A 144179-nucleotide genomic window follows, 5' to 3' on the forward strand; every position below is an offset into this window, starting at 1 on the left:
ATAAGATTCTATTGATTGTTTTTGCAATCGGACTATTACTTTGCCTGTTATGTATAAAAATGTGAAATCCAGCTATGAAAAGTAAAATATTTACAAGACTACTTAAACTCACTCACTTTTCTCAGAGATGGCTGAACCGAATTTCACTAAACTAGTGTCAAATGAGAGGTCCAGCTGCCTCATAATACCCTATTGAATTTAACTGTAATCGGACTGTAACTTCGTCTGTGATAAATCGAAATGTGAAAATCACGAAACTTCATTATCTCAGAAAATACACAACCGATTTGAACAATATTGATATCAGATGAACGGGCTAGTTAAGGGTTAACTGATGAATTATGATTGAACAAGTGGTTTCATAATTCGGCTGCTCTATACGTTCCCTTTTCATTCGATTATAATCGAACTTAAGCAACCGTTATATATAAAATTGTTAATGTTAAAACAACGAGTCTATTATCTCAAAGATTACACGACTTATTCAACATAACTAGCGTCATACGAATGAGTTATCTCTTAAACTTACAAACAACTAACTTCACAACAACTTGATATGTGGTTCATAAGTTATGGAACGAAAAGAAATTTGAAGACTATAAAAATTTAATTCAAAGACTATTTGAACCTGCTTTGATTAATATACGTGGACTCAACATAATTTAAATGCGGTTTCGTACTATTCGAACGTTCCCGGTATCGCTCGTGATGAAATTGTTCGAAATTAAGTCATTTTCCACATTTCGCTTTTCCTAAGCACTAACATTACGTCAAATTTCATATTTTATACTTCAATTACAACATCAATATTTTAGAATCCAAAGAGTGAATAAACTTTTATTGGATTGAAGCGTCCATGTAAATCTATTTCTACAAATAATAAGTTTGAATGAGAAAGGCTGGGTCTGACCGCTAGGTGGATTAATTTAGGTTATCAATTATATTCTTATACCGCGTTGCATTGAAAAGTGCATATTTTCATGCGCTAAGGAAAAAAAACAGCTTTGTCAAACATACATGTCAGAAAGGGGCAGTCCTATCCACTGATCTCGGAGCTGTAGGCAATGACGCAGCGGTAACGTCTGAATAAGATGATCGAGTCGATTTTCAGCAAATCGCGACGCGGCGGTGGTAATGGACGACGAGACCTGTCTCACCCTGGATGGCAATGATTGGCAGGGCACTCCGTATTTAACTTCCCCTACGAAGATGTGATCACCATGGTGAAGTTAATTTTACACACCAAGTTCCCCAAGAAGGTGCTGCTGTGATTGACAATCAGCGAGAACGGGATGTCAGAGCCGCTCTTCTTTGGCTCCGAACTGGCCGTGAACGGGGTAATTTATAATACGAAGTGCCTGTCGGAAGTTGCGTCAAGGAAAACCATAAGGCCGAAGACGTGGTGTTTTGGTCGGATCTTACATCGGCCTATTACTCAAAGCGATTGTTGAAGGAGATGGAGCGGCTGAATATCGAGGTGGTACCAAAATTGACGAACCCGCCCAACGTCCTATAGAGGATTTCTCGGCAAATCTGAAGCGTAAGATCTACTGCTACAATTTTGTCGAGAAAACTGAGGAGGGATTGATAAATAAAGCGAAAAATAACTTAGAAACATGTCTGATAATCTGTCTTAGTTTATCTCCATCCTGAAAAGTTCATTTTTTACCGCAAACGATATCTTAGTGACAACCAACAGAACGATATTAGTGTCGGACCGTGTTTTAAATCTATCAACGGAACGCAAAAATAAATTTACCTTTAACGTAACAGTATTTGAACTTGCCTAGTTTAGTAAGGGCAATGCCGAATTCTCTTGCTCCTCTTCCCGGATTATTTTGATTTGTTTAAAATATAACGAATCATATTTATTGAGTTAATGAGTGGACGAAAATATTAGTATTATTAGGTAGTTTGGCAAATGTTTTTCATCAAATCTGCTGCTGTGCTGGCCCGAATAGGTTAAACGTCACGGTTTAGGATGGTTTTCGGAGATAACAATCGTTTTATTAGTTCCGGTTCGGACATGCACCCAAAGGACCAATTTAGACGGCCAACTAATTAGCTTCACTATTAAATTCAAAGATAGCTTGACGGCTGCGAGATCGCTGGTCATCCAATTACCATGCAGGGAGACCGTCTATTTGAATTCACACTGCGTGCGGCTTTGGCAGTCGCTTCGCGTCTATGCCAAACTGGTTAACGCGTTGTACGTATGCAACGGAGAAAGCCTAGCTTCGGGCGAAAGCACATATCCTGCTGCTTTTCTAGCAAATTGCACAATGCAAATTGGGATCTTCGACAAAACCCTCCCGAACGTGCCCAAAAGTTGAACATATGCGCGCATGCATCAGGATTCTTTTCGTTTAGGAACATGTTTGCTCCGATTTTGCCTATACGCCTAGGTAAGGACTGAATAGGCTGCATTTTTTGTATGGATTCAGTTTGCGCTGGTAATGTGGATGGAATGGGGAAAAGTACACCTCCGTACAAATGGCTGCGGTGTTCCCCAGCTGAACAATAAATGAAAACTGCTAATTGCTTGCAATCTTGCTAGGTTTTCTACTCTATACATAGCTGAATTCATTCATAGCTATCTTGTTACCCGTGCCACCTGCAGCCATTTGTTTGAGGCTTTCATCCTGTGCAGCAAGCAGCAGCCGGTAGTACGACGCTATACCCAGAGCACTAGAATAGATGCACAAAGGCGTATCTATTGTACGTTAGAGGTATGCCGCTGTGCAGAATTGCAGAGTCGCCGAAAAACAGCTGACTCAACCGGGAACCCATTTTCGGATAGGATAGCCTCATGAATGAGAAGTTGTATGCAGCCGGGTTGATAGTTCCTTCAGTTCGGAATTGCCTTCGCGTTGTTAGAATGCATACTATGCACATTGCACACGTGCTTTTTATGGGTGTTTATCGAACGACAACGGCTAACCTCAAAAGGAACTTTCAATTTGGAAAGTACTTTCGGTTATATCCGTTTACCGGTCGAGAAGTTTCCAAAGTGTTTGGCCATTAATATGTTAATGACTGTACCAGAGCTGTGCGCAGGGTTGTTGTATGGGGGTAGTTAACCAATATAATTGTTTAGATTTAGCATACAATTGTTTTTCTTCTTTCATTACGACTGTCTTCAAAATCCTGAATTCAATGTTCCGAACTACAACCAAAGTGCACCATCAAACCCTTGCAAGCTAATAGCGTTGATTTCAGCTATACCTTTGAAAAATGACTTTGACAACGTTGTTGGATTTTCTTTGTATTTTTTTAAACTCACGCATAAACACGCTGCTGTGAAATCCTTTCTGCTATCTATTGTACGTTTATCAACAACTTCTTAATCTAGCATCTGTTCTACATTTTTACTGCTGATAAGCAAACCTTAAAACCCGTTAAATTTTATAAGCCTATCAAGCTGTTATCAGATTGAGGCATTGAAATTAATATCGTACGGATCGTATAGCTTGAGTTGGTAAATATCCATATAAATTTGACTGACCGAATAGCCATAAACGGTCGCTGCTTTTTCCTATAATTACAGTGTTTATATAAATTTATGAGTCATTCGAGCAAATGCAACAAAAGGCGTAACGCAAACAATAGTTCGTTTCTTGAAAGCTGCACCCAGGCAGCTTGCAGAAGGCACAGGATCGAGAGTAATGGTAGCCTAGTGTTGGTGTTTTCATGTCAGGGGAAAAACATCAACACCTTGTATGTGGCATTTTTATAACCTCTCTATCTCTATCGATCTCCCTTCGGTGACTGTACGGCTCTGCGTGCGTACACAGCACGGGAAGGTATAACGAACGGGCCGAGATAGCCAAAAACACAACCACTTTTATTGTATACTCAGTCCATTTAAATCATCGTACCTACTACACGAACAAGCTTTATCGATGGCACCTGGTACAGGTGGTGTAAGCCACGGCTCGCCACGGCACAGTCCGGACCAGTGAGCTAAGATCGAAAAAAGTAATCGATACTATCAGACCCGACGTTCTGCGTGTTCTGTTACTAGATGATCACTCTCATAATTATTGTTGTTGTCATTATTAAAATCATTAACATTTCTCGCTTCAGACGGCGAGCGCACGATCTAAAGAATGGTTGAGAGATGGAACAGTTTCTTGTCGTTCTTTGGTTGTCAGAATCGAACTGTTATTCGAGATGTTATTTGAAAACGTTAGCAGTGTTTTATATTGTACTAGCTGACCCTGCAAACTTCATAACGCCCTTTTTTCTATTTTTTTAGTTAATTTCAAACAATAAAGACATGGAAATTCTAAATTGATTCTACATACTTCCAATACACCCAAAAATTGATCTTACGATTTGTTCATAGTCACTGCAAATACATGGCAAATCGGATAATGCATACGCTTAAACTCAAAGGATTCGTCAGAAATGATTTGTCGAAATGCGATTTACCTTGCCCTTGGAATTGCCCTGAACTATCGGTTGAGGTTTCTAAGCATGATCCGTTATATAGTTAATTACTCCTTAATTTTTCATACAATCTGTTAATATTTTTTTTTTTTTGAATGATAAGATTCTAATGGATACTACTATGCTCGTACATTCTGTGCCGAACACGCATCAGTATCGGACGTGTGATCGGTGATCGCTCCGATAGAATATAAAACAAAAGACGTGTGAACAAGTGTTGGCATTGTTTGCCTGGTCGAGTGAAATAAATCCGGGTTCAAGGTCGCGCCTTTGTGCAACTGTTTCGCATCGTGACTACCAGCTGGTGCGTAAGCCGATTTGGCTGCTGGCTGAATTTTGCTACAGCAGTGGACGAGACACAAAGGAGGAAAAAGAAGAAGCCATCAGTTGACAGTGAGTTGTATCGCTGTGTGGAGTGATCTCACACCTGGCTCGCTGCTGGTGGCTGTTTGGTGCTGCTGTATTGGTGCTGCTGGCTGTAACGGCTGCAACTTCGAACGATCGGACAACCAACCTTACTGGAAGGGAGAAGTAAAAAGGTACGTGCTCTTGTCGGCGCTAGTGCGCTAGACTTAGCGGGATGGATGTAGATCCCTCGCCTCCCGCGCCACCATCCCCGAACCCCTCTGACCCTGACCCTTCTGTTACCTCCTCCCCTGTTCATTCTTCAGTCGCCCCTCGCCCCAGGCTTTACCCAGACGGAGCCCAGGGCAGCTATACTGTCTATTTTCGGCCAAAGGCGGGACCGAAATCGAAACAGTTGAACCTCTTGCAGATTTCTAAAGACCTGACGAAGGAGTACAAGGGCGTGACCGAAATTTCCAAGGTCCGGCCTAACAAGCTCCGTGTCGTGGTCAGTAACCTGAAAGAGGCCAACGGTATAGCTTGCTCTGAGCTCTTTACAGGCGAGTATCGCGTTTACATACCCGCACGAGACGTGGAGATCGACGGTGTCATAACCGATTCGAGTCTGTCCGTCGAGTGTATACTGGCAAGTGCCAAAGGGTGCTTTAAAAACAAAACCTGTCCCGATGTAAAGGGGCTCGACTGCAAGCAATTGCGGTCAGCATCGATCATCGGTGGAAAAACAGTATACACCCCGTCAGACTCGTTTCGAGTTACGTTCGCCGGGTTAGCGCTACCAAGCCACGTCTCGATCCACCGGGTTCGTCTCCCTGTGCGATTATATGTGCCTCGCGTCATGAACTGCCTGAATTGTAAGCAGTTAGGCCACACCGCCGCCTACTGCTGCAATAAGGCACGTTGTGGCAAGTGTGGGGAGAATCATGCGGATGATTCCTGCAGTAAAAATGCTGAAAAATGCATTCACTGTGAGGAGAGTCAGCATGAGCTCTCGACATGTGCGGTGTACATGCAGCGCAGGAATAAAATAAAGAGGTCTCTCAAAGAGCGTTCGAAGCGTTCTTACGCTGAGATGCTGAAGAAGACCGTTACCACTTCTCCCATTACATCAAACCCTTATGATCTGTTGTCCTCTGATAAAACCGATTCTGACGATTCACCAGCGGGAACATCTTACGCCAATCCTGGGGAGTCTAGAAAGAGGAAAAATATTTCCTCTCCTAAACTTCCCAGAAAAGGTCCTAAGATTTCTCAAAGTGAAATGAAAGTTACAAGCAAACCAAACAGTGCTGCGGAAAAACCGAAGCAAACTCCTCCTGGGCTTGCAAATTTAAAGTCCCAGAAGGAGTTCCCAGCACTGCCAGGAACATCTAAAACCCCAGTTGTTCCTTTTGTACATCCAGTTGATGAAACAAACTCTGGATTAGTGAAATTTTCTGACATTGTGGACTGGATTTTTGAAACTTTCAATGTACCCGATCCAATTAAAATTTTTCTTACAGCATTTCTCTCAACAGTTAGATCATTTTTGAAGCAGTTGACTGCCCAATGGCCCCTCCCTGCAGCGATTGTATCTTTCGATGCCTAATTCAACTGCGTATATGAAGGATTCTATCTCTGTCTTACAGTGGAATTGTAGAAGTATAAATAAATATAAAAATAAATAAAATAAATAAAAACAAATGCGATGCATTTTCCCTTTGTGAAACTTGGCTTACTTCAAATATTGATCTCAACTTCCATGATTTTAATATTATTCGCCTTGATCGAGACACCCCATATGGAGGAGTACTTTTAGGGATTGAAAAGTGCTATTCTTTCTATCGTATTAACCTCCCCTCGATTCCAGGCATCGAAGTTGTCGCATGTCAAATGACAATACAAGGTAAAGAGCTTTGTATTGCCTCAATATATATTCCTCCCAGAGCACAGGTTGGGCAACGGCTGCTCTTTGATTTAATAGAACTTCTTCCCTCGCCACGTTTGATTTTGGGAGGCTTCAACTCTCATGGCGTGGCTTGGGGTTCCCCTTACAATGATAACCGCTCCTCTTTAATCTATAACCTTTGCGATGACTTCGACATGACTATTTTAAACAACGGCGAAATGACACGTATCCCGAAACCTCCAGCGCGCCCAAGCGCTTTGGATCTATCCTTATGTTCGACGTCGCTACGGTTGGATTGCGCATGGAAGGTAATCCTCGATCCTCACGGTAGCGACCATTTGCCTATTCTTATTTTAATTAATAACGGGTCAACTCGCATGCGACCAGTTGACATTCCGTATGACCTCACACGGAATGTCGATTGGAAGTTATACGAGGAAATGATTTCAAAAACGGTCGATTCGATTCAACATCATCCACCACTTGAAGAATACAACCTCTTCGCGGGCTTGATTCTCGACGCCGCGTTGCAAGCCCAAACGAAGAAATATCCCGGCGTAACGATTAAAGAACGGCCTCCCACTCCGTGGTGGGACCAAGAGTGCTCCGATGTCTACACGCAAAGATCCGACGCGTTTTTGGCCTACCAGAAGGGAGGTATACCTGGCGACTATTTACGGTATTCGGAGCTTGATACCAAGCTTACAAGCTTGGCTAAAGCAAAGAAACGCGGATATTGGCGTCGGTTCGTGAACGAGACGTCGAGGGAGACATCGATGAGCACTCTTTGGAACACAGCCCGAGGAATGCGGAATCGCGTAACGGTAAACGAAAGCGAGGAGTCTTCAAGTAGGTGGATATTTGATTTTGCCAGGAAAGTATGTCCGGACTCTGTTCCTGAGCAAAATATTGTTCGTGATGCGTCTCCGGGCCACGACGCGATAGAATCACCTTTTACGATGGCAGAATTTTCAGTTGCCCTCCTGTCCTGTAACAATAACGCGCCTGGGTTAGATAGAATCAAATTCAACTTGTTGAAGAATCTACCCGGCAATGCCAAGAGGCGCTTGTTGAACTTGTTCAATAAGTTCCTGGAGCAAAACATTGTACCGCAGGATTGGAGGCAAGTGAAGGTGATCGCCATCCAAAAACCAGGGAAACCAGCTTCTGATCACAACTCTTATAGGCCGATTGCAATGCTATCCTGTATCCGGAAATTGATGGAAAAAATGATACTCCGTCGTTTAGACCATTGGGTCGAATCAAATGGCCTACTATCGGATACTCAATTTGGCTTCCGCCGTGCCAAAGGGACGAATGATTGTCTTGCGCTGCTTTCAACAGATATTCAGCTGGCGTATGCTCGCAAAGAACAAATGGCGTCTGCGTTCTTGGACATTAAGGGGGCTTTTGATTCCGTTTCTATTGACATTCTTTCGGGAAAACTTCACCGACAAGGATTTTCTCCAATTCTAAACAATTTTTTGCACAATTTGTTGTCCGAAAAGCACATGCATTTTACGCACGGCGATTTGGCAACTTTTCGCATTAGCTACATGGGTCTTCCCCAGGGCTCATGTTTAAGCCCCCTTCTTTACAACTTTTATGTAAATGACATCGACGAATGTCTGGCAAATTCATGCACGATAAGACAACTTGCAGACGACAGTGTAATCTCTGTTACAGGAGCCAAAGCTGCCGATTTGCAAGGACCATTGCAAGATACCTTGGACAATTTGTCTGCTTGGGCTTTACAGCTAGGTATCGAATTCTCTCCGGAGAAGACTGAGATAGTAGTTTTTTCTAGGAAGCATGAACCTGCTCAGCTTCAAACACAATTAATGGGTAAAACGATTTCTCAGGTTTTGGTACACAAATATCTTGGTATCTGGTTCGACTCTAAAGGCACCTGGGGTTGTCACGTGAGGTATCTGATGAAAGAGTGAATTTTCTTCGTACAATAACCGGACAATGGTGGGGAGCCCATCCAGGAGACCTTATAAGGCTTTACCAAACAACGATATTGTCTGTTATTGAATACGGGTGTTTCTGCTTCCGCTCCGCAGCAAACACACATCCGATCAAACTGGAGCGAATACAATATCGTTGTTTGCGTATCACCTTAGGTTGCATGCAATCGACCCATACGATGAGTTTGGAGGTCTCAGCTGGAGTACTACCATTGAAAAACCGCTTTTGGAGCCTGTCTTCTCGTATTCTTATCAAATGTGAGGTCTTGAACCGTCCCGTGATTGAAAATTTTGAAAGGTTAATCAAACTTAATTCTCAAACCCGTTTTATGACATTGTATTTCCATCACATGTCCCAAAATATTAACCCTTCTTCGAATATTCCAAATCGTGTCGACTTATCAAATACTTCTGATTCTACTGTGTTTTTCGATACATCCATGATAGAAGAAACTCGTGGAATCCCGGATCATTTACGCGTGCAGCAGATCCCCAAAATTTTTTCCAATAAATATCGAAACATCAACTGCGACAATATGTTCTACACTGACGGATCACTTCTTGATGGGTCCACTGGCTTCGGTATTTTCAATAACAATTTAACCGTCTCCCATAAGCTCGATAATCCTGCTTCTGTTTACGTCGCAGAATTGGCTGCAATTAAGTACACCCTAGGGATTATCGAAAAAATGCCCACGGACCATTATTTCATCTTTACGGACAGTCTCAGTTCCTTTGAGGCTCTACGATCGATGAAAGATGTTAAGCACTCTCCGTATTTCCTGGGGAAAATACGGGAACATCTGAGTGCTTTATCCGAAAAATCGTTTCAGATTACCTTAGCGTAGGTCCCTTCTCACTGCTCGATACCGGGCAATGAGAAAGCGGACTCTTTGGCTAAGGTGGGCACAACAAACGGTGATATTTATGAAAGACCAATTGCTTTTAATGAATTTTTCTCACTTGTACGTCAGAATACGATCATCAGTTGACAAAATGCTTGGACCAGAGGGGAATTGGAAAGGTGGTTACATTCCATAATCCCCAAAGTATCGACGAACCCGTGGTTCAAGGGGTTGGATGTAGGTCGGGATTTCATTTGCGTGATGTCCCGGCTTATGTCCAATCACTATAGATTTGACGCGCATCTCCGTCGTGTTGGGCTCGGGAAAAGTAGTATCTGTGCCTGTGGTGAGGGTTATCACGACATAGAGCATGTGGTTTGGTCATGCCCTGTACACCGTAACGCCAGGTCTAAATTAATAGCTTCCCTGCAGGCCGAAAGTAGGCAGCCGGCTGTTCCTGTTCGTGATGTCTTGGCGAGCCGTGACCTATCCTACATGTCCCTTATATATGTTTTCCTGAAATCCATCCACGCCCCAGTTTAATCCTATTCCCTTCCGCCTACATCCAACCAAACGACAAGAACACGTTAAGACCCCGGATCCGGAAACAGCAACTAGACCCGCATGATACTCTCAGGTCCCGAGGGAGACAACCCAATATGCCAGTCCGTAATATCTTGGCCCAGCAGCGGAACATATTCAATATGCTGCTTACCTATGGCGATGGAAAACCATCAAACAACAAATCAGTGCTTTTAATGCAAAACATTCTAGCTTTAAGTTAGATTTAGTTTCAGCTCGTAGTCGGCAGCGAGGATAAAAAATTTGCTTTTAGTTATTAAGATACTTTAGAAAGTAAGCTACCAGATATAATTGGCGCCGTTAAACATTAAATTGTATTTGTGCCGTGTCAAATAAATTATAGATGAAGAAAAAAAAAATACCATGCTCGTTATTCTCATTAATATGTGGAAAAAGCAGAGTGATTCACCGCTCATTGCTTGCCTAGAATGAGCACTGCGTGTAGCAAATTTTTGCACCACACTTTTTGTTTCTGGTTTGTGCTGTGTTTCTGCTGCTCGCAGAGAAATTAACACACTTGCTGCTTACACCACAGCTGAGTGAAACAAGAGTGGTGAATCACTCTTGTAAGAAAACACAGAAGTACACCGCGGTGTGCACTTCTGAGGAGAATTCGAAAGCATTCAAAGAGCAAACATGCGTGACGAGCGGCTGGATATATTTTTTTTTATTTTCGAGTGATGCAAAGCAAAAAAAGCAATCTACTTTCCTCGAGCATCAATAATTTTTATCTGGTCCTCTACTAGATTGATATCGAACGCGGAGCATCGATACCAGCTGTATCGACATTCTACCTGCTACTTGAAACAGGTCTATGGAAAGCTGCCATTTTTTCTTGATCTTCAGTACGGTCAATGTAATATGGCAGATGTTTTTGAAAAATGTTTGCAACTACTCAAAAAACTTTCAAAATCTTCTTGAATTTTGAAAAAAAAAATTGCCCGTGATTTAAAAAAAAGAATGCGTTCGCGCAGGCAAAAGTCTGCAAAAATTTTGAGAGAGTCTGCGAAAGTATAAAGAAACTCTGACAAAAATCAACAGAAACTATGGAAAAACTGCAATTATCTGCGAATCAATAAAAATCTGCGTTTTACAGATAAATCTGCACGTTTGGTATTACTGCGGTCAATAGACCTAATGGGACCACGGTGAGAATTATATGTCACATACAAATCAGTGCAATAGCACAAGCGGGTCTGCGGTCTGATTTGAAATCTAGGGCAGCACAAAATATCTGGCGACTATTCTTTATTGTCTGCCTTTCTGCAAAAAAAAACATAACAAGTTCCTGTAGTGTTGACGAGATGACTCATTAAAGAAAGAAGATGCAGTTCAACAATGTTAAGAATATTTTAAATAGTAAACAATTAACATTCTCCAGTGCTCAAAAACGGTACAATACATCAACCTAATTTCAGTCAAGTTTACCGTTTTATGATAAAAGTTATCCGTTTTCCAAACAGAACACATTTTCTGATGAAAATGTTGCATTTTGGTCTCTAGACTGACCACTCTCATATTCAAACATAGCTCACACATTTTAAATTGGTTTTCTACGTTATCTTTTCAACTCAATTTAGCCTTTTTTACGCGTTTTCATATAAATTTGAGCAAAACCCTCACGTAAAAAAACTATTGCCATAACCAAAAAAAGTTGTGTTTTGGAGCTACGATGCTGATTTTGCTCTGCATAGACAGTATTGTCAATTGCGAGAGAATTTTTCTCGCGATAGGCACGAGAATCGCCTTAGAAGTGCGCGGATATATCCAATCCTATTGGGGTCTTTTACAAAAAACGCGCACAAATTTCCGCGCTGTTTGTAGAAGACAAATACACGCGATTGCACAGTGTTTTATTTTGCTGGTTTCGTGCGCAAAATTAATAGCTTCTTCAAATTAGATTTTATTGATATACTTTATTCTGAAAAGTTTCTATGTTTTTTTGTTGTGCTTTATTAGAATGTAAGATTTAGTGATTAATTCACCCAGAAGTGATATGGAAAATTTATTTTTTCAGGACAGTAAGATAGACAGCTAGTGTCTTCGAAAAAGTTGTGGCAAAAGGTTTCAATAGCAACTTTGTCGAAGGTGTCGGATTTCTATCTCTTATGTTAAAAAACGATATAAAAAGTGTTATTTGCAAAGTTCACTCAAATCATAATTTTAAATATAACTTTTTTCCTGGATTTTCTACATATTTTATACGTTCTTCGAAATTATTAGCCAAACAGAAATACACATTTTTGCTGAACATTTGATCCAGCTATGATTCAAAATAAAAAGTTATTCAACCGTTATCGGTTTTTAAAGAGTTATTTTAATTCCAAATTACTCAGCCGTACGCGAAATACACAGATTTTTTGTCTTTTTCTCCCGCGACTCAACCGAGAATTTTTAAAAAATTAGCAACAGTTTATTTATACCTTCATTACAACAGCCGCTCATAAGAATTCCCGAAGCTTCATAAACTCTACAAGGAAATTTGAAACAACTTATGAAGAAGACAGTAAAGATGACAATTAACTTTGACTAAAAATTCAAATTTTTCATTATAACTCTTTCCCATGATTTTCTATATTTTTATGACCTTCTAAAAAACTACGCGATTTTATTGGATTTATATTTTTGCTGGAGATTGTGAAACGTTTGTAATTTTAATTGTTAGGATTTGTTTGCTTTCGCAATTAGGACTTATCATTCGTAGGGTTTTTAACCTACTTGTCATAAAAGGGGAAGTAAACTTAAAACTAACTTAATTGCTAACTTATTGGCTATAAAGAGTGCTTATCGTAGCAATTGAGGATTGCAACGATTTTTGTCGAAAATTGTTAATAATTTTATTTGACATAGCTTCTAATGGTTCAACACCAGAAGTTCTATGTAATTCGAGTGTACCAAACCAAGGAGGACGCTTCAAAAGCATTTCAGAATTTTATTCTGAATCCTTTGGAGCGTTTTCTTCCTTGTTGAACAGCAACTTGACCAGATCGGTACAGCATAAAGCATTGCTGGTCTAAAAATTTGTTTGTAAATCAAAAGTTTGTTCTTTAAACAAAGTTTAGAATTGAAGTTTAGAACAAAGTTTTGTTAATGAGAGGATATAAACATCTCGTATATTTGATGCATCTGGCTTGTATACTCTCAATGTGCTTTTTGGAAATAAGTTTTTTATCATAAATTAGTCCCAAGTACTTAACCTTGTCGGACCAACTTAAAATAACCCCATTCATCTTGACAACGTGATTGTTGTTTGGCTTGAGGAAAGAAGCCCAAGGCTTATGCGGAAAAATAATCATTTGAGTTTTAGAAGCATTGGGAGAGATTTTCCACTTTTGCAAGTAGGAAGAAAAAATATCTAAACTTTTCTGCAATCGACTGCATATGACACGAAGACTTTTTCCTTTTCCGGAAATGCTTGTGTCATCGCAGAACAATGACTTTGTGCATCCTGGAGGCAAATCAGGAAGATCTGAAGTGAATATGTTGTACAGGACTGGACCCAAACTGAACCTTGAGGTACACCTGCTCTGACAGGAAATCTATCAGATGTTGCATTCTGATAGACAACCTGCAGAGGTCGATCAGTAAGATAATTTTTGCTTTTTCTATGTCTAAAAGAGCAGCTCCAGTGGAATAACCTTCAGATTTGTTAGCTCGTATCATATTAGTAACTCTGAGCAATTGATGAGTTGTGGAATGCCCATGGCGAAATCCAAACTGTTCATTTGCAAAAATTGAATTTTCGTTGATGTGTGACATCATTCTGTTAAGAATAATTCTCTCAAACAGTTTACTTATTGAAGAAAGCAAACTGATTGGTCGATAACTTGAAACTTCAGCTGGGTTCTTATCCGGTTTTAAAATTGGAGTAATTTTAGCATTTTTCCATAATTTGGGAAAGTATGCAATTTTGAAGCAGCAATTGAAAATTTTCACTAAAAATTCCATTGTGCTCTCAGGGAGATGTTTGATTAGTATATTAAAGATTCCATCGTCACCAGGTGCTTTCATATTTTTGAAATTTTTAATAATTGATTTAATCTCATTCAAGTTAGTTTCAAATATTTCTGCAGGTAAAAAATTCTGGGAAGAAATTAAATCAAATTGACGTGTGACTTCATTTTCAATTGGACTCACAAAATTCGAATTTGAGTTATGAACACTCTCAAACTGCTGAGCAAGTCTTTGAGCCTTTTGTTCATTGGATACAAGAAAACGTTCACCATCTTTTAAAACTGGAATAGGCTTTGAAGGTTTCTTAAGAATCTTCGACAGCTTCCAAAAAGGTTTTGAATATGGTTTCAATTTTTCAACTTTAGTCTCAAAATTTTGATTTCTCAGAAGAGTAAATCTATGTTTAATCTCTTTCTGTAAATCTTTATAAATAGTTTTAAAAACAGGGTCACGAGAACGTTGATATTGACGTCTGCGGACATTTTTCAAACGAATTAGAAGTTGAAGATTTTCGTCAATTTTTGGTGAATCAAATTTCACTTGAGCCTTTGGAACAGAATAATTCCTGGCATCAACAATTGCACATTTTAATGCTTCCAAAGCGGAATCAATATTCACTTCGTTTTACAATTCAAGCTCATTATTGAAATTTCTCTCAATATGAGTTTTGTACCTTTCCAATTAGCCTTGTTATAATTAAAAACAGAGCTCATAGGGTTTAAAACTGATTCATGTGATAAAGAAAAAGTTCTTGGAAGATGGTCAGAATCAAAGTCAGCATGTGTGATCAAATCACTACATACATGACTTTGATCTGTTAGCACCAAATCAATTGTTGAAGGGTTTCTTACAGAAGAAAAGCATGTAGACAAAATAGAATAGTATCCTGAAGAACAATCATTGAATAAAATTTTGCCATTGGAATTACTTTGAGAATTATTCCATGAACGATGTTTAGCGTTAAAATCGCTGATTATAAAAAAAATTCGAACGATTTCTGGTGAGTTTTTGTAAATCACCTTTAAAATAATTTTTGTGCTCGTGTGTGCATTGAAATGGTAAATATGCTGCGGCAATAAATAAAATCCCAAGTTCAGTTTGAACTTCAATTCCCATAGTTTCAATAACTTTCGTCTCAAGATGGGGAAGAGCACGATGTTTGATTCGGCGATGAATAACAATTGCAACTCCACCGCCGGAACCCTGAATCCTATCATATCTATGAACCACGCAATTGGGATCATATTTTAATTTTATGTTAGGTTTCAAAAATGTTTCAGTAATAGTTGCAATATGCACATTATTTACTGTTAAAAAATTAAAAAGCTCATTCTCATTGGCCTTCAATGAGCGAGCATTCCAATTTAATATTTTAATTGTTTTATTTAAAATCATTGCTAAATTTTGAGTTAGAAACAATTTTAATAGTAAAATTTGTGCCTATTTGAATGGCTTCAAACATTGATTTTGCCTGCAACATGGCGTTCATAAGATCGAACATTGCCTGTTGCAAAAAAGAAAGTTTACCTGCCGTAATAGGCCCCAGGCAGTTGACATTGGAAAAAATATTTTCGGCAGCAATATTAGCTGGAGTAATAGGTGTACAATTATTTTCTAGCGTGTTTTGCTTACCCATATTAACGGTCATTTTCGAACTACCAACACTAGGCGGTATAATGTTCGAACTACCTGTAACCTGTGCATATGTAAAACGGGTATGCAAAGGAGTAGGTAAACTATGCATCACTGGTACGCTTGGAGAATTTTGTTTATCTTGCCTTGCCTTAACAATTGCTCAACGGGCTGGGCATTGATAAAAATTCGACATATGGTTGCCGTTACAGTTCGCACAGCGAAAATTTTTACTCTCTTCCACAGGACTCTTTGTGAGAAGAGTCTCCACAAATGAGGCATTTTTGGTCCATGTTACAAAACTTTGAACCATGGCCATAACGTTGGCAAACACGGCATTGGGTGATATGCTTTTCACCTCCGCCAAACTTTCGATATAATTCCCATTTTACACGCACGTTAAAGCATGTGCTTTTTCAAAAAAATTTAAGTTATTAACCTCACTGCGGTTAAAATGAATTAAATAATTTACAAAGGAAATTCCAGTTCGCTGACTGTTTTCGCCTCGTGATTTTTGTTCCATCAGAATTACTTGGATAGGGGCTATACCAAGTAATTCTGTCAAAGTAATTTTGATCTCATCAACGGTTTGATCGTTGGTGAGACCTTTCAATACGACCTTGAACGGCTTGGCGCTCTTCGTATCATATGTAAAAAATTTATACATCTTTTCAGTTAAATACTGAATAAGACGATTCCAATCTTTTAATGTTTGGGCCAGTAAACGGCATTCGCCTCTTCGGCCAATTTGATAAGTAACTTTGACGTCGGAGAGAAACGTAGAAAGTTCTCTTTTAAAATTATTAAATTCAGAAGCAATAGTTACCACAATAGGTGGAACTTTCTCCTTTTTTACAGAAATTTCACTTGAATAGTTTTACTTTCGAACATTTCAATTTCGCCGGCTTTTTGCTCAGGCAGAATATCATATAAATTTTCACTGCATAAGCTAGTTTCAGAAAGAGATGCCTCTCTTTTCCTCCCCGTAGCGAAGCGTGGTTTCTTTTTTCGTCCTGCCATTTCAGGTGATACGGAAAAAAGTTCAAAAATAATATCAAATTGCAAGTATTGAGAAAGAAAGAAATAGGTAGTCTTGAGGAAGACTGATGTAAGTGACCTTCCAGGTAATCTTTAAAAGACACACTGACAAAACACAAACTTTGAAGCTATAGGCAGTCAAAGACCAGTCCACAAGCAACCGAAAATACGTCTGATCTGTCGGGCAGCTCAAGACGCACTGAGGTACATTTCGATTTTTAAGTTGTACCTTTTATCGAATTGTACCTTATATCGAATCATGAAACATTTTTAACAATAGGACTTCAAATACTTTGTTTTGTTGTCATTTGTCTACATATAGTTTATTTTGAGAATAGAATCCAACTATAAGTGTTAATCAACTTGTTTTAAGTACAATTTGAAACACATAGTTTTTTTTGGCTTTTTAGCCGCGTGTAAAAGTTTATTTCCAAAAAGTATGTCTAGAAAAAAAGAAAAAATCAAGCCGTTACGTTATTATCACTATTTTTTTTTTTTTCAACATTAATTTACATTCGTACAGACTTTTTATTGAAACTGCTTCTTTTTTTCTTCTTCTCATTGTTATTTATTTTTTGGTCCGATGTATAAGAACCATGAATATCTGCTTACGGATTGACAACTTTTTCAATGATTTTCTCGTCCTTCAGGATTCGGAATCTGCATTTTCTTTATTTCATTTAAAAATGACCGTTTGAACTTACTTTTCTTTACACATAAGGGTGGCCTAAAGTTGCACTTTGCACACTGGTTTAAAACGCGATCGTCAACCTTTTGAGTGTGAAAATGCTATTCAAATGCTATAGTGTATTCGACAAAGTTTTTGTTTATCTTGAGGGGAAACTTTTGATGCAAAAATATTTTTGAATAATCTGCCTAAAAGTGCAATGAAATTAATTTATTTTAATTACTTATTAAATCAAAGTTAAGCCTTAAGTAAAGTTGTAGGTAATATTATGCCGAAAATTTTTGCTGAAGACGCTTTGATTTTATCTCTTGAATATTGACCACATACAGAAAGTTTTATACACACATTCTTAAAATGTTTGAAAATCAAAAAATACCAATCAACTTTTTTGGGTGTGATTTCAGAGGCCTACTATACAATAAGATCGCTTTCTACGCGGGTTGCTTTCCTCCATTACTCAAAAACGGTACAAGATATCGACCTCATTTCAATCACGTTTTCCGTTCTAGGCCACGAGTGATCATATATCAGTTTTCAAAAAAATCCACAATTTTTGGTGTGAATACTCAAAATTTAAGATATTGAATTTTGGTCTCTAGATTAACCACTATCATATTCAAACGAGGTTTTAACGTTTTAGGACGGTTTTCTTTGTTATATTTGCAACTCGAAAAAGTCGTTTTTTACGCGGGCCCATACAAATTTGGAACACATCCCCCGCGTAAAAAATGACTTTAGTGTTTTCTGAACATTTTTACATATTTGAGAAATACATCATTCTGTCGAACATACCTTAAGCATATTCCCAACTTTTTCATGGGTTTTATGATTTTTTTTCTTCACAAATCATTTATTTGACACGGCACAAATACAATTCAATGTTTAACGGCGCCAATTATATCGGATGACTTAAAATCTATAAGCAAATTTTTTATCCTCGCTGCCGACTACGAGCTGAAATTAAGTCTATCTTAAAACTAGCATGCATTATTCAATCAGTGTTTTATGCAGCATGTATGGATTTGTTCTGCTAAGCCACGATGTCATGAGCTGGGACAGAGGCTTGTAATCCTCGGGTTCTGAGGGCATTGTGCGGGGTCTAGTTGCTGGTTTTGGTTCGTTGTTGTTGTTCGCTGGTGTTCAAGTTGCCATATGGTGTGTGCCGCTGAGCCAAGATATAAAGAAAGGCCTCGGGTTTTCCTGGCGAGTTCGTGTGGGGTTCAATTGATGGTTCCAAAATAGAGGTCTACGACGTGTTCTTGCCGTTTTGTTGAATGTGGGTGGAAAGGAATGGGACTAGACTTGGGCATGGATGGATTTCAGGAAAATGTATATAAGGGACATGTAGGGTGGGTCGCGACTCGCCAAGACATCACGAACAGGGACAGCTGGTTCTCTACCCTCGGCCCGGAGGAAAGTTATTAATTTAGACCTGGCGTCACGGTGTACAGGGCATGACCAAACAACGTGCTCTATGTCGTGATAACCTTCACCACAGGCACAGATACCACTTTCCCCGAGCCCAATACGACGGAGATGCGCATCAAATCTATAGTGATTGGACATTAGCCGAGTCATCACGCAAATGAAATCTCGACCTACATCCAACCCCTTGAACCACGGATTCGTCGACACCTTGGGTATAATGATATGTAACCACCTTCCCAGTTCCCCTCTGGTCCAAGAATTTTGCCAACTGATGATCGTATTCTGACGTACAAATGCGAAAAATTCATGAAAAGCAATTGGTCTTTCATAAATTTCACCGTTTGATGCGCCCACCTTAGCCAAAGAGTCCGCTTTCTCATTGCCCGGTATCGAGCAGTGAGAAGGGACCCACGCTAAGGTAATCTGAAACGATTTTTCGGATAAAGCACTCAGATGTTTCCGTATTTTCAGCAGGAAATACGGAGAGTGCTTAACATCTTCCATCGATCGAAGAGCCTCAATAGAACTGAGACTGTCCGTAAAGATGAAATAATGGTCCGTGGGCATTTTTTCGATAATCCCTAGGGTGTACTGAATAGCAGCTAATTCTGCGACGTAAACAGAAGCAGGATTATCGAGCTTATGGGAGACGGTTAAATTGTTATTGAAGACACCGAAGCCAGTGGACCCATCGAGAAGTGATCCGTCAGTGTAGAACATATTGTTGCAGTTGATGTTTCGATTTTTATTGGAAAAATTTTTGGGGATCTGCTGCACGCGTAAATGATCCGGGAATTAACGAGTTTCTTCTATCATGGATGTATCGAAAAACACAGTAGAATCAAAAGTATTTGATAAGTTGACACGATTTGGAATATTCAAAGAAGGGTTAATATTTTGGGACATGTGATTGAAATACAATGTCATAAAACGGGTTTGAGAATTGAGTTCGATTAACCTTTCAATATTTTCAATCACAGGACGGTTCAAGACCTCACATTTGATAAGAATACGAGAAGACAGGCTCCAGAAACGGTTTTTCAACGGTAGAACTCCGGCTAAGACCTCCAAACTCATACGCAAACAACGATATTGTATCCGCTCCAGTTTGATCAAATGTGTGTTTGCTGCGGAGCGGAAGCAGAAACACCCGTACTCAATTACAGACAATATCGTTGTTTGGTAAAACCTTATAAGGTCTCCTGGGTGGGCTCCCCACCATGATCCGGTTATTGTACGAAGAAAATTTACTCTTTGCTGACTTTTCTTCATCAGATACCTAACATGGCAACCCCAGGTGCCCTTAGAGTCGAACCAGACACCAAGATACTTATGCACCAAAACCTGAGAGATCGTTTTTCCCATTAATTGTGCTTGGAGCTAAGCAGGTTCATGCTTCCTAGAAAAAACTACTATCTCAGTCTTCTACGGAGAGAATTCGATACCTAGCTGTAGAGCCCAAGCAGACAAATTGTCCAAGGTATCTTGCAATGGTCCTTGGAAATCGGCAGCTTTGGCTCCTGTAACAGAGACCACGCTGTCGTCGGCAAGTTGTCTTATCGTGCATGAATTTGCCAAACATTCGTCGATGTCATTTACATAAAAATTGTAAAGAAGGGGGCTTAAACATGAGCCCTGGGGAAGACCCATGTAGCTAATTCGAAAAGTTGCCAAATCACCATGCGTAAAATGCATGTGCTTTTCGGACAACAAATTGTGCAAAAAATTGTTTAAAATTGGAGAAAATCCTTGTCGGTGAAGTTTACCCGAAAGAATGCCAATAGAAACGGAATCAAAAGCCCCCTTAATGTCCAAGAACGCAGACGCCATTTGTTCTTTGCGAGCATACGCCAGCTGAATATCTGTTGAAAGCAACGCAAGACAATCATTCGTCCCTTTGGCACGGCGGAAGCCAAACTGAGTATCTGATAGCAGACCATTTGATTCGACCCAGTGGTCTAAGCGACGGAGTATCATTTTTTCCATCAATTTCCGGATACAGGATAGCATTGCAATCGGCCTATAAGAGTTGTGATCAGAATCTGGTTTCCCTGGTTTTTGCATGAATGTTTTGCACCAGGAACTTATTGAACAAGTTCAACAAGCGCCTCTTGGCATTGCCGGGTAGATTCTTCAACAAGTTGAATTTGATTCTATCTAACCCAGGAGCGTTATTGTTACAGGACAGGAGGGCAACTGAAAAATTCTGCCATCGTAAAAGGTGATTCTATCGCGTCGTGGCCCGGAGACGTATCGCGAACAAGGTTTTGCGCAGGAACAGAGTCCGGACATACTTTCCTGGCAAAATCAAATATCCACCTACTTGAAGACTCCTCGCTTTCGTTGACCGTTACGCGATTCCGCATTTTTCGGGCTGTGTTCCAAAGAGTGCTCATTGTTGTCTCCCTCGACGTCTCGGTTACGAACCGACGCCAATATACGCGTTTCTTTGCCTTAGTCAAGCTTTTAAACTTGGTATCAAGCTCCGAATAACGTTTAAAGTCGTCGGCATCGTCTGTATCCCGGAAGGTCAGATACGCGTCGGATCTTTGCGTGTAGGCATCGGAGCACTCTTTGTCCCACCACGGAGTGGGAGGCGGTTCTTTGATCGTTACGCCAGGGTATTTCTTCGTTTGGGCTTGCAACGCGGCGTCGAGAATCAAGCCCGCGAGGAGGTTGTATTCTTCAAGCGGTGGATGATGTTGAATCGAACCGACCGTTTTTGAAATCATTTCCTCGTATAACTTCCAATCGACATTCCGTGTGAGGTCATACGGAATATCAATTGGTCGCATGCGAGTTGAACCGTTAGTAATTGAAATAAGAATAGGCAAATAGTCGCTACCGGGAGGAGTTAGGATTACCTTCCATGTGCAATCCAACCGTAGCGACGTCGAACATAAGGATAGATCCAAAGCGCTTGGGCGCGCTGGAGGTTTCGGGATACGTGTCATTTCACCGTTGTTCAAAATAGTCATGTCGAAGTCATCGCAAAGGTTATAGATCAAAGAGGAGCGGTTATCATTGTAAGGGGAACCCCAAGCCACACCATGAGAGTTGAAGTCTCCCAAAATCAAACGTGGCGAGGGAAGAAGTTCTATTAAATCAAAGAGCAGCCGTTGCCCAACCTGTGCTCTGGGAGGAATATATATTGAGGCAATACAAAGCTCTTTACCTTGTATTGTCATTTGACATGCGACAACTTCGATGCCTGGAATCGAGGGGAGGTTAATACGATAGAAAGAATAGCACTTTTTAATCCCTAGAAGTACTCCTCCATATGGGGTGTCTCGATCAAGGCGAATAATATTAAAATCATGGAAGTTAAGATCAATATTTGAAGTAAGCCAAGTTTCACAAAGGGAAAATGCATCGCATTTGTTTTTATTTATCAAAACTTGAAGTGAATCAATTTTTGGTAAAATACTTCTACAATTCCACTGTAAGACAGAGATAGGATCCTTCATATACGCAGATGAATTAGGCATCGAAGGATACAATCGCTGCAAGGAGGGGCCATTGGGCAGTCAACTGCTTGAAAATGATCTAACTGTTGGGAGAAGTACTGTGAGGAAATTTTTAATTGGATCAGGTATATTGAAGTTTTCAAAAATCCAGTCCACGATGTTAGAAAAATTCACCAATCCAGAGTTTATTTGATTATCTGGGTGTGCAAAAGGAACAACTGGGGTTTTAGATGTTCCAGGAAGTGCTTGGAACTCCTTCTGGGACTTTAAACTTGCAAGCCCAGGAGGAGTTTGCTTCGGCTTTTCCGCAGCACTTTTAGATTTGTTCGTATTATTCATTCCATCTTGAGAAACCTTAGGTCCTTTCCTGGGAAGCTTAGGAGAGGAAAGATTTTTCCTCTTTCTAGTCTCCCCAAGACAGGCAAAAGAAGTTCCCTCTAGTGGTTCGTCAGAGTCGGTTTCATCTGAAGACAACAGATCAAAGGGGTTCGATGTTATGGTAGAAGTGGTCACGGTCTTCTTAAGAATCTCAGCGTAAGAACGCTTTGAGCGCTCCTTAAGAGACCGTTTAAATTTATCTCTGCGTTGCATGTACACCGGGCATGCGGAAAGCTCATGCAGATTTTCCTAGCACTGTGAATACACTTTTCAGCGTTTACACTGCAAGAATCTTCCGCATGAGTCTCCCCACACTTGCCACACCGTGCCTTATTGCAGCAGTAGGCAGCTGTATGGCCTAACTGCTTGCAATTGGTGCAATTCATAACACGGGGCACATACAAACGCACAGGGAACCTGGTTGATAGAAACGTGGCTAGGGAGTGCAGATCCGGCAAACGTAACGCGAAACGAGCCTGACGGAGTGTTTACTTTTTTACCGGAGACGAGCGACATGGACCGTAATTGCTTAACATCCAATACTTTCGCCTCGGTAGTGGATTTTTTGAAACAGCCGACGCCGCTTCCCAGAATACACTCAACAGTCAGACTCGAATCGGTTATTACACCGTCGATCTCCACGTCTCGTGCAGGTACATCCACGCGATACTCGCGTGTAAAGAGCTCAGAGCGAGCTATATCGTTGGCCTGATCCAGATCATTGACCATGACACGGAGCTTGTTTGGTCAGACTATTGCGATTTCGGTCACGGCCTTGTATCGTGACGTCAGATCTTTCGCGATTTGTAACGTGTTCAGGGATTTTCCTCCTGGTTTGGGCCTCATGTAGAGATCCAGTGGACCCGTTGATCCGTCTGGGTAGAGCCTGGGACGAGGATTGACTAAAGCAGTGACAGAGGGGGGGGTGGTGAACAGAAGGGACAGGGTCGGGTGGGTTTGGAGACGGGGGATCGGGGGCTAAGGGATCCACATCCATTGCGCTCAAACTAGCGCAACAGTACAGTGGCAAAGAATCACGTACCTCTTTTTTGTTGTCTTCAATAGCACAATCACCGAGTCTTTCGGTGCTGGAACGGGCAGCTTCGCAGCGACACAGCTATAGCATAAAAGCAGGATGACCTTCGGATTATCAGTTTGTCTTTACACCGCACTTCGCACTCTTTGAAACACGACCGAGTAAGCAATGCTTCTTTTCTTCTTCACACAGTAGCGACTTTATAGCGAGACAATCACTTAATGCGTCCGTTTTCGTCGAGCGTTCGGGACGGAATGATGGGTTTTATGATGTTTTTGATAAAAAATGCACATTTTTGAAACATTTCTAGCAATTCGATTTCTAATAAAATTTTGTCTTTTAATATTGCAAACAAATTCTCCAGGGATCAAACTTTAAGTAAATTTTTTTATCAGCTTCTCCGTTCCCATCAATGTTAAACCACGCTATATCATGTTTTTTCAGCAAAATTGAATTTTTCGGACGGGTTTTCAAACTTCCGCTAAGTGTGGAGTATTTTATGGACACTCCCCAAATGAACAATGGAAACCAGAGACGTTGCAAGATAACCAATATATTGTTTATAGAAGTTTCCATACCAATTTCGGAGTTATTTGTAACATAATAAAAATGTGTACCTTATATCGAGTGACGCTATATCGAAGGTACTTATATCGAGTGACGCTATATCGAAGGTACTTTATAACGAGGGTACCTTATATCGAAGCTCGCCTATTTAGAAATAACGAAGTTATTTGTTAAAGTTAGATATTTCATTCAAAAGATTTTTTTTTTCATAGAAACAATCGAAAAGACTCTATTAGACAAATGATTTTATATTTTTTTGGAATAGACGTGCTTTCAGAACATTAAAAAGTTATCTGCGTATTTTTGCGTACGGCTGAGTAATTTGAAGTTAAACTAACTCTTAAAAACCGTTAATGGTTGAATAACTTTTTTTATTTTGAACCCTAGCTATGGTTAAGTATAGTCAAATGTTAAGAAAAAATGTGTATTTCTGTTTGGCTAATAATTTTGTAGAAGGTATAAAATATATTGAAAATCCAGGAAAAAAGTTATATTTAAAATTATGATTTGAGTAAACTTTGCATATAAAACTTTTTATATCTTTTTCGACATAAGAGATAGAAATCCGACACCTTCGACAAAGTTGCTAGAAAACCATTTGCCACAACTTTTTCGAAGACACTAGCTGTCTATCTCACTGTCCTGAAAAATTAAATTTTCTATATCACTTCTAGATGAATTACTCACTAAATCGTTCATTCTAAAAGAAGCACAATAAGATTCATAAAAACTTTTCCGAATAAAGTATATGGCTAAAATCAAATTTGAAGACGCTATTAATTTTGCGCACGAAATCAGCGAAATAAAACACTGTGCAATAGAGACTTTTCTGTATCTCATGAGCGTAGTAAGAATGAAAAGGGGGTGTGCGAAGTTTACCTTAATTGATTTTAAAGTTACTGAACCGATCGTCATCAAATTCCGTCTGTAAAAGCTATAGTAGCTGATGTATTGCAACGACTTTGAATTTCAGCTATTTAATTAGCGTGGCAAGGAGAAGGAAGGAAAAATTGTTTTTTATCAATTTCTAAAGGCCTAACTTGATCACCGTGCCAATTTGTTTACGTGGGTTCTGAAATATGTTTCTATGACATTGATTCTCCTGTATCTCAGTGGCGTGGTCAGAAGGGAGTACACTAAAGTCGCGTTTTACGCGGGGGATACATGCCGCGTAAAAAAACCGCGTATGTTCCGGAATCCGCGTAAAAAAACCGCGTAAATTCCGGAATCTGCGTAAAAAAAAACGTGTAAATTCCGGAATCCGCGTAAAAAAACAGCGTTAATTCTGCATTCCGAGTGAAGGGAAACCGAAATCCGCGCAAAAAAAAATACCGCGTAAAAAACCGCGTAAATTCCGGAATCCGCGTAAAAAAAACGCGTAAACTCCGGAATCCGCGTTAAAACCGACCTTAGTGTATATTGAAATTTATCTATATTCAAAACCGGATTTCGTTCTGTCTGTCTGTCTGATTCTTATAGACTTGAAAATTATTAAACCGATCGGCGTAAGAATTTGTGTGTATGCCCTTCTGGAAAGAAGGGCGCCTATAGTAATGAAACACATGTTTCCGCCTAATTCGAGAACTATTCAAGCAAATGGAACAAAATTTGGCATGTGAGAGCTGTGTACGAGAAATGTTGCTATAGTGGTTTAAAATACCTCCTATAGAGCTTCTCTACAAACGAAACACTAATTTTAGTAAAACTCGAGAATTAATGAAGAAGAACCAAAATTGGAATTTGAGGATTTTAGAGTGAGAGAAATGTTTCTTCACTTCCTCCTCTGGAAGAGAAAGGCTTATAAAGATCTACGTCAAACTTAGGGTCGTAACTTAGCACATAACCCTTCTAACTTTTGACGTAGAATTAAGGCACAGACAAACAGACGTGCCTCTTCGATAAAAGTACTGGAAAATCTTCGTCCTTATTCGAGACGTTACACTCATGCGCCCCCATGTGAGCTTATTGCCTACTAACTTATTCCCGTGAAATGGTTTTTGTCTTTGCTAATGGGTGTGCACTAGGGTGTCCCAAAAATAATCGATGTTGAAAAAGTCAAGGTGCTCAGCCCTAAATTGAAAGATAATGTTATTTATAGCATTTTTGTAGAACATTTCGACTTTCTAAATAATTGTTTTCAGGTTGCCCAAACGTGATTATTGAAAAAATGACTCTTTTAAGCTACAAACCCGATTTTTTGCACTTTTTTCAATTCTGTTGGATTCCTAAATTTTTTCATATATTTTTAATTTTTATGGGATTGTTTTTGAATATTTTGCATGGTTCAGTTCAGCATTGCATTCAGTTATTTGACTCCCAGAGCCCATTGAACATCACAGAAAAATTAATTTTTCCCATAATTTTTAGATAAAACCCTTCAAAACGCATGAACAAATTTTTTTGATCAAGAACTGAGATATTCTTTGCAAAGCGGGATTTATAACGAAAATTTACATGAAAAAAGATCCTTAATACCTTATCAGGGGGCTGAGATATTGGCATTTTCATATGTGATGAAAAACTATGCATTTTAACAAATATGTTAAATAACTGTTTTATTTTAGGAGATAAAAAATAACAATGTTCAGAAAACAAATGCATTGTTGAATAGCTGATAACTAAGTAGGTTTAATGTTCGTTCAGAGGTCGACTGTAGATTTTCAATATGTGGAGATTACGGCTTAGCAGTCAAAAATCCTAATTAAGAACGACTCTATTTACTTTCAAACATACGGGACCCCAATGGGCAGCCCCCTGTCCCCCATTCTAGCAGACATAGTGCTAGAAGATATCATAGAAATAGCTCTCGCCGAACTACCTTTCGATATACCCTTTTTACGAAAATATGTGGACGACCTGTTGCTTGTAATACCGAAAGATCAGACTGAAACAGTGCTAGAAGTGTTTAATCGTCAAAAACAACGTTTACAGTTCACCATACAAACCGAACAAAAGGGAAAACTACCTTTTCTGGATATGACGATCATTCGCAACGATAACCAATCTCTCACGTCTGAATGGTACTGCAAGCCCATTGCCTCGGGAAGAATGCTCAATTTTTATTCTTTTCATCAATATAAACACAAAATAAACGTTGCCAACAATTTCATTCATCGAGTGAACTCGTTAACCACACACGACAATATCGACACCAACAGCATTATTCGCCAACACCTTACGTCCAACTGCTACCCGAGCACCTTAGTGTCCAGACTTATCAACCAATACGATAAAAAACACTTCGTACCCCAATCAACGCGGATAATTCATACTTCGGACCCAACAACTTATACCCCAGCGCTAACCGTATCATCAACACCTGTCGCCCAGTCACAACCAACAAACAACAGCATCGCAACTCCTCAGCTCCAAACTAATAGTGAACCAACAGCAGCAACACCGGATCACCACCCGAACGACACCATTTACCGATCACTACTATACATTCCTAAGGTCACCGATCGACTAATCAAAACCTTCAGACGCGAATTTCCAAACTCGACCATTGCCACTAGACTTAATTCTACTGTAAGCAAGTTTCACAGCTATGTTAAAGACCCCACAAACAAATTGGACAGCTGCAACATAATCTATCAAATCTTTTGCAATGACTGTGAAAACAGTTACATTGGAATGACTACCAACAAATTAAAAACAAGACTATCAGGACATAAATCCCATGTAAACAAACTGACCAATATATTAGAAGCCATAACTGACACAGACACACACAATCACCAGTCGAGAGAACTGAGCGAAAAGACGGCACTGATCGAACATTGCATCAACACTCAACACAGATTTAATTTTGACAAGACACGCATAGTAGACAGAACCACAAGCTCTAAAAATCTCCCATTCTTAGAGATGTGTCATATTTTTTGTACCCCCAACACAGTAAACAGAAGGGTTGACGTAGACAACCTCAACACAACTTATGCCGGCATATTACACAAACTAAGACGCACGGAGGACAGTGGTATAACAGATAGCTCAGTAGAACTAGAATAACTATAATACGGATTAGACTGAAAGCTCACCATTTTACCCTCCACTTTGTGTACTATATGTAAGAAGTTTGAATTCAATTTGACCAGTTTCTGTGTAACTAATTATGTTTGTGATTCTATTTTTCAAAATGTTTAGTGAATGTTATTGATACTGACGAAGAAAAAGAAAAAAAAATTATGACCACTTGTTTAGGGAACAAATCACTTGACCTAGTTCGACCTAAATTATTGTAAGTTTGTATTCAAATTATGTTCAATGATGATAGTCTCTCAAATAAAATCCCCCAAAATCAGTTTCCCTTGAAAAAGACGCAAACCAAGCGTCGAAACGTCGGGACGAATTGAAATAGAGTCGTTCTTAATTAGGATTTTTGACTGCTAAGCCGTAATCACCACATATTAAGTAGGTTTAAAAATTCGGAAAAATCTGGAAAAAAGTTAGAATGAAAATTGTGATTTTTAGTGCCTTCTATTAGAAAACCTAATATTGCTCGTAATATGTAAGAGATAGAAACATGATGTCTTCGGTGAAGATTCTTGTTTTAAGATAAACAAAAACTTTGTCGAAGACACCTTGCGTCTATCTTATTTTGATTAACAAGTAAATTTGGATGATCACCCATCTTTCTTCATTAAAAGATGCAGTTTTGAATACCCTGAAACTTCTCCGGACATACCTTATGGCTATAATCAACATTTGAATCACTATTCAATTAATCGCACAAAAACGGCAAGATAAAACACTGTGTATTGACACATTTACGCCGGAAAAGTTTCACATGCCAATTTCGGAGCCATTTTCTCTATTCATTCTCGAGTTATGCCGACATTCGTGTTTTATTTGTATCGGTGACTTCCCCTCCCCCAATTTCAGAGGAGTGTCGCATGTCAAACATCCATAAAACATTTCTCGTACTCAAAAACCCAATTTCCCAATTGTTTCAATTGTATAACAGTCCCTTCTCACACGAAAACATTAATAATGTAAAGTGTCTTAAATAAATAATAGCCCCTTCTCAAAGAGAGGGAAGCTTCGAACTACCATAAACACATTTTTTTGTCCTTAAAAACCTCCACATACCAAATTTGCTTGACTAGTTCTCGAGTTCTCGAGCGTGGGAGTTCCCGTGATGTTGGTGCTGAGGTGGAGATAGATGGGAAACGATTTGAAGTGGTTGACGACTTCGTTTATCTTGGTACGCTTGTGACATGTGACAACGATATGAGCCGTGAAGTGAAACGACGAGTTGCAGCTGCGAACAGGGCCTTTTACGGACTACGTAATCAGCTAAGGTCCCATAGTTTGCAAACTCGCTCAAAACTAGCGCTGTATAGGACGCTGATACTCCCGGTGGCCCTTTACGGACATAAAACATGGACGCTGAAGGACGCTGATCGACGAGTACTAGGAGTTTTTGAGCGTAAAATTCTGCGATCGATACTTGGCGGTAAACTGGAAGATGGAGTGTAGCACAGACGCATGAATCACGAGTTGTATCAGGTATACAACATGCTGATCTAGTGAAGGTAATACAGCGGGGCAGGCCTCAGTGGGCTGGACATATAGCGAGAATGCCTGATGAAAGAGCTGCCAAAACTATCTTTATTAGAGAACCAGGAAGAGGCCGTCGACTCCGCGGTAGGCCTCGCACGCGGTGGATGTGCGCGGTGGAAGAAGATGCACGATCTGCTGGTGTACGAGGAGACTGGAGAACGCCTGCACAAGAAAGAAGAAGCTGGACATCTCTGATTCGTCCATTAGCCATCAATGTAAAGTAAGTAAGTTCTCGAGTTACCCTTAAAGACCCCCCTTAGAGAGAAGGGTGAAGTGTCAATCCACCATAGAAACATTTCTTACACTCCACATGCCAAATTTGTTTCCATTTACTTGATTAATTCTCTAGTTATGCAGAAATTTGTGTTTTATTTCTTCATGGGAGTCCTCCCTTTCAGAAGTGGAAGCGGTCTTAAACCATCATAAGAATCTTCCCCGGCCCCAAAAAACCCTACATACAACTTTTCACGCCGGTCGATTCAGTAGTTTCTAAGTCTATAAGAATCAAAAGACGGACAAAGCTCCATTTTCATGTATATAGTTACCAAATTCTAGCGCCATTGAACGCAAGTTGCTAAACTTAAATAAGTGAAATTTCTGCATTTACCTTATAACAATTAACTTGTCTACCCAAAAAAAGAATCACAGCTATTAGGATTAGAAACTAAAAACTCTAAACTGATTAGTTATGCTGGATTCTTGCCCATATTATAATTTTGAAAAAAAAATTTCTGAAAATTTTCTTTGTAAAATGCAGAAGATGTTATAATAAAATGTAAAAGATCGCATTATTCACTCGTGCCTTTGTTAGTTTTGGAACTTTTAGTATTTGATTGAATCTTATTCAAGTTAGTTACAATTACTTCTACTTGAAAATATTTTTTTTTTTTTTTTTTTTTTATTTGACACGGCACGATACATTTTCTGTTTTACTGAGCCAAGTACAATTCGTTTTAATTCTACGTTAGCAGGGAAAAGAGGGAGGCCTTTTCTTTATTCTCGCGGCCGACTACGAGCTAGTGGGGATTTAAGGTGAGAGGAGGGGAGATACAATTTTGACTTAAAACTATTTTGGAACTTTGTTTTTCAACTGGTAGAGCAATTGTATTCTTGTTTGTTGTGGGTTCAAAATATTTGTGTAAGCATAGTTGCGGGCTCTTCGTTTCCGTGTCTTCAGCATAGCATATTTGTATCCTTAATCTGACAAATAGACAAAGAAAATTTTAAATTTTAATGTCAGCGTTTTTCAGAAAGCAGTATAACTGTGTCATGTACTGGAGATCACCGCTTCCCAGAATGTCTCTAACGGGTACGTTCGGTTGTTTTCCTCGGGCCCGAAGGGAATCTATAAGCTCGGACCTAACACCACAGTATTCGGTACACGACCAAACAACATGCTCGATGTCATGGTAGCCATCGCCACAAACGCAGTGATTACTGTCTACAAGCCCTATACGAAAGAGATGCGTGTTTAACGTGTAGTGATTGGACATAAGTCTAGACATCACGCGAATGAAGTCCCGACCTACATCCAACCCCTTGAACCATGCTTTCGTCGATACCTTAGGAAAAATGGAATGTAGCCACCGTCCCAGTTCATCTGAGTTCCATGATGATTGCCAACTGTTGAGTGTTCTCTGACGCAAAATGCTATAAAATTCATCATAAGCAATTGGTCTTTCATAAATATCGCCATCAATAGCACCCACCTTAGCTAAAGAGTCAGCCTTTTCGTTACCCGGAATCGAGCAATGAGAAGGGACCCACGCTAAGGTAACCCGGTAATTTTTATCTGTTAAAGCACTTAAAAACCACCGTATTTTCCCCAGGAAATACGGGGTGTGCTTCACAGGCTTCATCGATCGCAGAGCCTCAGGGGGGAAAATATTTCTGGGTATAAATTTATTCATTTTAAATTTAAACTACTTAGATACACATAGGTAAGTGATCACTATCTTTAATTATTGGAATAGGCTCTGAAGGTTTCTTAAAAATCTTTGACAGCTTCTAAAATAAATTTATCAAACAAATGAGAAGCTGAAGATTTTCTTCAATTTGGCGTAACAAATTGCATATTTGAATGCTTTCCAAGATTTTTCACTGAGTTTGAAAGATCAGGAAAGATTATTTTTCAATTCACAGCTATTTCCACTATAAAATTTCGTCTTACCTCAGTTAAAATCGAAATCCTCAAACCACTGCAGGTACAAGTTGAAGCAAAAAAAAACGCTTAATATCATTTCGATTTTCTTATTTAAATTTGCTGGGCATCGCTGCCTAAGCAGGAATAAAATTCACTACGCAATCCTTCCTTAATAGCAGAGCAATTAAAAGGTTAACTGCCGTACTCCGGTTACCAGCGGATAATCCACTAAACATGGCTTTCCAAAATGTAAATAGATGTACCCCACTAGAGCTAGCCCCGGAAAAAAAGGTAGATTTCCTCACTAATTTCAGCAACTGACCCGTTTCCGTGTTGATCCCACACGTTCAATACATCATTTGGAGATAATCTTATCGGAAGTGTGGCCAACGACCTCGAGCCTTTTTGCTTCACATAAATATCCCCGAATACTGGTGCGGAGAGAACGCAAAATCCATCCAAATACGGAACCCAGACAGAAGAGGCCCCGAATCGGCAGGGAAGAATGCAATTTGAGAAATTTATCGAGGTGGTAAACAATAAATATCAAGTGTCTGTTTCGGCATCCGTAAAAGACACACAATACGGAGTAGGTATATGTAATACAGGCCGGTGGCAGGCAGCAGATATCGCTCCGTATAGGACAGCATGGAAAGACTATCGCTCGAACCCTTTTGCTCAGCTGTGGTCCTGTCCAAACGGGGCCGATTGGAATGACCATGCTTGTTGACAATGTTGTGTCGCTCCACCGACCGATAGCATCAGGGAAGAACGGATAGAAAGTAAAACCAAGACGATGCGACGTGGTTAGTAGTAAACGAAATATTTTTTCGTCGATTGCCAGTATGTTTCCCCTCCCTTCTGGTTGATGATGGTCCTTGAGGATAGTGTGATCAATACAGTAGTGGTTCTATTTTCGTCACTTCTACAATGATGGAGCAATAAATAAAACACAACACGTTTAGTTCTCAACAGATTGTTTCTCATATGGGTGGGTACAGTTAAATTGCAAGTACTGCATTTGTACTGTAAAATAGAGCCGCAAAGCATATTCGGCATCGCGGCTGTAGGCCAACAACAGTGAGAATGGATTTATTTACCCTCAACTAATCTCCAAATTGGGAAATGGCAATGCTTTTAACATTTCTTATAGCAACCGTTTTAAGGGTGACATGTAAATTACTGCTTAACACGAGATAGGAACCGACAAGTGAAAGATACCAGGTGTCATTCGTTTATTGGTTTCCGTTGCCTTTCTGTATTCGCTCGAAGCACAAACGAATGGGATTCCTTTTTTGCCGTCCTGCTGCATACCTTTCCAATGGCTAATCCGACCGATGTGTAACGGCTGTAAGTGGTGCAGCAACCGTGGAAACGAACGGGAAAAAATGGTTCTGCACGGTATGAATCATCGTTTGGAGTTCCGTCGTGTTTTCAATTTGTTTGCTACTTTGGAAAAGAAAACAAGCTTTGATAAATCTGTCCGTTTAAAATCGTCTGGTTTAACAAAAATAAACTCATCTGGAATTATCAGGCTGATCGCACAAACTTGAATAAAGTTTAAATGTTGGATAGGATTCACGTAGCGCACGTATACAAACACCCAATGTATCTTCTATTACTATTCTATTTCTATTATTATAGTTGGTCTCGAGGTACGATGCTGGCCTAACAAGCCAGTCGTCGTTGGTTCGAGTCTTGACTCGAGAAAGACTGTTAGTGTCAGTAGGATCGTAGCGCTAGCCCCGCAATTGTCCTGTACACTAAACAGTTGGCTGCGAAGTCTGTGTAGAATAAACAGAAGGTCAAGTTCCGAATCGGAATGTAGCACCAAGGCTTTGCTTTGCTATCTTCTATTTCATGTCAATGGAGCTAAGTAAATTTTTACTGCTGAATATTTGTATATGAGTGCTATATAATATGAATACCTTTATTGTGTTATGCTTTACGCACACGTTTCGTGCGCAGTCATAGAAAAGTCCTGTGACTGGGAAAAACACAATAATTGATCAGAGCTCTAAATTTGGCAAGCAATATTCTGAACAATCTTTTAAGGTAGAAGTGTGTTGGAGCCACAAATGGCCGACTTCGAACCACCACGTGGTCGACTTCGGATTTTCAAAGGCATACCACTCGGTCATAACTAATGCGTAACATGTGAAAACATACCCTCATGTTTGTTATGGTGATGAAAACATAGGACAGAGTTTTCATAAGTAACGCATTGACTATTTCCGAGTCTTGTGCCAATGAAAATTCGTAGTCAACCACGTGGTTGCTTCCATGTGGCTTCTGTTCTTCTATTCTGTTCTATATCTCTATCTGTTTTCTGTTCTTCTATTTATATGTTTCTGGCTAATTTTTAGACGAATTTGATAAAGTTATAATTGTTACTGCCGCTCTCATTGTGAGAAGATACCACAAACATATTCAAACTTGACAGAAACAACAAGGCTTATAATATTTTTGATATATACCAGAATAATAATAAGAACAGATCTTTTTCATATTTTGTTATGGAATTTTTCAAATGTCTGACAACGTTTATTTTTTAAAGGTTTCTTTTTTCTCGAAAAAGCCAAATATTACCTGAAGCATATCACATTTGAATTCGTTATTTCATGCTTTGAAGATACTGAGCTGTTACCAACGATACTCACCGTACCTACATCCGTACATCTTTCTTGTCGTAGAGCAGCTACGTCTTCAAGAAAGTTCTATAATGGTGCAAATTGAAAATCTAAAATCATAACAGGGGACGATTTATGTTTCGTATATTACATATGGAATAAAAACTCTTTGCGTTTTGCGAAACTAAGGTAACTAAGGTAAGGCGATAATACTGTGCGTAAACAACGATATATACAAAAAAAATCCGAGTTCAAACTAAAGTTCGGCGTGTTCTGCTGAATATGTTTAAAAAATGTACATCATCTCATTCAAAATATTGAAAGCAAGCTTCAATCTACTTTATAGTAGCATTTCGAACTCCATTCTCATGTCATAATTTTGTTGTCCCCCAGCCCCACAGCTGCAATATGCAACACGCATTCCCGTAATAAACTGTTGCGTGGTTAAGAGTCCGGCATCTCCTGCAATTTGCTTTTATTTGAAACGAGAATAATTTGATTGTCTTCCTTACAAGTTGCAACACGTGTTATGTTGTTGCGTGGCTGAGAGCTCCATCGGCCCAGTTCCACAGTTTACCAACACAAAATGATATTCATGTTTGGTATATTTGTATTACATACGGAATTAAATTTCGTTCAATCTTATGAAACTGGGAAACTTACATAGGCACCTATTACAGAAGACGAGGCGAACATCGGAGATTGCGGTTTCGAGTCCCGTATGGACGAGGGAAATTTTTTCACCTTCGCATCCTCGAAAAAATCACGCTTAGTGATCCATAACTACTGGTTACTCTTGCGGGCTAATCCGCCCTTCAGTAAAAGCTCCCTGAGTTGTCCTTGCGTATAATCTTGGCTGCTTCAGTAAAATTATTGCTTTCGTCCTCGGCAAGCTGCTGTAGTATACAGGTTGCAAGAAACGAAGCACTGGCAGTACCGTAGATTTCTGTTTTCTTAGATGGTGGGGCCCACCAAGAGTGCATCCTTAAGCGGGACCATTGGGTGCACGCTGCATCGCAAACAATTTGAAATTGAAGAAATTGACTGGTAACTGGTTGATGGCGACGAAATCGGGACTCGTGTGTTGGATTCTGTCTTCATAGGAACATGTGTTTTGACCTTGTCGAAGCACGGCTGTGTGTGTTGTCTACAGCAACATTTTTGACAAGTACTGTTGGATGGTCATTCTGCGGGCCAAGCGGTGACGGCGAACTTCCCTTTCCTTATCCTCAAGGCTTAACTTCAAAAACGTGGTACACATGTAAAAGTGGATGGTGATCGTGGCGGATGATGCATTTTCGCAGCTCAGGTTGAGTTGCTGCGTGGCTGACTGTTGCTCGTTGGGTTGGTTTTCTCACCAGGTTGGTTGGCTGCGACTCTGTTGGGCTTCCTTGAATGTTCTGCGATACGGTAACTCTCCTTTGGATGAATACCGTCAGGTCCCTGAACGAGAGTGGGTCCTTGGCTGAAGCATACTTTCCCCAGTCTCTCCTCGTCTTAGAATCAAGGCGGCTACTCAGCCTCTGGATTAGCAAAATGTTCCAAAACTGCACCTTTTCACCTGACTGTTATATCGCTTGGACATTAGCTTCAAATTTGTCAACCAGCGAACTTAATTCTGAAGACCACTCCCGTTTTAGAAGCTGAGAATTGAAGAACGAATCTACGTAAAACTGTTTCAAGCGCGGCGTATTTTGAAAATGGTCAACGAGCAAATCCCAAGCGACAGTGTAATTATTTGCGTTTATAGGAATCGTTTGTACCAGTTTTAGCGCTTCATCTGACAACGACGCGTCGCGACGGCCGCAAGTAGTAGAATGTCTGAATGGTAGATATGTCCGGCGACGAATGTACTAGCGACACGTATGAGTCGTGAAAATTTAACCAAGAATCGAGATTACCATGAAAAACTGATCCGGACTGAGAGATATGGCCGGCTGAAGAAGCTGAGACATCCAACAGGGATTTTTTGTTAGCCAAAAGCAAGCCCTTAACTCGATAGTAGGCTAACTCATACTACGTCCGCTGCTTCAGTTGTTCTGCCAAGTTGGACTCGTCTAGCGTTTCGAGTTCAGCTTGAACCGTATTTATGTCCGCCCAAAGTTTGATGATGCTCTCTAACTGGACTGGCACTTCGTCGGTGTAGCTTTCCTCGTCGTACTTGTCTACGATGGCGTTGAATGATGAAAGCTGGCTTCTTTGACGCAGCTTCAGTGTTTTTTGGCGACGTTCGGCAGCTATTTTCAGAGCTGTAAAGCAGCAGACCGCGCAGCACAAACGACACCAGTAATTGCCTTTCTCCTAGAAAGGTATAGCAATCACTTGCAAAACCGAAAGTATAAAAGTGCTCCAGAGGGACGAATGGCATATATCACTCGACTCAGCTCGACGAGCTGAGCATTTTCTGTATGTGTGTGTGTATGTGCAGATTTTTATTCTCACTCACTTTTCTCAGAGGACCGATTCTCATGATATTAATTGAAAATAAAAGGTCTTGTTGTCCCATAAGACCCTATTCAATTTTATTGTTATCGGATTTTAAGTTTAGAAGTTATGTATCAAAAAGTAATAGTCATGATACATCATAATCAAAAACTACACAACCGATTTGAACAAAATTGGTTTCAATTGAACGGACTTTCTGAAATATTCTTAACTTTTAAATTTGATAAAGATTGAACTTGTGGTTCAAAAGTTACGAAAAGAAACGTGTTCTGAAGACTGTTTAATCTCACTCATGTTTCTCAGAGATGGCTGGACCGATTTTTATAAAATCAGTGTCAAATGGAAGGTCTAGTTGCCCCATAAGACCCTATTGGTTTGTTTTGCAATCGGACCATTACTTCGCCTATTATGTTTGAAAATGTGAAATCCAGCTATGAAAAGGAACGTATTCCGAAGAATACTTGGACTCACTCACTTTTCTCAGAGATGGCTGACTCGACTTCCACAAAATTAGTGTCAATTAATAAGTCTAGCTGCCTTATAACCCCCTATTGAATTTTACTGTAATCGAACTGTAACTTCGTCTGTAATTTACCGAAATGTGAAAATCATGAAACTTCATTATCTCAGAAACAACACAATCGATTTGAGCAACATTGATATCAGATGAGCGGGGGTAGTTAAGGGTTAACTGATGAATTATGACTGAACACATGGGTTCAAAGTTTGGCTGCCCTATACGTTCCCATTTCATTTGATTATAATCGAACTTAAGCAACCGTTATGTATTAAATTGTTAATAAAACAACGAAAGTCTATTATCTCAAAGATTACAAGACTTATTTGAACATAAGTAGTGTCATACGAACGAGTCATCTCTCGAACTTACAAATAACAAACTTCATAAATATTTGATATGTGGCTCAAAAGTTATAGAAAGAAGAGAAATTCAAAGACTATTTAAAACTATACCTGCTTTGATTGATATATGTGGCCTCAACATAATTTAAAGGTGGTATCGTACTATTTCAACGTTCCATTCATTGATTCCTTGCGATGTGTTCAAAGTCTGCAAATGCACGACGAATCGGCCATAGGATATGATCAAAGTCAAATAACAAATCGTTTGAAATGATTGGTTTTATCGAAATGACAACATCCTAGACTTTTGGTTACTGTACATCGCCTTAATTTTGAATACATTCATATTGGGTGGTATTCGGTCATTTTCAGCAGACTTTCTGGTATCAATCTAACACCGGAAATACCCATATTGGGAAGTATTTAGTTATTATGGTTGTTTTCCACAAACTAGAAGTGGTCGTCTTTAAATTCAAAATGGTGTCCAGGGTCAATGTTTGGTTTCTATTAGAGATGGTCGGGTACGGGTATTTTTACCCGAAACCCGTACCCGACCCGTACCCGACGGGTTCGGGTCGGGTTTCAGGTAACGCCAAAAAATATTTTACGGGTTCGGGTCGGGTATGGGTAGTTTAAAAACCAAGGCTTCAGGTTCGGGTCGGGTACGGGTTTGAAAAATTCTCAATTGGTCGGGTACGGGTCGGGTACGGATAATTCGATTTTCGTGCATTATGAGAATTTAATTTTTATCATTTCAAACCTAGGTGTTTTCTTAGTGTCGATAATCGGAAAGATCGGAGAAGAAATTGTCCATTCTCACTCAACGAGAGATCGACCAATACCTATTCTGACAGTTGTCGGCAGACTTTGCACCAAGGGAATGACATTGTGCTATCTTTTTCTAATGTGAAAGTGAGTAGTTCTTCCTAAAACCGTTTTGAGTTGATTGGAATTTTTTCCGGGCTTTTTTCATATCTGTCAGGGAAACCGTGGAGCATTGTACAGTAAGACAACTTAATACAAAGGCTGGCTAAGCAAAAAACGTGTGGATAAATGCGACAAAAATACGGTATTTACTTAATTTTGGGGTGCTGAACACCAATCGCCATTCCATTTTTTACTTGAGGCCGTCCATAAAGCACGTGACCTAAATTTCATTGATTTTGGAACTTTTCCCCTTACTTTTTTATTAAATAGAATTATATCTTCAACCACAAGCAACGCCACAGGGCGTCCTCCTCACAGAAACAAATTACGTAGCTTTGACACAACCCAAATTTTGCGAAAAATAAGGTTTTTTAAATTAAAACAAAATAGGTAATACACACTAACTACAAATCAACTTTTTCTTTGATGCCAAAAAAATTCAAGCTATCATTGAAGTTGCGGAGCGTTTTAAAGTAATGATCTTTTTTTTTAAAAAAACATGTCAAAAAACGTCAGTATGCCAAACTTTGAAAAGTCATAAAAAATCAAATCTCATGATATTGCACCCAAATTTTGGATTAAAGCCCTTGAATGTTATAGCAATAATGGAAAAATATTATGAAACAGCTGACGTAAAAAAAATTTCAGGCGGGTGGCCACCGATTCCCCACTGTGCATTGAGATGTTTGGTACAAAGCAAATATGTATATGAGATATGACAGCGATAGCATAGTCTTGGTTTGCACTGTGACCAGGGATGCCGCATGTACAGAAATATCTATGTTATACCGATTTTTAGATTGAATCGATGACATCGAATCTGTACTCAAAAATTAGAGGTTTTCGGCAAATGCAAATGAATTAATAATTTTTTTTTCAAGTTATAAACAATATTACTGTCTTATTATAATATATAGATTTCAGTTTGCTGCGATGTTAACATAAAACTTCACCAGACATGCACTTTTAATAGTGGACCCCTTCCTTACCATCCGCCTGGAACTCTGGGTTCATTAACATTCGTTCACGTGCGAGGTACCCAAGAATTTTTCCAGGACGGGTCGGGTTCAAGCAATTTCGGCGTTTTTTTCTTTCGGGTACGCGTTGGAATAGATATTTTTCGGGTTCGGTTCGGGTACGGGTATTTTAAACAAACCAGACTTCGGGTTCGGGTCGGGTACGGGTTTGAAAATTTTCGATTAGTCGGGTACGGGTAACAAATTTCCCATACCCGACCATCTCTAGTTTCTATGCATCTCGATTACGGAATAATCCAAATTGAGTATTATTCGGTCATTTTCGACTGTTTCCTAGAAGTTGCCATTTGGCAACTCAAAATGGTGCCTGAGGTCAATTGTTAGCTCATTGCTTCATTCTGGTTTCAGAGATACTCATATTGGATGGTATTTGGTTATTTTAGGCTGTTTTTCACAAACCGGAAGTCGCCATCTTGGATTTCAAAATGGTATTTAAGATAATTTCTGGCCTTTGAGCGTCATTCTGGTTGAATGTTTTTAGAGGTAACAAATATGTCCATGATGATTCGACCCCTCCTTCTTCTGGAAGCACATGTTCCTGGGAAACAGCCGAAAATGATCCATGCCGAGATATCATTTCGAGCAAATAATATATAAATTTTCACTTTACCGACGAAAGTGCAGTTCCTCGTGAAGGACCTTCTGGATACGATAAGCTATTAAAAATTAGACCAATTATTAACTATGTCAACCAAACCTTCCAGTCAGTTCCAATGGAGTAGCACTTTGCGTCGATTAGCAGTTGTGCTCCACCAAAATGAAACTTTTTCAGAAACAATATATGCCAGACAAACCAATAAACGGGACATCTAATTATTTGTCCAGTGCAGAGATGCCAGATGTCATTGAAAAATGTCTGCAACTGCTCGAAAAACCGGAAAATGTGCTCGAAATCTAAAAAAAAATTTCGCTCGCGCAGGCAAAAGTCTGTACAAATCTGCACACATTTTAAGAAAATCTGCGCAAATCTAAGGAGACTCTGACAAAAATCTGCAGAAACCGTGGAAAAACTGCAAATATCTGCAAATCACTAAAAATCTGCACACGGACTCCAAAAATCTGCGTTTTGCAGACAAATCTGCACATTTGGTACCCCTGGTCCAGTGTGACGCACATTGCCATTTTTGTTTCACCTTATAGAAGAATTACTTGTTCGATTTCCATCATCGCTAGCTGCATGACAATTTAGTTAACATAAAATGAGCTAAAAAAAATTCCATTTTGAAATAATCAAAGATAACTAGAACAAGATACCTAACTTCCATATTTTGCATACATATTGAACACGACCGATTTCCGACGGTTAGTGCTGCCATCTGATGACTTAAATTCTCATAAACGGGTCACTATGAGCAAAACCGATTTATCGTGTATAGTCCGTCATCGATCGTTGGGCTGTTCAAGATTGTATATGAAAAAAGTGTAGCAGTTTGGTCAGCTCGACGCTTAAGATAACATGCAGATTAATGATATTGTCATTTTTTTGCACCTCAAAGTACGAAAAACAAGTGTGAAATTGACTGTCAGAGTGGAGGTTTATATTAATGGGTTATATATATTTTCAGGTTTCATTCTATAAAAACTTAAAGTTTGATATGTCGCAATCCAGGTTTCAGAACCATTGTGCATTTGGTCAGGTTTATCGGGGCACCCGATTTTTGCTTTATTAACCCCGGCAAGAGTGGAAAACTTGGCTGTAGAGTGTGCTCATAGCGGTAATCGGGAAGTTCTGATGGTACGCTTAATTTTAAATGATGCGCCGATAATTGTTGATTCTTCCGGAAAGTTTCATGTTTGAAAACTAAACATTCGTATACATTATTATCATTTTTCGGATGGCAGCACCGTACAGTCGTCCACATGATTACTGAAAAATTGTTTCACCATTCAGCAGTCATGTCTAGGCCTTGTCGTCAGTTGATTCTGACGTTAAGTATACATCATATTAACAGTGCATAAATTAGTTCGACTTTTGCTCACGCGCAGCGACAATCATGTCCGATGAACTCTGCAAGAGTCAGGTATCTCGTTCTAGTCATCTTTGAAATAATCTTCCTTTGATATTTTTTTTTACCCCTTTAGGCGGTCTTGATATTTTTTCAAATAAGTAACTATTTTTCAAAACAAAAGTTTTCTTGTTATCAGACATGTGTTACGGATCACAAAACAAAGCGGCTAGAATTTTTTCAAGCGAAAAAAAAATCTGGGCATCAGAGGGTTAAGTTAAAATGTGTTCAAACTCGAGGAAATTTGTTTTTGCGTCAAAATACATGAAAAAATCATACATAGCAGCCAAGGCAGTAGAAAAAGTAAATTTTTGTTGCACTGTGTTATTATTTCATTGCTCAGCGGTGAAAATTGATGAAAAGTTTTAAGGACAAATTTACGCATGCCATGCACAAGCGACATGAATAGACAGCAACCATTCACTATGATATTCTCTATATCAGTTTAAAAAAATGCCAACCTTTACCTTCGAGACATCGACTTATTCTTAGTTCATGAAAGCAAACATCAATCAACCTATTGTGACGGGAAAAGTATGTCAATTTTTTTTCTTGATATTGATACAGAGAATATCACCGCGAATGGTAGGTGGCTATTTATGTCGTCTGTGCTAGGAATGCTTTTATCAATGTTTACTCACTAGAATAGCATTTTGTTATTATCGTTTGAAATCTGACGGAACATTTACCAGTTTCATTTCCAATTTAACAGAGTGCATCTTAGTATAGAAAACAAAGACGTAGTCCTACGTCAAAACGCTGCATGCACAATATCGCCAAGTGTAAACGAAAAGCTTTCGAGTGTTGTTGAATATATTCAAAAAAATAAGGAAAGGCTGAGAATAAAAATACTTATGTCACTGAACAAACGAATTGATTCTCTCTTTGGACTCTGTAACCATTATAACAAAAAACCCCTCTACACTGGGGTCTTGTCTTACGCGGTTGATTGTATCGCGCTTAAAAGATTAGATTAGATTTACTTAAACTAAACTTATTTGATACAGTGCACAAGTGCATTGTCCGTCTGCACCTACTTTTCCCTACGCTTAACAGTTGCCCGCGAACTCTGTGTATAATAAACAGGAGGTTGAGGTTTTGCTTTTTCATTATTTTAAGATTTTTGTTTAATGTTTTTGAAACTCTCTGTCGTTTATTCAGGTTTTAAGTTGTTAGTTTTCAAAGGTTCAACGTTGAACCAAATTTTTCTTTGCATTACGTTTGATATTCGTTTCCAATTTGAAGCTTGAAGTATCTGCAATTGCTTACGCTTTGTTATCCAAAATATTATCCTATATGGAAGAAACTGCAACTTTTGACAGAGGTTTAATCGTCTTCTGTCATTGATGGAGTGAAAGAAGGTCGCTTGATCGTTGAACCTCAAAAACCATCCTCGTACTCTAATAACAAGCGATTAAAGATCTCAAACTCGATGTTTTTCAATAGAATGGATAAACCAACGATTTCCATTGTCCTTTACATCACCAAGCGTTCACGATGTCGAACTCGATCGAACTATCATTCCAACAGCCATGTAAATCAATTTTAGAACAGACTAAAGTACCTTTCGACGATTTCAAAAGCCCTCAATAATTCTTCACGAGGCTATATTTCATAAACTACGAACATCGTCGAGTCCCGGAAACACAAGCACCCTCTTCAAAGTCGTTTAGCGTGCGATATTTTACCAACAGAGAAATATTTTTCTCCTCCCATTTATTGCGTGATTTGTTTGTTCCTTTTTTTCTCGCAGACTCACTTTTTCCCGCTTTATCAATCCTCTACAATCATAATTGATTTACGAAATGATTAATGAACACTCCTGGAATAATTGACGGTTCGTTGTACATCCGTATCGTTCGGCGTACGCCGTGCGTTGTTCCACTCCGTGTTCCGATCCTGACATATGGGTTGCGTTCTTTTTCCGCACGGCTCCTTTGCTGCTCAGTCTAGGAGAATTCCAAATACAAATCTGCATGTTTGAAAGCCTTTTTCTACACTACCTAATAAAAATTCTCTAGCTTTGAGACATTAGGGTGCCCATGAGTTTTAAAATTAAACGAAAATGCTTAGGGGCCATCCACATACCACGTGGACAGCTTGGGGGGGGGGTTGTGTAATGTCCACGGTACTTACCTAAAAAAAAAGAATTTATATGAGCATTTGTCCACGGAGGGGTTGGTGGGGAGCAGGGGTACCAAATGTGCAGATTTGTCTGCAAAACGCAGATTTTTGGAGTCCGTGTGCAGATTTCTAGTGATTTGCAGATATTTGCAGTTTTTCCACGGTTTCTGCAGATTTTTGTCAGTCTCCTTATATTTGCGCAGATTTTCTTAAAATGTGTGCAGATTTTTAAAGACTTTTGCCTGCGCGAGCGATATTTTTTTTTAGATTTCGAGCACATTTTCCGGTTTTTCGAGCAGTTCCAGACATTTTTCAAAAACATCTGGCATCTCTGGTGTGGGGGTAAAAATCGTCAAAAATCTGTCCAGGTGGTATGTGGATGGCCCCTTAAGGATTCTATAGAAAGACCAATTTTCCTATCAACTACTTCTAAAGCCACCCTTATATTCAATATACATACAATTGAATTGAAATAGGAGAGTTGTTGGAAGCAGTATTCATACCAAAAGGATAAGAAAAGGTTTTGTAATGATTATTAATGACTTTTCTTCTAATCCCTGCCAGCGGGAGCGGGACGTACTATAGGCACGTTTATTTTTAAATAAATATCAGCACCCGATCTAGAAGTTGCTAACACGGGATTTGATTATTCTACTCCACTCCTATTGACGTCGTGTTTGAATGCTCTTCTGATGGGTGCGCAGATAAATCACTTATGCTCGAAGCTTTATTATAAATAGATTACAGTGATCAGCTAACTGCACGTATCAATTTATTATTTTCGCAATAAATCAGCTCGTTCACGTGGTAATTACTAGTGGATCAATCATTAAACGAAAAATGTCATGTGATTAGGGATCTTTGGAGCAGGAACTACATTTTTAAAATAATTCATTTAAAATTAGCAAAAATAAATCTTTAAATTGAAATCGTTCGTTGAATCGCTGATTCATTGCTTTCGCCCACTTGCGATAACAAATAAAATCAACACGAATCAGAAGAAAATGAAATGATTGAGCATATCTCTGTCACAGGAGGATATAACAACATGCCGAATAATTAATTAATTCACGCTGCCCGATCGGTTGCGGCAAAGAAACGGACTTTGCCAATAAATGAGGCCAGTCAATGGGTCGTCTAATCACAACAAACTGTGAGAGACACAAGCAGGGACAAGTTTACCTTTTCAACGTCACACCTTTTAGTAAGCGATTTCTAGACGTTTGAATTTTTTGGCACATATAAAACGAAACTAATCTTTATAGCACCCAACAACTTCTGAATGGTCCATTAATTTAAAATGCATCTGAAACCATGCGGTGCACAACTATATTGCTGCCATTGGGGCTTAAAAACCTGTGAAAAAACTTCCATTATTCCAGACAGGAAAGCGTGACATAGAGAAGAGTGACGATAGACAAGGAAATTGGATAAAACATTCAGTTATTTTTTCTTCGTCTGCAGTGCAAGGAATGTCAAAAAAACATTTGGATCAGAAATGACCATCATTTGTATCATTTAACAAGTGCAAGATGTAAAAAAGGGAAAACTGATTTTTTCAAGTGATGGGGGTCCATAAAGTCCTTTAACATTAGCCGGTATTAAAGTATAGTAGTGAAATTTTCTATTAACTATGACACTTCAGCCTCGGTTCTACTGTTTGCGCTTTGATGACTAAATATATCTGAGTAAAATTTCGACACTTTATTCCTGGTACAATAATTGAATTATTTGATTGTTTTCGTATAGATAAAGTGATTAGGTTGCTGATTTCATCTTATTTTGACAGTTAGATGATATTTAGATGATTTTGGTGATATAGGATTGAAATGAGTAATATAGGATTAAAATCTGATTTGTTAGAAAAAAAGAAGGGAAGCATTGTAGAACCCGTTTATAGAATTGAGTTGAGTAGGATTGAATAAATCATTTAAATGTACTTGATGACCGCTCAGAAGTTTGGCAAAATAAAAGATACTTCAACTTCAATAAACTTCATTCAGAAAAGTTCTTTTCTTATGTGCTGCAATGAAAAGACGAAAGCATAATGCAGCGACTGAGCGGCTCCCGTTACGCATCTTCATAATAAATCCAAAGTTTACCGATTTGCTTTCCGAACATTGATGAATCGATGCACATCCAAGGTCAATACGCTATTCAACTATGAAAATTACGTAGACTACATCCAGCTATCCAATTAAATCCACCACCCCACGGTATCGCCGGAAAAGGTTAGTTTCACAGTCAACGTGGGATAGCTCAAGCATTACTGATAGCATCGTAAAACGCATTCAGATAAAACCTGCGATCTCATAAACTCGAGCTTTGAATAGCCCACTATTATCAGTACCTCATAACCTGCAAGTTAACGAATGCTTGACTGCGAACGACCCACGAAAATTTAAGCGGGAAAGCCGGGCTAGACGCCCTCCGCGGTGGTTTTGTTGGTTTTATACCCACACAATTTCCTGGGGAACCGCAAGCTTCGTATAGTTTTCACCGTTGTTGACTACAATATTATTTAGGTGCCAGCCTTTAACTTCTCAAGCCAGATACCAGATAAAATTGTGAAATTGTGTAATCAATAGCAAATAATTTTACTCAAACGAGGCCCTCCTTTCCCCACATTTCTCTTTAGATATACCAACCTCCAACAAGATCGTTACTCGTAACGCCGCACTACCCTATAGCGAACGCCGTCCAGTTTTTGGCAGCATGAGCCGGTAGTTAAATTATATTATTAAACAAAATTTATGTTATTACCTTCATGTCCGTTCCGACCGAGGTGCCCCCATCACCAGTCTGCATGCCGAAAGGCTGGCCGGCTTTAGAACATATGGAAAACGAGAGACGGTGTGTGCGTCACCAGCGCGGGTCACGGTGCTGACGGACGACCGAAAAGGGTCTAATAAAAATGTAGGCCATTCATTTTGATAATAGTCCGTCCGAAAGACTTCTCAAGCCCCCATCATCAATGGCAAGTTTAACATAATTCTGTTAAAAAATATTAACGCAGATGCTTGCTGGAAATAGATTGTGCGTCCGGTTGCGGCGGGTGGTTTTCTTCCTGCGTGTTTGTTTCCAGTATTCAACCAGCCCAAATGAAATGGCTTTCCGTCGAGCCTAAAAAAAGCAAGTAGGTAGGATAAATTAGATTGCGCGTAAGTAACGCAACTAGTAAGAGAAGAAATTTTCGAAATGAGTATTTACTGAATGAAATTTCCACATTAAAGTAAAAGTTTTAGCCTGATCAAATCCTCTATCAGTCAAATTCTCCGAACGGCATCATGTGAAATAGCTGGTAGTATAAAAGCGACCTAGGATCCCATCAATGTTCGGAGCTTCAAGTCGTAATGTTCTTCAGCTTATCGCAATAATTGCTTTGTTTATCAGTCCGGCTAATTATGTGTTGGCGTATAACACTTAGATACATCACCGCCTGAGCAGTAGCGAGACGAAGGTCGGCCTGGGACCACTGGGAGGCAACATTTGTGCTTCTACTGATTTCCTGCCGCAGGGTACAGGAAATTGCGTGATTCTGTGGCTAATTTTACAACTTTTACACCCTACAGTTTTGCTCATTCTCGCATGAAGATACGATTCCGCGCTCCAAGAGGGAACCATTCTCGCTGGACTGGTATGCTGAACAATCTTTCCTACATCATCGCACCATCTTCCGTGGTCCGCTTTGGTGCCGGCTCGGTTGTCATAATTTATTACCAGTTTTACGGGACGTACATAAATTTGCGCCGCTGGTGAATTTGCGTGCGTGTTTTGGTGCTAATTTACTCGTGTAGCAATAATTAGTTTGTGATGATGCGCAGATTATTTCCGATCAAGGTGTGGGCCATAAAATGATTCCGCGTTTCGTGCGATTTGAGGCCGTTTCAGTCAATTTAAACCGTTTGATTTGATCGCAAATCAGTTGGTTATGATAAAATCCTTTGAAGCAACAACAATATATCGTTTACTTTGTACTACTGTTTCCGTCGGTATCCGTCTATGAAGAACTAAGATTTCTAGAACCAGCAAAACATCGGAGCAAACAACAACGGAACAAAATTTTTTATTTTTCTATACTGAACATTTCACTAAATATTTCAATAAAACAGTAGGAGGGTGGTATCCAAGACACGACCGCATGACGTAGAACTACGGTATTTTTCTATATTTGTTTGAGAAATCGTCTTCTGCTGGTCCTTCGCACGCTTTTTGGAATTGCGCTTATACGTTGTATTTATATTAAGAGGCATTGCGATTAAGATGATGAAAACATTCTCGATATACAGAAAGGTCGCTTTTTACGCGGTTTTTTTTTACGCTTGTTGCTTTCCTCCATTACTCAAAAACGGTACAAGATATCGACCTCATTTCAATCACGTTTTTCGTTTTAGGCTACGAGTGGTCATATATCAGTTTTCAAAAAAAAACACAATTTTTGGTGTAAATACTCAAAATTTAAAATATTGAATTTTGGTCTCCAGATTGGCCACTATCATATTCAAACGAGGTTTTAACGTTTTAGGACGGTTTTCTTTATTATGTTTGCAACTCAAAAAAGCCGTTTTTTTACGCGAGCCCATACAAATTTGGAACGCATCCCCCGCGTAAAAAACGACCTTCGTGTATACGTTTATTCGTCAAACGAAACTGCTTTAAAACTGCTATCGCTGTAGAACTGTAATACAATAATCTGGCGTCCGTGTGTCACAGGTACGGTCATGGAATGAAAATGATGGTAAAATGTTTAAGTACAGTCATACCTTGATATAAGGCAACTTTATTTTTATTTTCGTTCCGTTATATCGAGTTACGTTATATCGAAGCACGAAAACAATTATTTTTTTATTGATGCAAAATTCTTCATGGTTTCTCAAAAGTGCACAAAAACTTATTTCCCTTCACTTGAAAGTATATATAAACCTGTCTTATGTCCCTTCAAAACAATTTTCGTAGACCAACATAACCAGTCACAAAACATTGAAAAAATAAATGTCAATTTTACCCCATTTTACGGCACTTATTGGTTTCAAAACTTACTTAAAACATTTATTTGGAACATTTTACACCTCAAAAATAATTGTTGTAATTTAATTTTGGGAAATTGAAAAAAGTTACGTTATATCGAGGTAAAAGTTACGTTATATCGAGTTACGTTATATCGAGGTTGCCTTATATCGAGGTTGCCTTATATCGAGGTATGACTGTAGTACAATTTATATCAAGGTTCCGTCAGTTATTTGGAGAGGGTGGAGCGTAGTAAATTAGGAAATGGCAAGGAAAGTCAAACATTTTGGAAAGCGGCAACGGCTGCGGTCGGAAAATGAACACCAAGAAAAAAGCGAGAATTTGGTTATAAGCTTATTTGCATAGCTGTTACCGCTATCAGCAACGTTTTGTGAAAGAAAAAAATCAACATAACTTTGGGGCACGATTCATATTCTCTGGTTATTGCGGGCAGAATTTGAAGTATAGTTTAGACAATCCAAGGTAGTCACCAATTTTGACGTAGAATTACGTCGTACGGCAACATATACAAGGGACCAATTTCAATACAGGGATCCAATTTCAAAAACCAAAAACATCGAGAGCGTCACGAAAACTGTCCAATTTCAAACGTTTTAAACGCAGTCAGTTTCAAACCGATTTTCGTCATTTTTGCAGTAATCGATTGGAAATCAACTAAGCACCTGTCCAAATGCAGAAAGTTGTAATCTGTTTGTTCGAACTATTGCACTATTGAATTGTCGAGCCTTGTCGAAACGCAAATGTCTGATTGATCGCTTAATGCTTCTTTCCCTAACAAGGTCGACAGAATATACCTAGTTGACTAGGAATGCGCGCTTCGTGTTTTATGTATAATTCATTCCATGACTGTACCGATACTACACGGACGTTGGTTGCTGATCGTGACGAAGAAAGAAAAGCCGGGTTTCAATTTCTGGCTGATCCCGCTGGGCGCGTTGATACTTAAGCACCTGTCTATCTGGTGGCTGTTATGGAGTTTTCGGCAGTTGCAGAATTATTGGAAATAGCAGGCAATCCTACTAGAGAAAACGGAAGAACTAGAATCATCGGCGAATGGTTATCCCGAAATGATGATAATTGAACAAACTTGCCAGTGTTGTTACTGTTGTGAAATATAACAGCACGTTTTGGAGCTCAACAATTATGTGATTGAAGTAATCAATATTGTTCATCACGTGTAACAGACGGAGAACCGTAAATTTCAGCATTTGCAAGCCAAGAAAAATTCAACATCGCCTCAAGAACGTGTTGGTGGCCCTGAAAAGGGCCGGTTGTAATTTATACTTGTTATCGTGCTGGATGACAGCAGATAACAGGAATGCAACACTTACGCTATTGCTTCCTAAAATAAAACGGTTATAGTTTGATATCACAGCAGAATTTCGACCTTCATACTCATGTCTACCATCGGCAATATCAAACTCGCAACAATCTACTTCCATGCGACACGGGGACGGGAACATTTTCTTGTTTTGAGCTGCGCAACACGACACAATACATGTGGTTTTGTTGCCTTTATGAGAGCTCTGTCGGTCCGGCTCGACAGAATGTCCACAAGAAATCATTTTTATACATCCGTGTTACGAAACTGAGAAAAACTGTAGGCGGGGCTCATCAAAAGATTGCTCTAAGCCACAATGAATGAGATGTATTTTTCGTTCATTAGTGTTACGGCATACGAAATAAGAATTTTCGAACTTTGTAGAATGATACAACTGGAAATAATTAAGTCCCACCTCTATTTCCAGTTATATCATTCCACAACGTTCGCAAAATTTATTATGTCAGAGCGGATATCGCACGCTATCTGACCATGAAGCATTTATACGATAATTGGATGAAAATTTCAATTGCAGCAATCGGCCTATTTCAAGGCTGCTAAATATATTTGAAAGAGCGTAATGAATGGTTATTACTCAACTGCAACTGTGGTTTGATGCTGCTGCAAATGCACAGCAGTGTGATGTTTATCACAATTTGTTGATACTGTGCACAGTGTTGCCACATTTTCATCTGTACTGGGAGCTACAAAAATCTTTTTCATCTGTACTATTTCCGGGAAAAACCTGTACCAAAATCTGTACCACTGGCCCAAAGCTCTAATTTTCTATATTTTTGAATAAACAACTTCAACGCGAATTGTTTACGCGTTGACTCAGTTAGTATTAATTCCAAACTACCAATTCTATTGTCAATAAAACTTTTTTTTTTCACACTTAAAAATGCGACTCGGTAATGCATATTACCGAGCCATTGCGGTTCGATCTCCTGAAAATTCAGTCAAAAAAACAACGAAACCCATAATTCAGCAACACTACCGATATTTCGGATATTTTGTGCCAACATTTCAGTTTGGTTAAATTGAGATTTACAAAAAAATGTAACAGCTGCCGTTTTTTAACCGAGTGGTGCTATTCTCGGCAGCAAATTACCGAGATTTGTTAGTAAATTCTAAGTGCGTGGATTGCAAGATCGCATTCATTGTATCGTTGCAGAATCGGTCAAAAAGTTTTGTCTAATCTTTTCTAACCGTTTAAAAAGTTTTTACTTATCTGTACTTTTTCTCGATATCTGTAATCTGTACGGTACAGAATCTGTACCGAAAAAATGGAGAAAATCTGTACATTTCCAGATAAATCTGTACAGTTGGCAACAGTGCTGTGCACAACAAGCGGTATATACGAAACAAATCCGAATTTAAATGAAAAGTTCGGCACGTTCGGTCTTGCTAACGATGCTGAGTCCGTTTTAGAAAATTCACAACACTTCATTAACAAGGATGTAACGTCTTGAAGAAGAGGGTTATAGTTTGACATCACAGCAGAATTTCTACCTTCATACTCATGTAATAATATACGAAAAGTATACGGAAAAATATTACGGATTAACCCTAATCGAGTGTATTTCCAAAGCTATTGCTTATTGACATAAGATAGGCTGTCGTAATTCTACGTTAACCTTGCGGTCTTATCTTATAAACAACCTCCTCCTTTTTTTTTCAATAGAGTCTCTATCAATTGGTTGGTTTTGTTAAAAAAAAACTCAACCGTTAAAAAAACTCTGATCGATTGATGCCAAAACCTCGATAACCTGATATAAAATGACTGAAATATAAAGGCTCAAACCCTGACCACTTTTTCCATAGCTGAATTTCTTGATTTTCAAACTCAGGCACCTTACTTCCAGATAAGCGTAGTCGTACGTCAAAACTATCAAAAGAAAATTTAATCATTTTGAATTAAATTCAAAATTTTGTGTTTATTTTCTAATTTTCTAGGCTCAAACTCTAAATAACTCAAAAACTGATGCATTCAGAAAGATAATACTTCTTGAGTGTTAATAACTGCTAAAATCATTGGAATACAATTATTTTTTAAAACTTTGAAATTGATGAAACTCCACTTTCGAAATATTTTTCCATTGTCGTCATCCTAAACTTTTTGCTTCAAGTACCTTAAAAATGAAGGAAAACTCATCATCAACTTTTATTGAAATTTAGTTGTTCAGAATTGCTTTTAGTTAAAAAGATATTATTACGGTTATTTTTATACTATAATATTCACCGCGAATATTGACTGAATATTGCACTGAATATGGGCTCTTACGCTTCAGGCATAAGAGTTAGAGCATTACACTATTCGACAAACATGGCGTTCTACTTAGGGGCTACAAGTTTGTCATACATCGTATTTCTAAATTGTACTTATGAAGCGAGCTGTCGGCACGCGACGAACAATTTTGAATATGCAACCTTGATTGCAGGTGCCGGATCATGACCGCGGATGGCGATTTTGTCGTGTGTGAAATACCTTAGATAGTTTTGAGCACACATGTACAACTACTTGGAGGTGGTCTGAGTCTATATTCGCACCCTGAAAGAAACATATGTTTGTGATGTTCGAGAAAAACCGGCCATCAATGAAAAAATGGTCAATTTTACTTGTTGTTCGGCAGTGGTGGGCACCGCTAACCAAAGTTTTAGCGACGCTAATCGCTAAGTCGCTAACTGGAAAATTTAGCTCGATAATCGCTAAACGCTAAACGCTAAACCCACATTAGCGGAACTTTCGCTAATCGCTAATCGCTAACTTTTTAGTATGTAAATAGTCATATCGCTATATTTAATGTTCGTGTTTTGTAAGATTTGGACCACTTTGATCTGTTCTGGTTAAACAAACGAAAACAATTACTTTTTAAAGCTATTTACAGTAAGAGGTTCCGGTATTCATATTTGATTTTGTAAAAACAAGAATAACAAAAGTCATTTAGCTTGCATTGAAAAAAGATACTCTTAGGAATGTTTTCATAAAAATTCAATTATTATCTGAATCGAAAAAGTAGAACCAAAGTTGTCATAATTTCAAGCGCATTGCAATTTACCAAAGTTCTTGGCCGAAAATTCAATCTAGACCTTGTGCTTGCTCTTCAAAATGCTCCTGTGGCTTGTACGATAACTGGAAGTCCATTCTAGGGTATAAAAACTGACAAAAGTAACTTTCGCAGTAAAGTATGTTCATCTTTCGAAGCAATTTACGTACGCCATCAGCAATTCACAGTTTTTCTAAATATTTCTATTGTCGCTTCTCTACAAAATTTAGCGAATTAGCGATTAGCGTTTCAAAAGCCAAAATTTTAGCGACGCTAACAGTTTCGCTAACCAGCTCAAAAATTAGCGAAATCGCTAAATCGCTAACTGAATTTTAGCGTCGCTAATTAGCGAATTAGCGAATTAGCGGAATGGCGCCCACCACTGTTGTTCGGTCGTCAGGGGATCCCCAGATGGCTTTGTGGATATCTTTGCGTGAAAAACAAGTGCTTCTAATCACCAGGCCTCGGGAAGCTGTGAAGTTGATGCATCGTTGGCCATTGTCGTTCGTGTCGGTGTGTACACGCGAAAGTTGGATGGTGCGAAACCAGTACAAAATTGTGCGTTTTTAGCGCAATTGTTGATGTAGTTTGGAACCAGTACAATGATTGCGTGTTGGGCATAACGCAAAACATGCTCTAAACTCTGCTCCGCAGTTCTAAACAAATATCTTAAAAAGTTTCCACTGTTGTTAGTATTTTTTTTTTTTAAGGTGGCGGGGTAATCTGCAAACAGATACCTGAGAAGAGAACTCAGGGTGTGGGGATGAGACTAGGTGAGAGATGCTGGGGTAGTTACACTCCCCAGACCCCTATTGATCCCTGTCCCGACCCACTAAAACCCCTCCAGTCTCCAGCCCTGGTCTTCCCGGAACGACGGTTAAGTATTACGTCGGGAAGTGGCTTTTGTGCGTGATGCACCCTCTTTACTTATATAACCTCCTAGCTAACTACCTGGAGACTGGTAGTTAGCTACCACTGGCGTGTTGGTGATTGACCCGCCACACACGTTGCAGCTCCAGTTTACCGCGGTAACTGTTAGTACCTAGCGCTCTGGACCATATTGGCCCATCATACCTAAGTATGGACGAAACCACGCTGGCAAGAAGTCTTCGCTTGCTGCCATAGACCGCTGAGCTGTTGGACATCATACGAGATAGTGCTGCAATAGCCGATGAGGCCCTCTTACAGGCATAGTCGACGTGGCTATCGAACGTGAGCTTGTCGTCGACCATAACCCCCAAGAGCTTCAACGATCGCTTTGAGGTGATGATGCAGTCTCCGACTCTGACCACCGCCTGTTGCTCTGATTTACGGTTGTTCACAACCGTGACCTCCGTCTTATGGTGCGCGAGCTCCAGTTTTCTGGAGCGCATCCAGTCCTCGACCTTCCTTATGCAATGCGCAGCCGTCAACTCGACCTCTTCGATCGACTCGCCGTAAACCTCTAGCGTTATGTCGTCTGCAAAGCCGACGATCACAACACCTACAGGAAACTTTAGTTTCAATACCCCGTCATACATGAAGTTCCACAACACCGGACCCAGGATTGAACCTTGCGGAACCCCGGCGGTGATTGGGACGCACTTCTGACCCTCCTCTGTGTGGTAAACCAGTACTCGATTCTGGAAGTAGTTTTCCAGAATCTTGTACAGCGACACCGGTACGTGGATGCTCCTGAGCACGAGCGCTATGGAGTCCCAACTGGCGCTATTGAACGCATTCTTCACGTCAAGCGTGACGATTGCGCAATAGCGTATTCCCCTTCTCTTGCGCTGGAGTGCTATCTCCGCCGTCTTGGTGACGGAGGCGATGGCATCCAGCGTGGACCTGCCCTTCCGGAAGCCGAACTGGTTGCTTGCCAGACCGTTTACACCCTCTGTGTACCGCACCAGTCTGTTGAGGATAATCCTCTCAACTGTTGTTAGTATCGTCATGTTGATTTGTACTGGTATTGATAATGTTTTTCAGAAGGTTGCTCTCCTTGAAACAGTGCAACTAGCAATCAATTCTGATAATTTGGGTACTGACTAGATTAATGAAAATATGACCTGATCGGTTCACTTTCATGAATCCGGTCATCTAATAACATCATTGAGTTGAGTCATTAACAATAAAAAAGACATTAAGTTTGTTCAAAACATTTTGCATTTAACTATAACTCTAGTTTTGTTCATATGAAATATGATTCCACGTTACTTACACCAGCGTCACTAAGTTGTGTGGGGGAACATGAATCGCTGAAGCTTGTTTTGGCTGCAGAGTATTATTAGGGATGAGCAAGTCGTCCATATCAACCGGCGCACGAAAATGAAGCACGATTTTTCGAGCGCCCCAAAATGATCGTTCGCTCGAAACTGAAGTTTACCGGAACATCACGATTCTCGTGTATATGATATATATTCTGATTTCAATCCTTGTCAATGTATTCGCAGTACAACTGTTGCGTTATGCATTTCGCACATTTATTGTGCGATTTTAGTGCAAAACTTGTGCGAATCGGGAAGACACGTTGATTTCGCAAGACGAACTTTTGCGTGTAGGCCTTTGAGGCTCTATCACCCGTCTATACATCACTTCTTTACCAAACAACAACAATATCACACGCTAGCCTGGAGGGCGGTCTCGGTCTCGAGAGAATTCGTTATCGATATTGTTTTTGGTACATTTTGCATGTTGTTGGATAAGTACAACGATACAACGTACCCCAGTGCTGAGTCGAGAAAATTTCCAGCTCGAAAAGATCCTTAACCTGATCGGGAATCGAACCCGACATCAACAACCGTGTGTGGGAGAACTAGCCGACCAAAATCGCTAACCACAGAACCACGGGGACCACAACCAACCTTTACTCTACAACCTGGGCGTTCATATCTCCGATAACGATCTTGATGTTCCGTGCTTCTAACTGCGCGTATAACAACTCTTTCTCGTCGTCAGGTTTACCTTCGTGCTAGCAGTGCACGTTGATAATTCTGTAGTTGAAGACACGACCTTCAATCCTCAACAAACACATCATCTCGTTGATCGTCATCCAGTAAATCACGCGATTCTGCATTCTGCCCAGCACACAAAACCCATTTCCCGTTCGTTAGTTGTTTCACCGCTGGTAAAAGTGGGTCTTGCCGCCACAGACTCTATACACTTCTAACCTTTACGACAAATCTCCTGCAAAGCCACGATGCCGAACTTACGGAGTTCCAGGTTCCAGGTACCAAGTTTCCCCTCGTGGTACGTTTTTGGTTGCCTAGGTCCGTACTGAATGCTCCGAGTGATATTTTGTTGCTTGTTCGTAGTATAATTGTTGAGATAGGTTGCCTTACTGGGGACACGCTACCGAGTCTTAGAGTTTCTCAATTCAGGCGCCCGCCCCAGATCAGACGCTGTTGTGAGCCGCTCCAGACTTCCGTTGAAAACAAGTACCTATCTATCTTTAGTTATAGAGAAGAAATTGTCCCACAATATTGTAGCCCTGTTAATGCTAAGCAGCTTTGTAAAAAAAAATCTCTATCTTTGAAAATAACAGATTTAGAATAAAAAAAAATATTTTTTTTTACTTTTTGGGTGACCAGTTCCAAAATACCGGACCGGACCGGTGACCGGGGATAAACGGTTTTGTTCGATACATTTTTTTCAAAAAATCATAACTTTTGAACCAGCCAATCGTTTTTTGATGTTCTTGAATCAAATTAAAGATATTTTTTCTAGTTTCAATAGAAAAATCAAACATGTGTACTTTTTAATGCGAAATTTTTTAAATTATAGTTTCTATCATATTTTTAAATTATATTTACTCAAATACAAAAAAAAATAAATCAAATGTGACCTTGAAGGTGGAACCAAGAAATATTTTTTATGTTTGTAAAATATTTGTAATCATCATTACCTTTCTAAAATAGCATTTTTCAATAGCTTCTTAAAAATGAGTCGTATTTCAAAAAATTAAACCAATCTCATAGGCATCTTTTGCCTATAGAAACATCTATACAAAGTTTCAGCTAAATCAAAAATGACAATTTTAAAAAAATATTAAAACTGGGACATTTTTCGTGGAATTGCTCATCTAAATCGGTTTGAAAATAACCGGATAGCGAAAAACTTTTCACTACAAAGTTACTGATTTTTTTGAAGGTACCTAATTCTGTTGCAAAAAAAAAACATCGCTAATGGCTGTTTTGACTGCAGACCGTATTTTAAGGGATAGCCCATCGTTCATATATATCAGCTTACGAAAACGAACAACGGCTTTTGAGCGTCCCGAACTGATCGTTCGCACGAAACCGAAGTTTACCGAAACATCACGGTTGTTGCGAGTATGATATGTATTCTGATTTCGCTCTATGTCAATTCGTACATTTTTTGCGAATTAAGAGCAGTTATTGTGCGTTTTGACAGGATAAATTGGTTGATTATTGCTTGAAACTCTGCGTGTATGCTACATCAAATATGAGTGCACGGCTTCATTCTCATCAAAAATAGGGTGTGGGACTAGTTCGTCAGGAGTTTTCTACGTCATAATTTTTGCTTCAGGAATATATGACGAAGAAAACCCCTGCCGAAGTAGTCCCACACACTAGTTGACATTTGACGATAGGTCACTTGGCACGGGTTTACTCATTATAGAGTACCTTAGCAATAAATGTGTCGTTTTGTTCTTACTCAACTGAACAATTACGATACTGAAACTAAGTAATGATATTGGTGAACCTTTTCAACAAGCATGCTTCACATCAAATTCCATTACCTACTTAAGTAATATGTAGTTTGATGACATATTATTTGCAACTTGTATTGAAAAATATAATTACTAAACGCGTCTAAAAAAATTGTCAGTTTTTTAAAGATAGCTTGCAGAAAACATTTTCTTTATTTTTAATCCAATCAACAAATATCCGCATAGGAAAAAAATTGAATAAAATAAATTAATATTTTTAACAAATTTATTATCTCGTAATTTAGGCTACAGTTTTATATTTTTACTGACATTTAAAATATGCTGATTCTCCCCAAATGATAGGCATTTTTCAACCATTTGCGAGTCTACTATTTGAACGAAATAACTCTACTCTTTCTCGTGGCTAAAGCAAATTCCAATCAAAAACCAATGCCTAATGGATACCTTTGTGTTTCTAGAAAACAATCCTTCGCCGGGGGTCGTAAATTTAGGCATAACTACCCTAAAAGGCCTCGCCAGCCCGGCCTAGAATGAAGAATGGGGTAAACGAAACGGTAAATTACTAAGCAAACATTCGGAATCTATCCCATTAAAAGAAAATCAACACGCTGTGCTATCAAACGTCACAATCTGGCTGCTGTCACGCAATGGAAAACACATTATACGCTAAATTTCGAGGAAAAAAACTCCGTTATTGTTAGTATGTGTCAGATGTAGTAAAATCAGAGAACGCACCATACAGCGCTCAACCGTGTCTAATGTATAGGTTGGTTCAAATTTTTAATGAGGTACTTGTAAGGCTTACCCATAGAACTACTATAAATTAAAAACAGTCTCTCTATGTACCTCTTTATATTGTGAATATCCGACATGATTAGTTAATGCAGATAGGCTTCCGTTTCCTACTGCAATTGTCTTGATTTTCCCTACGAACCGACTAAACTACATTGCGTGTGAACCCAACAGTAAAACAGTAAAAATAGGTGTCCAAATCCAAAACGATCGCTATCCATACTTTGTATGGAAAACAAATTTCTTGCGTAGAAAACTCTCCGCTACAAGCTAAACCAACTGTTGACTGAAGAGTTATCAACCTCGTTTAGCTTTTGTGGAATTCTTATCAATGATCACGCGCTCGAATGATACCCGTATGCAAGACACTCCATAGAAACCCTAAGATACCAATTTGCCTACCGACCAACAATTGGTTAGCAGTGTGCTGTACAAGCCCTTTACGCACACCGCTACCAAAGGTAAATTCACAATTTCACGTCACAGATAACAATCGCTTGATAAGTAAAAAGCTAACGAAACCCAAGCCAATATAGAAAACAAACGCACCAAAATTTAAATAAAATTCATTTTCCGGTTTCAGTTGCAGATTCACTCGAAAGCAAGCCAAGCGAATCCAGAACAACAAACAAAACGATACGCGTTGATAGATGGTGGAGTTACCGAAAAACGGAATTGAATTATGTGTCTACTGGTAGTGCTTTAGAGTAAATAGAACACCGCGGGTTTTACTTTCTCGTTGTAGACTGAATCGGGCAGCCTAGGCAGCGGTAACAGAAACCCGAAATTGTCGTAAACTATTTACTTATGTCAAATAAATGGATAAGACCGAAAACAACAGTTTATTTGCAAATACAGCTGTTGGGAATCACTGTTTGTTCAGTTTTTTTTTTCGAATGTAATGTAATTGCTTTCTTTGATGCAACTTCTAATCATCCAGTTCTCCCCAAACCCCAACCAACGTTTATTCAACCCGTTATCACTTGTTTTATGATTTTTCTGTAACTGCACACTAAAAATAGACTGTAAAAGCCAACAAGAAGTAACTGTGCTTTGGACTAATTTATCAACACATTTGCTAGGTGTAAGACGAATAATTTTTTTATGATGTTATTTTTTATTGATTGAACTCTCAAGCGAGTAAGAGAATGGATTACACATTTCAACTTGCAATAGCGCTCACTGTATGGCGTTGTTTTGTTACTGCTGTTCCCACTGACGGCAAATATTCGAATGCTGGCAAAGTGATGTGACACTCGATCATAGAGCTGAAAATGCGACGATCTACTGAAGATGTTTCTGAACAACAAACGGCTGCCCCAGTGCACCGTTGAAACCGAGAACTTGGTGAAGGTCGCATAAGTATGTTAAATGTATATCATGCTGTCTACACAATGTGGAGTAACTGTGATAAAGTAACACTGAAAACAAAAATATTGTCCCCCAGCTTGTAATATACGTCAGTATATAGTAACTACCGATAACCGTTTCAATACCAACAGTCTTTAACATCGGTTTCAGTTTTCAGTTCTCAGTAATTGTTTTTGTTTATTCAAGTACAGTTAATTTTATCGAATTTTGTATCTAATTTAAGTAAAACTGGTGATCAGCCATGTGGCATTAACCTTCAAAGTAATAATTCGAGGTTGAAGAAGACGTCCCATTTAAGCATTTCAACTTAGGTTTCAATGGGTTTGACAATGTGAGATCGAACGTTGTTAAACTGTAGAATCACTTCTTCGTACCTCTGCACGCATTGGTGAATCAATCGTATCAACTGAATTCGATACCAGTGATTTTCAGGAGCCTTTTTTTGAAAGTTAAACAAAGCATATAAAAATGCAGTATGAATAAAAAATCTTGGAATGGAATCGATGAATCGGTTCTTACCTCATGTAAATATTGACCACTGCTGCGTTTCAAATAGTCCATACGGAAAGTCCAGATTTGCACTAGTCCAAATTTCCACTAGTAACACGTGCTATGTTGTCTTGTAATGCCTCAAAAGTGTTGGGATGGTTCACATACACCAACGACTTTACGTAGCCCCTCAGAAAATGATCAAGTGGCGTCCAACCGTATGATCTCAGTGGCCAGTTTACAGAACCTAAGCTGCTGCTAATGACAATTCCGTCTTACTAAATCAATAAGCAAGTCTGTCTCAGTTTGTCTTAGACGCACTTCGATACAATTTCGTACAAATGCTTTTATGAGAGAGGACAATAAGTTTTTAGGTTTTTCCATTTTTCAAAACAAAGTTATTTAGTTCATATATTTTTTCAAAAATGTCACTGGCCAAATCTGCTTAAAATGCTAATGGGTAGAATTTGCTGCTGGGCACGACAGTAAACGAGCAATAGATTTCTCACAATTTCACATTTCATTCGTTAAAATGACCATTGTTTTACGTGTTGAGTGGCATATGCAGGCGTCTTGTTGAAACCACACGTCATGAAGCTCAGATCTGGAAATTTGGAAAACAAAAAGTCCCATATCATGCATCGCTGGCCGTTGACGGTAACGTTTTGTCCAAAATCCTCTACAAAACTGGTTCAATGATTCCATTGTTTTTTATGGATGCATGGGTAATACTGGTAAACACAAGTTTTGCCCAAACTGGAAAAAAATTAAAAATTATAGCTTTTCAACCATTCTTGGGAGTTTTGGAGCCCCTAGCAGAGATAACTTTTTCAGAGGCTAAACGAGTTTTCTAGTAATCAAACGTACACGCAAAAGTTGGAGTGTGCGTAACCACATCATTTATGAGCGAAATTAGCGCATTTACTGATTGAAATTAGAACCAGTACAACGCATGTGCGTTGGGCATAACGCATTTGATGCTCTAGCGTATTTTGAATGTATTGCGCAGCTCCAAACCACTACACTTATAAAGCATCAGCCGTTGTTCAGAAGGTTGGCATCGTTAGAACAGTGCAACCAGCAATCAATACTGATAAGTTGGGTACTGACTCCATTGAAGAAATTATTGTCTGATCGATTCACTTTCATGAATCAGGTCATTTGAAAAAATCATTCAATCATTAACAATAAACAAAAACATGAGATTAGTCCAAAACATTTTGCATTTAATTATGACTCTGGTTTCATTCACATGCATTCGGTTCTACGTTACTGGCACCAGCGTCAATAACTTCCGCGGCAACAAGGCTCGCTATTGGCTGTTTCGGTTGCTGACGATTTTTAGGGATGCACGAGCCGTTGAAACGCACCGGCTCGCGAAAGTAAAGAACGGTTTTTTGAGCGCCTCGAAACTGATCGTTCGCCCGAAGCCGAAGTTTACCGAGACATTACGATTTTTGTGTATATGATACATATTCTGATTTTGATCTCTGTTAATGTATTCCTTGTACAACTTTTGCATTATGCGTTTCACGCATTGGTTGTGCGAAGTCAGAGCAAATTCTGTGCGAATTGAAAGGACACATTGGATGATTAAAGCTTGAACTTTTGCGTGTAGAAGCGATGAATCCGGCGAGCAATTACTCTGCAGCGTTTTGATGCACTTCTGTGTTCTGTAGTTATTAGGGGCAACCTAAATTATTTCAGAACTATCTCGTTAAGATACCAATGGATGAACCCTGGGCGAGCAGCGAATCCACCCCAGATGAATGAATATGAATAAACACTTTTGTTTGTTCACTTAGTTTTCAGTCTTATTTACCTTAACTTGATATGAACTAAATTGATTATCTTGTTCTGTTTTTTATTCACTACAAATTTGTTGAATATAAGTGAAATATTTGTTGAAAACTAAACATGTTCTTAAATTAATTCCATATTTTTCCATAGAAAGAAATGTTAAATAAGATTTGAAGGGGGGAAAAGGAAAGAAAGGAGGGAGGGTCGTAAATTGCGAAAAAAGTCCTTACAGAATTTGTGAATGACACCATACCAGTGCTGCCAACACGAAAATAAAATCGTAAATAATCCCCCTTATTTTCTTTCTGTGAATAAAAAATAACACCGAATTCTCCATAAAAATGTTGTTAACACAAACACACTGCATATGTCACTTTTCATGTATTTTTTACGAGAATTTCAAAATTTACGCAGTTTTTTCACGTGGATTTCAGAGCTTACACGTTCTTACGCAGATTTTTCTAAAAGCCGTTCTTACGATGTTTATTTAGAGTGTCTGCTGAGTCCCCAATCTATTTACCGAATATTGATTGATTTGATCTTACTTTTTTCTATATTTCCTATTTTTTCTCGATTCACTAGTGGAAGTACTACTGTACTTGATTCTTTTTTGAAACTATATAGCAGACATGATTTATTTATTTTAAAAATCAATATTTTTTTTTTTTGAGTGCAGAATTTCAAATTAAATATTTTTAATATTTTTAATGAGATATAGGACAATTTCCTTGAACTATTCCCTTGACAACTTTTCTTAAATAGGGGAACTAATTTTCACGAAATCATTGAACAAATAAGCTAAATATGCCTACGTACTCTTATGGAATAGTTTAACATTGTATATTTAGTAAAATTAGCTAGACTTATCCTGAATTTTGTAAAACAAAACCGTTTTTTACAACGCTTCCATATCCATCTCAAAACCTGAATCACTGCTCAATTATTCATCTCACGACGCCCCCATATTCATTACACTGTTAATCATGAATGAAACACTTTATCATGAATGAACGTATCCGCAGCCCGTCGTAGTAGGTTACCTAGATATCCGCTGCAGTTGTTTACGTGCAAAATTGGTAACCTAGGTAACCACTACAGTGCTGTAGATTTATGTCAATTATGTCGGAATGATTCAACAATTTTAGTATGATTTTTTCGTAATAACAGAAACTGATTTGGCAACTTTTGACTTTCTTCAACGCCGTGAGAACAGATGAAAATACATACAGTTGAAATTTAGGAATTGTAGAAATTCATCTCATATATTTCTGCTAATTCAAGCTTGTTTTAGGAAATTTGAGGTGAACGTTTCAAAGATTAATGTATTCTTAGTATAGTGAGTGATTTTGTTTAGTGATTAAAATAAAAAGTGGTCCGCTAGTGATGAAAAAACTTAGGTTGGCTACTGAACGAGTCCCGTTGTAACCGTATAGAACAATGTGCGGATTTTGTTTTTCGAGGTAGGTGATTGAATTAAATGAGTTTTCGAGTGCAGATGCGCGACTATAATATCAAATTTAGTGCTTTCAAGTGAGTTTTTGAGGATTATACTTTATGAGGAATCTAAAGTGAACTAAGAAGAATCCATTCCATGGATTAGCAGATTGGTTTGAGAAGAAAATATGCGTTTTTTCCTGTTTTCAATTGTATTTACATGTTGAATAAGATGAATATACGGGCTGAGATGAATAATGGAGCAGTTCCCCTATTTACAATAATCGTACGTCGATGAGACACATGGGCGTTCAAAAGCAAAAAAGTGAAAAATACTGGATATTAAATATTTCTTGTTTGAAAACTTTATTTCTTAGAAATGTCCATTTCAGAAGAGCTGAAGAGATAGATCCGGACCAAATTTTTAACATGTCCAGACATATTCATCATGCAGTGTTACGGTTCGCCGCACAGTGGTCGGAGGCCGGAAAAAAACTCGATTTTTCATGTCAATATTTTTTATGTTTAACATTTCTCCGAAGATTCTCAAACTGTGTGTGAATGACCGTTTCCCAAAGTTTTATGATAATCAGTTGAGATATCGATTTTTGGTAACACAGTCAGTATTGATCTGATTTTGATTCAGCCACTTTCATTTTGAAGGGAAATTTATGTACTTTTAGTGGAATTTTCAAGACTTGCCAAAAATACAACCAATTTCTCAATGGAGGTAAAACATATTGCATGGAAGCCAAAACAAACAAGTATTTATAATTTCATTTATACTGTACAATCTTGTTAAACAGTTCGGAACGATCGGATAACCAACAGCCCATAGGAAATTTATTGTTCTTTTCAGGTTTTAGGTCCCGTTTTGCACATCGTTGCTCATAGGGTGATATTTTGAAAAATAAAAACTATGGAGACGTATGGTGGTCACCTGTAAACTATTAAGTTTCGTACAAAATGATTGACTGGAAAGTACACTTGAAGTTTTTTTCAGTATTCGCAAGCATTTTTATTCAAACTTGTAAATCGCTTTCAGTACTACAAGATGAATGAAGAGAGGAAAAATTGAATTGATGAGAGAAAAATATATCGTTTTACATTTCCAATGACGGTAAAATAAACTACCGTACGATCTCATATTCTTCTTTAAAGTGAAACTTCATTGAATCTAAAAATGGCCGACTTCGAGTTACCACTTCGAATTTTCGAAAGCACAAGACTCGGAAATAGTTAATGCGTTCCCTGTGAAAATGCTATTTTATGTTTGCTGTGGTGAAACAAACATAAAATAGAATTTCCATAGGGAACGCAATGAGTATTTCCGAGTCTTGTGTTTTTGAAAATTCGAAGTGGTGACTCGAAGTCGGCCATTTTTGCATTCAATAAGGTTTCAACTTAAAATACCTATAATTTGTTGTAGAAAAATCTTGAATTGGTTAAACGGTTTGAAAGCTACAAATTTTCCAAAATAAATTATTTTAAATATGTCTATTTTTGCACCACTCTAAACCATAAAGGAGTACCATAAGAACCAAATAAAAAAATACGAATCTAAAGTTTTTCGACGAAGAACAAAGAAGAGAATCTCTGAAATTCATCATAGCACTCATACTCGTCTTATCGCTCTTATTTCGCTCTTCTCATCGCTCTAACTTCCGACTACTCGACTGAATCGAGAGGTAAAATTAAAACTACTTTTATTTAAAAAGAAAACTAAAATTTCGCAGTAAATTGGACAAATACGAGCAACGAGATGAATATAGGTATTGAGATAAATTTAAGAGTGGTATTCCTATTAGAATTTTAAGCATGATCGGAGTAAAAAAAAATAATCATGGAAAAGGTCTAACGGCACTTTAGGTGCAAAAATTGCTATTTTCAACATTCTCCGACATCAGAAATGATTAAAAAAAAGATTAATGTATTCTTAGTATAGTGAGTGATTTTGTTTAGTGATTAAAATAAAAAGTGGTCCGCTAGTGATGAAAAAACTTAGGTTGGCTACTGAACGAGTCCCGTTGTAACCGTATAGAACAATGTGCGGATTTTGTTTTCTGAGGTAGGTGATTGAATTAAATGAGTTTTCGAGTGCAGATGCGCGACTATAATATCAAATTTAGTGCTTTCAAGTGAGTTTTTGAGGATTATACTTTATGAGGAATCTAAAGTGAACTAAGAAGAATCCATTCCATGGATTAGCAGATTGGTTTGAGAAGAAAATATGCGTTTTTTCCTGTTTTCAATTGTATTTACATGTTGAATAAGATGAATATACGGGCTGAGATGAATAATGGAGCAGTTCCCCTATGAGACACATGGGCGTTCAAAAGCAAAAAAGTGAAAAATACTGGATATTAAATATTTCTTGTTTGAAAACTTTATTTCTTAGAAATGTCCATTTCAGAAGAGTTGAAGAGATAGATCCGGACCAAATTTTTAACATGTCCAGACATATTCATCATGCAGTGTTACGGTTCGCCGCACAGTGGTCGGAGGCCGGAAAAAAAACTCGATTTTTCATGTCAATATTTTTTATGTTTAACATTTCTCCGAAGATTCTCAAACTGTGTGTGAATGACCGTTTCCCAAAGTTTTATGATAATCAGTTGAGATATCGATTTTTGGTAACACAGTCAGTATTGATCTGATTTTGATTCAGCCACTTTCATTTTGAAGGGAAATTTATGTACTTTTAGTGGAATTTTCAAGACTTGCCAAAAATACAACCAATTTCTCAATGGAGGTAAAACATATTGCATGGAAGCCAAAACAAACAAGTATTTATAATTTCATTTATACTGTACAATCTTGTTAAACAGTTCGGAACGATCGGATAACCAACAGCCCATAGGAAATTTATTGTTCTTTTCAGGTTTTAGGTCCCGTTTTGCACATCGTTGCTCATAGGGTGATATTTTGAAAAATAAAAACTATGGAGACGTATGGTGGTCACCTGTAAACTATTAAGTTTCGTACAAAATGATTGACTGGAAAGTACACTTGAAGTTTTTTTCAGTATTCGCAAGCATTTTTATTCAAACTTGTAAATCGCTTTCAGTACTACAAGATGAATGAAGAGAGGAAAAATTGAATTGATGAGAGAAAAATATATCGTTTTACATTTCCAATGACGGTAAAATAAACTACCGTACGATCTCATATTCTTCTTTAAAGTGAAACTTCATTGAATCTAAAAATGGCCGACTTCGAGTTACCACTTCGAATTTTCGAAAGCACAAGACTCGGAAATAGTTAATGCGTTCCCTGTGAAAATGCTATTTTATGTTTGCTGTGGTGAAACAAACATAAAATAGAATTTCCATAGGGAACGCAATGAGTATTTCCGAGTCTTGTGTTTTTGAAAATTCGAAGTGGTGACTCGAAGTCGGCCATTTTTGCATTCAATAAGGTTTCAACTTAAAATACCTATAATTTGTTGTAGAAAAATCTTGAATTGGTTAAACGGTTTGAAAGCTACAAATTTTCCAAAATAAATTATTTTAAATATGTCTATTTTTGCACCACTCTAAACCATAAAGGAGTACCATAAGAACCAAATAAAAAAATACGAATCTAAAGTTTTTCGACGAAGAACAAAGAAGAGAATCTCTGAAATTCATCATAGCACTCATACTCGTCTTATCGCTCTTATTTCGCTCTTCTCATCGCTCTAACTTCCGACTACTCGACTGAATCGAGAGGTAAAATTAAAACTACTTTTATTTAAATAGAAAACTAAAATTTCGCAGTAAATTGGACAAATACGAGCAACGAGATGAATATAGGTATTGAGATAAATTTAAGAGTGGTATTCCTATTAGAATTTTAAGCATGATCGGAGTAAAAAAAAATAATCATGGAAAAGGTCTAACGGCACTTTAGGTGCAAAAATTGCTATTTTCAACATTCTCCGACATCAGAAATGAACTCCCACCCTAAAATTGTAATAATATGTAATTTCCAGTCATTTAAAAAAGACTTTTAGGTTTTTTACGACTTCTGTTCAGCGACCTGCCACTGTGCGCCGGTTGGTCCGTCTGCTGTGGAACGCTGCGATCGAATGAGTCGCCTGCTCAGCCTTGCTGTGCTAATATCAGCTGCTGTTCTACCGGCTACGGGTTGAGCCAGTTTCCAATAAGAGTCAATCGTTTTCTTGGCTATACAATGAAGACTAAATTTCTGCACATTAGCCTTCATTACGTGACTTCTGAGAGTTAAACTTTCGGTATGTGTATCTTTGTTGACTAAAGCGAGTGAAACAACAATAGTGTAATTTAATTTAATTTATTTAACATCACCTTTTTCGACAAACGAACTCAGCGACTAAAATGCTCGACTAAATGTGGGCAGTTTTCACTCTATGTAAGGGAAATTCTAGTTCTCCCAGGCGTTTGACAGGTAGAGGAGAATATGTGAGCAAAAATCAGAAGAACGGAAGTAACGTGGTCGAAGCATGCGTTTAGCAAGGCTCTATCTTCAGCCCTTTTAAAAATTTAGTCTTGATAATTTTATGAAAGAATGCAAAGTTGATAGGTTTGGTAAGACCTACGCACCCACAAAGATTTTTCAAATTCCGAGAGTGTCGCCTCGCCAGCCCCTCACTCGAGTTTATGCGAAATTTTCCTTATGCGGTACGCGAATCTCGGAGTTTGCATGAGTTTCATCATTACACTATATTGGATGCTTCGTATTTCCTCGTCAAAAGTGACTTCAGCGTAATGATGATTTTCTGCTATGTTTTTTTTTGTCAAACGTTTTTTTTCCTGTAGGAGCCTATGACCACTGCTACCATCAGTTAGATATATTGTGGTATACTCCGCGTTAATTTTTATGCACTGTCAGTTCGTTCCATCACTATGAGTATCAGTGATAGTCGCACCCAGACTTTGCATTTCACCCCAAGAAGGTATGACTTCTTCGATGAAGTTCCTTACCTTCATTAATTCAGCAGACCATATCTCGTTAGGCGTGAGGATACTTTTTCCAAGAATACGCAGTCTTTGCTGAATTAATGCGCTGCATTGGCACAGTAAGTGTTCCGAGGTTTCTACTTCAGAATTACAGAAACGACATAAGTCATCTGTCAGTTTACCTAATTTTCTAAGGTAATACTTACTCGGACAGTGCCCAGTAAGCAGGCCAGTTAACGTACTCAGCTTTATTCATACTGAGTAGGTTCCGTGTGATTCTTTTACATGTTTTAGATTGCCTTGCTTTGGAGTAAGACTTCCAGTTGGCATCAATCATCATTGATTCCCAGCCTCTTAGCTCAGATTTCAAACAGGATGAAGATACCCCACAGAATGGCTCCGGCCCGACGAAAGCAGTTGAAGCACCAATTCTTGCTAAGAGATCGGCTTTTTCATTTCCTTCTATACCACAGTGACCAGGCACCCAGTATAGATTGACAACGTTTATTACAGTTAGTTGTCGTAGGGATTGAATACAATCCCATACCAACTTCGACTGACATGTGTATTGAGAGCTGCTTGACTATCTGAGAAAATGCAGATATTGGCATACCTGTATTTCCTAGCCAAGCAAATACTTGTGCATGTTAGAATAGCATTTATTTCCGCTTGAAAAACTGTGAGCCACTGCCCCATTGGAATTGATATATTGATTCCTGGTCCAGTGACCCCAGCGCCTGTAGACTCGCCCATTTTAGAGCCATCTGTATAAAATATGACTGATCCAGGACGAACTTTGGGACCTCCTTCTTCCCATTCACTGCGATTGGTTTCAATCACTTTAAAAGGAACATTGAAGTTAGTTCCAGCGTCCATCCAGTCCACATTCATGGTTATTAACGTGTTCAGTTGGAAATCTTTGAGGATTCGTAGATGTCCCTTTAGATCCCCTTCCTGAAAAGTTTTAACACGTTTTAGCCTGAGAGCACTTTTTTCGGCTTCAAGTTGTACATACTGATGTGAGGGTAGAAGATATAAAAGAGCTTCTAGGGCTTTGGATGGTGCACTGGCCATTGCTCCTGTTGTTGATAAGCATGCATGACGTTGTAGTTTATCTAACTTTTTATGAGCTGATAATTGTGAAGTTTTGGGCCACCACACTAGCGAGGCATAAGTTACTCTGGGTCTCACTATTGCCGAGTATATCCAGTGAATCATCCTCGGCTCGAGTCCCCATTTTTTGCCAAATGTATTGCTGCAAGCCCAAAAAGCGTTGTTTGCTTTTGAGATTGCATACTCTAGATGGTCGTTCCAGTTGAGCTTATGGTCAAGCATAACACCTATGTACTTGGTTCGCTTGGATAGCACCAACTGTGTGTCTCCCAACTTAAGAGTTGCAATATTATACTTTCTATTTCTTGTAAATGGGATTATGACTGTTATGTTGTCAAACGTTATTCAAAGATCTTCGAAAAGGTGTTGCCAAAAAAAAATCACGCGATGCTGTATGTGTATAATTATTAATCTAAATTATGATTCAACTATTTTACTAATACTTTTAAAATAGAATAACAATATGAATGATAGCTCGATATGGCAAGATGTCAATTGTTATTATTTTCAATTGTAATAAAATACCACAATTATATTTTTTTGAAGAAGCTTTAAAAATTTATAATTGTGAAAAATGGGGCTAGCGCTACGATCCTACTGACACTAACAGTTTCTCCCGAGCCGAGACTCGAACCTACGGCGACTGGCTTGTTAGGCCAGCATCGTACCTCGAGACCATCTGGGAGATGGATGGAAGTTTATGAGCATTCCTCAAAAATATGTTGAGATGCATCACCACACATACTTAGAAAACAAAAACATGCCTTTTATATTCATTAAGTATTTCTATTTGTACATTGCCAACAAGGTACTCAATTTAAACCAAATCGACTTTAGCTTTCCATATAACGACAATGTAAAAAAATCCACTACGCTCGGTATTTAAAAGGTTTGATGTTTTTTTTTTGTTAGGGAATTAGGATTACGTTGTTTGATGTTACTCGAAAACGTCAACCGTTCACCCGCATACATACCGCACTTTATAAATATCACTACAAGAATGGAGCAGCCATATACAATACAGCAATGATAGAATCACTAATATTGACTCTCACATTTTGCGTTACAGCAGTCTTATGTCATTTCCACGTTGACTATGAAGACAGAAACCTCAAGACGGTAAGATCAGAGCCACCAAATCTTTTCTCTATTATGTCGCATTAATACCTTTCTGTGTATTTTAGCCACAGATCACATCCAAATACGGTTATGAAACTGAAACGTATAAGTTGGAAGCTTACGATGGATTTGTTATAGAGATGCATCGTCTTAAGGCATCACCGTCTACCGGTCCTTTTGATACCCGGAAGAGACCCGTATTTTTGATGCACGGATTGTTGGGTTCCTCTGGCGACTGGATTCTGATTGGACCCAAACATGCACTGCCGTATTTGCTCTCAGATCAAGGGTACGACGTTTGGCTCGGCAATGCCAGAGGAAATCGCTACGGAAGAGAGCATAGCTATTTGACAATGGACATGAAAGAATTTTGGGATTTTTCTTGGCATGAAATAGGCTTCTACGATGTACCGATGATGGTGGATTTCATCCTAAAAACACGCAGCATCGACAAGCTGCACTACATTGGCCATTCTCAGGGTACGACAGCATTTTTTGTGATGACATCACTGCTGCCGGATTATAATGAGAAAATTACGAAGCTGTACGCACTAGCGCCTGCTGCATATTTGAATCATTTAAACCAACCTTTACTAAAGTATCTTGCAACACACTTGGAAGCTGCTACGGTAAGAATGATTATATAAATTGGGAATAATTAAGACCCATGTTAATAATTTTCTGCAGAGCGTCGCGAATATGCTGGGTATTCATCAAATTTCTCCCTCCGAGCCGTTCTACAATCAAATTGCGAACACGTTATGTCCAAGTAACGGAATGTACTGTGTCGATATTATTTCGTCCACCAGTGAATACTGGAATTTGGATTCAGCAATCCTTCCAGTACTCATCGGGCACATTCCAGCCGGCGCATCCATCAAGCAATTTTTCCATTTCGGACAAGAAGTCACCTCGGGACACTTTCGGCAATTCGATTACGGACCGGAAAATAACACTCAAATCTACAACTCAGTCGAACCTCCCGACTACAATCTAACAAACGTTCGCACCCCTGTTAGCATCTACTATGCGCTGAATGACAAGCTCACGCACCCGGAGGATGTTCGACGACTTGCGCAAGAACTGCCGAATCTGGTCGCACTGTACCAACTTCCGAATGCCTCCTTCAGGCATATGGACTTTCTGCTAGCCGCCGACATCAGGCAGGTGTTGTACGAGAGGATTCTCGCCAGTATCGAGGAAGAGGGTTGATCGGGTTATCCAAATAGAATTCTGTAAAGACAAATGTATCTATTAATTTTAAAAAACACCTATTTTCTTCAGTCCGAGCATTTTGTATATTTCGTTCTAGAAATTATAAAAATTAAAACAGAGCTTATAAGTTAAATGCAAAAAGTTTTGGTGGAATTTCGATCTTATTTTGCTCATATTTGTTTGATGGTTTTGTCAAGGAGTATATTATTTGTTAAGCTACAAACAAAAAATATCACCTAACAATGTTGGAATGTTGAAAAATATTTTTGATTTTGGCCGGCTCTATTCTATAAATTTGTATTTTTTAGGAATTTACTCATTCAATATACCGTGCTGGATCGAAACCCGTACAGTATCGAAATCCGTACACCTTGATGTTTTACGTCAGTTTTAAGCATTATAAAAATGAAAATAAATATGATAATTACATGTACAAACATGTAACTATCATATGAATTTTCATTTCTATAATGCTTAAAACTGACGAAAAACATCAAGGTGTACGGATTTCGATACTGTACGGGTTTCGATTCAGCACGGTAACGCCGGTCACGACAATCCAGTGAACATCGATGAAACAATAACTTAAAACTGTTTCGAAAATGTTATTTTTTTTTATTCTCGCTTATTTTTCGTCGGTCTAGTCCGGCCACTGTTGTTGTGCCAATCACCGACGCCCGGGAAGGCGACTCCACCCAGGACCCTAACTTACGACCCCGTTGAATCACGGACCGGCGCCAACGATTTTACTTTCTCATGCGATGGAAGACGTTATCCCAGAGATTTTTCGCCTCAGAAAATCTCCCGGTGTCGGCTAAGATTGAATCTAGACCAGTTGGATTGGTTGTGAGTGGATCACGCCACCCCACAACCATCGACACACACCTATGTCGGCGTTGGGGGATTCGAACCCAAGCGTCCAGTGTGGTTAGCGGAGACGTTGCCAACCACGCTAGGCCCCCGCCTAATGTTTAATGTTTAATTCTTGTTGAGTAATTTATGGTTTTTATGGTAACAATATTCATGAGAAAAATTGCAGCAGCATTGCAGTTTTTCCTTGAAAGCATACGAAAATAAATCGTGTACCGCTGCAATAATAAACCAACGGCATTCTGCTCCACCTGTACTGTACGATACTGTTGCCTTTACTAGCACGTCTTTTTTATCATTTTGTATTGGGTTCTAACTGCAGGTGAACAAATTGTTTAAGAAAGAGCGTTGTTTCAAACTAGGGTTTGCAATCCCGGGAACGATTTCCCGGGAATTGCCTTTTTCCCGGGATTCCCGGATCCCGGGAATAGGCATATTGATTCCCGGGATCCCGGGATTCCCAAGCTCCTCGGAAAATTTTACATACAATATTGCAATAAAACTAAATATCGTATCAAAACACGAAACTTACGTCGTAGAAGTGTAGAGCAGCTTCATAGTGTGCATTATACGAAGCAAATATTTGCTTGCAACGACGATCAATATTTGCTTGCCGTGTAATATCAAACTATTTTCTTAATTTATTTGTCAAAAATATATGCTGTCTTATTTAGTAAACGATAAATTAAGAAATATTTTCTTCGTCTCATGTCTTTTTTTACTAGTGTGTTTACTACTAAGCGGATAGTTGCTTAATTTTTTCTCTGTTCATTGACAAAAAATTTTGAAACCAGTAAATTGATAAAAAAAAATTGAAACCCGTAAATCAATGCGACCAGAAATAAATAAATTAATAAAACTCAGTCAGTGTAACTTGGGTCGTGGCCGCGATTTCACATTAATTACGAAGGCATTCAAATGCTCTAAAATCTGGCTGCTAAACACTCAGCGTTATCTCCAACAAACTAAAAGTATTGGACTCTTCAGTTTCTAATGAAATGTGGCAAGAGCTGGAATCGGTAATTTAGAAGTATTTTAGAAATCAAACACCACCGGTGACTCGGCGATCTTAAGCAAAGTTTTACAGAAGTGAACTACATTATTTGGGCCTAACGAAAAATTGTCAGCGGAACTGAGGCGATTGATAGACGATTGTTCATGAATTTCTGGAGTGAACTTGAATAAATTTTGTTTTTCAATTGATAATTAAATTGTAAACGATTGTTTGAAACTTTTTATTAATAAACTTTATTTGAAATCTCATTTTTGCTAAGGATTTTTTCCTTTCCCGGTTCCCGGGAATTCCCGGGAAATGATATTCTTCATTCCCGTTTCCCGGGAAATCTATTCTCGGGAATATTGCAAACCCTATTTCAAACATTTCGAAAACCCTTTCTCTTCGAGACAACAAATTAGTCTAAGTTCATGAAAGCAAATATTAACTGACCTGTTGGGTGAGAAGACTGTAATTTTTTTTCTTTGATACTGATAAATAGAATGTCACAGTAAATGGTTGGTTCCATGTCATTTGTGCTTGGCATGCTCGGATGTGATTGGATCGCGTAAATTTGTCCTTGAATCCTTTTAACAATTTTCACCGCTGGGCAATGAAAAATGAACGATAACTAGCGTATTACGAAGTTGTCCAACATTTCATCTATTCAACAACATACTGTTTGATATTATCCATCATGTCGTTATGCTGTTATAATCGTTTGAAATCTGACGTTACATTTGCCAGTTTCATTTTCAATTTTACAGATGGTACCTCCGTGTAGAAAACAAAGACATAGTACCACGTCAAAATATTATCTGAATCTTAAGCAGGTATTATACGACGCAAATATTTGCTATTTTTGGTACGATTTTTATTTGCACAAAATAAAATCTGTATTGAAAAATCGCAAATATTTGCTTCGTCTAATACCTGCTTTAAATAAATTTTTAGTTTAAATAACAGATAATATTTCGAGTTTTGATTTATTTAATTTGACTTTCCCACTAATCTATTTTTTGTTTTCTTTTTTACCGTTTTTTGTTTTTTGTGTTAATTAACAATGTTTAAATATAAATTGAATGTTGATGCAATTAATTTAAATATGGTTTATTTGACACGGCACGATACAATTTTAAGTTTAACTGAGCCAAATACACTTTTTATTAATTCTAGATTAGCGGGAAAAGGAGGGAGGCATTTTTTTTATTTCTCGCGTCCGACTACGAGCCACTAGTGAGGATTAAAGGTGAGAGGAGGGGAGATACAATTCTTGCTTAAAACTAATTAAGATATTTGATCTATTTGTGTTTCGACTGGTGTTCTTTTTGTTTTTCAAACGTAGATTTAGGCTCTTCGTGTTCGTGTCTCCAGCACCGTATACGGGTATTCTGACAAATAGACAAAAGAATATTAAATTTTAATGTCAGTCTTTTTCAAAAAACAGTACAGTTGTGTCATGTACTGAAGATCACCGCTTCCCAGAATGTCTCTAACGGGAACGTTCGGTTGTTTTCCTCGGGCCCGGAGGGAATCTATAAGCTCGGACCTAACATCACAGAATTCGGCACACGACCAAACAACATGCTCGATGTCATGGTAGCCATCACCACAAACGCAGTGATTACTGTCTACAAGCCCTATACGAAAGAGGTGCGTGTTTAACGTGTAGTGATTGGACATAAGTCTGGACATCACGCGAATGAAGTCCCGACCTACATCCAACCCCTTGAACCATGCTTTCGTCGATACCTTAGGAAAAATGGAATGTAGCCACCGTCCCAGTTCATCTGAGTTCCATGATGATTGCCAACTGTTGAGTGTTCTCTGACGCAAAATGCTATAAAATTGATCATAAGCAATTGGTCTTACATAAATATCGCCATCAATAGCACCCACCTTAGCTAAAGCGTCAGCCTTTTCATTGCCCGGAATGGAAAAATGAGAAGGGACCCACGCTAAGGTAACCCGGTAATTTTTATCACTTAAAAACCGCCGTATTTTCCCCAGGAAATACGGGGTGTGCTTCACAGTCTTCATCGATCGCAGAGCCTCAATGGCACTGACAGGGTTGGACAGGGTTTCGGTGATCCCAAGAGAGTACTGAATGGCAGCAAGCTCTGCGACGTACACGGAAGCAGGAGCATCGAGTTTGTAGGAGGCGGTAAAATTTTCGTGACAAACACCGAAGCCAGTGGACTCATCTAGATTAGATCCATCAGTATAAAACATTTTATCACAACTCACATGTTTAAACTTATTTGAAAAAATCTTAGGGATCTCTTGTGGGCGCAATTGATCCGGGATACCAATAATGTCTTCTTTCATGGTGGTGTCGAAGAATATAGCATTGTTAGAAGTATCTAAAAGTGCGACATTGAAGGGAACGTATGAAGAAGGGTTAATATCTTGAGCCTTGTAGTCAAAATATAAAGTCATAAATCTGGTTTGGGATTGAAGGTCGACCAACCTCTCGAAATTTTCAATTACTAATGTGTTCACGACCGTACATCGAATTAGTAACCGGTAAGAGAGATTCCAAAAACGATGTTTCGACGGAAGAATACCCGCTAGCACTTCAAGACTCATCGTATGGGTCGACTGCATGCAACCCAAGGCAATACGCAAACAACGATATTGTATTATTTCTAGTTTCAAAATATGCGTGTTTGCAGCGGAGCGAAAGCAGAAACAACCGTATTCAAGAACTGACAGTATTGTTGTTTGCTATAACCTTAGAAGGTCTCCTGGGTGAGCACCCCACCAGGTTCCAGTAATCGTACGAAGAAAATTAATCCTCTGTTGGCATTTTCGTGTCAGATACCTAATATGACAAGCCCAGGTGCATTTAGAGTCGAACCAGACCCCGATATATTTAGCGACTAAAACCTGAGAGATCGTTTTACCCGTTAGTAGGAGCTGCAGCTGAGCTGGGTTATGCTTCCTAGAAAAAACGACCAACTCAGTTTTCTCCGGAGAGAATTCGATACACAGCTTAAGAGCCCATTCAGTCAAATTGTCTAAGGTATCTTGCAATGGTCCTTGCAGATCGCTAGCCTCGCTACCAGTAATGGATACAACGCTATCGTCTGCAAGTTGCCTTAGCGTGCATGAATTTGCAAGACATTCATCGATGTCATTGACGTAAAAATTATATAAGAGAGGACTTAAACATGAGCCCTGGGGAAGGCCCATGTAACTAATTCGGGAAGTTGTCGAATCGCCATGTGAGAAATACATATGCTTTTCTGACAACAAATTGAGCAAAAAGTTATTCAAATTTGGTGAAAGTCCCTGCGAATGAAGTTTCGCGCTTAAAACTTCTACAGAGACAGAGTCAAAAGCCCCCTTAATATACAAGAACGCCGAAGCCATTTGCTCTTCTCTCGAGCAAATGCGAGTTGAATTTCAGTAGAAAGCAACGCTAGGCAATCGTTCGTCCCTTTGCCCCGGCGAAAGCCAAATTGAGTATCTGAAAGTAAACCGTTTGTTTCGACCCATTTGTCTAACCGTAAGAGGATCATTTTCTCCACAGCTAAGAGAGCATCGCAATCGGCCTATATGAATTGTGATCAGAGGCAGGTTTCCCGGGTTTCCGAATAGCAATGACTTCTACCTCCCTCCAGTCATGCGGAACAATATTTAGCTCAAGAAACTTGTTGAACAAATTCAACAAGCGTCTTTTTGCAGAGTCGGGTAGATTCTTCAACAGGTTGAATTTTATTCTATCTAACCCTGGAGCTTTATTGTTGCACGACAGCAGAGCCATTGAAAATTCCAACATCGAAAATGGAGGCTCTTCCGTAGTTACTAAAAACGCGTCGCGAAAGGTTTTCTGTTCCGGTACAGAGTCCGGACAGACCTTTTTGGCAAAATCGAGTATCCAGCGATCTGAATACTCGTCACTCTCATTCGAAACGTCACGGTTCCGCATGCGCCTGGCGGTATCCCACAGAGTGCTCATCGCTGTTTCCCTCGACAACGCGTTTACGAACCGCCGCCAGTACCCGCGTTTTTTCGCCTTTACTTTTTTTTAGGGGGGGGGGGGGGATTTGTTAGTAGCTTAAGTATTTTTGATAAATATTAGTAAATAATGAGTATGTGTGTCCAATCACAAATGGTGACTTCTCAACACTGTTAGAAATTTGTAATTTTAATTGTTAGGATTTGTTTGCTTTCGCAATTAGGACTTATCATTCGTAGGGATTTATACCTACTTGTCAAGAAAGGAAAGTGAACTTACAACTAACTTAATTGCTAACTTATTGACTATAAAGAGAGCTTATCGTAGCAATTGAGGATTGCAACGATTTTTGTCGAAAATTGTTAATAATTTTATTTGACATACACCAGTAAGTCTATGTAATTCGAGTGTACCAAACCAAGGAGGACGCTTCAAAATCATTTCCAGAATTTTATGCTGAATCCTTTGGAGCGTTTTCTTCCTTGTTGAACAGCAACTTGACCAGATCGGTACAGCATAAAGCATTGCTGGTCTAAAAATTTGTTTGTAAATCAAAAGTTTGTTCTTTAAACAAAGTTTAGAATTCCTGTTAATGAGAGGATATAAACATCTCGTATATTTGATGCACTTGGCTTGTATACTCTCAATGTGCTCTTTGAAAATAAGTTTTTTATCATAAATTAGTCCCAAGTACTTAACCTTGTCAGACCAACTTAAAATAACCCCATTCATCTTGACAACGTGATTATTGTTTGGCTTGAGGAAAGAAGCCCTAGGCTTATGCGGAAAAATTATCATTTGAGTTTTAGAAGCATTGGGAGAGATTTTCCACTTTTGCAAGTAGGAAGAATAAATATCTAAACTTTTCTGTAATCGACTGCATATGACACGAAGACTTTTTCCTTTTACGGAAATGCTTGTGTCATCGCAGAACAATGACTTGTGCATCCTGGAGGCAAATCAGGAAGATCTGAAGTGAATATGTTGTACAGGACTGGACCCAAGACAAAACCTTGAGGCACACCTGCTCTGACAGGAAATCTATCAGATTTTGAATTCTGATAGACAACCTGCAGAGTTCGATCAGTAAGATAATTTTTCAAAATTTTGATTAGGAAAATTAAAAAATTAAATGTTTGCAATTTCGCAATCAAACCTTCATGCCAAACACTGTCGAATGCTTTTTCTATGTCTAAAAGAGCAGCTCCAGTGGAATAACCTTCAGATTTGTTAGCTCGTATCATATTAGTAACTCTGAGCAATTGATGAGTAGTGGAATGCCCATGGCGAAATCCAAACTGTTCATTTGCAAAAATTGAATTTTTGTTGATGTGTGACATCATTCTGTTAAGAATAATTCTCTCAAACAGTTTACTTATTGAAGAAAGCAAACTGATTGGTCGATAACTTGAAACTTCAGCTGGGTTCTTATCCGGTTTTAAAATTGGAGTAATTTTTGCGTTTTTCCATAATTTGGGAAAATAGGCAATTTTGAAGCAGCAATTGAAAATTTTCACTAAAAATTCCATTGTGCTCTCAGGGAGATGTTTGATTAATATATTAAAGACTCCATCGTCACCAGGTGCTTTCATATTTTTAAAATTTTTAATAATTGATTTAATCTCATTCAAGTTAGTTTCAATTATTTCTGCAGGTAAAAAATTCTGGAAAGAAATTAAATCAAATTGACGTGTGACTTCATTTTCAATTGGCGTTTTTTGGCTTTACTAAGCTCTTCATCTGCCTGCCTAGTGCCTCGTACTTTCGAAGTAGGTCGACAGTGCCGTACTCCCGGTAGTCCTTATACGCCGCGGACCTTCGCGCGTACAGCTCAGAGCACTCTTTGTCCCACCATTTGTTGGGAGGGCGCTGTCTAATCGTTACCCCGGGTATCGGTTTCGTCTGAGCTTGAGTCGCGGCGTCGATTATCAAGCCAGCTAAGAACGCGTATTCTTTCTCCGGAGGAAGTTCCTCGTGAGTCTCGATAGATTCCGCTATAATAGACTCATAACGCTTCCAATCTATATTACGTGTAAGGTCGTAGGAAATATTGATTGGGTTCGGGGGAGTTGAACCATTAGCAATTGATATAACGATTGGAAGATGATCACTACCGTGGGGATCGTTGATTACTTTCCACTGGCAATCTAACGCTAGTGATGTCGAGCAGAGGGATAGGTAAAGCACGCTTTCACGTGCTGGAGGATTAGGTACACGTGTCGCTTCCCCAGTGTTCAAAAGTGTCATATTGAAGTCGTCGATCAAGTTACAGATTAAAGAAGATCGGTTGTCGTCGTACAGCGACCCCCATAGCGAACAGTGAGAGTTAAAATCTCCCAGAATCAAAAAAGGTGCGGAAAGCAATTCAGCTATATCAAGGAGTTGCTTCTGTTCAATCCGCGCAGATGGGGGAATATATAACGAAACAAGGCAAAGGTCTTTTCCATCCATATTCGTTTGAATGGCAACAACTTCAATATTCGAGATCGAGGGGAGGTCGATTCTGAAAAAAGAATAGCACTTTTTGATCCCTAAAAGTACCCCTCCACCGTGTGAGTCTCGATCTCGACGAATGATGTTGAAATCATGGAAATTAAGTTGGTCATTTGAATTGAGAAAAGTTTCACAGAGCGCGAACGCATCACAATTGTATGTGTTTATCAAATGTGGAAATAAATCGAATTTGGGGATGATTCTTCTGCAGTTCCACTGTAACACAGTGACAAAATTCCTAACCTCTTTCGACGTATTAGTCATCAAAAGATACGATAGCTGAAATGAGGGGCCAAGTTGCTGTGAGTTGCTTCAAAAAGGTTTTCACTGTAGGGAGAAGGGCAAGAAGAATGTTTTGAAGGGTATTTGGTATGTTGAATGTTTTAAATATCCAGTCCACAATATCAGAGAATTTTATGAACCCTGTTTCTTTTATGTCTTCTGATCGAGAAATGGGTGCACGAGGGGTTTTTGGTGCCCCAGGAAGTGGTGGGTACTCCTGGTTTGATTTGAAATTAAAACTCGGGGGTACTTGCTTCGGTTTTTCTTCACCGCTTCCTTTTTGTGTTGTCTCATTGGTCATTCTGCTAGGGGTTATCTTACGACCTTTGCGAGAAAGATTAGGAGAGTTGAGCATTCTCCTCTTCCTAGATCCCTCTGGCAAGGCATAAGAACACCCTTCGACGGGATCGTCAGATGTACCCTCATCGGTTGGCAAAAAGGAAAAGATGTTTTCTGTCGAGGGTGGCTCAGCTCTCTCAAGCATTTCTGCAAAAGAGCGCTTTGATCGTTCCTTAAGGGAACGCATAATTTTTTCCTCGCGCTGTTTGTACGCGGGACACGCCGAAAGGTCATGCCGAGTTCCCTCGCAGTAAAGACACTTTTCAGTATCCTCACTGCAAGCGGTCTCAGCATGATTGCCTCCGCACTTGCTGCAGCGTGCCTTGTTGCAGCAGTAGGTGGCTGTATGACCTAACTGCTTGCAGTTTTGGCAATGCATGACCCGCGGTACAAACAGGCGTACAGGCAGACGAACCCTGTCCAAAGCTATGTAGCTCGGCAGTGCGGATCCGGCGAATGTCACCCGGAAGGAATCCGAAGGGAGGAATTTCTTCTTCCCTTCTTCGATGGATACTGAATGCAATTGCTTGACATCCAGTATCCTTACATTTGAATCAGGGGGTTCTTGAAACAGCCAACCCCGTGACGCAAAATGTCATCGACCGTGAGGCTTCCTTCGGTAACCACAGCGTCGATCTCCACGTCCTTGGCAGGGATGTACACGCGGTACTCCCTTGTAAAGAGCTCGTAGCTAGCAATTTCGTTTGCTTGCTTCAAGCTACTCACGACAACTCGCAGTTTGTTAGGCCTCACCTTCGTAATCTCGGTTACGGCCGAAAACTGTTTTGCCAGGTCCTTGCCGATTTGAATAATATTTAAAGGCTTCTTTATGGGCCTGAAGTAAACTACGAACGGACCTTTCGCGGCATCTGGGTAAGCTTTTACCCGTACTTCCGGTACCCTTGGTACAGGGCTAGGTAGCGGGGATGGTACAGGGGAAGGTAAGGGAGAACTGCTGGGGGAAATTTCAATTTCTCCCCCATTTGTTTCCACATCCAGGAAAAGTTGCACCTGCATGTCGTCCATTTTTTGCGGGAGCGTTACGCTCTACCGCACACAAACGATAAATATTCGAATGTGTGGGGGGGTGATCAAATAGTTGATATTAAATTTTAAAAACAATATTTCAAACTACAATGGATCAAATAAAAAAAAGACAGTAATACTTAAAATAATAACAATAGTAATAATACTAATACTAAAAATAATAAAAATAATAACAACAATAATAACAATAATAACATTAATAATAATAATATTGATAGTAATAATATTAAAAATGATAATAATTCTAAAGTGAATACTTCACCGAACGTCTAAGTAACGACCTCTCGGCTGCTAGTAGGATCAATCTGGAAGTGTGTCTCCGCAGAACAAACAATGACGATCCAGCTTCGTGTGGCCGTGGTCTTGTAGATGCCACTTGTTGTTGATTTCCACTCGCTCGATCGTATGGTGGTCCGTGCTGCTAGCGGGGTAACAGCGGTGCGGGGGAATTATTCTTGCTGGTATATCAGCTGCGTATCGGATCACTGGCGGGGTAGCCTGCCCCTACCAGTGTGCAGAAGATGTTTCTGCCGATATACTGCAGACTATTGTTATCGCGCAGCACAAGAACTAACCGACAAAAAAAACACTCGTACGATAACTCGTGTATTGTTATTTCGCGAATTAAGCAGAGCTGAACAATTTGCGTCTAATCGAGACGAAAGCAAAACAACGAATGAATGTTGATGTAAGTTATATAATTTTGTTGTTGCTGCTTTTGTTCAACAAAAACTGAGTAAAATTTTAAAAACAAATCCTGAAAACATGTTGAGACAAAATAAATAAGTTGATTAAAATCAAAACCATACCGAAAAATACACAATATATTATGTGTTTTGGGAAAAATGGGGCTTTTTGTCCAGTTTCTCTATATTTTTTGTGTTCAAAAATTGATAGCGCTAGATTCAGACTGTTTTATGAGTGATGAATTCCCTGTAATTTAATGAAAAATTGAAAATGTTGAATATTTTTGGACTGACGTTTTTTTTTTTAATGCTGAGTTGTTATAGTTACGTTCTAGCAACACTGCAATATATTATTCACCAAAGGAGAAAAAAGAGTTGTAAAATATAAAACACAAACGTCTTTAATGTTGGGTTTTGAGTTTATTTTAATTTTATTTCGATTTCGCTGTAATTGAGCCTCAGTGGAATCAGTAAGTAATAAATTGTTCTGGCAGCCCGGCACGTTCAAATTATTTAGTTCATCAATATTTTGCTGAAACTAGTGTGTTTCGTAGAGAGACTAACGAGACACTGGGGTTCAAAATAAACTACTCGAATCCTTCTTTGAAAAAAACTGCATCGGCGGTGTACCTGTGCAGCTGAAGATAGCAGCGTAAATTTTGTAAACGACATTTTGACTGTTGCTTAGGAAATTTTGTTAAGGGTCCAGTAGAGCTTAAATGAAGAAAATGAATTCTATTCATTATTTGTGGGAGCAGAGTGGGACCAACAAAAGATACCCATGTATACCAGGAAACAATCACCAGTGTTTTGTATGTCTGTTGTCTGTGTACAGTAGCAGACTGTTGTAGAGCTCGAGAAAGCGGAGTTCAGTTAGACAAATACAAATTACTAATTCAGACTAAAAAAACTTTCGACTCCCTACATTACCACTACACCGTCACTGTAGCAATAGATGCAAATGTGAGAAACGATTCCGAATTTTTTCTCGTGTTTTTATTCGTGATTATTATACATAACGTCTCACATTGTTATGTTTGAATAGTTTTATTCATTTTATTTGTTTTCTTTTTATATCTTCTACTCCACCAATTGCACAATCGACGGTTTTTTTTTTAAATGAATAGTATTACAAAATATTTCCACTCTATTGCACTTGAGACCAACTTCCTACTCATAATGTTTATCCTTTACTAAAAATTTGCACAGTTGCCAAAGTCGATTCGAAAGCAGAATAAACAATCACAATCACAGCCGTTCCAAAATTCTTTCTTTCTGTGATGTTGCCATCTGCTGTGCACTCAATATATAGTAGATATGACAAATATGTTTCACTACACTACTCTATTCTGGGTCAAGTGTCTCGAGCAAGGTTGATGGGCCAAGGTAATACACACAAGACCATGAATATATCATAACAATACCCAGAAAAAGTGCATACATTAAGGCACCAATCTTGTTAGAACTTCGTTATGGTAGGAACACAAAAGGTAGTAACCCGCATACACGTCTTGCTGTCTAGATATCTTATGAACTATAAAGCATTCATAAATGTAGCGCAGCGAGCAATGATGCAATTAATTATCATTTCTCTCTCGATTTGGGCGACAGCAGTTTCATCGCATTTCCACGTCGAACATGAAGATGGAAACCTCAGAACAGTAAGATCGATCATTTTTCTTGATACAATTTTCCGACTATAATGTGTTTAATATTTTTAAAATACAATTCAGCCTCAAATTACTTCTAAATATGGTTATAAAACTGAAATTCATAAGCTAGAAACATTCGGTGGATTCATCGTAGAGATGCATCGTCTTACAGCGTCACCGTCGGGCGGTCCTTTTGATCCCCAAAAGAAACCCGTTTTTCTGATGCATGGTTTACTGGGTTCCTCTGGTGATTGGGTTTTGATCGGACCCAAACATGCTCTTCCGTATCTGCTTTCAGATCAAGGGTACGACGTGTGGCTCGGCAATGCCAGAGGAAATCGCTATGGAAGAGAGCATAAACATATGACAATGGATATGAAAGAGTTCTGGGATTTTTCGTGGCATGAAATAGGTGTTTACGATGTACCGATGATGGTGGATTTTATCCTTAGAACGCGCAGCGTCGAGAAACTACACTACATTGGACATTCTCAGGGTACGACAGCGTTTTTTGTGATGACATCACTGATGCCGGAATATAATGAAAAAATCATAAAACTGCATGCGCTAGCACCCGCTGCATATGTTTATCATCTGAAGAATCCATTGTTGAGGTATCTGTCAACACACTTACAAACAGCTACGGTAAGAAATAAAATTGTCAAATTTTGACAGTCGACCAATAGTGCTTAAAAGTTTTGCAGAATCTAGCCAACATGCTCAACATTCATCAGATTGCCCCCTCGGAGCCCTTTTTTAACCATCTGGCCAGTCGGTTCTGTCCGAATAGTGGTCAGTACTGCGTCAATACTATGTTCCTGTTATCTGCTGGTGAATATCGGAATTTGGACCCCGTGATAGTATCTGTGATTGTTGGCCACATCCCAGCCGGGGCATCCGTCAAACAGTTCGTCCACTTCGGGCAAGAGGTGATGTCGGGGCACTTTCGACAATTTGATTATGGCCCGGAAAATAACACAAAAATCTATCGGTCTGTCCAGCCACCGGATTATAATCTGACTAACGTTCGCACTCCTGTCAACATTTATTACGGATTAAGTGACCAACTTACTGATCCAACTGATGTACGACGTCTTGCCCGAGAGCTACCGAATCTGGCTGCACTATACCAAGTTTCTAGAGACACGTTTAATCACATGGATTTCTTACTGGCCGTTGACGCTAGAGATGTAATATACAAGAGGATTCTCGACAGCATCGAGGAAGATGGTGGATCGTTCTACTTGTAGTTCAAAAATGTTCAAATTTTATTCTCTATTTTTGTATGTGCCTACAGGAAATTACACAAAAATAAAAAAAAGGAATTGTAACTTGCCAATCACGATAAACTGCGGCAAAACTCAAAAGTTTTGCCTCCTTAAAAAAAGTCCCCATACAAAATTTGAGCTAAACCGGAATCGTAAATTTCAGGTTCAAATTTTAAAGTCAAACATTGACCGCTTTTAAGATTGTTTTAACAATTGAGCTTAAACTATGCGCGTGGACTTTTGCGAACAGACATTTTTTTGAGTAAAGTCACTCTGTGAAATTCTATAAGTCACTTTTCATTGTCACCTTAGTACACATTTATAAGTCTAAAGCAAAAATCCGGCAAGCAAATGAAGAAATTTAATTGTTACGTATAAAAATAATAATTAGTCACTTGTTTGAAACGAGAGCACATTACCACGGTAACGTCCACTCTTAATTATCAACCGTTTTTCGAATCACCTGCCCGAAAGGCCCATCCCATGAATTTCCTGCACTACGAATGAACTATTTAACGAGAGAGTCACAACATTGCTCGCGCCGTTCGAGTGATTCGCATCTTGTGCCGTAGGCTTACCGCCGGAGTTTTAATTACGGTAAGCATTACCCCTGTTGCAGTTCGCATAACCCGGATCGTAAAATAGATTCCATTACTGTCATGGGCAGCATTGTTATTTAGTTTTTTTTTTATTTCTAAGAAACATAAACCAACAAACGGTGTTTGCGTAATAAAATAGAATTTAAATTAAAAAAATTCAAATTATAAAGAAATGAAACCCGGCATGCACCCGTGGTCCACCGAAGAAGTGGGTGAAACACTCGAAAACAAGCAACCAAGACCAGGACAATGACTGACGGTGGTAGCGACGAAAGCGGCGCGCGAAGCAACGATCGTCGTCCGGCGCACAACAATAACACGTTAAAATACCTAGAAAAAGTGTTAATTGTTTAACAGATGAAAGAACATCCGTTGCTGGACATGGAAATTGCCTTTAATACCCTCTCGACACTCTTACGCACTGCTGGTCGGTTGCCTTAGCCGGTGCCACTATCTAAAGTTGGACTTTTTTCACTTGAGAGAGCTCATCACGCTATAAAACATTATCGCGAATACCATCATTTTTCTTCAGTATCGCGAAATGCCACAGAATTCCCTCGCAGCCTAACCGAAGCCAGTTTAATCGAAGCTCAAATGTGTTGAAACAGTGAGTTGAGTATGACCGAAGCAGGAAATAACTTACGAATCCGAAAGGTTTGTAAGCAGTCGCGTTGTATTTAGGCTCTCATCACGGCGGATATGGAGGGTGGCGCGACACGATTTATAGTATAGTATAGTCTTAATTAGTGGCGATATAGTGGCAGATAGAGGCAACTTTTTGCCCTGTATTTATTCGCGCGTGCTTGGTATTGTATCTGCCGAGCCGCCTCCCGGTAAACGACTCCCGGCTCAACTGCAATTTTTTTTTCTTCTGGTCATTGAAATACAAATTTAAATAAAAGCTCATTGACCGCACCCCAGGAGAACTCGCACATGATTAGAAGCCCCCATGCTGCGTTTCATGTGGATTCCCGCGCACGACGAAAGAAGCGGCGACACAGCAAGATTCCGCAATCCAACACATTGTCAAGCAATTTGCGACAGCAGGAAGTCCGACAGTTCATCGGCACCGCTAGGAATCGCTGATGGATAAACAGGGGATAATTCTGGTTGATGCTCGAAATTCGACTGCAGGATGACACAATTACATGTAAACAGAAAGTTGCCAGTTTAGAACTCCAGAATGTGCCTAGAAAAAGAACCTATCTTACATTTTTATTTCAATATAAATCAGGCTAGCAGAAAAAAAAGTATAAACTATCAATACACATATTGTAATCCTTCAGAAAAAAATACTAAAAAAGCATCCAGTATTGATAAACATTCAGAGACAAATATTATCCAATAATTCTGCCCATCTAACAGAACAGACTAGCTCGAGCATGCGGGAAGATAAGATCTCTGTTTCAACAATATTACCCCTAATGCTGGTTTAAAATTACAAAGTAACAAACTGGTACTCATGCAGTAAGTCTGAAATAATCATTTCGAAACAGAGTTTAAAATAATGGCACTACAATAACCCAATCTCTCACTGATAGACTCAATTCGCTGATTCTTGGCTGTCGAAGCGCATTTTGTTGCATTTCCCTGAGAGATAAAATAATAATAAATCATATTATTTCTACGCCCAGGTCACTTTACTCGGTTCAATATTGTCCTACGCCTTCGCGAAAGTAAGCCGCAAAGTGCTTCCTATATTTCACTCAACAAAACGGCGATCGAATGGATAAATCCGTAATTGGTCGAAACAACAGAAAATTGGCTTCATTTGCCTTATGGAATATTAGTTTGCGAAAATGCATTTCGCTTCATTTTAGTCTGATGAAGTACCTTCGGAATCTTTTATCTGAAAGGTTATACGAGATTGATGAAATTTACTCAACTTTAAGTCAAATTTCAATAACATGAAGAATTATCGCTCCGTTTACTGAGAACTCAGTCTGTCCTAATCTTCTGCTAAATTGTAATTCGAGAGGCGTAAGCAAATAAAAAGATATTAAGACTGATCATGATTTAATCTCAAGCAGTAAGCTTTTCACCTATACCCCCAATGCTTTACGCAGAATATAATTGCATGATTGAATGCAATGCCAGTTCCAAGTTGCTGACCAAAATATCAGCCCATTGAAGGTATATGATTTCCTAATAACTTTGTGACAGGATTATCTCCGATATAAAGATGTATCGCATTAGAGCTTATGCACGCAACTTCGCAAATCGATCCTGATCGATCATTTCCGATTTTCCGGAAACTTTGCGAAGTTGTTCTTTTCTGATAAAGAGGTCATTCTATAATATCATTTTTTCATGTAAACAACTGCTGTTTCAAAAAGGCCTATTTCCAAATATGTGACTGACGAATGAAATATTTTATATCAATCAATGTAGCGAAAATTATTTGTGCCGCGTCAAAAAAATGATAGATGAGAAAAAATGTAAAGGCAATAATGTGAAGTTTTTGCAAAAAAAAAAATCAGATCTTCGAAAAGCAGACTTTTTTGGATATTCAATTTATAATAATTCTTAAGCAGTAATATTTTTCTTTCTTACGGTGTATATTCTTCCTGTAACTACAAAAAAGATATCTACAACTTTGCTGAAGACATATCATAAATCAAACAAACCAGTTTGGCTCAAATAAAAAAATCTTTTTAAATTTTCAAATTTTTGTTGTTTATACCATCACAAAACTTCGACAGATTGTAGCAAACATTGTTGTCTTAAATGTGAAAAAAATGAGATTTTTGAAAAAGGTACTCGAGATCTCCCAGATGGTCTCGAGGTACGATGCTGGCCTAACAAGCTAGTCGACGTAGGTTCGAGTCCTTGCTCGGGAGAGACTGTTAGTGTCAGTAGGATCGTAGCGCTAGCCCCGCAATTGTCCTGTTCACTAAACAGTCGGCTGCGAAGTCTGTGTATGAAGAAACAGAAGGTCAAGTTTCAAAATTCGGAATCATTTTTTATAACTCATTGCAATATTAACACAACTCACTTCAAAAATATTTCACATCTTATACGCCCATCATCACTTTAAGTACTTTAACATTCTGAGAACTCACAGAACGGAAATACCCATATTGGATTGCATTTTGTGATTTGGGGATGTTTTACAGAAACTGGAAGTCGCCATTTCGGATTTCAAAATGACGTATGAAGTTCAGAAGTTTCGGAAGTATTAAAATGGTTGGCCAAATACCACTTTAGATTATTTTCCTGAAACCAGAAGTCGTTATTTTGGAAAATGTTATGTGGGGTCATCCCAGTTCCGAATATACCACACTCGGGTGATAACCGGATATTCGTCAATCGTTCACAGTGAAACCTTTTTTTATGTAACTTTTAGAAGAAAGAAATCAAAGTAAGAAAAATTTAGCGTGACCATTCATGCTAAGTTCACCTCTTAAATCATATCTAAAGAGATAACATGTGAATTTTTATAACGAAAATATTTGTTGGTGTCCAAGGAACACGTCTGAGAAAAAGTTAACGTTTTAATCCACATAACTACCTAGAAATTAAAAAAAAAGATTAAACCAATGAAATGCGGCCTTTCCTTCAGCCAAATGTCCCAAGATCTAGTTTTGGTAAAAGTAAAAAAAGTATTTCGAATCCCGTAATGTGTTACTATTCACAAAACTACGAAAACATCAGAAATGTAATTTTTACCTGCTCGACTCGCACCAAATTAAAACATAAATTCTTCTGCAAGAAAATATTTGCAGATGTTAAAGGAACAACGAACATTTTATTGAAAAAACATTTAATTAACAGGCGAATTGAGCTCATGCTCAAAAAGTCAAAATTTTGCATGTATTATATGTATGATATATATAAATTTAAAAAAGAGTATTTTAATGTGTTTTCCTGTATGCAAAAAATCATCTTCAAACATACGTAGTTTTTAAAGTAATATCTCAACTTTTAGCAACAAGATACCTATTATTTTTCCTCACATGTCTTTCCTGAACATTAACACACATTTTAATAAAGAACAATTACATATCATAGCTTTGAATTTCGATTTAGAGGCAAATTGAGTTCAAATATTCATGATTTGCTTGTTTAACGTAGTGTTGTGAATAATATCTCAATTTTCAGTAATCAAAAATCTTTTATTTTTACTCAAAAGTCTTTCCTGAACATAAACCAACATTTTAATGCAAAAAAAATATATCATAGCTTTGAATTTGGATTTAGAGTCAAATTGAGCCAAAATATTCATGATATTTCATGTTTTACTTAGTTTTGTGAATAATATCCCTATTTTCAGTTATCAGATAACTATTATTTCTTCTCGATTGTCATTCCTAAATATCAACGAATATTTTATTGAAAAAAAAATCACGTGTCATCGCTTTGATTTCTGATTTAGAGCCAAATTGAGCGTAAAAAGTGGTTTTGCATTTTTCATGTGGTTTTGTGGAAAATATTTAAATTTAAAATAATCAGAACCTATTATTTTTCCCTCAAATATCTTTCCTAAACACAACGAACATTTTATTATAGTAAAATTCACTGATCACTGCTTCAAGTTTTGATTTAGAGACAAATTCAGCATAAAAGTCATGATTTTACATGTTTCACGTAGTTTTGTGAATAATATCTCAAGTTTTATTAATTTGATACCTATTATTTTATGATATCTCGAGTTTTAGTAATCAGATACCTGTTATTTTTTCTCAAATGTCTTTTTTAAACATCAACGAACATTCTAATGAAAAAAGAATCACATGTCATCGCTTTGAATTTTTGATTTGGAGACGAATTAAGTATAAAAAGTCATAATTCTGCATGTTTTACGTAGTTTTGTGAATCATATCTCAAGTTTTAGTGATCAGATACTAATTGTTTTTCCTCGAATGTCTTTTCTGAACATTAACAAACATTTTATTCAAAAAAGAACCATATGTCATCGCTTTGAATTTTGGTTTAGAGGCAAATTCAGCACAGAAAGTCAAAATTTTGCATGTTTTACGTAGTTTTGTGAAAAATATCTCAAGTTTTAGTAATTAGATACCTATTATTTTATCTCAAATGTCTTTTTTAAACATCAACGAACATTTTAATGAAAAAAGAATCACATGTCATCGCTTTGAATTTTTGATTTGGAGACGAATTAAGTATAAAAAGTCATAATTCTGCATGTTTTACGTAGTTTTGTGAATAATATTTCAAGTTTTAGTGATCAGATACTTATTATTTTTCCTCAAATGTCTTTTAGTCCTCAAATGTCTTTTTAGTGAAAAAACAATCATATGTCATCGCTTTGAATTTTGATTTAGAGGCAAATTTAGCACAGAAAGTCAAAATTTTGCATGTTTTACGTAGTTTTGTGAATAATATCTCAAGTTTTAGTAATTAGATACCTATTATTTTTCTCAAATGCCTATCCTGAAAATCAGCGAACATATTCATGTTAAAAAACCTACATGTCACCGCTTATTATTTTTGGTTTAGAACGATTCAAAATTATGATGATTACTGTACACCTCAGAGACTGAGGGAATAATATCAATAAGACCAAGCGTTACGGAATTTCATTTTTATATAGTAGAAGAAGAAGATCGAGAACGGAGTGAGGAGTATGTGTGTATCGCGGTTCTATCGATGCAAGAGCAAAGTTATTTCAGAAGCATATAAATGTTCTCTATTTCTAGGTGATTCGTACCAAGTGAGGGGGTGGTGATGGTAGTGATAAGGAGCCTGAGAAATGTCCCATGCTTAAGTCCTTTGATAATCAAAAATGGCCTGCTTCTAACAAGATTCGAACTCACGACCATCTGCTTATCAAGGCGGACTCTGTAACCTTGTGGCTACCAGCTCCCTTGAACCGCTGGCGTAGAGGTATTATGAGAAAAACTCGAGTTACAGAATTTGAATTCTTATTTTTGAAGTTCACAGCTGAGCATTTTCTGTATGTGTGTGTATGTGCAGATTTTTATACTCACTCACATTTTTTAGAGATGGTTGGACCGATTTTCATGAAATTAATTGCAAATGAAAGGTCTTGTTGTCCAATAAGACCCTATTGAATTTTATTGTAATCAGATTTTTAGTTTAGAGGTAATGTATCAAAATGTAAAAACCATGAAACAATATTATCCCGAAAAGTACACAACCGATTTGAACAAAATTGATTTCAAATGAACGCGCTAGCTGAAATACTCTTAACTTTTGAATTTTATAAAAATTGAACTTGTAGTTCAAAAGTTATGAAAAGAAACGTGTTCTGAAGACTGTTTAATCTCACTCATGTTTCTCAGAGATGGCTGAACCGATTTTCAAAAAATCAGTGTCAAATGAAAGGTCTAGTTGCCCCATAAAACCCTATTCATTTGTTTTACAATCGGATTATTATTTTTCCTGTTATGTTTAAAAATGTGAAATCCAGCTATGAAAAGGAACATATTCCGAAGACTACTTGGACTCACTCACTTTTCTCACAGATGGCTAAACCGATTTCCATAAAATTAGTGTCAATTAATAAGTCTAGCTGCCTCATAACCCCCTATTGAATTTTACTGTAATCGAACTGTAACTTCGTCTGTAATGTACCGAAATGTGAAAATCACGAAACTTAATTATCTCAGAAACTACACAACAGATTTGAACAATATTGATATAGATGAACGGGCTAGTTAAGGGTTCACTGATGAATTATGATTGTACACGTGGTTTCAAAGTTTGGCTGCCCTATACGTTCCCATTTCATTTGATTATAATCGAACTTAAGCAACCGTTATGTATGAAATTGTTAATTAAACAACGAAAGCTTATTATCTCAAAGATTACAGGACTTATTTCCACATAACTAGTGTCATACGAACGAGTCATCTCTCAAACGTACAAATAACAAACTTCATAACAATTTGATACCTATGTGGCTCAAACATTATGGAAAGAAAAGAAATTCAGAGACTATTTGAAACTATACGTGCTTTGATTGATATATGTGGCCTCAACATAATTTAAATGTAGTATCGTACTATTTGAACGTTCCAAATTCATTGATTCCTTGCGATGTGCTCAAAGTCTGCAAATGCACGACGGATCGACCATAGGATATGATCAAAGTCAAATAACAAATCGTTTGAAATGATTCGTTTTATCGAAATAACAACATCCTCGACTTTTGGCTCCTGTACATCGCCTTAATTCTGAATATATTCATATTGGGTGGTAAAATACCCGTATTGGGAGGTTTTTAGTTATTTTGGTTGTTTTCCAAAAACTAAAAGTGGTCGTCTTTAAATTCAAAATGGTGTCCAGGGTCAATGTTTGGTTTCTATGCATCATCTCGATTACGAAAATATCCATATTGAGTATTATTCGGTCATTTCCGACTGTTTCATAGAAGCTGCCATTTAGCAATTCAAAATGGTGCCTGAGGTCAAATGTTAGCTCATTGCATCATTCTGGTTCCAGAGATACTCATATTGGATGGTATTTGGTTATTTTAGGCTGTTTTTCACATACCGGAAGTCGCCATTTCGGATTTCAAAATGGTATTTAAGATAGCTTCTGGCCTCTGAGCGTCATTCTGGTTGAAGAAACACCCATATTGGGTGTTATTCGATAATTTTCGGCTGTTTCCCAGGAACCGGAAGTCGCCAACCTAGAATCCAAAATGGGGTCTGTGGTCGATGTCAGCTGCTGTGTATCATTCTAGATCCGGAGGGGTGTCGAAACATTATGGACATATTTGTTACCTCTAAAAACATTCACATGCTAAATTTGGTTCCATTTACTCGGTTAGTTCTCGAGATGTGCAGAAATTTGTGTTTCATTTGTATGGCGCCCCTCCCTTCCGAAAGTAGGAAAACATTTACCTTTACTTTACGAACTAATTTCATTTTTGTCATATGACTTACATTTTAAGTTTAGTAAAGCGGGCAATGTATGCAGTTTTGCGAGGATGCGAAAATGAACGGGAATAGAAGGTGTGACTTTTTAGGCTTAGAAAAAATTTTCCCTCGTCCAGACGGGACGGGTCTCCGTCATGTGAATATTTGTCATCGCAGAACAATGACTTTGTGCATCCCGGAGGCAAATCAGGAAGATCTGAAGTGAATATGTTGTACAGGACTGGACCCAAGACTGAACCTTGAGGTACACCTGCTCTGACAGGAAATCTATCAGATTTTGAAGTCTGATAGACAACCTGCAGAGTTCGATCAGTAAGATAATTTTTTAAAATTTTGATTAGGAAAATTGGAAAATTAAAAGTTTGCAATTTCGCAATCAAACCTTCATGCCAAACACTGTCGAATGCTTTTTCTATGTCTAAAAGAGCAGCTCCAGTGGAATAACCTTCAGATTTGTTAGCTCGTATCATATTAGTAACTCTGAGCAATTGATGAGTAGTGGAATGCCCATGGCGAAATCCAAACTGTTCATTTGCAAAAATTGAATTTTCGTTTATGTGTGACATCATTCTGTTAAGAATAATTCTCTCAAACAGTTTACTTATTGAAGAAAGCAAACTGATTGGTCGATAACTTGAAATTTCAGCTGGGTTCTTATCCAGTTTTAAAATTGGAGTATTTTTTGCATTTTTCCATAATTTGGGAAAATATGCAATTTTGAAGCTGCAATTGAAAATTTTCACTAAAAATTCCATTGTGCTCTCAGGGAGATGTTTGATTATTATATTAAAGATTCCATCGTCACCAGGTGCTTTCATATTTTTGAAATTTTTAATAATTGAATTAATCTCATTCAAGTTAGTTTCAATTATTTCTGCAGGTAGAAAATTCTGGGAAGAAATTAAATCAAATTGACGCGTGACTTCATTTTCAATTGGACTCACAAAATTCGAATTTGAGTTATGAACACTCTCGAACTGCTGAGTAAGTCTTTGAGCCTTTTGTTCATTGGATACAAGAAAACGTTCACCATCTTTTAAAACTGGAATAGGCTTTGAAGGTTTCTTAAGAATCTTCGACAGCTTCCAAAAGGGTTTTGAATATGGTTTCAATTTTTCAACTTTAGTCTCAAAATTTTGATTTCTCAGAAGAGTAAATCTATGTTTAATCTCTTTCTGTAAATCTTAACAAATAGTTTTAAAAACAGGTTCACGAGAACGTTGATATTGACGTCTGCGGACATTTTTCAAACGAATTAGAAGTTGAAGATTTTCGTCAATTATTGGTGAATCAAAATTCACTTGAGCCTTTGGAACAGAATCATTCCTGGCATCAACAATTGCACATTTTAATGCTTCCAAAGCGGAATCAATATTCACTTCGTTTTGTAAATCAAGCTCATTATTGAAATTTCTCTCAATATGAGTTTTGTATCTTTCCCAATTAGCCTTGTTATAATTAAAAACAGAGCTCATAGGGTTTAAAACTGATTCATGTGATAAAGAAAAAGTTATTGGAAGATGGTCAGAATCAAAGTCAGCATGTGTGATCAAATCACTACATACATGACTTTGATCTGTAAGCACCAAATCAATTGTTGAAGGGTTTCTTACAGAAGAAAAGCATGTAGGACTATTCGGAGACAAAATAGAATAGTATCCTGAAGAACAATCATTGAATAAAATTTTGCCATTGGAATTACTTTGAGAATTATTCCATGAACGATGTTTAGCGTTAAAATCGCCGATTATAAAAAATTTCGAACGATTCCTGGTGAGTTTTTGTAAATCACCTTTAAAATAATTTTCATGCTCGCGTGTGCATTGGAATGGTAAATATGCTGCGGCAATAAATAAAATCCCAAGTTCAGTTTGAACTTCAGTTCCCAAAGTTTCAATAACTTTCGTCTCAAGATGGGGAGAGCACGATGTTTGATTCGGCGATGAATAACAATTGCAACTCCACCGCCGGAACCCTGAATCCTATCACATCTATGAACCACGTAATTGGGATCATATTTTAATTTTATGTTAGGTTTCAAAAATGTTTCAGTAATAATTGCAATATGCACATTTTTTACTGTTAGAAAATTAAAAAGCTCATTCTCATTGGCCTTCAATGAGCGAGCATTCCAATTTAATATTTTAATTGTTTTATTTAAAATCATTGCTAAATTTTAAATTAGAAACAATTTTAATAGTAAAATTTGTGCCTATTTGAATGGCTTCAAACATTGATTTTGCCTGCAACATAGCGTTCATAAGATCGAACATTGCCTGTTGCAAAAAAGAAAGTTTACCTGTCGTAATAGGCCCCAGGCAGTTGACATTAGAAAAAATATTTTCGGCAGCAATATTAGCTGGAGTAATAGGTGTACAATTATTTTCTAGCGTGTTTTGCTTACCCATATTAACGGTCATTTTCGAACTACCAACGCTAGGTGGTATAATGTTCGAACTACCTGTAAGTACCTGTAAGCAAGTACGGCATTGGGTGATATGCTTTTCACCTTCCTATAAATTTCCCACTTTACACGCTCATTATACAAAGCATGTGCCTTTACAAAAAATTTTAAGTTGTTGACCTCATTGCGGTTAAAATGAATTAAATAATTAACAAGGGAAATTCCAGTTCTCTGACTGTTATCGCCTCGTGATTTTTGTTTCATTAGGATTACTTGGGTAGGGGATATGCCAAGTAATTCTGTTAAAGTAAGTTTGATGTCATCAACGGTTTCATCGTTGGTGAGACCTTTCAATACGACCTTGAACGGCTTGGCGCTCTTCGTGTCATATGTGAAAAATTTATACATCTTTTCAGTTAAATACTGAATAAGACGATTACGACCCTTTATAGAGTCGGCTAATAAGCGGCATTCGCCTCTACGACCAATTTGGTAGGTAACTTTAACGTCAGAAACAAACGTTGAAAGTTCCTTTTTGAAAATATTGAATTCAGAAGAAATAGTTACCACAATAGGTGGAACTTTTTCCTTTTTTAAAGAATTGACATTTTGTATAGTTTCATTACTCATAACTTCCATTTCACCAGCTTCTTGCTCAGGCAAAATATCAAAAGGATTGTCACTACAGACACTCGAAGTGTCAGAAAGAGATGCCTCTCTTTTCCTCCCCGCAGCGATGCGAGGTTTCTTTTTCCGTCCAGCCATTTCAGGTGATACGAAAAAAGTTAAAACAAAGGTTAAATTCAAAAGTAGGTAGTCTTGAGAAAGACTGATGGGAAATAATTTTCAGGTAGTCTTCAAAAGACACACTGACAAAACTCAAACTTTGAAGCTATAGGCAGTCAAAGACCAGTCCACAAGCAACCAAAAAAACGTCTGATCTGTAGGACAGTTCAAGACGCACTGAAATTGTTGATTGATTATGCGACCTATTGTACTATTGATAATTGTCAAGCCTTGTTGAAACGAAAATTACGTCGATTGGTCGCTCGCTGCCTTTCCCTAAAAAGGTCGACAGAATAGTATAACTAGTTAGCGAATTGCGGAAGTAGCAGTAGCACAGTACACAGCAGCAACGAGGTAGCACCAAACGTCTCGATTTGCCAGTTAAGGGCTTCGGCCTTCTGCCCGCAATAAAGTTTTGCTTTATTTTGGTAACAGCACATTCCGTGCTGAATCCAAGAAAACACAATCTGTCGCGGCCGTCTTATTTACTGAATGCGAAAATAGCTTTTACAGGTTTTGAACAGCAAAATGCCTTTCTCAAGGCAAATAATCAAGTAATTGAAGGTTGATAATTTTTGGCAATAACACAATCATTCTGTGCTGGATCCTAGCAATCAAATTCTGTCGCGGTCAAAAAATTTGCTTTATTTATTTACTGTTGGGGCAGCACAAAGGCTGCGATCAGCATAACCGATTTTGAGCAACAAACTGCCCTGTCCTGTTAGAACGCCTCAACAAAGGTGATTAATACGACTTTACAGGAATAAATTGAAATCGATTCAATCAATCTGCATGAACAGAATTTCGTCGTCTCCCAGCTGCTCAGTTGCAACATGATGCAACACGCAACAGGGAGCAAACGAAATCGCTTGCTTGATTACAAGCCGTAATACGATACGGGTTAAAATTGTTGCGTGCATGAGAGCACCATGACTAATAGGTGTTTATTCGCTGGATACAAAAATCAAATACGAATTGTGGAATAATTCGTCTAAAGAAAATTACAGAATGGGAAAACTGAACAGAAAGGCGTGGCCTATTTCATAGCAACTTTCGGCTATAAAAGAGTTTCTGGTAAAATCAACTACATTCATTAGCCGAAAGGAGAGCTGGCTGGACTATCCACAACGTTGGCAGCAACAGATATCAGCACTTAGCAGTAACAGCGGATTGGTCACCATGTCTCAGGAGCAGCGCGGTTCTTCTCAGCGTGTGTCGCCAGACTGCCATTATTCCCCCGCTGTTGGGGCAGCATAAAGATTGCCATCAGCAAATCTAATTTTGAACAGCAAAATGCCTTTTTCAAGGCAAATTAACAAATCATTGAAAGTTAAAAATTTTTGACAACGTAAGCAAGCGTTCTGTGCTGGATTCTAGCAAATCAAATCTGTCGCGGCCGTCTAATTTACTGATTTTGAAACAACTTTTACAGTTCGTGTTTTCAGTGTCAATATCCGATCTTGATCAGTAAAATGCCTTTTTCAAGGCAAATAAACAAATAATTGAGGGTTGATAATTTTCTGGCATCAACACAAGCAAACATTCTTTGCGGGATCCTTGCAACCAAATACTGTTGTAGTTGTCTAATTTTTACTTTATTCAGTTAATACCCCACTATTGGGGTAACACAGAGGCTGCGATCAGCATAACCGATTTTGAGCAACAAACTGCACTGTTAGAACGCATTTTCAAAGGCAGTTAATTCGACTATGCGACTGATATGAAGTCGATTCAATCAATCAGCATGAACAGAATTTCGTCGTCTCCCAGCTGCTCAGTTGCAACATGATGCAACACGCAACAGCGAGCAAACGAAATCGCTTGATGTTACAAGCCGCAATACGATGCGGGTTAATATCGTTGCATGTGTGAGAGCACCATCGGTGTTTTTTCGCTGGATACAAAACTATGCGAATTGGGAATTATTCGTCTGAAGAACATGAGACAATGGTAAAACTTAGAAATGAGGCGTGACCTATTTCGTAGCAACCTTCGGCTATAAAAGAGTGTCCCTGGTAAAATCAGTTATATTTTTTAGTTGGTAGGTGAACTGGACGGACGTCCAGTCCACAACGTTGACAGTAGCAGGAGCGGATACCAACAGTAGCAGCGGGTTGCGCCTGTAGCTGCTTACGGATTAAACAAATCACTTGCCCGGTGGTTGTTCACATGTCTCAGGAGCAGCGTGTGTCGTCAGAGTGCCGTTATTCCCCCACTGTTGGGGCAGCACAAAAGTTGCCATCAGCATATCCGATTTTGAATAGCAAAACACCTTTTGAACTAGTAATTGAAGGTTAATAATTTTTTTTAAAACACAAGCAAGTAATCTGTGCTGGATCCTTACAATCAAATTCTGTCGCGACCGTCTAATTTACTGAATATGGAAACAGCTTTCACAGTGCGTGTTGTCAGAGTGCCTTTATTGATTTTGAACAGTAAACTGTGCCTTTCTTATAGCAAAAAAAAAAAACAAATGATCGAAGATTGATCGTATTTTCGAAAGATCTCGAGCGCCAGATTTCAATTTCTTTCAGTTCGTTCATTGACATCGTATTTTTTTAAAAGCGAATTGAAAACCTATAGCACTGCAATTGCAAAAAAAAAATCGAATTTAAAGCGTCACTGCATGTCTATTATTTTTATTCGCTGTTATTATTCTCATTCATATTAAGCTAGCAACATTTGATACAGCAGTAAGAAAACCTTTTCTAACCTTATGGCTGTTCAAGTTAAAACGCTCACTTAGCAGGTGAAAAAGTACGGGGATATTGCTCAGTTGAAATGGGTCGATAGATGTGAAATTTTCTTAACCATGTGAGTTCCAGATCACACAGCCATATATTTTGTACTCCAGCACGGCACAAAACTTGCAAAATATTGTATTATTCTCGTACAGTAGACTTCCAGAGTTTATTCAATGAAAAGTTTCTCGATTTGAGCAAGCAATAGTAGATTTTAAGACTCGTCAATGAAACATTCCAAACCATACATTTGTTGATGGGGAACCCTACTCTGGAAGTTTGAAAAATAGGAAAATCCGTATTTTTTTTCGGATATTTAGAGTAGAGTGATGTGTTTGAGTATTTTGCCTATCGATTAAGGTATATTTGGAGATATAATTTGCGTGTGTTGGATACAAATATAGTGAGTATTACGCATCGTTTCTCTCGAAACCATGTTTTTCAACTGGTGGTACGTTTTTCTCAGCATCTACTGCGTCGATTTGGCTTAAATTTTTTACAGCTGCTTGTAAAATTTTAGCCAAATCGGTTTGGTAGATGCTGAGAAAAACGTAACATCCAATTTTCCAATTATCACGAAAATTCATTATTTTTCAACTTTTCAGAGTAGAGTCCTCCCTTAATACTGTGCGTAGTTCTACGTCGGTTATACGGTCGTGTCTTGGATACAACCTCCTACTTTTTTTTTCAAAATTCATGTATCAATTTATTTCTAAACATCATGCTTTTGAAGCTATAATTGAAGGAAAACAAGACTTTTTGACGAAAAATTGCCCTTAAAAAAAAGGGTGGGTCTCACAGGGCGAGGCGAGGGGCAAACCGATCGGCCCCAAAATTGGGATTTTCGAATAATAACCTTAAATCATCCATCTCACAAAACTTGAGAAAAAATTTGAGAAGATCGGGTACATGAGGTGTGCACACTTCATATATTAGTCTGTGATATTAGTCTTTTAAACAACTTACTCTACCTTTGGATGCTGCAAAAATCATTCAGCAGGCATTCAATAAACTTTCAGAATTGAAGTGATTTTTTTTAAATAGCTACTACTAATAAACATTCTTTATAAATCCAACTGACCATAGCTCGATGACAGAAACTGCTCACACATTGCTGCATGCATATTTCGTATGCAATAAATCAATGCAACTACATGGTATAAGATAAAATCAACTCCCAGCAGTAATCAAAAGAAGGAATCCAAACCATGTGCAAAAAAGTGAACACTTGTCACTTGGACTCCATCAAAGGATTATCATCGAGCCTGTTGTGGTGGTATGTTATGGGCCACTGCACTACAGTCACACATTGCCGGCATTCCTACGGTTTGATGCAGTTCTTCTGGCCAACTGCTACTGTCTCTGGAATGCAGCTTTACGAATGACTATAAAGGCACGAAGGAATGTACATGAACAGGGCGATTCAACCAATGCTAGGAATGCTGACAGCCACTTGAAATAAAACTTTGCAGACTTAGTCATCCCGAAAGATGCTAATAACCGATCACACCATCTGTCCCATAAAAATTCACCTTTGCCATTCGTTGGTGGATAATGTAATTGCTTCACCAACAACAATACATATGTTAATTTGATAATGAGTCGATGTAATCATAATTTATATTCGCAAAATTTACGCGAGCAAACTCATAATAAACAACCCTGACTGATGCAGTAAATGTTAGCGACGCCTAACGCACCGGCGAGTGATTAAAAAAAACTGCATCACTTTGTGATTAGAAATTTACCGCCTGCTGGCTTGGCGGGCACTTTGTCAGAGTCTCGAGAAGCCGCCAAAGGTTCACCGTTCGGACGGAGATCCTACAACCTTACAAATGATGATTATCGCTGATGCTCCATTTCACGGAACTGTTCCGCCGGTGAGCTGAAAAACAATGCTCCCAGATAGCAGCCCCGCGATGCGGTTCAGGCAAAATTGAACATAGAATACCGAAAAGCATGTCGAATTATTCAATCTGGGCTCGCCTCGACGGCTACTTCAATCTTCGAGCGAACTCCGATTGTATTGTATCTTTTTCTGCTTTGGACGTCTTTGGATTTCGTACGGCATCGGCCAGCTCGGCTTAAACTACGGATAATTTAGATGCAACTCGTAAGCCGAGTTGAATTTCACCAAGCGCAACCGTGGAACCAACACAATACGGAATACAAGAACGGATTTGATTACTAATAGGTTTTGGAAGTGGTTCCCGCATTCGAACTGATTGTTCAAACGGTATTCAAATAACATAACGCCGGAAGTGCTTCTTTGTAGGTAAATAATCGAATTTTATTAAGAGATATCAGATGAAGTAAAAGAAAATATTAGGAACCGTAATCATTGCCCTAGAACATAACAATCTCCTTTCCGGGTTCCAAGTTTTCACAAACAAAATACCGTTGCTCCTTACACACCCGGTCGTTCCAGTGCCAATTCCAGCCATGAACGGGAATATATCGGATCTCCAAGCAGTGTTCCATGTTCTGAGCGTTGTCGGGTTGATTTTTCTTCCAGTTCGTATAGCGTACTCTTACTCCCGTGGAATGCCAGTAGAAATTACCTTCCTCGGCTAAATCACTTCCCCCGATCCAGATTTCCGTAGTGTCATTGCTGAATTTATCCGTGTCCATAATCATCTGCGTTACCTTGCCTTGTTCCTCCGCAGACGAAATTACAACCAGCCGCATTCCAAGGTAGTTGCAATATTCCACTGCTTTAAACCAGTTTGCCTGTAAAAGAACAGGAAGATTGGATCAGACGAGATTGCCTTTGGCACCGCAGAATTAATTACCGTAAAATTTGGGATGAAATACTTCGAATCAGATACGCATTTCACACGTTGTGCGAAAGCGTACAACGAAGCGAAAAACACTAGTAAGAGTACCAACTTTCGCATCCTGTCCGGGTGACTGTGCGTCGGGAAATGAACCCGAGTCTTTGCATTATACAGAATTTCTGCAGCAAAAATCAACACATGAAAAATATCATATCTTATCAGAGTAAATATGTACTGCTGAAGTCTTTTTTATTTCTTTCTTCAAATTTCTGTTTGTTTGCTTCTACTTACACTTTAGTGGTATCCGATAAATACGTAACGCTAAAAAATTAGACCCCATCCTTTCCCAATGAACGCTATTAAAAAATTTGTTCATTGATAGAATTAGATATTATTCTTTGTCAGTCCAGAAGACTTAATCATTGCCCGCTGGAAAACTGAACGTGTTCAATATAAACAAACGAATAAATCAACCAACACAAAAATGAAAAAGGTATGTGTTGCTGGATTATTCTCGTAACGTAACATGTAATTATTTCTTCCTTTTCTCAAAGTAACAGCTCGTAACGATAAACTTGCCTCCCTTAACTCAACGAACGTTACATAATTAATGGATGCCGCATTTACACTGACGCTAAGGCAATGACAATATGTTCTTTCATGAGCAAATGCTTATGTCGGGTCTCCTACGAAAGGCAGAAAATCGAAAGGCAGAATCACGAAAGGCAGACTCACGAAAAGCAGAATTACGAAAGGCAGAATATTTCATAAGGTAGAATAACGAATGGCAGAATCACAAAGAGCACGAATGGCAGAATCAAAGAATGGTCTATTTTCTTTTAAACAACACACGCTCGCGGCCTTTGGCCGACTCTATTGTCCAAGTGTATGCTGTCCTTACTCGCTACCGCTCGTTCGGACTTAACTAAGGGAAAGAAAACCTGTTTGAATAATCCTAGGAAACCAATAGATCAGTTGTTTGTATGCGAGAGGCCGCCGCTTCCGACGGCGGGTCGGCGGCCGGCTCGGACCGCGGAAACCACGGCGGCTTTGTGCCGCCTCGATTCCTTGCCCTCGATTATGCGTCTTCGCCGCATGAATTGTTTTATGTTAATTATAACCAACAAGCCGTTGAGACTAGTGTAAGTTATACCTAACATCGAAAGATTACTCTCTGCGATGCCATGAGAGTCTTGAGGAGCTGAGCCAAACCAGTTTGCGCGTTTCGGATCTAATAATTAGGCTTGAATTGCACCCCCTATCAAAACTGATCATTGCTGTGTGACTAGTTATTATGTCTGGTTACCAAATAATATCAAATAATAAATGTAGAGTAGCAGCTTTGATACCGTGACCAGGATTCGCACCAATTTGCCATCACGCACTTGGCTATCGTGAGTCAGGTTCTGCTATCAGTGATTCTGCCTTTCGTGCCCTTCGAAATTCTGCCTTTTGAAATATTCTGCCTTGTGTGCACGGTCATAGAGTTCTGCCTTTCATGATTCTGCCTTTCGTGCTTCTGCCTTTCGTGATTCTGCCTTCTGTGGCGAACCCCTTATGTCGCATTATTGAAAAACTTATTCAGTTCCGGTGAATCTGTTTGGTAGCTGAACTGGACTGGAAAAAACGATCAACTTTTTAATATATAATTATTTAGTCTCGCTCTATCAGCAATTAAAATATCGCAAACTTGCATCGAAACATTCAAATAATGCTCCTTCAACCGCAAAACCGCACTTTATACATTCACATCCGCTGCCGACACTTACAGCAGCAATACAACGTAAACGTAATGCACACAATTCACTTTGCATTCTCGCAAGTCTAACTTTATTCGTTTGAATATTATTATGTAAACAAACAAGAAGGATTTCTCCGTCGGAGTCCGCACGGGTCCACCGCCGCAACGGTACGTTTGATCCCAGTGAAATAAACCACTGCGAGAATGAGAAACAACTTCCCGGAACAAAAGACAAACTTCCTTCTACAAGCGACCGGTTTTCACTGGATGCATATTGTACGTTGTCTGCTCTAGAAAATTATATCGTCTAAGGTCCAACCCGATCCTTACCGGTCGGTGATGTATCCTACCGTGCAGGTTTCTACGAATGCAAACGGGAAAGAAACGCGACAGAGTGCAAACAAAATAAAAAAAAATCAAGAAATCGCCCCCACAAAAGCACAGTTAGCCCATGCACACCTACTAAAACTTTTACATATTCCATTCACAGTCTGTTACGGAACCACGAATAAAAAACGCTTCTTTTGCTCTAACCAACGGATGGTTTACCATAAATTTTACAAGGCTTTGTTTCTATTTTTGTTTTCCCCTATCTTCCGTCTATACCTTTGCAGCCACCGTGGAAGTGCTGATGCACTTAGCCAAAAACCACACAAACGGATCAACCGGGATTGGGCACTTTACCAACGTCCGTTTCGCAGTAAATGTGCTGACTATTGCGCACGACAACGACGCTTCCTGCCAAATGTGGCGAATACTTTCATCAGAAGTTAATTCGTTGTCCTTGTGCAAAACCAAATATGTACTTTAGGAGAGGATTTTGCGAAAAACTAATTTCACCGAACGAATAACTGCAGTTGAAAAAAGTACCTACATTGTTTAACTTGCTCTAGTGACATGCATTTGCTGACGAATGGTCGTGTTAGGAGTTGGAAGCGTGTCAAGTGAAATCGCTTGGAAGAATATGGGATTCTGAATTGAATAATATTTCGTCAACTTGTAGGATACCATGTCTTCTTATTATTGCTTTTATGATGTATTACGGTATGAAGGTATTGATAACACAGGCCGACAAAAGCGAGAAAAGTACTGCCCTAAAGCTCGTAATAACTGCCCTAGAAAGATAATAGCATTTTAGCCATTCCTGTTAATTTTGGTGCCCCTACCCATTACCAAAACGCGTAAACTTACGTAAGAGTTCGCGTAATAATCGCTCGCCAGGTTCGTCGCTTCAACTTTATGTTTACGAAAAAACTCTTAAGTTTTTGTAAAAAAATTAGTGGCTGAGGGCACCGAAATTCAAACGAATGGCGAAAATACAATAATCTATCATTTTTTTCTAGTTTGAGCTTTAGGGCCACATCTGTGTTGACAAAAGTAATTTTGGTAAAATAAGTTCCTCATGTTTTTGCCTTTCTTCTATAAAGGTATAGCAATCACTGCAAAACTAAAGATACAAAAGTTTTCCAAAGGGCCGAATATCATATATCACTCGACTCAGTTCGACGAGCTGAGCATTTTCTGTATGTGTGTGTATGCATGTGTGTCTGTGTATGTGCAACTTTTTTTCTCACTCACTTTTCTCATAGGTGGCTCTAGGTCTAGTTGCCCCATAAGTCTCTATTGAATTTTATTGTAATCGGATTTTTAGTTTTGACGTTATGTATCAAAATGTGAAAATCACGAAACACCATTATCTCAGAAACTACTCAACCGATTTGAACAATATTAGTTTTGAATGAACGGGCTGCCTAAAAACCCTTAACTCTTAAATTTTATTAGGATCAAACATGTAGTTCATATGCATAGAAATCTGTTCTGGAGACTGTTTAATTTAACCCATGTTTCTCAGAGATGACTGGACCGATTTTCACGAAATTGGTGTCATATGGAAGGTCTAAATAGCCTGTGGTTCAAAAGTTGTGAATGACTTTTCAAATTCATTCGTTTTTCCAAAGAAGGCTGAACTAATTTCAACAATCTTATGTATGTGTGTGAATGTTATGTTTAAAATGCTCGGTGCAGTTTTGCTTTTGGCTACCAGAAATTTGTTATTTAGAGTGAAAAATAAATCCTGCAGGATCTATAAATAAAAGTTAATATAAGTTTTTCTATAAATTAAAGTGTTGGTGTAATGTAAATTTATTTAAACAAGTAATAAGTTCGAATGAGAAAGGTTTGATCTGACCGCTAGGTGGATAAATTTGGGTTTTTCTAGTTGTTTGTGAAACCTTAAAGTAAAACAAAGCGAATCTATTAATATTGTAACCTCCAGTTAGGTTACAAAACTAGTTTTCTAGAATATTTAGCTAAATACAATACGATACATCTTATTATTGCAACTTTTAATTTATTTTTCGAATATTTCTTGTTCATTGCATAATAACTGTTATACTTTATTCCAGTAAAATAAGAATTTGAATTTCTCGTATAGAGATTTGTCGAGTTGTCAAATCATGCTCAGATGTTAGCTCGGCCCAGCAAGGACATCACGGTATATAATACCCTGGGCAGGCCGAGGACCGGCCTCTTCTGTTATCTACTCTTGGCCAAGTCGCACCGTCCGGTTGGTTAAACCTTCGGGATCAGTATCCCCGCTCACTAAAGTTAAAAGTAAAGTGAACCGTTGTTGGGCCAGTGTGGTCAGTGTCCTCGCCTAAGGACCCATGAAGTGTTTGGATCCCCGGCTGGACCGTTGCGGGTTAGAAAAAGCCCCTGCTGTCGACGTTCGTAGGGCTGTGAACGTCAGCTGGATCCTGGGATTGTTCCGGAGAAACTCCCTTTTCAAACCTCGACGAAACTACCCTAGACGAGTGAAATAGCCAGGTGCTGTGACCAGCGCTTCATACTGTGGACGACTTGCGGAGAACGGCGGTGCTTATTCCGTCTGGATAGTGGACAACAACCTTGCTAACTTATTTATTTATTTCGTCAAACCAAAGTAGACTACATATGTTTATAACGAACTTACATGCTATATGTTATTTATACTAATTAAAGAAAGAAACCTAAATTAATCCACCTAGTGGTGCAGAAACCTTTGCTATACTAACTACCTATTACTTTATACTTATTAGACCAGTAAACCACAAATCGTATACCAACGTAAGTCCAATTCCAATAATGTATGAAATGAATTCAAAAGATAGTTTTCAGAGGGTGAACCAAATACGATCATTGAATTAAAGCTTGACGTGGGTTTCGCAAATATTATGGATGTTCTCACTGGAGTATATGATTGTTATTTTTTCGATCAAAACCAACTTTTAAATATGCTAGTTAGAAGCAACTCAAATTTTTTCTTTAAATAATCGAACGTGAGAAAACAGTAATAGATAACAATCAATATCGCACGCTACCCTGGGGGCTAATGCGGTCTCGATCAACTAGATTAGTTAAGAGAATTCGTTATCGATATTGTTTTCGGCACATTTTGCATGTTGTAGGATAAAGTACAACGATACACCGTGCCCCAGTGCTGAGTCGAGAAAATATCCAGCTCGAAAAGTTCCTCGACCTGATCGGGAATCGAACCCGATATCACAACCGTGTGGGAGAGCTAGCCGACCGACATCGCTAACCACAGAACCACGGGGACCACCAGTAATAGATAACAATGATGCTCATTTCATATTAGAATAGCAAATATGTATGTTAGTTTAATGCGGTTCTGTTTTTAAATCCCCATAATCCAGGTTTCATTATCGCTATTTTTAGAAATCGCAGGACCTAGGATTATGAATCAACATCTTATATTTTTTACGAATTGAAGCAAATTTCTACCAACCTGTTCTCGAAAAATTATAGTTCAGAATTATACAGGAATAAAAACTATTCATGAAAGTTGTCAATTTGATTCTATCTCAAATGCATTATCCGAAAATTTCCAGGATTTTCAGAGTGTAGTCGAAAACATTATTCTTTTCGAATGATGAATGAATGATAAAATTCGAATTGAAGAATTTATAAAACTTGCTGCGATAACGAGAAGCGGAATAACATGGATACTCTAATTGCACTTAGTCTTAAATTAGAAAGCAATATTTATATCTTACATGAGCATAGTGTATCATATCATAGAGATAAGTAACTTTTCACCTGCGCACACTAGTAAACGTGTATAGCCATGTAAAGTTGCTTCAGTTTCATCCAAACTGTAAATCATCGCATTTCGATGTTCACAATTTCTCAAAACTTTTTCCTTATTCTGCCAATTACGTTCACCATCAACTGTAAATTCCTGGTCACGAGTGAAAAGTATATTCAGAACTGAATTTAAAATATAGAATAAGTGTTCAAATGAACAGTTTTCCAGCTGTTCAAAATGTAGCATTGCAAACGGCTGGAACTAACATATTCGTACGTGAATAGGTCTATACATCTTTGCTGAAGCTTTTCAAAATATCTGCATCGCTAATTGCGTTACATTTGAACACTGTGAGATCAGATTTTGCTACAATGTTTGGCTCCCGAAAGCTGTGGAAGATTCTTATTCTTCGCAAACCTGGGTTCAACGTACAATTTTATATATATTTTAAAGAAAGTGAGGACGGAAGCTTCGCAAATCAGAAAAGGAGCTAAGTGAGCATTGCAGTTTCCTCTGAAATCTAATTCAATTTTTTAAAAAAAAAGCTAAAGGGTAATTTATTTACACCAGTTAAGAAGCACTACGAAGAGCGTAAAAATTATGCAAAGTTGTCGATGATTGTTGTTTTCTTTTGAGAAATAAATAGCGATACGAAAATAAAAAGAAATAGAGGGATAGAGAAGAAGAGAGTAGTCAAGTTAAATATCCCATGTCCGAAATATACTTCGGTCAAATTTCTACAGTTCAAGCTACCAATATAAATTCGCACTCAGTATGATTTTTAAAGAGCTTTAGGGCGTTCATTTGAGCATGCGAACATCAAAATCGGAATATGCGTTCTGTAAAATGAGCGTTTATTTTGTATTTTTTTTTTGCTTCGATTTTGATATGTATAGCTATATGTATAGCTTATATATATATATATATATATATATATATATATATATATATATATATATATATATATATATATATATATATATATATATATATATATATATATATATATATATATATATATATATATATATATATATATATATATATATATATATATATATATATATATATATATATATATATATATATATGTATAGCTTATATGTATAGCTATAAACAACATATTACACATACCTACATACAAGCACACATACACATACGTACAGAAATTGTTCAGTTCGTCGATCTGAGTCGATTGGTGTATAACACATGGCTCTCCCTGCCGTTCATTTGACCTTAAAAGTTAAATATCTTATGTAAAAAATACTCTTTGATCAATATTTTGTGAACTAAGCCACTAATCAAAAATCCACTCGGTAGCATTCTGGGGGAGCACAGTAGCTTTCGTTTGCGTATAAGATCATCAAAATCGGATATTGCGTTCTGTAAGAAAGGTGCGTTAGTATTTTGCGGCACATAGATACAGACAACATACATACACACACAAACATACACACACATACACATACACACGAACAGACATTGCTCAGTTCGTCGAGCTGAGTCGAATGATATATAAGGTTCGACCCTCCAGGCCTTGGATCTATTTTGCGTTTTTCGACCGATTTTATAACCTTTGTTTAGTATAACAAAGGTGAAAAGAGTTTATACATAATTGAATAATGGTTTCTTCACTTAATTCGGATTGTTACAATAATTATTTTCTATCGATTTAAATTGCGCGTTGAATTGAAATATTGTTTTAATTTAGTTTTCGACATAGAAAAGTCAATTGCTTCACAGTGTTGGTTATACACTAACATCATTTGATTAATGGGCCCGTATTTAGCATAATTGTTTCGTTGATGATTTAAAGAAAACAAAGTCCGAGCTCGTAAATTTCTAGAAGGCACATAACAATTGAGTTTTGATAATATTTCGGGTCAATCGACACGCTGAGTCACGATATCGTTAACAAATGACATCATTGCGAATTCACGACGGGCTTTTAATGATTGGATGTCGATAAATCTGCAGCGTTCGTCATATGATGGTAGGGGAAATGATGTCCATCGTAGATTACGAAGTGCATATAACAGGAATTGCTTTTGCACTGATTCTATTCTGTCTACATGTGTTGCAGAAAACGGAGACCATACAATGCTACAGCATTCTAAAAGTGACCTGACATAGGAATTATAAAGTGTTTTTATTGTGTATGAATCTTGGAAGTTATAGCAGAAACGTTTTATAAAACTGAGCATATTACTAGCCTTATTGATAATTGTATTGTAATGATCAGTGAATGGTAATGAGTTAATGTTAATGAGTCGAGTATGACTCCCAAGTCCCTAACTCGTTTACATTTCTCTACTACCTGCTCTCCTAAGGAAATAATAATGCTTGGTATGTTTCTTTTTCTGCCAAAAGCCATAGAACTAAATTTTTTTACGTTTAGCTGAAGAAGGCTTTTTTTACACCAAATATAAAAATATTTTATCTCGTTACGAAAAATGTTTACATCATCATCGTTTTTAATTTCAATGAAAAGTTTTATGTCGTCGGCATAAATAAGAGTTTTTACATGTTTTAGAATAAAGGAAATGTCGTTTACAAACAATATATATAGTAGAGGGCCCAAGTGAGAGCCTTGAGGAACTCCTGAGGTTACCTGAATAGGTTTCGAAAGTCTACCTTTAAATTTGACTGTTTGTTGTCGATCTGTCAGATACGATTCAATCCATTTGAGTAATTGTGAATGAATTCTAATTTTTCGTAACTTGAAGTGAAGCAGGGGTATATCAATGCGATCGAAAGCTCTACTGAAGTCAGTATATAAGGTTTCAACATAATTTCCTTCATCCATTGCGTTCAAAGAGAAGTTAATAAACTCGAGTAAGTTAGTTGTGGTTGAACGACCTTTGAAAAAACCGTGTTGCGTTGGAGTAATTATTTTTTCATTTGATGAAATAACTTTTTGTTCATTATTGCTTCAAAAAGCTTAGGTATACAAGAAAGAATGGCTATGCCTCGATAGTTGCTAATGTCAGATTTTTTACCAGATTTGAACACCGGCACTAGATATGAGTTTTTCCAGAATTTCGGGAAGCAACCGGATTCCAGCGACATATTGAAAATAAAGAACAGTGGGGAAGTTAGCTCTTTAGCTAAATGTTTCATGAATGCTGGCGGAATTCTGTCTGGTCCCGGACCTTTAGACGCATCCAAAGCTTTTAAAGTATCTTCAATTTCGCGTGCGCTGACATGTTCAATATTGAAATAGTTGGAAAACTCAGAAAAGTTTGTGAAGAATGTATAGTCACGATCAGATTCTGAGAAAGTTGTATAATTTTGTTGAAAAAAATCAGCAAATTGATCAGAGATGTCTGCCGGGTTCTCTTTAACTTTGTCATGCAGTTGCATTTTTGAAGGAAAATTTTCAGATTTTAACTTTGATTTAACATATTTGAAAAAAAAGTTTTGGACAAAATTTGATTTCAAGCTCAGTTTTTAGTGTGAACTCTTCAAACGCGTTACTAATGGCATCGTTTGATTCGCCGCAAATGTTAAGATAAGTTGTTAAAGCATCACGATTATTATGAGTTTTGTATTTTTTGTTTGCGATTTTTTAAGTTTTTAATTTGTCTATTGTACCAGATTGGGTATTTGGAATTGCCTTGACGTCTTCTTCTTTTCAATGGTATGTAGCTAATAAATAAATCAGACAATATTTTATAAAGATTTTCTATAGCCGAATCGACGTTTCCATCTTCACACAATACATCTTGCCAGTTGACCATTTAGTTTGTGTTCTAATTCATCCTAGTTTGCTGACTGAAAGTCAAAAACATCTTCGAATTCATATTCATCAGGTCTTTTATTCACATGTACAAATAACGAAAACTCTATTTCTGTATGATAAATTTCGTTTTTCCATAATGATTGTAATGAATTCGTCACACAAAAGTCTTCACTTATGTTGGACATTAACAGATCGAGAAAACAATTTTGTCTATTTTTCACGTGATTTATTTGATTAAGGCCAAGACTAGAGGTTTTATCAAAAAGAAGTTGCAGCGTTTCATTTTCGCCAACAATTGGAAGTAGAATGCTATGGTTATCGATGTCCGGAATAATATCAATGTTGCGTTGATTGAAATCACCGTATATGTGGAGTTTTACTTCAGGTAACAGCTTAGATGCAATGTTTTCAACAACATGAAAAAACTTTTCAAAAATTTCTTTCCGCGCATTATTTGGAGGGAAAATTGTAACAGCATAAAATCCTCGTTTTTAAACTAACCGAAGGGCCAGTATATATAATAATCAAACTAAATAATATATAATAATCAAACTAAATAATGATTCACACATAGCTAGCAGGGCAAAGTACTCCAAGTAAGAATTTGTTCAAACTTAGTAGGATGTTGATTAACAGTGACATCGAATCATTGACCTATATTAATTTTTCGTCTGTCATTGATCTACATTAAAAAGCTTCCGCTCTTTCCTTTTTCACATAGAAACTTTTTCGTATTATTTGCTAACATCAACTTCGGTAACTCAAGTGCCATTTATTATAGTCAGGTTAAGGTTGAGAATCCGAAGCGTTAGTTTTGGTAAATACAAATGAGGTTACAGATTTGTAAATAATCTGAACAAACGGAGACTTTCTAATCCCAAACCAGTTTTGTAGTTTCACATATCTCATGCGATTAAAATATCAGCCCGAAAAACTCCATACATTCATGTTTTGCATAAACATCAATGCGTTACCATGGTTTTGTTCACATATGGCCAATATCAGGATTATGAATCATGGAATTGCATTAAAATGTGGCCAAGAATGGATCAATGCACGTTTTTGGAAGCTGTAGGTAGTTTTGATATTGCAGAGAAAAACCACACCAAAATATCTACTTTTTTTATCCATGTGCTGTAGTAAGTTGTGCCTGATGCTGGTAACAAGATTTGTTATAGAAATGGGCAAATTTAAACAAAGTTATGCTCTATGAAAAATACCTTGCAAACTACCTAATCGTTAGGCTGTAAAGTGAACTGGAGAAAGCATAGTTAGTTCCTTTATTAAAACTAAAATACGCATATTTATTTGCTTAAATTTGTAATAGTTTTGTTGAATAGTATCAGCAGGTTCAATAGGAGACTTCGAATTAGGAGTAATCTAAGCTACTTTTTCACAATTATCAATTTTATTCTATCATGGCCAAAACTGGAGTTATGGCCAAAACCGGTGCTTCTACCCTATGTCGATTTAAATGCAGAAAATCTTGTTTTCTGCCAACATTACTAATGTACCGGTGCCAGTAGGAATCCCATCAGAAGTAACCTGTCGTAACGAGTTTATACACTCAGCTGGACCAAGCAAACAAATTCAGGTCAATATTTCAGGCGTACGTAGGTAGAATCTACAACGTGTTTTAGAGGTTACTTCTGATGGAAATCTATCTGACGCCGGTATACTGGCAATGTTGGCAGAAAACATTATTTACAGCATAAATTTAGACATACTCAACTTTGAACAGCTCTAGTATTTTTCGAGACACCCTAGCTCTTTAGTGTATTCGGCCAATTTGTTAGGCATCAAAAAACCTACCATTATGAAACAGTTATGAAACCTATGGTTTGAGCTATTTTGAGCTCTTTAGAATGGAAAATGCAAAAAAGTTTTTTTTAATAGGGGGGGGATGTTTGGTGATGAATTAATTATTGACTAATATTTATTCAGAATTTTTATTGTGTGTTCTGCCACAAACGGTGACATATCAACACTATAACATATATTTTAAGCTTTATTTTATTAAAAGATTGTAGTTGCTTCCGCAGTTGAGTGCAAACGCAAAAAAGTTGGTTATATAAATTTGAAATGCAATGCGCCAATTTAGGATTGTTCGGGGCACCAATACAAGAAAAAAAAACATGGTTCTGGCTTTCTGCTATCATGTTTCGTTTTTTTTTCCAAATAACGATTCCCTACCCTAATAATATGTTAATGTTATTATTCGTTTGAAATTATACACATTTAAACGCATACCTCATAAATGTGCTTAATTGTCGCTATTTATTATTATAAACGCGTTCTAATTCAGTTTATATTACCCAATTTCAATGTTTACTATTTTCACTAAAACGTTAAGATGAATTTTATACTATATTAAGCAGAATAAAAACAGTATTATTTGATTTTGTTTTGGGGGCCTGTACGTATAACATCCGTTGAATCCGGAAACACATTGGCCGAAGCTGAACTTCGACATGGATGACCCCAAAGAAGTCATCCTTCCTTTCTACTTTTTTAAAAATATAAAAAGAATCTATCTCCTCTCTTAATATTTGCGTTGGTATTGAGTAAGCCGTGTGTAAATGCCTGGAGAACTGAAGTTTACGCGGGCCCTTTGGAACAAACCTCGGAGCATGCTCGGACGTTTTTCCAAACGCAGTCGTAATCGAATACATCTTTTGCTTTTGCATATTTTTGTTTAGGTTAAAAAATAATAGGACGAATATTGAAGCATTGATAGCACGTAAATTGAGCAGTGATTTAAGTGATGAGACGAGCTTGGAAGCATTGCCGAAAATAGTTTATTTTATAAAATATCAAATAAAGTATACTATATTGACACTGCTGGTCGACTCCATATGAGTAGCTAACCGAATTCTAATAATTTCATTTTGATTTGATGATTTTTGCGATATTCAATCCGTATATTCTCCGCAATCGTCGGCCTTATAGAATAAACGTGGAAAGAAATATCACTTATGAAAATTTTTTTGAAATATTTGAGGAGAGGACTCGCTTTTGTAGTAACCTAAGAGAGGTTTACAATGATTACAAATTTTCCAATGCATTGTAAACAATGAAAAAAATTAAGCTACTTTAATCTTGAAGACAAAAAATTAGTCACATTCGTTACTCTACTATGCATATGTACTCAACAGTTCGGGCATGGAGGCAACACTAATAGAAGTAAAAATTAGTGTTTACATTCATATCAATATCGTTTGATATCATATCATAATTTCAACAATACTCGCAAACGCGGTAAAATGGGATAGTTTACAATCGTAATAATATAAATTTCCTATTGGGAATAACTCATCCGCAGTGTCATTTCTCCACCGAGCGGTTTCTTAGGAACCTAATTCAATTATGTATTGAAGTTACGACGATGTGAAGCAGACACCTGACACAAGCATAAAAAAATATTTAAGCTCCTGTATTACATTTACCATTTTTTATTTCTCGACCACAAACATACCATAAAACCCAATCATGAAACAATGGCCGGAAGCAAACAAACAAACAAAAAACACATGGAAACCCTGCTTTCCTTCCTCATACTAAAACTCATTCTCTCCCTACCTCCATCGGCATCATCCGATTGCAGCGACACGTATTTTCATTGCCATGGTAATGGTAGCCAAGTGGAAGCGATGCCGAAGTCCACCCGTGGAGTTTCCATACGGAGTGCACAGAAGGTTATAAATGATGTGACATTAAATTAACCTTGCCGCTTTTCAGCATTCATATAAGCCCGATCCTGATGCACTGTGCATGCCCATGTACACACACGGAACACCCAAGTTTAACTGCTTCGAAATGAAAATCATAGGAGAAGGAAAAACAACCGTCACCATAAGACCACTTAGTCCCGTGCAAACCGTAGTCGTGAAAGTTGTTAGTGTGAGAGCCCCGAACGGGTGATGTTTCCACCTACCTCCATAAGCCTTAAGCCTTTTCAGCAGCCATATCGCCCTGGAGGAGGACACGCAACTATGGGAACTGTGCATAGAACGTGTTAACACAAAATTTCATCTCGTTCTATGATGCACAGCGCACATGCAGCATTCCTGTACACTTTTCTAGTGATGTAGGTACCTACCGGCTGCCTGTTTTCTAGTAGTCGTATGAGTTTGATTTATTTAATTAGCACTGTTTTGTGCAGCTCTAGTTGCGGACATCGCAATGTTACTTATGATAAAGCGACATGGTTATTAGCAATGTCCCAACTGGTTAATTTGATCCGGTTCTAATGGCAGGGAATAAAAACGAATACATGGCTTCAGTGAAATGTGATTTCAATGACTTTCATGCGTGATATTCTGAATGGGATTTTTTTATGCACTGAATCTGGAAAACATTATCAAAATTAAATTATGAGCCAGTCACAATTGTCCTATGTAAGGATTCTACCTGGCATCGATTTGTACGTCTTTTGTGCAATTTCAGTTTACTTTGAACAATCGTGGCCAACACAAGGGTTACCAAATATGCTGCTTACTCTGCGCTACTGCTGATTTATAATGTATAAAATAAAGTTAAAAAATCGAGATGACCCGAAATAACCAACCAAATCGTATCACTCAAAGTGGATAAATTTATCTATCAATTTAAAATGCAATTTGTGTATTACGCAGCTGTAGTTTGAAGAAGAATGAGATAAAGTTATCGATATTAACGATATTTTTTTCAACATCCGCATGATATCTCGTGATGCATGATGCGATTGAAGAAAAGGACGCAGATGTCAATTTTCAAGCGGATATCCCGCACTTACGGACGCGGATGCGGATATCCGTAACATCCCTTATCTAGATGCTTCATTTCGATAACGATTTTTCTTTGTTCACAATAATACACTGTACAATGCAATTTCAACATATCTAAAAGGTAATTAACTGATCCATTTCATGCTTCATCGTACCTGTCGGAAAGAAGCTCAAATTTTCCGACCCGTTTCCCATACCGTTCATAATTTTGTGATATGCTTCTATATAAAAATTCTCAGACAAAAACTAGCTTGCTGGAAACACACACACACATACAACAATCACGTTGTTTGCGCTTTTCAACGTTAGTTTTCGTATACATAGCTATTCAATTCATTTTGTTTTTCCGACTTTCTACCGTGGTCTCTCCCATGAGGATTCTACCCTTTCCTTCTGCCTCGAGTGTGCCAGAGCAGACTACGTCCATCACCACTCCTTTTTTTGGAATAAAGAAAATATAATTTTTAATATCATTACAAGAGATACATACCTGGGTCCGTTAAATCTATACATAACAGCTGCTGTTTTTACTACCCTGTTAGAAAATTCCTTGCATACTGAATGTCCGTGAATAAAGAAACGGCAACTCTCCCACCGCTGCACAGTGGGGCGGCTCCATACAAATGCTGGGCAAGCGAAAAAATATCTTCAAATCATGGAAAATACATGGTTTTTATAAAATTTTGGGACGCTGAGTCCGAATTTGATATTATTTTTGCATGAAAATGTGTATTTTTGACGCCAGGGATAATTTCATGTTTTTTTATATATATTATATGAGGAAAATTTTACGTCGGTTTCAATCTTTTGGAAAATAAAATGCATGATGCTTGAAAGACTTTCATATGCCATAAAAAACATAAAATATTAATCAGTTATTAAAAAAAAAAAAAAAATTGAAAAATATGCTTCGTGGTGAAAATCACTTATGACTTTTTTTTTTTTCAAAGTGACTATTGATTCTTTTTATCGCATTCGCATTTTTTTCCATTCACTTTCACCTTCATCTTCATTTCTGTGTTCATTTTCAATACAGTTTTAATATCTTCAAGAAGGGTTCTCGAAATGCAGTTTCTAACGTCAAAATAATTATTTACTATTTGCTCTGTAGAAATTAGCAGGCGATATATTATGTCATGGTTTATGTTTACACGATTGTTTTAACATGTGACTGGTATGATATAAACTTGAAACATGATTTTGGTAGTCAGTGCTGGTGATCCAAAACATAAACAATGACTAGTTTTGATAATTCGTGAATTATCGAAATATAGATCAGTTAAACTTGTAAATATTGCAAATAGTGTGATTAATTATTCTGAAACTTGTTTGAAAACGTTGATATTATCAGACTAATATGAGCCATTTGTTATTATGTAGACGGTTTGCAGTGTGCAATTCAAATTTACATTTTTGAAATCCGACATGTGCCGAACACTCGTTGTTTCTCTTCGAAAGAAGGGTACTCTGCGCAACTCTGCGCAAGATCGGACTAGATGCATTTTAAGGCATTTTTTCCAAGCTATCTTTTAAAACTAGTGCCAATAGTGCCAAGCCCTGCCGTCTAAACTTTAAACGCTGTTTCATGCAAAAAATACGTAATTTTTTGATTCCGTCAATTCATACATATATACATTATCCAATGATGAGGATTATACATTATCCAATGATGAAGATTTATTCTCCACTATTTTATAGACAACTTTTACTTAGACGTCATCAAGATTCAAGTTACTCTTGGAGCTCCAGCAAATTTCGCAACATTGCATTTTTTTCAAGAAAAACGCTAAAAAACGCTGACTCAGTACACTTTGAAAAATCATAGAAAATTCAAATTTTGTCGTAATGCTCTAAAAATTTGGATCCTGTCACTTCAATAGTATACAACTATAGGGAAAATATAATTAAAATGAAATTCACATTTTCAATTTTGGGTCGATGGCCAGCGATTCCCCACTGTGCGCTGGGCTGGCGGTCGGTACAACGGGGGCGGTTGTTGCGAGACCATGGAAGCACGATGGTGAGCCACAGCCAAGTTAATGTGAAAATGCATTCACCACCGTCACCGAGGGGCTGACGGGAGCAGAAAATTCCCGACCGGTGCGCGCAGACGGAGGGCGAAATGAACACGAAATGAAAAAGCAACTTTTCCAGCGCTTCCAACGCCGATTACATTGCACTGCACGTCTTGGCTCTAAGCGCAAGGAGCAAGCATGCGGCATCTGACACTCGACGAGGACGTGCCTTGGGTGTCCTTGGGAGAAGTTTTCGCTCGTCCTTGACGAAACGTGCGCTAAATTTACGTTCCTCGCTGGAAAGGGATGCCAGTACATACCTACTCATAATGAAATGTGATGGTTTTCGTCTCCCTGTGATAATGCGGTCGCATTATGTACATTGTCGAGCAGGAAATTGATTCCTGGTAACGAAAAAGCTGCGTGATCGCTTCCATTTGGGTAGGACTGTTGCACGAAGGAGTAAATTATTGTTGCTGGATTTGGATGTTGTTTACAGTAATGCGCACGATAGCGTTGTATATTTCCATGGTGCCATTTCTTCACCATCGAACGTTTTTAGGTCGAAAGTTTTCAATATATAAGCATTCAAATTTTTATACGAATTAATTCGAACGTTCAAATGTCTCTTTATTAAGCTCATTCGATACAGAATCACTAAAAAGCTCGAATAGAATCTTATTTTTAATTGTTATTCTATGTATTATCATATTTTTTGACACCAAAAAATACATGCTGTCTTTGGCTAAAATTTTTGCACATAGTTTTAATCCAATGTCCAAAATATTTTTGGTGCCTCCACAAATCAAGAAAAATATGAACTGTTCTCAATCCAGACCCGAAGTTCAATCGAAAGGCTTTGATTCTCAACGGGAAAACTCAGGATTGGTTAAAGTTTGTATCTGCAGAAAATTTATCATTTATTCTACAATAAAAGTATTGAAAACATCATTTCATTACAGTTTTATTGAATTTTATGCTCCATCAAAGTTCGGACTCTATGTTGGTCAATCATTTTATTCCAGGATTTCTTTGTATTTGCAGCATCCTGAATCAGTGGAGCACTCTTCTTCTATTTCGGCTCGACAATCACTCAATATTCTTCGATTGAGCGGGACGAACGAGGATTTTAATGTAGTAGGTCTCTTTGTCAGGGTAACACTGAAGCACCTCTTGACTACACCTCGATAACCCCACAAAAACTTCAAACAAGCCGGACCTGATTGAGCTTTAATAAGTGGAAGAAGACGTTTCTGCAGGTACTTTTTGCTCTACAATTTCAAGTCCATCGTCATGTTTGTGAGGTTCTCGGCTTGGTCTCCCGTCCACAACACCAAATCTCTTGCAGGGTGTCGGAAACCTGGAATATGAGGGAATGTTAGGGATTTCTTTTTCCGATCTAGGAAATCAGGAAATATCAGGGAAATCTGAAAAATAATCAGGGAAAATTTTTTAACCTATATGTGATTCTTTTTTGAACGGTACTTTAGCGCAAAAACTGATTTTTTTAACATAAAAGGCTGATTCGGGACCGCTATCGTTCGGTTTCATATCTGATCGAATTCCTTTTCCTCTGAGATTTCAGAGTAATATCAGGAAAAATCAGGGAATTTGATTTTGAAAACTTTTTCGCCACCCTGTCAAGCCAAATCGATAACTATCTGACATTTTATCAGCGAAAACGAATCCGTCTTAACGTATGTTTCGTCATTGTCACAAGATGTCAGATGGGCCTATTGTGATCGCTTCTATGAAAAGAACAGGAACTTCGGATTCCATGTAAATCAACCCTTATGAAGAATGAAAGTCTGCCAAATTTGGCAATGTTAAGTTACGAGTAAAGCAAAGCAAGAAGCAAAGCCTTAAGGCCACACTCCAATTCGGAACTCATCCACCTGTTTTATTATTCACAAACTTCACAACTAACTATTTGGTGTACAGGACAATACCGAGGCTAGCGCTGCGATCCTAACAGTGAAGTAAACTAAACCAGATTTACAGTCAAAACTGCAGCAATGTCGCTATCATAAAAAACACGAAGGCATTCTAAAAGCAAAACTTAAAAATACTAGAGTATCCAGAGTTGACATCGAATGAAAAACAAGAGCAATACTACCTTGAAAAGTTGACTATTTGGAAAATATCAAAAACAAACAGTACACAAAATTGAGTTTTGTAGTTTTTAAACATTATTTTTAGTACATAGCGGAGTGGAGAGTGAAAAGGATAAACAGATTGTTCTACAGCGAAATTAATTACACAGTGCAACAATTTTTTTGCCTTGGCTTCTATGTATGATTTTCAGATGAAGTTTGATGCGAAAATAAATTTCCCGGAGTTTGAACATATTTCAAGTTAAGGGGCAATAATGGCGCCATTTTGAATTTTTGAAAAACTGGAAATTTTCGATGTTTTTTCGACGCCATTTTGTTTTAAGACCAAATATAAAAATTCTAAGAGTTTGTCCACATATTAGCATCTTTTTACCCATTTTTTGAAAAAAACAGATCTTAAATTGGACAAAAACTGAGCTCAAAACGGTGATTCTACGAAACCGGTTTTGGCATAGTTTTAGTGTATTTCACAAAGCAATATAATATCTATTATTTCTGAATATTAATGATAATTCGCCGATATCTTAAAAAGGTAGTCAAATAACATCTTATTTTGAGTAAAAAAGTCTCAGAAATCGAATGGTAGGTGTCTGATCTACGTAAAATGTCATGGCGCCATTGTTGCCCCTTAAATTGAAATATGTTTAAGCTCGGGGAAATTTAGTTTTGCATAAAAATACACAAAAAAATTATATATAGAAGCCAAGGCAGAAAAAAAAGCCAATTTTTGCTGCACTGTGTTATAGAAAATTATTTTGAAGCTTTTAATGTATATTTTAAGACAAAAAACCTAAATTAATCCACCTAGCGGTCAGACCCAGCCTTTCTTATTCAAACTTTTATTTGTAAAAATAGATTTACATGAACGCTTCAATCCAATAAATGTATATTCACTCTTAAAAAATATTGATGTTGTAATCTATACATATAAAAATGCAATCCGGTCTGTCTGTCTGTCTGATCCATATAGGCTCGAAAATTACCGAACCGATCGGCGTGAAAATTTGTATGTAGGGGTTTTTGGTGCCAATAAAGGTTCCTATGATAGTTTGAGACCCCTCCCTTTTCTGGAAGGGAGGGGTCCCATACAAATGAAACATAAATTTCTGCACAACTCAAGAACAGACCAAGCAAATGAAACCGAATTTGGCATGTAGATGTTTCAAGGGATAAAAAATATGTCCATAATGTTTTGAAACCCCTCCTTCTTTTGGAAGGGAGGGATGCCATACAAATGAAACACAAATTTCTGCATATCTCGAGAGCTAACCAACTAAATGGAACCAAATTTGGCAGGTGAATGTTTTAGTGGTAACAAATATGTTCCATAATCGACCTCAGGCAACATTTTGGGTTGTCAGATGGCAACTTCCGGTTTCTGGAAATCAGCCTGAAATGGACGATTCCCATTAAATATAAGTATCTCCGGAACCAGAAAGATGCAGAGAATCTAAAAATTGATCACAGACACAATCTTGAATTTGCAGATGGTGACCTCCGGTGTCTGGCAAACAGCCGGAAATGACCAAATACCATTCAATATGAATGTTTTCGGAACCAGAATTACGCCCAGATGACAGAAATTGATTTCACAGGCAATTGTAAAGTTCAAAATGACGTCTTTCGGTTTCTGAAAAACAGCCCAAAGTGACAAAATACCACCCAATATGAGTATCTCCGGAGCCAGAATGTTGCAAGAACACCACTATGAATTGTAGGATGGCAACTTCTGATTTCTGGGAAACAGCCAAAACTGGCCGATTTTCGTCTGACATGAGTATCTCCAGATCTAGAATGATACACAGCAGCTGAAATCGACCACACACCCCATTTTGGGTTCTATGTTGGCGACTTCCGGTTCCTGGGAAACAGCCGAAAATGATCGAATAACACCCAATATTGGTGTTTCTTCAACCAGAATGACGCTCAGAGGCTAGAAATTATCTTAAATACCATTTTGAAATCCAAGATGGCGACTACCGGTTTGTGAAAAACAGCCTAAAATAATCAAATACCATCCAATATGAGTACCTCTGGAACTAGAATGATGCAATGAGCTAACAATTGACCTCAGGCACCATTTTGAATTGCTAAATGGCAACTTTTGAGAAACAGTCGAAAATGACCGAATAATACTCAATATGAATATTTCCGTAATCGAGATGATGCATAGAAACCAAACATTGACCCTGGAAACCATTTTGAATTTAAAGACGACCACTTTAAGTTTCTGGAAAACAACCAAAATAACTAAATACCTCCCAATATGGGTATTTCTGGTGTCAGATTGATGCCAGAAAATCTGCTGAAAATGACCGAATACCACCCAATATGAATATATTCAGAATTAAGGCGATGTACAGAAGCCAAAAGTCGAGGATATTGTCATTTCGATAAACTCAATCATTTCAAACGATTTGTAATTTGACTTTGATCATATCCTATGGCCGATTCGTCGTGCATTTGCAGACTTTTAACACATCGCAAGGAATCAATAAATTTGGAACATTCAAAAAGTACGATACCACATTTAAATTATGTTGAGGCAACATATATCGATCAAAGCAGGTATAGTTTCAAATAGTCTTTAAATTTCTTTTCTTTCCATGACTTTTGAGCCACACATCAAATTGTTATGAAGTTTGTTATTTGTAAGTTCGAGAGATGACTCGTTCGTATGACACTAGTTATGTTCAAATAAGTCATGTAGTCTTTGAGATAATGGACTTTAGTTGTTTTATTAACAATTCAATACATAACGGTTGCTTAAGTTCGATTATAATCAAATAAAATGGGAACGTATAGTGCAGCCAAACTTTAAAACCACGTGTTCAATAATAATTCATCAGTTAACCCTTGGCCTGCTCATCTGATAATAATATTGATAATATTCAAATCGGTTGTGTAGTTTCTGAGATAGTGATGTTTCGTGATTTTCACATTTCGACACATTACAGACAAAGTTACAGTCCGATTATAGTTAAATTCAATAGGGTGTTATGAGGCAGCTAGACCTCTCATTTGACACTAATTCAGTGAAAATCGGTTCAGCCATCTTTGAACCACAAGTTCAATCTTCATAAAATTCAAAAGTTAAGGGTTCTTAAGGTAGCCCGTTTATTTGAAATTTATTTTGTTCAAATCGGTTGTGTAGTTTTTGAGATAATGATGTTTCATGATTTTTACATTTTGATACATAACCTCTAAACTAAAAATCCGATTACAATAAAATTCAATAGGGTCTTATGGGACAATAAGACCTTTCATTTGCAATTAATTTCATGAAAATCGGTCCAGCCATCTCTGAGAAAAGTGAGTGAGAATAAAAATCTGCACATACACACACACACACACACACGCACACACACACATACATACACACACACATACAGAAAATGCTTAGCTCGTCGAGCTGAGTCGAGTGATATATGCCATTCGGCCCTTTGGAGCACTTTTATACTTTCGGTTTTGCAAGTGATTGCTATACCTTTCTAGGGGTAAGGCAAAATATCGATATTTTAAAACTGGAAAAGGGACAAGCCACACTCAAGGGAATCTCTCATCAGTGGATAATAAAAAAAGGTAATTCTCGAATTTCTCTTTAATTTTTTAAATAAAAGTGATACAAACAAATAATCCTTCACATTCATCAAAAAGTAAATTAATAGAAAACAAAATGGTGGATTTAATAAAAATCTAGCACGGCGGTTTCTCGCTGACAACTCATACGACGTGCACGATTCCGATCTTCCTTTTCACTTGTAACACACAATAAAAACGTTTTCATGATGAAAAGTCTTTCGCATATGATCATGCACTGTTGTCTAAGTCTGTTAAAAAAATTGAATAAAGTGTTCTGCTCTTTTGCTAGAGAAGCCTATGTGAAAATTATATGACTGTACTCTCCTACAAAAAAAATTCAGACATTATCAGTAAGAGAAAAACTTCACTGATAGTTAATGATATTTTTTCTTACTGATAACTATCAGTAGTTACTGATAATTTTCCCATCCCTACAAGGTAAGGAATTGTCACAGCTCGGTTCCAATACTCCAAGCTAGTTGATGCAGGCGGATTTGCTTGGTACTTTTGCCGCTGTAATGTCCTTGATGGACCAACTGAAAAACCTGTGCAATTCCACGCAACATGAACAAGCATTTCCATCAATTATTTTTGATCTGGCTGATACTTTACACAGATGTTTCTATGGGCTAAAGAAGATCGATTTCTGTCAAGTTTGGTGCCTGAGAAACCGCATGACTATCATTGCCCAAAAATGCTGTATTACAAAAGTTTACCCGTAAAACCGCACCAATTATATGGAATCATCAAATCTGAGGCACTCAACTTGAGCGTATAGATTCAGTGAAGGATCTGGGGGTCATCGGGGATACAAGTCTCACTTTTCTAGCGTAATTTCAAAAGCAAATCGCAATCTGTGATTCACCATGCGGACTACGAAAGATTATACTATACTATTCGTTTGTACGACTGCATGTGTAGTATGATCCTTATACGGGTCTTTGGAATTGAATTGCACGGCTCGAAGCTCACGAGATTTGCCAGCAGACTGCTTTCGTGAAACCACGACATAGAGTGCAGATTTCTTGGAAGGGAAACACTATGCAGCAGGTGTGACTCTATCAGAGTAATATTCACTGGAAAATTGTTGCTAGGTGTTGTTGACGCACCTATAATACTGGACCAATTAGATATATACAGTGGTGGAAAATATATTAGGTGTGAGAAATTGCTTATATAGTCATCTGCATTTTATCCTATCATTTAGGCATATTTGAACGTAATATCTGTGTGAGATTGCTTACATTATGGGCAATGAATAGGAAAATGCTATCTGTCAAAATTCATGGTATTTTGTTCGTGAGCGAAAAAAAAACTTCTATTGACCAATATTTTAAGTGGAAAAAATAATAGGTGTAAAGGTGCTAATAAAATTTGCTTATTGAAAAATATTGATTCACGGTTTTCTGTGGGTGGAAACAGTAAGTCTGTATAATAACTATAAACTAATATTTCATTAGTTGAATTTATAATTTTGCTTTATGTTTACCGATAAACGGTCACGGTAAACTGATACGAAACGGCTGATCAAAAACTACAAAATGAGGGTGAAACTTTCAAAAAAAATAGTAGAAACGATCGACTGCTCACAGAATATAGTTAAAAATTCTGTTAAATGCCAGAAGAAATCAGAAGCACGAGGGTGGAAAGGAAAACTAATTCTAGGAATGACCGCCGAGTATTGAAATTCGTAAAAAATGCATTCCTCACATCTATAGCCATAGAAACGGAACTTGAATTGAAGGTGACGTTTTGAAGCATCCGGAACCGCCTGATTGATTGTAAATACTGTGCTCGTAGTACTTGAAAAACTCCTTTTGCACGGGGAAGATTTTGCGAAAAAAGACTGCTGTATTTGTAAATATCATCTGGACACCTATTATTTTTTCCACCGCTGTATGTGCCATCAATTTTCTTACGCCAGAGTGATCCGCTGAGACTGGTGTTCCGGAGAACGGAAAACGGACAAAATGATCTTGCATCTTGGTCTATCTATATTCGGTAAACACTGAAATCTAACCGAGACTAACAGTAATTCCCAGGCAGTAACCCAATCTAAAAACTGATAAATATGATACATACTTGGAAAAATATACCGCATCCAGACGGGATTCCAACCCGCAATCGTTTTATCCAATTGAACTACTAGGACAGTGGTACTGTTCCAGAATCTATAACCGTATCACATTCTACTGCCGCCTATTCTATCACTCACTCCTTTTAAAAGTTTATTTATTGAACACAGACTTTGCAACCAACCATTAGTATACAGGACTATTGTGGGGCTATCACTACGATATTACTACGATCCCTCGAGAGAGATTATATCAGCTTAAAGCATTCATATCGATTTTCGCCGCACCTGCTGGGTGTTACTATTATCAGAAATTCATAAAGAACAACCAACTATCACTCAACAAACCAGTAAGGGACCATACTTAAATGACGTAGCATTCTTGGGGGGAGAGGGAATAACATCGTTTTGTGACGAGCTGAGACAAGGGGGGGAGGGGTTGGATTAAAATCGACGTAGCATTTATTTTGAAAGACCATTTTATACAGAAAAAACAGGAGGGTTGTGTGCAAAGCCACGACCGCAAGGTTGAAGTAGAATACTTTTACAAGAAAGATGTTTGCGTGTCAGTCATTTTTTCTAGTAAATAAACGTTGACTAATCAGATCAACCGAATTTTATGCTTCAACAAGGATTAATCATTTTCAATACTATAGTAACTTGCTTGTCATGGTTGGGGCTTGACAATTTTTAAATTTTTGAATGAATTTTTTTTGATGTCGTGCTCATGACTGAACGAAAAGATAATTCAGTACGTTCTGAGACACGGAGATAAAGTAACATTTATAACTTTTACAAATTTAAAAATGTGAATTAACTCATTAGAAAATATTAACTCCTCATTCAAGTTTTTATTTCATCCTAAAAAGGACAATTTGTTGTTCAATTTAGTATCGGATACGATGCCGATTACATATTTGCGTTATCACTGACAGTGCGAACAAAGTATTCGTTGTGATAAAGTAAACAGTGAAATGCTGATATAACACATAAAACTAGACGGCTCACGTGTTATCAAAATGAGTCAACCTTTCAATGAATACATTTACTAGTGCCCACCATCGCACAGAGACTGCATTTCACTAAAGTGCCTCACTGCATCAGCCGCTATCGATGCTGAGATCTGCTGCAACTAGTGCGCTATCCATAGCCTACCACAGTTGTGACCGCTATATGCTGCCATTGGTATCCGCTGTCCCTGCATCAGCTGGCCCAGCTGCTGGGATCCACTGCAAATAGTGCACTATCCATTGCTACGCCACAGCTTTGGCCGCTATCCGCTATCACTGGTATCCACTGCAATGCTAGTGCTGCTGCTAAGGGAGGACGACTGCTGTTGTCGCTGTCTAGAACTATTATGAGTGGCTTCGGTTGAAACAGGCTCTTATATAGGCCAAATAGCATGTTTTCAATCGCAAGGTATATGATTCTGTCGACCGTGCTTGGGAAGTAACCATATAACGACCAATCAGAGGTCGAATTTTACGTTTTGACAAGGCTTGATTATTTTCAATAGTACAATAGTGTGAATAATAAAATTACAATTATCTTCTTTTGGGGAGAATCTTAGAAGATTTTCCAATCTAATGCTGCAAGAACGAAGGAAATCCATCGAATACTAACCGATTTATTAGCATTTGAAATTGGACATATTTTTCACTTTTTTCGGTTTTAGATTTTCATTTCACATCCCTATGTAGCCGAACTTCCTGAGAGAAGTATTCTACTTCAAAAATGTATGCTAAAAATATTGGGGTGAGTCATAAGTAATTTCGGTTTTGAACAAAAGATTCCAACACTTGTATTTTCAACCAATTGTCTTCACTCCAACCATCTAACCTAAATACCATTCGATAGTAGACACTAAAATTGTTTTTACCAAAATACGAATAACTGGATGGATGGATGAAGGGTGATGGATGGATGGTGGATGAAAGATGGAACAGAAAAGTGAGGAATACCGGTATGTTCTGTTGTTCTATTGCTGGAAAGGGAAGAACGCAATACAGGCACATAAAATAATGTGCAAATAGTACGGTGCAGACTGCTTAACAGAACGCCAATTCCAGAATTGATTTGCCAAATTTCGGTCCGGTAATTTTAATGTAAAAGATGCACCACGTTCAGGAAGACCAGTTGTAGCTGAGGACGACAAAATAAACGCAATAATCAGGCAAACCGCCATTACACGACGCGAGAGATGGCAGAAGGTCATCGACAAAATAAGACAACACATAACTGAATGAAATTTTTCCGTCTATAAAAACATTGCCTTTGAATATCAAAGAAAAACCGAAATGACTTATGACTTAACCCAACACACTAAAACATTGCACAAAGTTTTGCTGTGAGAGCTGTCGAAATCTTTTTATCTGTGGCATTCTGAAATCCTCTGAAAGCTCTGCTACATAAACAATCTCTTGGATTTCCAAACACACAATCTTTTTTGAAAAAAAAATCGCTGTTTCCCTGTGGCTGATAAGTGCAGGGATTAGTTTTTTTTGGCGAATTCCAGAACGTTTTTTTGTGTTTTTTACAGACATAGATTACGTGAAGTTGTATAAACATATTTCCTTCTCGTACCAAAACACAAACCCTTCGAAGCAGAAGGCATTTCCAGAGCGAAGTTAACATCATATGAAATGCTGTCACAAGCAGACTTGGTTTTCTCCTCCGGGCGACTGAAGAGCAAGGTGTATTTAACACTTGCTCTACGCGGGAATCAAAGGACTCCGCGCGCGCGATTCATTTACTCTACACCTGACAAGCAACCGCTCACTCCTATTCATTCTGCACGGGAAAAACGAATCGGTTACACATCAGCAAAAGAGAAAGCCGAAGTTTTACACCTGAAACCGAAGTTTTGCTCCTCAAAGCCGAACGATGGCACGCGGCGTCCGTCATATCATTGCCATGGCTAGTGTGATTGATTTTCAAAGCCAAGTAATTTTTCCCAGCATTCAAAGAGACGAACAAATCAATATCTCAAGCATTTTTTCTGCCGACGAGCGAGACGAGCCGACAGTAGCAAAATGACTCCGGAGATTTCCTGACCATAGCTCATCGGGCATAACATGTTGAGCGCAAATGCAACTGATGTATGACAATAAATTTAAATATGAAAAATGGATACTGAACTCTAATTAGCAGTTTTTTTATAGCCTTTACAAACGACCGCAGCTTTTCTTTGCCAGTTCTTCGCATCCTTTATTTGATCAAGATGTGCTTTTCTTGGATTCTCAGGTCAGTGTGACAATTTGATGGTATGGATAAAAAAAGTGACAGTAACTAAGGGGTAAGCACGTATGGTCCACGTTGTTAGATGCTTATCCACTGGAACAACAGTGAATATTCCCAGGTGCTACTTATTTCAAACCCTTTCTCAAAATTTCAACCAGATAAATCTTATTTCTAGGATCATTTCTATTCTTATAAAGGCGAAACGAATTAAAACTAAATCTAAAACTAAAACTAGCATGTTCTTTTTTAATCAGCGGTTCGACTTTTTGTTCGATGAGCACTCTGTTGCTTTTCAAGTACCGTCAGCCAGGATCAGATTGTGCCAGTAGGGGTGAGAGATTGTGTCATACAACCCGTGACTTGGCGGCCATCTCTTTCGGCTCAGAAGACTAGTCTTTCTTGTTTAAATATCAGAGGAAACTGATTCAAGAAAGTTGGGTCTTGTGATCGCCATGAGATGGATGACAAACAATGGGTTTGTATGGCACAATCTTACCCCCCACTGGCATAATCTCACCCCGGTTTACGGAACTCATAAATCGGCATCATTCATGTCTTGTTCCCTTGATCCAGTAAACCACAAACTGGAACATAGGTTTGTATTTCTTAGATCCTGAGAGTATCCAAAAGTAACGATCTGGCGCCACGGAATTCAGCATCACCAAAACCGCGTGCTCATTGTCATGATGGTTCAATCCACAAACGCAATGATTACTATCCGTGTGCCCAATTTGCAGTAGATGCCTAACCCGTAGTGGAAAGGAGAGATCTACCAGTTTGAAGGCGTACTCTGTCGAGAAAATTGTAAAAACTCACTGTAGGCAATTGGTCTATCATATATATCATCGTTTGTTGCGCCCACCTAAGCCAAACTGTCCACTTTCTTATTGCCAGAAATGGAACAATGAAAAGGGATATAACATTCTGATGTTCCCGTACGGAGGGTGCTTTGAAATTTTCATCGATGAGAGCCTGAATAGAACTGAGACTGTCCATGAAGATGAAATGATAATCCGTGGGCATTTTTTGCGACGTAGAATCTCTGTAATACTTTTGTTTCCTAGTCATTATCGCAAAAAAAAATCAAATACTCAACATGTGTGACTGAACCATTTTTTTTCCAATATAAAAGTAACATAGCGTTGGTTGTTAGTTTTCCCGTTTGATTTCATTCATCTACACGGTGCACCCGCCGTGTACTCTAGAAATAACACACGTGCACCTGCGAACTAATGCGTGTTCACGGCGTGCGAAGAAAATTCTCTTCGCACGAATCGAGTAGGCCGCTCCTCGTGCGAGTCGACGGGTACACCTGGTGCAGAGAAATGCCAAGTCTGGTCACATATGTATGAGTGATAAATAAATTGAATTGTACATGGTATTTTTTTCAATAATTTTTTTTTTGTATATATGTTACCACTTTTTTGTACGGAAGGGGGGGGGGGTTAATCAAATGCTACGTTGTTTTAGGGGAGGGGTTAAAGTTTTGTGACCAAATGCTACGAGGGGGGAGGGGGGGTTTAAAAATCATGAAAAAAATGCTACGTCATTTAAGTATGTTCCCTAATGCTAAAACGCTGTTCTTTGTTGCATCACCGGGCGACGGATGTCCTAATTTTGCACATTACGTTCTGCAGCAAGTCCCCCCCAGCGGTTACCTTCCCACCCGATCTACTACCAGAACCAAACAAAGGCCAGCCGGTCCGAACCGGTTTTCTTTTATCGCCATCGGCGTCACCAAGGAGAAACAAAGCAAGGACGAATTGGTGGATTAGTGTTAACCTTAACCGTGTCCATGAATTTTCTAATATATACTTGTAGTGCAGGCGAAACCAGCTGGGAATGCGCTTCGGTTGCAGCGGAATTGGGTCAAGGTTTTCCTTTCACAGCGCAATTCATTCATTCATTCATGCTCTGCTTACTTCAGCTGCAAATTCTACCGATTTCTCTCTTTCTCCAATACCTTTGTCGGTATATACACTGAATCCCTAGCGCTGTCGTGACAAGTTGTCATCAAATGATAGTCGCTTTTTTGTTAAAATCATTGTTTGAACAGGAAGAAACTACGGCGGATACGGAAAAAGTGATCCAATTTATATCAACAAAGGTGCAACAGGATATAAAGACTGGCCTTGAAATTATTCAATTAGTGCAGCACCTAGAGAACACCCCAAATAGAGTCATTTTTGATTCTTTTGTTCCATTTGCATGTTATGAAGCTAGTTTTGATAGTAATGCAGAACGTAAATTAGATCTTTTATCATAGATCACCGGAAAATTAAGTTAGACTCAAAGTGCTTGTCGTAAAAATATTTTGATATCGCTAATCGCTTAATAAATAGCATGAAAACGCGTATCTCAGAACGCATTATCTAAATGAATATTCAAATTGAATTGAGCTTTAACGACGAAAAACGTACGAGGGCAAACTGGAAAGCTCTGCTCAGTAATTCTTGCGCAGAAAAAAAAGTCCGTTCAACTCGTATAACATCAAACGGGGTGTAACAAAACAACGTATATTCAATTTCTAATAAATACTTTACAGTCCTCGCCAAGGGATAACTCGAGTATTTTATTTTTCTTCGGAGCAAGCGGCAAACCAGCCAGCACAGGGTAAAAACAGTAAATGCTTCGCAATGAAAAAGCCACTTACTCTCGCTTTGCTTCTGTGCTTTCCATTACACAAATTGGAAATGAAAATTCAATAGAAACGTTGCAAATCCCCACTCGGTGTACTATTTCTGGGTGCCGATGGTTAGAAGGAGCAGCAGCTCGGTTTGCAGCAAATCTTTATGAATTGGAAGTATCATTTGCCTCGCCAGCAGCTCCAATGTTCAGCGCATTTTAGCCTTGTTTTTTGTTGCTGTTGTATGTGAATTCGGATAGTTGTTGCGGTGCACTGAATTTCATATCCATTTAATTAAAGAACTTGCTTGTTAAATTCAAATTGTAACGGATGACTGGAATTTTTACTCAAGCGGAGGAAAACCGAGTAGCTTTCGTTGTACGTTTAGCATAGTATTCGTATAAGATGAGATTCTATGCTTGATTCGATTATTGGAAGTATGAATATATCGATTGACACAAGTTCACATTTCTTTGACATGAGGAGATTTTGTTCCATTATCGTTCAAATTTGGACTAGAAGCAGGTATGAACATTGTCTTATAAACAAAGAGCATGAACCTACAAATGTGAATCGAATATATACCCAATCATCACTTGCTTCAAAAATGTATTATTAACCAACTTCGCAGCTTACTAACCCCAGCATCGAAAACATAGGCATCTGAAAACCCCTGCCCTGCGGAATTGAGCCAACAACGCTTCTCGCAAAGAACTTGAACTTCTTTGAACGAATGGTGCTGGTGACAATCTACGATGAAGTACAGATGGACGACGGAGAATAGCGAAGAAGCATGAATCATGAGCTTCACGTGCTCTCTTGAGAAAACTCCATTGCACACCTGGCGGAAATTAATAGGTTGCGTTGGACCGACCACGTCGTGAGGGTGCTGGACGACGTCCATGTGAAATTGAGGTTTTTACAACGCTAATTGTTTACCACCTATAGTGCTGCCGCATATGACATAGGGTAGGGAACGGCTTAAGCAGGGGCGCCTATTTTAATCAGTCGAAGAAAGCAGGCCTTAAACTCTTGAATTTTAATCAATTTCGACAACTTCAATGATGGAAACGAAAACTTTGATTGTCTAGCTGTCTTACGAATATAAGAAATACCGTTAATCACAAAGAAATCCACAGAAATCATCATTCGAAACAAATAGACCTATATTGCAGCCATTCAGGAGCCACATCGGGTGCTGGAAAAAAAACGCCTGCAGAACAGATGGAAACTGCTTAAAATAGGTTTGAGGTGATTGGAATAGTGTCCCTCGATTGGTAACTTTAAGTGATTATTGTTAAAGTTTGCTAACTATGTTTTACAATCTGGAAACAATGTCTGACAGAGAAAAAGATAGAGAACAGATTGATATACTTCTGTTTGAATTTCACCCAACACATTTCGAGTATTTCGTCTCAATACACAGGCGGTTCCTAAAGCTGCTTAGAATATGTTCCCTACCCTAAGACTATCATATTGATATTTAAAAAAAATGAGTTCATTTGTAGAAATTGTAGCTTATTTTGTAACAATGGATTTTCTGCTTTGTTCTGAACACTTGAAAGAATTGTTTTTAGTACAGGGTTCTTGAACTTGATCTTTTGAGGTATTTATATTACAACACTATCATAATGCAAATGAGTTCACTCGGCAGGATATCTGGGTACCTTTTCAGACTTTATTGCTTCAAAAAACAAAAAAAAACCTCAACTCAGCCAGCTGAAACTTGTGGCATGCTCCTAACTAATAAACCATTTTCCATCATCAAACTGTTTATAGCAGAAAGGCAGGACAAGGGGGGGGGGGGTCTCATCGAATATTTTTACCCCATAAATACTCGGCAGGGTACCCGGGTACCCACGAAATAAAATGCTTCTTGCTTTTTCATTTCATGACCAATTTTCGATCTTGTCCTGTCAAAAGATTAGAAATACTGTCTATTTTAAGAATATGGGACCTTCCGGAATCTGGGACATGTACCTGTGACCACATGTGGTTCCTGTAATTACGAATCTTTGGGAGCATTTTCTGGTGAGACAAATTAGTACAATTAGTACAAATTAGTACAATTAGTACAATTAGTCAATAAAACCGTACAACCTTGGTATCAAAATTCATCAAATCACTCCAGGAGTTGATTTTCATTCATTTTGAGTCCATCTGATAAGTTGCCCAAAACGGCCATTTTGGAGCAGAGTCGAGATTTTGAACATGGTCCCAAAGATCCGGGTTTACGAGAACCATATGGAACCAATGGCTTTTTATGGCCCGTATGTTGAAAATAGACAATTTTTCTAATCTTTTTACGGGTCAAGATCGAAAATCGTTCAAGAATTGAATAATTAAGAAGCATTTGATTTTGGTGGGTAGCCGGGTATCGTGTCGAGTACTTACGTGTGTTAAGAGCCAGTTCGCGAGAGCCGCAACCGCCTTTCTGAGGGACGTTGTTTTGATGTTTTCCGATTGGGCTGAAATTTTCAGCGTTTGTTTGTCTATTCAAGGTAGAAAGTTTTGCAAAATTTGAATTTTTTTCTTTGAGGTTAAGTGGGGTAAAACGGCCATTGAAAATGTTATGTCCAAAAACGTCCAAATACTAAAAAGTGCAATAACTCCTGCTAGACTTGATGGATTTTTCTAAAAATTTATGGTATTATTCTACACTAAAAGTACTTCAAAACGCATGGTAACAATATAGGGGAAAGAGGTAACATGATGAACAAAACGCATTTTTCTTTTAAAAATTGTCAATTTTCGGAATCATTCTACTCTTTTCAACATCGCTAGAAAAAATATCTGAATATGGCGTTTTGTAGAGCAACTCAAGAGCTTTAATGTCATGTATAAGCCAAGTGTGCCAAATGGGGTAAAACGGCCCTAGAAAGTTTTTTTTTAAAACCGTCAAAATTACTAAAATCACTGTAGTTTCTGCTAGACTTAAAATATTTTACTAACAATTTGGATTATCACTGTACCTTACCAGAGCTACCTACTCTATCAGAAGATAGGCAATTCGGGGTAAAACGTTCCTTGAAGATTTTTTTTTTCGAAAAATGCCGTCAAAATCACCATTGCTGCAAGAACTCGGGTTAGACTTGATAGATTCACTGAAAATTTAGATAATTACTCTAAGTTAATACGAACTTAAAGGCAAGATGACAAAAATGACAAATAGATTTACATAACGAAAATAAATATTTTTCTTGAGAAATACTTAGCGATTTTCGGGGTGCTATTTTCTCTACAGAAAAGGTCCAGAACCAGAAGTTAGCATTTTATAAACAACAAGTACAAAGCTTTTATTTGGCATAATATCCAGGTGCATCTTTTGGGAAGTGACTAAAAAGGACTAAAGTTTTCCTTGACTTCACGAAAAGCTTCAAACAAGGTAAAAGATATTATCGACATGATGGTCGCGAAAATAAATAATTCCAACCGAGTTCCTACTTATCCGTGGAGCAAATAAAATCGTTATTTGCACGATTCTCTGCAATAGTTATGTATGCAAAACTTAGCGTAAAGGAAGATGGTGCTTTGATGAACGTTGAAGAACATCATGAGTAAAAATTGTTAAGCATTAATGTTCGAAGTCGTGATTTTTCAAAATGATTGTTCATTTTTGTTGATACAACAGCAACCAGAGTAATATGATATTTTTGGCCAACACTCAAGAAAAAGCGAAGAATGAGACCGATGACAATTAGGTTAAAAATAATCAAATTAAAAAGATTTAAATTAAATTTAAAAACAATCAAACTAAAAAGATGAACATGAAACTCAAACCATAACTTACTTCATTTGCTTCGACAAAACTCGAAATATTGCAGTCTTTTAGCGAGACGGTTGCTAAAAGACTGCAATATTTCGAGTTTTGTCGAAGCAAATGAAGTAAGTTATGGTTTGAGTTTCATGTTCATCTTTTTAATTTGATTATTTTTAACGATATTGTCTTTTACAGGGTTTGATGCTTTTCTTGAAATGATGCATCTGAAATTGATGTCAAATAAAAGCTCTTTAATTGTTTTATAAAATGCTAACTTCGGGTTTTGGACTGTTTTTTGTTGAGGAAATAGCACCCTGAAATTCGCCAAGTATTTCCCAAGAAAAATATTTTTTTTTTTCGTCATGTAAATCTATTTGTCACTTTTGTCATCTTACCCTTAAGTTCGTATCTAACTAGAGTTATAATCTAAAATTTCAGTAAATTTATCAAGTCTAACCCCAGTTATTGCAGTTTTGGTGATTTTGACGGCATTTTTCGAAAAAAAAAATCTTCAAGGAACGTTTTACCCCAAATTGCGTATGTTCTGGTAAAGTAGATAGTTCTGGTAAGGTACAGTGATAATCCAAATTTTAAGTAAAACCTTTTAAGTCTAGCAGGAACTAAAGTGATTCTAGTGATTTTGACAGTTTTTTGAAAAAAACCTTCTAGGGCCGTTTTACCCCATTTGGCACACTTGGCTTATACATGACATCAAAGCTCTTGAGTTGCTCTACAAAACGTCATATTCATATATTTTTTCTAGCGATGTTGAAAAGAGTAGGATGACCCTAAAAATTGACAATTTTTAAAAGAAAAATGCGTTTTATTCGTCAATTTACCTCTTTACCCTATATTGTTACCATGCGTTTTGAAGTATTCTTAGTTTAGAATAATACCACCAATTTTTAGAAAAATCCATCTAGTCTAGCAGGAGTTATTGCACTTTTTAGAATTTGGACGTTTTTGGACATATCATTTTCAATGGCCGTTTTACCCCACTTAAGCTCAATGAAAAAAAATTGAAATTTTGCAAAACTTCCTACCTTGAATAGACAAACAAATACTGAAAATTTCAGCCCAATCGGAAAACATCAAAACAACATGCGGTTGCGCCTCTCGCGAACTGGCTCTTAAAATTTCCGAGTACATAACGGTTAAAAAATATTGGTAACTTTATTATTGGTTTTGTTTGTCTTCTAAAAACATTGGGTAGTGAATACGTGAAAAAACTCTTCAACTGCTTTGCCTCAATATACAGTCATACTGGAAGTGATCCTCGACAGTACCAGTATTTCTACTGCTAGGTACCTACTACAAAATAACCGCCTGATGAATAGATACTACCCTGCGAAGATGGTGTTTGCCTCGAATCCGGCAGGAAGAAGACGACCAGGGGCGCAGTGAGCAAGATGGGTAGACCAGGCGGAGCGAGATCTGGCGGAGAGTACACGGTGTCCCAGGGATTGGAGAGCAGCCAATAACCGAGTGAAGTGGAGAAACTTTGTTTAGCAGGCTATGTCATGACGGAATGCCAAATAAATAAATAAATAAACTTTTAGCCGAATCTAGCTTCACGCCACTATTCAAATTATGTACTGGAGTGGTACAAAGCCAACGGGACCACTTTCCCAATCCGCACGAGAGTCACAAATGCAATTAGGCTTTGATCTCAATATTGCCCCAAAAACATTTTAAAAAAATATGAAAACAGTTTTTGTAATCGAGTAACTATTACTATTTATAGAAGAACATGTTTGGATTTTCTCACAAAAGACACTAGAACTACGATTTAAAAAAAAACATATTTCTCATTTTTGTCTACGTGACAATCTAGAGAGTTACAAATCTAATCATTTTACTTTGGGAGCAAAAGTATTTTTTTCATTGAATATTCAAGGCGATAATTTAAAACACTAAAGACATTTTTTGACACTTCATAGGAATAGTTTTCCCCGTTAGTCATTGTTACTTTTGTGAGAAAATATACAGCAAAAGTTTTGTTTGAAAGAACATGTGACCTTTTAAAAAAAAACTTATAAGCTTTTAGCATTGTCACAGTGATTTTGGTAATCGTCTCTTTTGGTTTGAGTAAATAACAGGAAAAGTAAACCGTGACTTTTGTTATGTATGTATGTCAAATGTTGTCACATGAATTTAAGTAATTAATTATCCTTTTTCAATCAAGTACAAAGAAAACATTACACTGAATTCTTGTTTTACGCGACTTTTTTACGTGATTTTATTTTACACGATTTTTTTTACGAGATTTTTTTACGCGATTTTCTCGAAATTACGCGTCATGTGACATGGGAAATATTGTTTATGAGCCAAGATGTAACACACACAAACATACACACACATTAACATACATATACACATACACACACTTACCACATAGCGAAAGATTTTGTAACGACGCGATCTTTTTTACGCGATTTGTTCAAAATTACGCGATTTTTTTTACGCGATTTGTTCAAAATTACGCGAGTTTTTTACGCGATTTTTTTTTTTTTTTGCGCGCACGCATCAATAGCGTAAGAATCCAGTGTAGTTCAATATTTCATACACCGATCAATTTGCATTGTCTCACAAGAGTCTCCGTATCAATTGATTTCCATTAAAAAATCCAGAAATAATGAAAAGAAAAGAATGAATATTGTTACAGAAGTCACCAGAAATGATTGGTGACAAATACCTAAAGCTTTTTATGTGAAGAAAAAAAAAAATACCTAAAGCTTTGAGGTTTATCAAGATGGGGGCGATAATTACTAAAAGCGGTAAATGTATATATTATAACATCACTACATATTATGATTTATACATTTTCCTCGCAAATTTTCATATATTTTATAACGATATCATTTCTAGTTTCCATCAGGGAAATAATCTTAATTAGTGATGTTCGGGAATTGATCACGAATGTACTATTTTATTCTAGAACTTTGTCACGAAAAATATTCATCAATGTATTGATGAAAATGCGACTCGCGGTGACAATTGTAAAAATAAGAAACGTTTTTGGTTTCTTCTATAAATATCATGAAGCTGTTAATACAAAAAAGCGGAATATTTCTAACAATCTACTTTGTGACAGTTACCAAAAGTTTGAATAAGGCTCTAAGGTCCGCCCTTTTACGCTTTTTCAGCATTCCTGACCATTTATAGAAAATATTCTTCGTACAAATATGAATTTTCTTTTTGAGGTCGTCAACATAAAAATAGTGGGTTATTAATAGAGACAGTGGTAATTCGCGGCAAAAAAAAATTTGAAATTCGCGGGTGGCAAAATAGAAAGTATTCAAAATTCGCGGTAATTTCGCGGCAACCTTCTTCTTCGGAAAACAAGAAACAACTGGTTTATTCAATTATATATTTAACCTTATGATTCATGATTTCTTTGCATTGACAAGTTCATACTGTGTCAAATTGTCCTCAGCCAAATGTTGGTGTCGATAGGCTCGTATTTTTCAAGTTTTACTGGATCACGCTGCGTATCTACCAAGTTCCCGGAAATCGCTAAATTTTTATTTGCCAATTGTTAAATTTCAAGAGAAATATTTGCATTCCGAATACCTGCCAAAATTATAGTCACCAATCGCCAAAATCTTTGCTCGAAGAGTATCAAGTAACCGAACCTTCCGAAGATATTTCAACCTAGGCTGACAAAATCGGGTGGCAAGAGAGCAATAGTACTGCGAGGAAAAGACGTCCCGTTGCCATCGAGGTGCCAAGTAATCTTCAGCTTTGTCCATGTTGCTGGTTTTGATGAATTCCGAAGGTTTCAAATCGAAATATTTCATAAATGACATAGAATGTTGCTATTTTTCATTACTTTCGCGGCATTTCGCGGGTTTTTATAAATTTAGCAGCTGATGCCGAATTTCGAGGCTTCCGCGAAATCGCGATTCACCACTGTCCCTAGTTATGAATATTGGCCCTTTTGAAACAGCAGTCGCAAGTCAACATGAACAGCGGGCATCAGAAATGACCGTATAGTCAAAAAGGAACAACTGTGAAGTTTCAGAAGTAGCATGGAATGACTCAGCAGGCTCTACGCAAACATCCCAAGGAGGACATGAAAAAAAACCTGATGAGTGGTATTAGGCGTAAGGGGCCGTTCCTAAACCACGTGGTCTTATTTTGATCACTTTTAATATGTCCCCCCCCCCCCCCCCGTGGTCTTTCGTGGTGTTTTGGCCCCCTGCGACTTTAACCACGTGGTCAAGTGCCAAAAATTCGCTTACATTTTTGACACTTCTATTATTAAACTTTCAGTACATTCTATATTTCTAAAATGCAAAAACTTCATTCTTGACTTGGTGGCAACAATAATTTATAAGGCAGAAAAAAAGACCACGTGGTCATTTCGTTAACTCCCCCACTCCCGTGCATGGTCTTTCGTGGTCTTTTTACAATCACCCCCGTCACCCTCTTTATGACCACGTGGTTTAGGAACGGCCCCTAAAGTGCGTGTATGGTTATGGCATTGAAGTTGAATGAAATAAATACGCCGAAAACTTAGGTACTAATAAGTTTTATTTTATTGTCTAAAAGTTTAAAAAGGATCGGTCAACTTGGTAATTAACAACAGTCGTTTTTTCGTTACGCAAATTGATCTAGGACACCCTTTAACACCACGCTGAAGTCAGAATAGTTCAAATGCCTGTAGAAAGAATATATACTCATGTTGAAAACAAATATTCATTTACATTATCAGTCAAAATAGCTTTTTAGATTTCAGTAATTCCAGGACGATCCGTGACATAATGTAAGTTTGCTGGTGCTGTGATAATTGTTTTAATTTTGCGGTCCTATATATGCTCTAAACTATATGTTTTGTCTGTTTCTGAAAACCAGAACTTTTTATTATAATGACATTTAACAATTTTTGAGTTGCCTTAAAAGTTAGGTTGTCATATTATTTTGTAATGCTGTACCAGTATTGCCGCGTTTTATGGTATTTGATTGTACTTTCAGTTTAATTAGCTCCGGCTTAGTTATTCCCCGCCTCTGGAGTGTGGCTTCAAAACACCGGTGTGTGTACAGCAAACATTATTCGTACCGCTCTAATCCGATCAGGTTATTGGAGCAAATGAAAGCATCTTATCTTCAATCATAGACTCGTTAGCATTATGTAAAAATTTTCTTTTGTGAGTACCCTGCAGCATTACACTGACTGCAATCTAACTTTGCACTAATTAATTCTCCTGAAAGTTTTCTATCCAAACACATCGTTTCGTTTATGCGCTGTTGCAGTTGCAGCTAAATGTTACCTTGCTCTACTTTCGGATCTTTCACCTCCCGGTAGACTTTCATCTTTTGTACCGCAACCGTCGTGGTAAGTCGTGCTAAGGAACGTCTTTCAGATGAGGGAAAAGTATTACGAAGGATATGAATGCGGTTTGAAGCAGCAAAAATGGCTACCAACTTTTCTGAATTATGCTCAAACAAGCGGTACTTTTGATTTACGGTGCCCTCATACATACAACAGGATGAAAGTACATTCCCATAAATATAAAGATTTCTTCAGGAGAGCATGTGCAGGCTGATTGAAGCGTCATCATTCTTCATTGTGTTGTACCTCCCCTAACATCAAATCTTTCAAAAATGCACACACGGTGAATCTCGGTATTGGGGTTACGGTGTTGGTTTTGTTGGCTTAGAAATTTCGCAAACGTTGCTTGCATTTTTACAACCTTAGAAATTCGGACGTGCTTGTGTCTGACAGCAAGCGCACGCTTCGTGATCGCATTTAAGATGACCTAGATTTTTCATATAGCGCCAAGTTACTGCCACCCAGCGTCGACCAACATGCGTCACCCGATACTCTACACCGTGTCTTCTGTACCCACGCCCAACCGCCGGGAGACTGCGTCTAAAATTCATCCTTTTCAGCCATGCTTTCATCCTGTTACCACCCCGCGGACAGAAATTTGTTGCAACATAGTGAAGTGGGCGACGGGTATATAACCAGAATGGGGGCGCACCAATACCACCACTATGCCGAGGAATCGTCGTGTGAAGCTTTAATTTTGATTAAGCTTCAGCCAACAGTGCCATGCTGATTGTCGAAAACCCCTGTACTGTCTTCAACAAATGAGGGTGCTGTGTTTGGGTGAGAAGAGTTGTCAACTTCTTTATGTTTTGCGCGACAATTTTCCATCATTTGTTCTGAATTGCGTTGTACGTTTTTGGTTTCCAGTTTGTCCGGATAAGAACTTCTACAAATCGAGTCGAGGGTAGTTTGCTGCGATTTGTTAGAAGGTTTAATTAAGTCTTTTATTTAATGACCGGAAGATTAGAATTATATACACACAATTAATTGTGAAACATGTTTACCGAAACAGTTACAGTGCTATGCTGTAGATACAAAACATTTGATGAACATGATTAAATACGTTAATTTCGAATTGCAACCCAACGTGAATAATAGCGGTGGCGGCAAGGAGCGCAATTATTTCAGATTTTCCCTGCTTCAAATTGAATGAAATCTTTTCATTACGTTGAAAACATCGTTTATAGAAGTTGTTGGTTAATATAACGCAAAGTTCTTTTCATTATCAATACTTTTCATAGAATACAGTTTCGAGTAAAACGCTGCAAGATTTCAGTTCTTTAATAATATTTAAATTCGAAAAGATGAGCTTAAATTTATGTATATAGAATATGAGGCTATCCTTGAATCAAGCCGTTTCGCGTTGTTTTCATTTGAGCAGAACTGCTGATCAGCTAGATTATGTGCCATCGAACGGAACAAATAATAATTGGACGAGGTAATGTCTAGGTAATACGGTGGGTAAGGCAGGACTTTCCTTTTGAGTGTTTCTATGTACATAAGTTTTAACGACTTTAGCAGTAAGAGGCCCCGCATTGTCATGCAGTAGTTCCGGTTTCTCGTGCCTCTGTCACGTATTGTGGCCATTTCTCGCACAGTGATCGGCTTAATTGCATCAATTGGAGTGGATACCATTCCCCTGTGAGGGTTTGGTGCGGTTTCAACTACTCATAATGAATAACACAAACCTGGTCTCACTAACTACAAAACATAACCTTCGCAACGTAGGAACGGCAGAATACTGCCGAGCACCCTTGATTTTCTTTTTTTTTTTTTTTTTTGAGGTTGCGGTAATGAGCACTCAACGTTCCTTGGATTCGAATCATTTGTTTCTTGTTTTTGAATAATTCCCAAAGCATGCAATCGGACCATGATGAAAACACTGACGTTGTGTACTGTTTATCTATTTTGCATGCTCGTTGGAACTGGGATTACGTATTTTATCATTTTTTTTTCAAAGAACTGCAAATTCAGAACCTTA

At 38.0% G+C, this 144179-nt stretch overlaps 3 protein-coding genes across 3 annotated transcripts; 2 read left to right on the forward strand and 1 right to left on the reverse strand.

Moving 5' to 3' along the window:
• Nucleotides 1–27030: 27030 nt before the first annotated feature.
• LOC129719694 (lipase 3-like) lies at nt 27031–72343 on the forward strand. The gene is made up of 3 exons (XM_055671089.1): nt 27031–27816; nt 71197–71760; nt 71819–72343. The coding sequence occupies exons 1-3, from the start codon at nt 27031–27033 to the stop codon at nt 72341–72343; spliced, it is 1875 nt and encodes a 624-aa protein (XP_055527064.1).
• A 12486-nt stretch (nt 72344–84829) lies between these two features.
• Nucleotides 84830–85923, forward strand: LOC129719695 (lipase 3-like). The gene is made up of 2 exons (XM_055671090.1): nt 84830–85318; nt 85378–85923. Exons 1-2 carry the CDS (start codon nt 84830–84832, stop codon nt 85921–85923), a joined length of 1035 nt encoding a protein of 344 aa, XP_055527065.1.
• A 16681-nt stretch (nt 85924–102604) lies between these two features.
• On the reverse strand, nt 102605–103263 carry LOC129725082 (perlucin-like). Its single transcript, XM_055680496.1, has 2 exons — nt 103132–103263; nt 102605–103069 (listed from the first exon to the last, which is right to left on the reverse strand). Exons 1-2 carry the CDS (start codon nt 103234–103236, stop codon nt 102686–102688), a joined length of 489 nt encoding a protein of 162 aa, XP_055536471.1. The 5' UTR covers nt 103237–103263; the 3' UTR covers nt 102605–102685.
• Nucleotides 103264–144179: the final 40916 nt, after the last annotated feature.

The sequence above is a fragment of the Wyeomyia smithii genome, chromosome 2 (genome assembly GCF_029784165.1).
Source record: "Wyeomyia smithii strain HCP4-BCI-WySm-NY-G18 chromosome 2, ASM2978416v1, whole genome shotgun sequence".
NCBI classification, from domain to species: Eukaryota; Metazoa; Arthropoda; class Insecta; order Diptera; family Culicidae; genus Wyeomyia; species Wyeomyia smithii.

What these genes read in the sequence shown, in the direction of transcription:
- LOC129725082 (XM_055680496.1), bottom strand. Translation starts at nt 103,236, where the DNA reads ATGCGAAAGTTGGTACTCTTACTAGTGTTTTTCGCTTCGTTGTACGCT. An exon ending in ATTTCATCCCAAATTTTACG is followed by an intron (nt 103,070 to 103,131) that starts GTAATTAATTCT and finishes GTTCTTTTACAG; the next exon opens with GCAAACTGGTTTAAAGCAGT.
- LOC129719695 (XM_055671090.1), top strand. Translation starts at nt 84,830, where the DNA reads ATGCATCGTCTTACAGCGTCACCGTCGGGCGGTCCTTTTGATCCCCAA. An exon ending in CACACTTACAAACAGCTACG is followed by an intron (nt 85,319 to 85,377) that starts GTAAGAAATAAA and finishes AAAGTTTTGCAG; the next exon opens with AATCTAGCCAACATGCTCAA.
- LOC129719694 (XM_055671089.1), top strand. Translation starts at nt 27,031, where the DNA reads ATGGGCAGCCCCCTGTCCCCCATTCTAGCAGACATAGTGCTAGAAGAT. An exon ending in CCACTAGACTTAATTCTACT is followed by an intron (nt 27,817 to 71,196) that starts GTAAGCAAGTTT and finishes TGTGTATTTTAG; the next exon opens with CCACAGATCACATCCAAATA. An exon ending in CACACTTGGAAGCTGCTACG is followed by an intron (nt 71,761 to 71,818) that starts GTAAGAATGATT and finishes AATTTTCTGCAG; the next exon opens with AGCGTCGCGAATATGCTGGG.